We start from the raw sequence: 144179 nt of genomic DNA, 5'->3' as shown, positions 1-144179 counted from the left end.
TGTTTTTCGTCTCATGCCAGGGGCTCCTGTTTATTTCTTGGGATACTTGGAAATTTCTTTCAAATTTCTCTGTTATAGAACATTGAATATTGATTAATAGGGTTGGAAACGATCAAGCAGGATACCTTATATCATTCCAGACAACTGGCTGTCCAGTCTCTTCTTGAAAAGCTCCAGTGATGGAGCACCCATTCCATTGACTGATTGTTTTCACTGTCGTGAAAATTCTCCTTAGTTCTAGATTGGATTTCTCTTTAATGATCTTCTACCTGTTACTTCTTGTCCTGCCCTCAAGTCTTTTGGAGAATAACAGAAGAATAGAGTTCGAAGGGACCTTTGAGATCTTCTAGTCCGATCCCTGCTCAAGAAAGAGAGACCCTATACCAGGGGTCTCCAACCTTGGTCCCTTTAAGAGTTGTGGACTTCAACTTATTTATTTATTTTGTCACAACAATATATGTAACTATCATACAGAAAGGTTATATAGTATATAAAGGTATAAGCATATATATATATATAGAAGAAAAGAAAAACAATTAAAGCGGTTGACATTAAGTTTAAATCTATTGGTTGCTCTTGTATTATTGCAATTAAAGCTGAAGTAGTCTTTGACAGGAAGGACATTACAATAGATGATTCTATGAGTTAAACTTAGGTCTTGTCGAAGGCGACGGAGTTCTAAATTTTCTAAGCCTAGGATTTCAAGTCTAGTGGGATAAGGTATTTTGTTGTTTACAGAGGAATGGAGAACTCTTCTTGTAAAATATTTCTGGACACGTTCAATTGTATTGATGTCAGAGATATGGTGAGAGTTCCAGACAGGTGAGCTGTATTCTAGAATTGGTCTAGCAATTGTTTTATATTAACTTCCAGAGTTCTGACTTCAACTTCCAGAGTTTCAGACTCTGGGAGTTGAAGTCCACAAGTCTTAAAGGGACTAAGGTTGGAGACCCCTGAATTAAAGGATGTTCAATCTATCAATCAATCAAAATAGAGATGGGAGGGACTTTGGAGATCTTCCAGTCCAACCCCCCACTCAAGCAGTAGACTTCCCATTTTTTGCCCTCCCAGAGCCTCCACGCAGGCCCTGAACTTACCTGGCATCTTACCTAGCATCCAAAAGGCCGTGTGTAGGCTCCTGGGGGGCGGGGGCGGCGGGGCCAGCCAGTTTTTGAAACTACCGGTTTGGCAAACCAGATGTAAAACCCGAACCGGCTGAATCCCACCACTTGTCTCAACTAACTGGGTACCTGCTTGACTTCTAGACTAGAAGTGTAGTGAAGTTTAATACAGGTCTAACTCTTTCAGGCTACTCAGGCCTTACCTGGTTTGTCTGCGAAGACGTGCAACTTATCTACACGCCTTCCCTGCTCCTCCAAAATTGGGGAATACTGTTGCCCTTTAAGCGGGCCTACCTGAAGTCTCACTTGATAACAGTTTCCCATCAGCGACATTTAATTTGTTCCTTGCCTTGATCTGTAAGGATTATCTCCAAATAAATCCTGCTCCCTTGTCTACCTTTCTGCATTCTTGGCACACCTTCCGTCCTACCCAGTCTGGATCTTGGGTTTACTTGTTCCTCTTAAGCTTTATCTCATCCCCTGTTGCCTTTCCAGAATCCTTCTGAAAATGCTGAGGTTTTTGGAAAATGTCAGGATCTCTGGGGTCAGCAGGGAAACAGATATCGGATTGCATATTTATTTGTTTGATTGGGAAGGACGGATATAATTATCGTTTGAAGGAAAATGGTTGCCAAAGAAAAGGAAATATGGAGGCCTGGCACCAGCGGCTTAATTGGACTCGAAAATCCCGATGGCAGCCAGGTCAAGTCACACAGCGTCAGTTTAATTCTCTCCTCCTAATTTCTCCTTCCGAGAATGCTACAGGTGACATGAGATTGATTAAGGCTGGTAACCCAGTCTCTATTTCCTCATTCTCATTAAAATGTGTTATGTGAAAACATTATTAATAAGTAATTGTTTAGAGCTAATCGCTAGTTACGATTTCCAGCACGAGAGACCGTAGAAATCTTTCAAGTCTCAGTAGCTATTGTTTGTCCCAAAAGTTTGTCGTTTCCTGAAATTAAGGAAAGGGAAGAGTAGGAATACTATAAAGTGTGGAACAAATTGTATGATTGGTTAGGAAAAAGAAATCAAAATAATAAATCGGAATGTTCATCTACATGTGTTGTAAATGTTGTACCTTGATGAACGTATCTTTTCTTTTATGTACACTGAGAGCATATGCACCAAGACAAATTCCTTGTGTGTCCAATCACACTTGGCCAATAAAATTCTATTCTATTCTATTCTATTCTATTCTATTCTATTCTATTCTATTCTATTCTATTCTATTCTATTCTAATTAGGTTAAAACTAGGAAGTGTAAATTACTGAATAGTGTTAACCGGATAATGACAGTTCTGTAAATAGAGGCCAATGTAAATATAAGCACGTAGATGAACCATTGAATAAGAACAGAGAATATATATCTATGTCGATACAGCAAGCTGTAAAATAATATATGATGTAATGTTATGTTTGTTACGTGTTTTTAATGTGTTTTTGTTTTTTGTTGCATTTTTCTTTGCTTGGTTTTTAAAAGTCAAAAGTTTAATAAAAATTACTTTAAAAAAAATAAGCAATTGTTTAGAGCTAATAGCTAGTTATGATTTCTAGCACGAGACCATAGAAATCTTTCAAGTCTCAGTAACTATTGTTTGTCCCAAAAGTTTGTCTTGAGGGATCATCTTTTTATTACACTGGTTTTGGGTGGGTTTTTTGGGGGGGGGGATTTTTTTTTTTCTGGTGGGGATATGTTTTAAACATTATTATTTTGTCCTTGGAGGACTATACAGCAATGAAGCATTGTCACAAATAGGGCAGAGCAGAGTGACTTTTTTTCACATTTGTTTTTTTAAAAACATGTTTTAACACGACAAGTGAATTAAGTCTCATTAGGTACTAGGTTTTGAAGAAAAAAGAGCAAGGGGGATGTTTGGGAAGGGCGGGAGGGAGGGAGGAAAGAAGGAAGGAAGGAAGGAGAGGAGAAGAGAAGAGAGAAGGAGGAGAGAAGGAAGGAAGGAAGGAAGGAAGGAAGGAAGGAAGGAAGAAGAGGAGGAGAGGAGGAGGAGGAGGAGGAGGAAGGAAGGAAGGAAGGAAGGAAGGAAGGAAGGAAGGAAGGCGAGGAGGGAGGAGGGAAACAGGAGAAAATGGATGAATGAATGAATGAAGGGAAGGAGGGAGGGAGGGAGGGAAGGGAGGGAAGGAAGGAAGGAGAGGAGAGAAGGAGGGAGCTGGGAGGGAAGCAGGGAGGGAGGGAGGAAGGAAGGAAGGAGAGGAGAGGAGGGAGGCAGGAGAGAAGGAAGGAAGGAGGATGAGGGAGGGAGGGAGGGAGAGAGGAAGGAAGGAAGCGATAAAGAGAAAAGGAGGAGAAATAAAAGAAAAAGAGAATTACTTCTAACTTTCTTCAATATAGTTACAAATACATTAATGTTTTGATCTGAAATTCAGTAATACACAATTATTTCTAAAATTGTAAACAACTCTAATGCCAAAATCAATATAGCATTTCTTTTGGTCTCAAGTAAAAACTCCAGAAGTGGTTTATTTTATTTTATTTTATTTATTTTGTCACACAGTATATATAAGCATAAGCATGAAATAACTATATATAAGCATAATTATGTAATAACTATATTAATTGGATATAATGAAAGGAAACAATAGGACAGGAATGATAGGCATGCTTGTGCTCTTATGCACGCCCCTTACAGACCTCTTAGGAATGGGGTGTGATCAATAGTAGACAGTTTTTGGTTGAAGCTTTGGGGATTTTGGGAAGAGACCACAGAGTCAGGTAGTGTGTTCCAAGCATTAACAACTCTGTTACTGAAGTCATATTTTCTGCAATCAAGATTGGAGCTGTTAACATTAAGCTTAAATCTATTGTGTGCTCGTGTATTGTTGCAATTGAAGCTGAAGTAGTCTTCGACAGGAAGGACATTGCAATAGATGATTCTATGTGTTAAACTCAGGTCTTGTCGAAGACGGCGTAGTTCTAAATTTTCTAAACCCAGGATTTCAAGTCTGGTGGCATAAGGTATTTTGTTGTATTCAGAGGAGTGGAGAACTCTTCTTGTAAAATATTTCTGGATACGTTCAATTGTATTGATGTCAGAAATGTGGTATGGGTACCAGACAGACAGACAATTTCCATTGGCTGAGCTCTGTTGTTGTAACTTTAAACAGTTACTAAACGAATGGTTGTAAGTCAAGGACTACCTGTAGAAACCAAGGCAGATAAAGTATTACCTTTAATCAAAGTAACTACCATAGTTTTGCCATCTCAGCTAATTCAAGAGGGTCAGAAGCTCTGATGGAGTGTCGGCTGTTAATGTTTGCTTTAGGTGGCTCAGTGGCTAAGACCCTGAGCTTGTCGATCAGAAAGGTCACAAGTACGCCGGTTCGAATCCTAGTAAAGGTCTCGTGTATGAGCAGGGGGTTGGACTAGTTGACCTTCAAGGTCCCTTCCAACTCTGTTACTGTTAATTGAATTTTGCCTCCTCACCCATCTACCCTCTTGACTTCAACAATGGCACATATCCGTATATATCTAATTTTCATGCCTGATTTTATATATATATATATATATTTGTGTATGTGTGTGTGTTTGTGTGTGTGTGTGTGTGTATTTGAAATATTTATATGGACCTCCAACACGACTCTGGGTGGCATACAATCATAATAAAAACCGAAGACCCCCAAACAAAATAAAACAGAAATTGAATGTATGATGACAGCGTTTTAAGGTGATATAAGTATCTGAACAATTTCTAATCAGTGCCCTAATTTTTTATTTATTTTTTTTGCAGCAAATCTGTGGTATTTTTAATTTTTTTAAAAAAAATATTTATTTCAGGTATATGTTTGCTTTAAATGCTATGTACGTCCTGAGGAACACTATTCATACAGAAATAAAACTCCACTTCAACAGCCGAGCAAAAACGACTATTTGTGGCTAAAACCCATTGGATGGAAACTAAATTATTGTTTAAAAAATAATAATAATAATAATAAAAAAAATAAAAGTCTAATTGTACGGGCTTGCTCCAGAATTCAGTGATAAATTCGACTTCCCATGAAATCCGACAAATGCCAATCTGACATTTAGCTATTTTGGAGAGGAAATTAGTTTATTAAATTTTTAATCACAATTTTCATGCCATGTTATCCCATTAATTATGCTTGTAGCCGCTGAGCTGCTCCAAATGCTTTCTGGCTGTCACGCTTTTTGTTAGAATGGCAAATTAATTGGCCTTAAAATATTAAAGAAGAGCGAGAAAGGTGCTTGGCTAGGAAAAATGATTGAAAATGAAAAATTGATTCAAAGGGGCTGAGACGGGAGGGCTGCGTGGAAGGGGCAGAAAACAAAAGAGGCAAAGCCGAAAAGAGCGATTCCAACTTTGTTTGGAGGTCCCATGGTGGGGTTGAAAGATAAAATGGGGAGGGATCCAGGGGAAAGATTTCCGATTTCCACGTTCTGGTGGCTGAAGAAGGAAGGAAGGAAGAAAGGAAGGAAGGAAGGAAGGAAGGAAGGAAGGAAGGAAATAGAAGAGGGAGGGAGGGGAGGAAGAAAGGGGAAAAATAGAGGGAGGGAGGAAGAAAGGAAAGAAAAAAGGAAAGAAGGAAGGGGAGAGAAGAAGGAAGGAAATAATAGAGGGAGGGAGGGAAGGAGGGAGAAAGGGGAGGGGAGGGAGGGAAAAATGGAAGGAGAGAAAAAAAGAAGGAAATAGAAGAGGGAGGAAGGAAGGGGAGAAATAGAAGGAGGGAGGAAGAAAGGAAAGAAAAAGAAAGAAGGAAGGAAAGAGGAAGGAAAGAAATAATAGAGGAGGGATGAAAGGAGGGAGAAAGGGAGGGAGGGAGGAAAAATGGAAGGAGGAAGAAAGAAGGAAATAGAAGAGGGAGGGAGGGAGAGGAGAAAGAGGGAAGGAGGGAGGAAAGAAGGAAGGGGAGAGAGGAAGGAAGGAAATAATAGAGGGAGGGATGGAAGGAGGGAGAAAGGGGAGGGGAGGGAGGGGAGAAATGGAAGGAGGAAGAAAGAAGAAAAAGAAGGGGGGGGGAGGAGGGAAGGAAGGGGAGAAATAGAGGGAGGGAGGGAGGAAAAAAGGAAGGGGAGAGAGGAAGGAAGGAAATAATGGAGGGATGGAAGTAGGGAGAAAGGAGAGGGGAGAGAGGGAGAAATGGATGGAAGGAGGGAAGGAAGGAAATAGAAGAAGGAGGGAGGAAGGGGACAAATAGAGGGAGGGGGGAAGGAAGGAAATAATATGGAGGGATGGAAGGAGGGAGGGAGGGGAGAAATGGAAAGAGGGAAGGAAGGAGGAAATAGAAGAGGGATGGAGGAAGGAAGGGGAGAAATGGAGGGAAGGAGGAAAGGAGAAATGGAAGGATTTTATTTATTTATTTATTTTATTAGATTTTTATACCGCCCTTCTCCCAAAGGACTCAGGGCGGTGTACAGCCAAATAATAAAAAACTCACAATATACACATTAAAAACAAAACTAAGACCAAGCATATTACAGGAATGGCTGAAATTAAAACAATTTAAAACCCTAAAATTTATAAATAGTCCCAATTAAAAAATTTAATGGAGAAGAAATATAAAGAAGGGCAGGCGGGCAGGAGGGAGGGAAGAAGGGAGGAAGAAGGAGAGAAATAGAGGGGGAGGGACAAGGGGAGGAAGGAGAGATATAGAGGAGGGAGGGATGAGGAAGGAAAGGAAAGGAAAGGAAAGGAAAGATATAATTGTGCAAACACACACACACAGAGACACAAGGACATCTACCACCTCAAGAAGAAGTTCAAGCATTCCAAATGCCTATATTTAACCTTCCTCTCCAGCTTGACATTTGTAAAGGCTGAATCCCTCCTTAGAAATGTTAAGGTGGATAATACAGGCTGATCAGATTTGAACGAACTGATCCTTCGCTGTAGGGCTGTTCAAATCTCTATTTCACTGTATTAATTTTTGAGCCAGGGCAATTTTCCACACATCGAAATATCACAGATCCAAAAGACAGATGTATTTTACTTTCCCATTTTTTGGAAATAACAGGCTTGGCCTTGAACCAGAGGGACTGAACCGAATCCTTATGCAGCCTCCATTTTTATGGCCACTCTATTCTACTTCAGGATTCATTAGGAAATACCGTGAGAGATTTTCAACAAAGCTGAACTTCAAGCAAAGCAACTGAACTCTGTAGCTCAGGGTGCTCAAACTCAAGGCCCGCGGGCCAGATCCGATTCTCGGGGTGCTTAAATCTGGCCCACAGGGCTGGCCCGGAAATAGCAAAGGATTGGCCCGCAGTGCAGGGATGGTATTCACTTAACTTCGCTACTGGTTCGCAAATGTGAGCGTTCGCATGCACAGAGCATCAAAAACGAGACGTGATGATGTCCAGGCAGGTGGGCGGAGCCTCCCGCAGCCACTGCTGCTACAGGTTTGCCCGAACCGGATAGAACCGGATAGAACTGTGTGCATCCCCTGTCCCCCGTTTTCGGCTTCGACAGCCTCCTGCAGCACCCTGCCTGCCGTTTTGGCCAGCAGGGTGCTGCAGGAGGCGGCTGTCCCGTCTCTCTCCCCGCCGGGCCATGAAGGAGAACTACAATGCTGATCCGGCCCGCGAAGAAATCCAGTTTGACACCCCTGCTGTAGCTGATCCAGCAAAAAATTCAGCCCAGAATATTAGTGTTCTGTCCTCCCTCACCTCCGTCCAAATGATGGCTTAATTAGCCGTCACTATCAGCTCTGGCAGCAGAATAGCCAGCGTCTGCCAAGAGCCTCCGTTATCTTCCACGATGCTGGTGAGTTACAACTTCAGCTCTAGTCAATCAGTGGATAGGCCTGTTACAAAGAGACACAACAGCTCTTGCTGCCTTTTATATCCTGTGGGGTGTGGCTCCATGACTCAGCACTTCCTAGGCCTGCCCCACCCTTGCTTCTGTTGTTCCCTCCTCTCCTGCCTACGAAACCAAGCCTGATTGCCATCAGTTGGGTCTGCAGGCGTGGCCTGGGGTGGGGAAGAGTCAGGGGATGGAGACCTCATTATCTCTTCCACCTGGCCTGTTTCTGGCTCCTGGAGCTGAGCCAAGGAAGCCGGTGCTCCTGAGGTAAGTCCTGACGGCCCTTCCCCCTCACTGTCCAAGTCACTTTCTGGCAGCAGGCCCAGCTCAGGGGGCACAGACACAACAATTAGGTTCATACATTACCATGGTTTCTTTTAATGGTGGCTTGTTGAAAATAGCGCAGTGACTTCCTCCTAATAGGCAATGTCAGAACTAAACCCAACCCTATTATGCGGAATAAATTAAACCAGCCAAAGGATTCAATTTTTCCGCAGGAAAAGCAGTTTCTATAACTAAAGAGAATGATTATTATACAGGTAGTCCTCGACTTACGACCACAAACTTCCATTGCTAAGCAAGACAATTGTTAAAGGGAGTTTTGCCTCAAATAAAATTAAATAGTTTATTTATTTATATTTATTTATTTATATCAATAGTAGTACCTGTGAGAGGGATCTTGGAGTCCTAGTGGACAACCATTTAGATATGAGCCAGCCGTGTGCAGCAGCTGCTTAAAAAGCCAACACAGTTCTGGGCTGCATAAACAGAGGGATAGAATCAAGATCATGTAAAGTGTTAATACCACTTTATAAGGCCTTGGTAAGGCCACACTTGGAATATTGCATTCAGTTTTGGTCGCCGCGATGTAAAAAAGATGCTGAGACTCTAGAAAGAGTGCAGAGAAGAGCAACAAAGATGATGAGGGGACTGGAGGCTCAAACGTATGAAGAAGGGTTGCAGGAACTGGGTATGTCTAGTTTGATGGAAAAAAGGACTAGGGGAGACATGATAGCAGTCTTCCAATATCTCAGGGGCTGCCACAAAGAAGAGGGAGTCAAACTATTCTCCAAAGTACCTGAGGGTAGAACAAGAAGCAATGGGTGGAAACTGATCAAGGAAAGAAGCAACTTAGAACTAAGGAGAAATTTCCTGACAGTTAGAACGATTAATAAGTGGAACAACTTGCCTGCAGAAGTTGTGAATGCTCCAACACTGGAAATTTTTAAGAAGATGTTGGATAACCATCTGACTGAGATGGTGTAGGGTTTCCTGCCTGGGCAGGGGGTTGGACTAGAAGGCCTCCAAGGTCCCTTCCAATTCTGTTGTTATTATATTATATTATATTATATTATATTATATTATATTATATTATATTATATTATATTATATTATATTATATTATATTATATTATATTATATTATTATATTATATTATATTATATTATATTATATTATATTATATTATATTATATTATATTATATTATATTATATTATATTATATTATATTATATTATATTATATTATATTATATTATATTATATTATATTATATTATATTATTATATTATATTATATTATTTAGGAAATTTATATTGCCGCCTGTTCGCAAACGGCAACTCAAGACGGCTTACAGGAATATGAAAACCTCATGTAAAAAGCAACAAAACTAATACAAGAGAGAATCGTATAATAAAGTAATAAAGTAATATAATAAAATAATCCCCCACCCCTTGCCCTGGCAACAGCACGTCACACGAGCCATTGAATGGGCTCCATCCCGCTCTGGGTTCCGCAGGACCACTGGCAGAACCAGGTCTTCAGCGCCTTCCGGAAGAGTATTAGAGTGGGGGCCATTCTAATCTCTGGAGGAATGAGGTTCCAGAGAGAGGGAGCCACCACGGAGAAGGCCCTTCTTCTGGGTCCCACCAGGTGTATCTCCCTCAGGAATGGGACCTGCAACAGTCCCTGCCTCCCCACTCTGGTGGGTCAGGTTGATGTGAGTTGGCCGAAGAAGTTGTAAAAAAAACCAAAGCTTTTAAAAGGCTCCTCTGGCGATCCCAGCTGAGTTGCCTGATCCTCAGAGGCTTTCAAAAACATTTTTTTACAACCTCTTCGGCCAAAGAGTTGCAGAAAAAAATGCTTTCAAAAGTAAAAAAAAAAAAAAAAGTTGGCTATGCCCACCCAGTCACATTACCCCCCCACCAAGCCACGCCCACAGAACCGGTAGTAACAAATTTTACGTTTCACCCCTGAGTTGTAACAATCACAAAACCAATGATTTTAAGTCCAGGACTATCTATGTTTCCCTTTTATCTTTCCTTTTCGAAAACGCCAAACCTCCGTTTTCGATAGATCTCATAAAGCTTGCTTTCTTCACCCGTTGTCATGGTTTTCTATCTTAAAATGCAAAATGGTATAGTATCAGCTTCCAATTTACCTGTGAGTGCACCATATGCAACTACTCAAAGGTTTAATCTAATAATATATAATGGGGTGCGGATGGCTCAGCGGTTAAAGACACTGAGCTCGTCAGTTAGAAAGTTGACAGCCCAGGTTCAAGTCCCGAGTGCTGCACGACCGGGTGAGCTCCCATTCCTTGCTCCAGCTCCAGCTCACCTAGCAGACAGACAGACAGATTAACAGAGTTGGAAGGGACTTTGTAGGTCATCTAGTCCAACCCCTGGCCCAAGCAGGAGACCTTAAACCATTTCTGACAGATGGCAGCCCAATTTCTTCTTGAAAGCTTCCAGTGATGAAACTCCCACAACTTCTGAAGGCAACTTCTGTTGCATCAGTTGATAGTTCTCGCCGTCAGAAAATTTCTCCTTATTTCTAGGTTGAATCTCTCCTTGGTCAGTTTCCATCCATTATTCCTTGTCTGGCCTTCAGGGGCTTTGGCGAATAGGTTGATCCCCTCCTTTCTGTGGCAGCCCCTCAAATATTGGAAGACTGCTATCTTGTCTCCCCTGGTCCTTCTCTTCACTAGACTAGCCAAGGCCAGTTCCTGCAACCGTTCATCCTATGTTTTAGCCTCCAGTCCCTTAATCATCTTGCACTCTTTCTAGAGTCTCAACATCTTTTTTTATAGTGTGGTGACCAAAACTGGATGCAGTATTCTAGGTGTGGTCTTACTAAGGCTTTACAGAGTGGTATTAGTACCTCACCTGATCTTGACTGTATCCCTCTGTTAATGCAATTTAGCATTGCGTTGGCTTTTTTGGCTGCCACCGCACACTGCTGGCTCATATTTAGCTGGTTGTCCACTAAGACTCCAAGATCCCTCTCCCAGTTACTGCTATTAAGCCTGGCTTCACCCAGTCTATATGTGTACTTTTGGTTTTTCTTGCCTAAATTTAAGACTTTACTTTTCTCTACCTTGAATTTCGTTTTGTTAGATAGGGCCCAGAATTCAAGTCTGTCAAGATCCATCTGGACCTTGAGCCTATCTTCTAGGGTATTGGCTATTCCTGCCAGCTTGGTATCATCAGCAAATTTCCCAAGTGTATAGTGACCAGACGTCCTGCTTTTGGCGGGACAGTCTCGCTTTTTAATAATTTGTCCCGCGTCCCGCGGCAATTCCAAAAAGTCCCGATTTTTGTTTTGTTTCACTCCCATTCTGAAAATGGGAGGGGGAAACGCAAGAGGAGGAGGCGGAGAAGGGGCAGTGGCAGAGAAGGGGGTACGAGAGGGAGGAGAGACGCCGCTTGACTTCACCCGAGAGGAAGAGAAGAGTCGAGAGGAGAGCCGAGCCTGCCTGGAAGAGCCGAGAGGACAGCCAAGCTGTTGTGTCTCGCCCAATCTCACCACAGCCGGGGCCTGCTTATCTGCTTCGAACACGGAGGAATGTTCTAGTATGCCTCCCGGCCCCAGCCCTGGCTCCATGCCCAGACAGGCTGAAGAGGAGGAAATATCTCCAGCCCCCAGCTCTGGCTCCATGCCCAGGCAAACGGAGCAACTAGACCCCTCCCCCTCCTCCACAGCATGTGAGCCTGAGGGAGGTCTATTGCCAACAGCTGCCGACTGGAGTGACCCTCGCGTCAGAAGACTTGATAGGCGGATGCAACAGAAGGAAGGGAGGGGCAGGCCTGGATAAGTGCTGAGTAATGGAGCCACACCCCATGGCCTATATAAAGGATCTGCTTTCTGGCATTCTCTGAGTCAGGCAAAGTCTAAACATATCTTGCTGAAGTCACTTTCTGGTCTCCTGCCTGCCCTGAGGACTTTGCTAGGACTTTGGCAGAGCTGCAGAGGCACGCCTGATTCGGATTTCCCTGACCCGGCCGTCAGCGGAGGAGTGGGACACGACACAAGCCTGCCTGGAAGAGCGGAGAAGCAGCAGCCACTCCTCCTCCTTCAGGCAGATGGCAAGACTCAGCACGCATGCGCAGCCCCCCCTCCCCCCCCGTCAATGGTGTCCCGCTTTGCCATCGCTGAAATCTGGTCACTTTACCCAAGTGTGCTAAGCAGTTCAAAAGCACATAAATGCGAGTAGATAAATAGGTACCACTTTGGTGGGAAAGTCACCCAGCTTACTTTCATGCCTAAAGAAGGACTAGAACTCACTGTCTCCTGGTGATTGGCCCAAAGTCACCCACCCGACTTTCATGCCTAAAGAAGGACTAGAACTCACTGCCTCCTGGTTTCTAGCCTGGTGCTTTAACAGTAACACAAATTGGCTCTTTCTCCAACAATAAAAACTGAAAAACGCTAGCACAAAAGATTAGGAAATTTTACTATATAGACTATTTATGTAAGCTAAACTAAACTCTTAAAAAAACCTTTTACTGGAAAAAAGAATTTGAAACTATCATTATTTTATCCAGAAGGGGGGGGGGGAATGTCAATTTAACCTTTTTTAAAAAATTTCATTTTCATCCAGTCTTCACAAATCTAGCAAATAAAGAAGAGGCTGGTGCTTTAAGGGGAAAAAAAGACTTAGAATCAAAGACTTTTTGACAATTTTCTTTCTCTTCTTGGCTCTCTAGTAATTTTGCTTTGCATTTTTCAAACAGTAACCATGACTACTGTAGGGGACTAACAGTGGAAGTGGGCCTTGGAGTTACAGGGGTTGCTACTAATTTGATGCTTTTCAAAGCAAGTAACTCAGGGCAACCACAATAATAAACAATCAACTCAATTAAATATCTGTAAAATACCTGTGTCAATCTATCTATCTATCTGTCTGTCTGTCTGTCTGTCTGTCTGTCTGTCTGTCTGTCTGTCTATCTATCTATCTATCTATCTATCTATCTATCTATCTATCTATCTATCTATCTATCTATCTATCTATCTATGTAATCTCTCTCTGTCTATCTATCTATCTATCTATCTATCTATCTATCAATTATCTTCTATCTATCTATATCTATCATCTATCAGCTATCATCTATCTCTATCTATCTCTATCTATTCTATATTCTCTATCTATCATCTATCATCTATCTCTATCTATTTATCTCTATCTATCTATTCTATAATCTATCTATCTATCTATCTATCTATCTATCTATCTATCTAATCTCTTTCTGTCTATCTTCTATCTATCTATATCTATCATCTATCTCTATCTATCTCTATCTCTTCTATAATCTATCTATCTATCTATCATCTTCTATCTATCTCTATCTATCATCTATCTCTATCTATTCTATATTCTTTCTATCTATCTATCTATCTATCTATCTATCTATCTATCTATCTATCTATCTATCTATCTATCTATCTATCTAGATTGGTCCCTTGCCAGAGATGGCAAGGGACCAATCTATGCCACCTTGGCCCTGACCTATCCTGGCCACGCCCTCCCAGTCAGCTGCAATGACCAGGCCATCCCCATCCCAGCTCCCCAAGAGCAAACAAAATCCTGATACGGCCCACAATAGGATCGAGTTTGACACCGCTGGCCTACATTCAGAGTGACTCTTTCAAAAAAACCCCATCTACTCTGAAATTGTTCAGACGATAGGAGGGGATGGGCGAACCAGCAATGGGATATGGCCAAGAGGGGGAAAGTTATACCTAGAGTTTCGGTTACTTGTCCCAGCTTCTGCCAACCTAGCAGTTACAAGTAGAAAAATAGGGACCACCTTTGGTGGGAAGGTCACAGCATTACGTGCACCTTTGGCATTGAGTCATGCCAGCCACATGACCATGGAGACGTCTTCGGACAGCGCTGGCTCTTCGGCTTTGAAACGGAGATGAGCACCGCCCACTAGAGTCGGGAATGACTAGCACATAGGGGAACCTTTAACTTTACTAAAATAGGTAAAACATTAGAAGACAATTATTGTTGTTGTGGTGGTGACACTGGTTGCGTATTGATTTGTTATGTATATCTACAAAAAATATGTATATATTATAGAGTAAAATGTATATGATATTATAAAATATATAGACTTTTTTTCTTTGTCAAAATGCCATTAAAACTACCTTTTTCTTCCTTTATAAATTGTATTCCGAGGTTTGAATTATTTTTGCTCTTGGACTGAGGAAGGGCAGAGGGAGAGAAGAAAAGCAGTTGTTGAGTTGAAATTATTGTAAAAAGGCAGAAAGAAAGGGAAAAAAATAGTCTACAACAACCCAGAAAGAAAATTGACAATTGTACAGAAAGTATTTTTTTAAAAAAAAAGCAGTTGAGTCATTCATATGATTAATAATTCAACATTTGTATTGCCAGACATGAAAGAAAGAGCAAAAAAACTTATTTTTTCAAATGTTCTGTGTCTAAATCCTGATGGGTATAATTAAACAAATTGTGGCCCTTTATTCCATAGATGTATCTGTCAGTAATGGAAATAATAATGAAGAACAATTTCGGTGTATTCAGTGATTTACATGTTGTACATTTGCCTCACTTAGAACTTTCTGGTCTTTGACTCTTTAATGTATCAAAGAGATTACATTCGGCTGACACTGTACGAATCTGAGCCTGCTAGAAATGCTATTCTCTATCTGGGTTCACACAACACAATAAATCCTTTCTATCTATCTATCTATCTATCTATCTATCTATCTATCTATCTATCTATCTATCTATCTATCTATCATCTATCTATCCATCCATCCTTATTTCTCTCTCTCCATCCATCCATCCATCCATCCCTATCTATCTATCTTATATTATTATCTCTATCTATAATAAGGAGGGCCAGGGATAGGGGATGTTCCTCTGCCCTGGTCCTATTAGACCTCTCAGCGGCTTTTGATACCATCGACCATGGTATCCTGCTGCGCCGGTTGGAGGGATTGGGAGTGGGAGGCACCGTTTATCGGTGGTTCTCCTCCTATCTCTCCAACCGGTCGCAGACGGTGCTGACAGGGGGGCAGAGGTCGGCCCCGAGGCGCCTCACTTGTGGGGTGCCGCAGGGGTCGATTCTCTCGCCCCTTCTGTTCAACATCTATATGAAGCCGCTGGGTGAGATCATCAGTGGTTTTGGGGTGAGGTACCAACTGTACGCTGATGACACCCAGCTGTACTTTTCCACACCGGGCCACCCCAACGAAGCTATCGAAGTGCTGTCCCGGTGTTTGGAAGCCGTACGGGTCTGGATGGGGAGAAACAGGCTCAAGCTCAATCCCTCCAAGACAGAGTGGCTGTGGATGCCGGCATCCCGGTACAGTCAGCTGAGTCCACGGCTGGCTGTTGGGGGCGGGTCATTGGCCCCGGTGGAGAGGGTGCGCGACTTAGCGCCTCCTGGATGAACGGCTGTCTTTTGAAGATCATTTGGCGGCCGTCTCCAGGAGAGCTTTCCACCAGGTTCGCCTGGTGCGCCAGTTGCGCCCCTTTCTAGACCGGGATGCCTTATGCACGGTCACTCACGCCCTCGTGACGTCTCGTCTGGATTACTGCAATGCTCTCTACATGGGGCTCCCCTTGAGGGGCATCCGGAGGCTTCAGTTAGTCCAGAATGCGGCTGCGCGGATGATAGTGGGAGCCCCTCGTGGCTCCCGTGTGACACCTATCCTGCGCAGACTGCACTGGCTACCTGTGGCCTTCCGGGTGCGCTTCAAGGTTTTGGTGACCATCTTTAAAGCACTCCATGGCATAGGGCCGGGCTATTTACGGGACCGCCTACTGCTACCGAATACCTCTCACCGACCCGTGCGCTCTCACAGAGAGGGACTCCTCAGGGTGCCGTCAGCTAGGCAGTGCCGTCTGGCGACACCCAGGGGAAGGGCCTTCTCTGTGGGGGCTCCCACCCTCTGGAACGAACTTCCCCCAGGACTCCATCAACTTCCGGACCTCCGAACCTTTCGTCGCGAGCTTAAAACACACTTATTCATTTGCGCAGGACTGGATTAGTTTTTAAATTTATATTGGTTTTAAATGGGTTTTTATTATTTATATTGCTTTTTAATTCGGCTTTGTAGAATAAGTTTTTTAAATGTGGTTTTAGTGTGTATTTATATGTCTTTTACTTGCCTGTGAACCGCCCTGAGTCCCTCGGGAGATAGGGCGGTATATAAATGTGATTAATAAATAAATAAATAAATAAATAAATAAATAACACACACTCTCTCTCTCCATCCATATGTATCTAGCTAGCTAGTTAGCTATCCATCATTTATCCATCCTATATTGATTATTTCACAACTCTCTCACAACACACACACTCTCTCTCCATCCATATCTAGCTAGCTAGCTAGCCAGCCATCCACCTATCATCTATCATCTGTCTGTCTATCTATCTATCTATCTATCTATCTATCTATCTATCTATCTATCTATCTATCTATCTATCTATCTATCTATCTATCTATCTTCTATTTATCCATCCTATATTGATTATTTCACAACTCTCTCATAACACACACTCTCTCTCTCTCCATCCATATCTAGCTAGCTAGCCATCCATCCATCATCTATCCATCTTTCTATCATCTATCTATCTATCATCTATCTATCTATCTATCTATCTATCTATCTATCTATCTATCAACTTTTGAGCTACGGAGATTTTAAATATCTATTTCCTTATAAGGGTGCCGGGAACTTTTGAAAGGCTTTCCAAGGGTGCCTCAAACAAGAAAAGGTTGTGCCTCAAACAAGAAAAGGTTGGGAACCACTGATCTATCATCTATCTATCTATCATCTATCTATCTATCTATCTATCTATCTATCTATCTATCTATCTATCTATCTATCCATCCTATATTGATTATTTCACAACTCTCTCATAACACACACTCTCTCTCTCCATCCATATCTAGCTAGCTAGCTAGCCATCCATCTATCATCTATCTATCTATCTATCTATCTATCTATCTATCTATCTATCTATCTATCTATCTATACTATATTGATTATTTCACAACTCTCTCATTTATTTTTTTATTTTATTCAATTTTTATACCGCCCTTCTCCCGAAGGACTCAGGGCTGTGTACAGCCAAGTAAAAATCACAGTATAAATATTAAAAGAAATTAAAACAAACATATTATAAGGTGGCCAAATTTAAAACGATTTAAAATATTAAAATATAAATAACCCCAATAAAATTTTAGGCCAGTCCCGCTTGAATAAATAGGTGCGTTTTCAGCTCACGGCGAAAGGTCCGAAGATCAGGCACTTGACGTAAACCAGGGGGAAGCTCGTTCCAGAGCGTGGTGGCTCCCACAGAGAAGGCCCTGCCCCTGGGGGCCACCAGCCGACATTGTTTGGCAAACGGCACCCTGAGAAGGCCCTCTCTGTGAGAGCGTACGGGTCGGTGGGAGGCAAAAGGTAACAGCAGGCGGTCCCATAAGTACCCGGGTCCTAAGCCATGGAGCGCTTTAAAGGTGGTAACCAAAATCTTAAAGCGCACCCGGAAGACCACAGGCAGCCAGTGCAGACTGCGCAGGAGTGGTGTTATATGGGAGCAACGAGTTGCTCCCACTATTACCCGCGCAGCTGCATTCTGGACTAACTGCAGCCTCCGGGTTAGCTAACTGCAGCCTCTCATAACACACACACTCTCTCTCTCTCCATCCATATCTATCTATCTAGCTAGTTAGCTATCCATCATCTATCCATCCTATATTGATTTTTTCACAACTCTCTCATAACACACACACTCTCTCCATCCATATCTAGCTAGCTAGCCATCCATCTGTCATCTATCCATCCATCCATCCATCCGTCCATCTATCTATCTATCTATCTATCTATCTATCTATCTATCTATCTATCTATCTATCTATCCTATCCTATCCTATATTGATTATCTCTATCTATTCATCTCTATATAAGTTACATCTATCTATCTATCTATCTATCTATCTATCTATCTATCTATCTATCTATCTATCTATCTATCTCTTTCTCTTTCTTTCTGTCAATGTATCTAATTATTGATCTATCCTCTATATATCTCTGTCTCTTTTTCTGTCTCTCTATCTCTCTCTCTGTCTCCCTTCCCCCCTCCCTCTCTCTGAACTATCTGTCTATCATCTCTACCTACTGTGGCTTTTTAGCTCTCAGTTTCATGCTCCTTTCAAAATGGAGGGACAATTGGGTAATCAGGTTCTAATGAAACCTGTTGACCTGCTAATCAGACCTCGGCAGCTCGGATTTGCCATGAAGAAGTACTTTAAACTGCCAAGGCCTCACATTCCCCGTTTCAAGACAAAGAGGAGAAATTCCTCATCGTCATGAAGTCTGAACCAGCAGTTCCAGTTTTGACATATTTCTTCCAGTCCCGGTGATTACAGTTATTGATCGGAACAGAAGAATCCTAGCACATTTTTCATGGGCCATTAGCTTAGAAGAGTTGTTGGAATCACTACAGGGCCTTAAAAATGGTATTTCTCTTGAATGCATGTTCAGATGGTATGATGTCATTTTTAAAATATATTTATCTAGAACACAGAACATAGAATTGCAGAAGGGAAGGGACCTTGGAGGTCTTCTAGTCCAACCCCCTGCTCAAGCAGGAGATCTTTTACCATTTCAGACAAATGGTTGTTTAATCTCTTCTTAAAAACTTCCAGTATTGGAGCATCCACAACTTTTGGAGGCAAGTCCTTCCACTGATTAATTGTTCTAACTGTCAGGAAATTGCTCCTTAGTTCTAAGTTGTTTCTCTCCTTGCTTAGTTTCCATCCATTGCTTCTTGTCCTGCCTTCAGGTGCTTTGGAGAATAGCTTGACTCCCTCTTCTTTGTGAAAGAACTTTAGATATTGGAACACTGCTATCATATCGTCATATTCTGCTGAAGAACTGCATTTAATATCGCAGGAAATGACAAAGGTGAGACCGAGGGCAGGGTCAAATGCATCATTAGTTTGGAATCTCTACGCCTCTGTAAGTGACCTACGTTCAGTCTCCCTTGAAGTCCATTGACCCTTATCTGGTGCCAATTCACCATTAGTAGTTCAGACTCTTTGGTATAGTTAATGTGAAATAAACTTGCAGTACTTTTGAACTCTATCCTGGCTCCTGAATCTCTGTACCTGACAAATATTCTGTTATTATCTAAACCAGGGGGTCTGCAACCTTAAACACTCAAAGAGCCATTTGGACCCATTTCCCATAGAAAAGAAAACATCAGGAGTCACAAAACCCTTCCCGTGCCTGACTATTTCTTAAGCGGCCACAAAACTAGCATATGTAGTTGAATTAAATGTTCTGTTTTCTTCTGAAACTTTTCTTTTCTTGGATTTATCCATGGTTGGCCTACCGGGGGTTGAAAAGCTCAATAAATTGCGTGCCAGCGGGTGTCACACATTGGTGGTTGTGACGAATATTTTGAGTGACAGGGAGCTGCAGCAGAGAGGTGAAAGAGCCTGACCCTTGAAGTAAACCCTAAGTAACATGGCATATTTTTTTTTCATAGTACTACTGCTCTATATAAATCTATTTTATACATCCTGATAAGTTTTTCCCACCACTGGGCTAACAGGAATTATTCGTTCAGAGTCTCTGATTCCCAATACAGATGGTCCTTGATTTATGACTGTAACTGAGAATGGAATTATACAGTTGTTCATCATGCCGGTTGTTAAGTGGGTCATCACATGACTGGATCCAATTTTATGACCTTTTTCTCAGGAGTCATTAAATGAATCAATAAGTGACCACCACAAGTCGTTAAACAAACACTGTGATCGTTAAGCGCTAATAGGCATTTTTGGGTGGTCTCCGAGTCTGGTTGCTTGCTTGCAGGCATTTCATTACCCATCTTGGGAACAACATCAGTGCTAGTGAGTGTGGGGTTTACTCCTTGTTTATATAAAGGAATTTGGTGATCGTGTGGGTTTTCCCCCCCCCTCATTAGGGTATTGCTTTCTGACTTGATTGTTTGTCTGGTGTTAATCCCTGCTTCTCTGGGAGGTGGCTGCTGGAGAGGATGTGTTCGGTCTTTATGCTTCCTTCTTAGCCTTTTTATTCTCTCTTTTGAATGGTGTGTAAATATGGTTTATTTCTGTCCTCTTCTGTTTATTTCCGTTTCTCTCTCACATGCTGGAAATTCCTGCTTAAGTTGCATATCTGTGTGTGCTTGGTATTAAGCTTGTGGTGTGAAGGACATTTATAAAGCCGATATGGGAACACCAAAGAGCACTTGCAACAATCTACAGCTTCAGTCATGCTATTAACCAGACTGGACCACCTTGCAACAACTCCTGTAGCCTTTTGCTGCTGACAATGGAAAAAGGAACCCTAATTTATTTAAATTAAATTAAATTAAACCCTAATTTATTTAAACCTGTTGCAATGCAAGTGTCGGCCCGCAGAAGACAGGTAGCCCTCGACTTACTAGAATAGAATAGAATAGAATTTTTTATTGGCCAAGTGTGATTGGACACACAAGGAATTTGTCTTGGTGCATATGCTCTCAGTGTACATAAAAGAAAAGATACGTTCATCAAGGTACAACATTTACAACACAAATGATGGTCAATATATCAATATAAATCATAAGGATTGCCAGCAACAAAGTTACAGTCATACAGTCATAAGTGGAAAGAGATTGGTGATGGGAACGATGAGAAGATTAATAGTAGTGCAGATTCAGTAAATAGTCTGACAGTGTTGAGGGAATTATTTGTTTAGCAGAGTGATGGCCTTCGGGAAAAAACTGTTCTTGTGTCTAGTTGTTCTGGTGTGCAGTGCTCTATAGCGTCGTTTTGAGGGTAGGAGTTGAAACAGTTTATGTCCAGGATGCGAGGGGTCTGTAAATATTTTCACGGCCCTCTTCTTGACTCGTGCAGTATACAGGTCCTCCATGGAAGGCAGGTTGGTAGCAATTATTATTACGATCGCAATCGAGCCCAAAATTTCCACCGCTGAGCAAGACAGTTGTTCCGTGAATTTTGCCCCATTTTTACGACTGTTCTTGTCACAGTTTTCAGCGAATCACTGCAGCCGTTAAATGAGTAACACCGATGTTAAGTGAATCTGGCTTCCTCCATGACTTGGCTTATCAGAAGGTCGCAGAAGTTGATCACACGAGATACACCCCCCCCCCCAGGGCACCGCAACCATCATAAATCCATGCCAGTTGCCAGGCCTCCAAATTATCATCATGTGACCATGGTGGAGATGCTGCGATGGTCGTAAGTGTGAAAAATGGTCATAAGTCACTTTTCCCCATGCCATTGAACTTTCAACAGTCACTAAGTGAATGGCCGTAAGTCGAAGACTACCTATGTCATTGCCTAACTGCAAAAAAAAAAAAAATAGAAAGAAAGAAAGAAAAAGAAATAGAATAATTCCGGACATTATCCAGAGAAAAGTTTGTATTTAGAACTGCAGTGACGGAGTGGTTAGAGTGCAATACTGCAGGCTACTTCTTCTGACTGCCGGTTGCCTGCAATTTGGCAGTTTGAATCTCACCAGGCTCAAGGTTGACTCGGCCTTCCATCCTTCCGAGGTGGGTAAAATGAGGACCCCGATTGTTGGGGGCAAGAGGCTGACTCTGTAAACTGTTTAGAGGGATGCGGTGGCTCAGGGGCTAAAACGCTCAGCTTGTCGATTGAAAGGTCGGCAGCTCAGCCGTTTGAATCCGTAGTAACGGGGTGAGCTCCCGTGACTTGTCCCAGCTTCTGCCAACCTAGCAGTTCGAAAGCAGGTAAAAAATGCAAGTAGAAAAATAGGAACAACCTTTGGTGGGAAGGTAACAGCGTCCCATACGCCTTTGGCATTGAGTCATGCCAGCCACATGACCATGGAGACATCTTCTGACAGCACTGGCTCTTCGGCTCTGAAACGGAGATGAGCGCTGCCCCCTAGAGTTGGGAACAACTAGCACGTATGTGCGAGGGAAACCTTTATCTTTATCTTTAAACCATTTAGAGAGGGCTGTATGTCAGCTTTGGAAGCCATATTAAGCCGAAAGCTTCCGTGCTGCCACTTTCTCATGTGTGGGAAAATAGGAGGGGGGGGGATTCAGTAGAGGGGTTGTCTTTAGACGTAATAGCATTCTTCCTGTTGGTCAAGGTCAGGCCGATCTTGCATCTGGAGAAGGAGTGGTCGGAGGACTGTCTCGAGATGGGACGGTTGACGACTGGAGCATGTGATCGACTGAGGAGTGAGGGGATGGTTTTGGGGGGGTTTCAATTTACTGAGGGAAAACCCGGACCTCTCAGAATTGGGTTTTCCCAGATGTGCCAGTTTACCTATCCTAGTAAATAGAACATTAAAAGATGCTTGCTTCGGAGTTTTTACTTGGTTTTTTTTTCCTGGAACACTGACACTGTAAAGACTAGAAAGCGGTATATAAGCCTAAGTGCTATTGTTATTAATATTATTATTATTATTATTAAGTGTTATTGTTATGTTCAATAGTAGTACCTGTGAGAAGGATCTTGGAGTCCTAGTGGACAACCATTTAGATATGAGCCAGCAGTGTGCAGCAGCTGCTAAAAAAGCCAACACAGTTCCTGGCTGCATAAACAGAGGGACAGAATCAAGATCACGTGAAGTGTTAGTGCCACTTTATAATGCCTTGGTAAGGCCACACTTGGAATACTGCATTCAGTTTTGGTTGCCACGATGTAAAAAGGATGTGGAGACTCTAGAAAGAGTGCAGAGAAGAGCAACAAAGATGACTAGGGGACTGGAGGCTAAAATATATGAAGAACGGTTGCTGGAATTGGGTACGCCTTGTTTGATGAAAAGAAGGACTAGGGGAGACCTGATAGCAGTGTTCCAATATCTCATGGGTTGCCACAAAGAAGAAGGAGTCGGGCTGTTCTCCAAAGCACATGAGGGTAGAACAAGAAGCAATGGGTGGAAACTAATCAAGGAAAGAAGCAACTTAGAACTAAGGAGAAATTTCCTGACAGTTAGAACAATTAATAAGTGGAACGACTTGCCTGCAGAAGTTGTGAATGCTCCAAGACTGAAAATTTTTGAGAAAATGTTGGATAACCATCTGACTGAGATGGTGTAGGGTTTCCTGCCTGGGCAGGGGGTTGGACTAGAAGGCCTCCAAGGTCCCTTCCAACTCTGTTGTTGTTGTTGTTGTTGTTGTTGTTGTTATTAAACAATGGGCAGAAGATCAAAAAACACATTTAAAAAATTCAAACTTTTACCAGTAAGCAAAATGATCCAGAAATGAAGCTAGTCGCCAAAGGAATTAGAATCAATAAATAGTTGCGGGGGGGCGGGGGGAATCTGGAAGGAAGGACCCAAATAATGAAAGCAATTAATGGTCTTTCCAGAGACCCCGAAAAGGTCAGCTAATTAAACTGTCTTCAAATAAGCAATAATCACCAAAAGGTATACAGCTTCTCAGGCGAACGCCCCGATGCTCAAGCCATTGTTGAGTAGACAGTTACTCAATGCCAGGGAAATTAAAAGTATTTATTTTCCCTAAGAGCAAAGCCCCCCCCCGCCCCCCCCCGGCAAGCTGGCATTATGTGAAACACTTAATGTCAAATCCCTGGATAATGGAAATCGCTAGCAAAATGGAGTGGGGGAGGGAGAAATGATCATTTAGGCAACCCACCAATGGTTTGCAATTCTGGACACCTCCCAAAAGGAAAACAAGGAAAAGAAAAAAAAAGATGCATTTTTTTTTTATTGGCGGCAAATCTTAATCCTTTCATTCACGGAGCAAAAAATGATGTATTTCCCACTGTTGAAAACATGGTTTTTTTTTTAATTTATTTATTTATTTATCGGAATGTGACAAACAAAAACATGAACAAGAATAAGAGAATAAAAATACAACGACGAGGATGATAGGCAGTGGCGGAATTCAATTTTTTTTTTAAACTACTGGTTCTGTGGGCATGGCTTGGTGGGCGTGGTGTGGTGGGCGGGGCGGGGGAAGGATACTGCAAAATCCCCATTCCCTCCTCACTCCTGGGGGAAGGATATTGCAAAATCTCCATTCCCTCCCCACTCCAGGGGAAGGATATTGCAAAATCTCCATTCCTTCCGCACTCCTGGGGGAAGGATACTGTAAAATTCCCATTCCCTCCCCACTCCTGCAGGAAGGATACTGTAAAATCCCCATTCCCTCCCCAGTCCTTGGGAAAGGATATTGCAAAATCTCCATTCCTTCCCTACTCTGGGGCCAGCCAGAGGTGGCATTTGCCAGTTCTCCAAACTACTCAAAATTTCCGCTACCAGTTCTCCAGAACCTGCTAGAACCTGCTGAATAGCACTCCTGACAATAGGCACGTTAGTGCACTTATGCACGCCCCCTCTGCAGACCACTTAAGTATGATGTAAAGTCCACGGAAATCAATTTGCGACTGAAACTGTGAAAATTTGTAACTGAAACAACTGAATCAGGTAGAACAGTGTTAGTCAACCTGGTCCCTACTGCCCACTAGTGGCTGTTCCAGCTTTCATGATGGGCGGTAGGGGTTTTGTCCGATACTGAAGCACTTTCCTTTTTTTTAATTTAATTGACTTTTTAAAAAAAAATTCATAGTATTATTTAAAAACATTTTCATTAGGTTTTCGTAAAATTCCCCGTGACAATTTAAATTTCTGAAAATATACTATTTATATCGCCCGCGTATATGTTTAGTTCATGTTACATAAGTGAAACCAAGTGGCGCTATAGTGCGACCGCAAGCAAAAGAGCCTCGTCCCAGAATAGCTCGCACGTCTCCCCCCACACCACCCAGCTGTAACAGACAAGCAGAGCTGGAAGCCACCTACCCCCCAACCCCAATCCACGATGCGCGAGAGGCATGCGCAGATGATACATGGCGCATTACTGTGGAACCGGTGGGCGGTTAGAAAATTTTACTACTAACAGAGATACAAAAGTGGGCGGTAGGTATAAAATGGTTGACTATCCGTGAGGTAGAGAATTCCAGACTTTGACAACTCTTATTACAGAAATCATATTTTCTTACAGCCAAGTTTCTTCTTAGTTTAATATTGAATGATGACCATCACCTACCTCACCGCTCACCTAAATACCTACTTCCCAAATCTACTGATCATATAATATATTCAGTGAGTGGATGCTTATTTGAAAAATGCGGCGAGGAACTATGGATTGGTTGAAGAGATATGACTTTAGTGATTTTGGGATGCCTCAGCATGGAAATACATTTAATTGACATCATATTTCTGCAGTATATTTCTAGACATAGAATAGAATAGAGTAGAGTAGAATAGAAGAATAGAATAGAATAGAATAGAATAGAATAGAATAGAATAGAATAGAATAGAATAGCCTCTGGTGGCTCAGACTGCTAAGACTGTTATTAACACAGCTGCTTGCAATTACTGCAAGTTCAAGTTTCACCAGGCCCAAGGTTGACTCAGCCTTCCATCCTTTATAAGGTAGGTAAAATGAGGACCCAGATTGTTGGGGGCAATAAGTTGACTTTGTATATAAATATACAAATAGGATGAAGACTATTGCTAACATAGTGTAAGCCTCCCTGAGTCTTCGGAGAAGGGCGGGATATAAATGCAAATTTTAATAGAATAGAATAGAATAGAATAGAATAGAATAGAATAGAATAGAATAGAATAGAATAGATTTGGAAGGAACCTTGGAGGTCTTCTAGTCCAACCGCCACGTTAGGAAGGAAACTCTATAGTATACCATTTCAAACAAATGGCTTTCCAACCTCTTCTTAAATACTTCCAGTTTTGGAGCATTCACAACTTCTGGAGGCAAGTTGTTCCGCTGAGTAATTTTTCTCACTGTCAGGAAGTATTTGATAAACCGGTGGTAAATCAGCACTAGAATGACAAGGGGCCTGTTGTGTCTGCGCCCCCCGAGCCGGGCCCCCTGCCAGATGACTTGGAAAGTGAGGGGGAAGGGCCATCAGGACTTACCTCAGGAGCACCGGCTTCCCTGGCTCAACTCCAGGAGCCAGAAACAGGCCAGGTGGAGGAGATAACGAGGCCTCCGTTCCCTGACTCTTCCCCCCAAAGGCCACGCCTTCAGACCCAGCTGATGGCAATCAGGCCTGGCTGGACCCTAGGTTTCGTAGGCAGGAGAGGCAGGAACAACAGAAGCAGGGGTAGGGCAGGCCTAGGATGTGGTGAGTCATGGAGCCACATCCCACAGGATATAAAAGCAGCAAGAGCTGCTGTGCCTCTTCGTAGCAGGCAAATCAACTGCTTGACTAGAGCTGAAGTACTGTTTGTTGACTCATCGGCATCAAGGGAGATAACAGAGACACTTGGCAGACGCTCGCTAGTTTGCTGCCAGAGCTGATAGTGCCGGCTAATTAAGCCATCACTCGGACTAAAGCGAGGGGGACAGAACAGGGCCCGTTTCTTAGTAACTGCAATCTTGTACTGCAGTAACAATCTTAGTAACTGCCAAATTTTATCCCAAAGGTGTTTTTTTCAGGAGGCAACTGAACTCTCTTGTTTTTTCTTCTGAAGACGTTTCACTTCTCATCCAAAAAGCTTCTTCAGCTCTGACTGCATGGTAAGGAATGGAAGGATTTATATTTGTATTTTATTTTAGCTATACAATTTGGGATGAACACTTTTGAATGGTGCGGGAGTAAGAATGGATTTCCAGAGGGAAAAAAATTGCACACTACAGGAACCATTTGCATTACTCAGGTGACCCTGGGGACACAGATAAACCTCCAAGTGGCCTCAATGACTCTCTAAAAGGATGCAAATGACCAGCTGTCTGCAAGGAGTTTAAATCCTTCCATTCCCCACCATCCTGTCAGAACTGAAAAGCTTCTTGGATGAGAAGCAAAACGCCTTCAAAGAAAAAACAAGACAGTCCAGTTGCCTCCTGAAAAAGCACCTTTGGGACAACCATGACCTGGATGACTGAGAATCTCTAGCCTTTTTGCAAAATTTTATGATTGGGGTTTTACTTTGGAAAGCTGCCCAGAGTCGCCATGATTGAGTTGGGCCTCTTAACAAATAAAATCAAGCTTCTACACTGGTTCATTCATTCATTCTGCCCTTCTCCAATGTGGTTGTTGTGATCCGCCAGCAGCCCACGGAGCTGGCAGCGGAGTCGGACAGTGAGGAGGCTGGGGAGGACAAAGGGCCAGTCCTGGAGTCAGGGGAAGGCCCAGACGAGGGTTCTGTGTCGGAGGCAGAGATGGGGCCAGGGCCATCTGGGAGCTATGCACGGACTCCGGAGCCTCCAGAGGCAGGCAGCAGAGAGGCAGAGGAACAGGAGAAGCCTGTTCCTGGTGCACGCATGCGAACAGCCGCCAGAAGGCAAGAGCAGCTAAAGCAAAAAGGATGACTCGGGAGTAAGGCCAGGAGATGATTGGCCCCTCCCATAAGGTTTAAAAGAGCAGCAATGACTCTTGGGCTCTTTTTAGGAAAGCAATGATGTTACATTTGTTCTAGACTGTGTCTCTTTTTCTGAACTTTGTGGGGCTTTGCCAAGAAAAGCTTTAGCAGGGTTCCGAAGAAGACAAAGGTTTGTGATAAGGCCAAAGGACTTTTTCTGAAGGATTTGTTTTGGACTTAATTTGGACTAAGCTGAGAATGAAGCAATTCTCAGCTGTTCTTAATAAACTATGTTGGTTTAGGACTGATTGCATCCGGTAATAACTACTTGCACCTAGGTCACAACCGTGATATCTTGTACTTACTGTGGCCATTTTGCTTTTCATAAGCGAAATAACTTTGTCACAATTACAACCTTTTGTTCCAGAACAACCCACAATCTCCTGATACCTGTAACCCGAAAGGTAAATCGCAATTAGAATTGCAAAGAATTAAGAAAAAAAACTGGTCCTACAACATCATTTGCTTCTCCGTGGCTTGCGGTTGGACTTGTTAAATGTCTTCATCTTCAAAACTGCCCGGGGTTGTTAATTTCAGCAGTTTCTTTTCATAATTAGGGAGTCATGTACTTAATTAGCGGATGATATATTTGTTCTCTGCTCCTAAAGATAAGTAACGTGAGAGCATCGTTAGTCCTTCCTTGATAATTAGCTTATACCTAAGCTATGTGTTTTCTTTTAAGTGCTAAATGCTTCATCTTGCAGCCCATTAATACTTGACACAGGTTTTACACACCTACAATGCAGGGCTGCCCATCCAAAGCTAACTGAAAAATGGCTGTAATGCAGGTGGTCCTTGACTGACAACTATTCTATCAACTCGCAAAGCATCCCGAGTTGCCATAGGCCAGGGGGGATTGGAATCTGGTGAAACGGCATGGCAGCCAAAGGCAGATGCACATCCCATGCTTATCTCTCTCAAGGCTGTATCCCAGGGTTACCTACAGCAACCGGAGGGGAGTGACCTCTAAAACCCGTGAAATTGCTTGGTTGGTGAATGTGATTCATGACACACCCTGGGTGGGTTGGGGGAGACAGGGTCATAATTAGGGTGTAAATTACGTAGGGTCAGAGATGACTTCACTTGGGGACCTGCCGACATGAAGCTCCTAATAAATAACTGGATTTCTTTTGAAGCTTGGCTCAAGGTTCATGGTTTAATTAGGGCATCTTTCAGAACCCTGACATATTTATTTAGTGACCGTTTGAAGTTACAACTGCTTTTACAATGGTAGATGCCTGTACTAAAACTTCAAAATATCTTTTCTTAAACTCTGGAGCATCGCATGTGCCATTCATCAGTCAAATCTCTCCAAGATAGGCCTCTTCAGAAGTTGCAGGATCCAATCTGGCTCAGTCACCCAGGTTCAAAGATTTATTTAGTCTTCTGAGTTTTTGGATCTGCAGGGAACTTTTCTCTACTACAATGTAAGCTTTAGGCCAGTGTTTCTCCATCTCAGCGACTTTAATCTATGAGGACTTCAACTCACAGAATTCCCTAGCCAGCATGTATGGCTGGGGAATTCTGGGAGTTGAAGTCCTCATAGCTTTAAGTTGCTGACGTTGAAAAACAGTGCTTTAGTGTTGTATTTAGGCGGTGCCTGGTTGGGTGTGGCTTCCTATTGGTTGATTGGTGTGTTTTGATGGATGGCTATTGGCTGTTGTTTGTTTGTGCTACCAAGCCCTCGGCTCCTTTTTGACCGACAGGAGGCTGGTTCCCGGGCAGCACAAAAAAACAACAACCAATAGCTAGCCAGCCACACTCCAATCAACCAATAAGAAGCCACACCCAATGCACGCTGGCTGGGGAATTCTGGGAGTTGAAGTCCTCATGTTTTAAAGTTGCTGAGGTTGAAAAACACTGGTTTAGGCTGTTCTATGTGTCGTATTTATGTGGTGCCTGGTTGGGTGTGGCTTCCTATTGGTTGATTGGTGTGTTGATGGCCGGCGATTGGCTGTTGTTTCTTTCTAAGCTGGTAGCAAATCAACACTCCTGTTGACTGACGAGGGACCTGTTTCCCAGACAACGCAAAGAAGCAACAGCCAATAGTCAGCCATCAACACCCCAATCAGCCAATAGGAAGCCACACCCAATGCCGTGCTGGCTAGGGAATTCTGGGAGTTGAAGTCCTCATAGCTTAACGTTGCTGAGGTTGGCCTTGAAGCGTACAATCTGGTATAGAGAACCTCCCTAAGGATCCTGCAACATTATCCTGGGGCACGTATATTTGCCTTCCTTTCTTCAGCAGTGTTGGAAATATATTTTCCATAATTATCCATTCATACAGCCCTGTTGATTAATTATTCGGGAAGCTGTAACATTGGGGAAGGTTAATGATTTATACAGTCTTTAATAGTGCTTAATAATGGTGATTAATACCCATACAATTAACACAGAGTGCATAATTGGTACTCCGTGACCAGCCTTATAGACTCGAAAGCTACCAGTAGGAAAGGCAAATCTTGCTTTCCAACTATAATTTTCATTTGTGAGGAAAAAAAAAATTAAGCACGTGAGGCATATTTCAGTAGAGATCATCCTTGATTTACAACTGATGACTTAATGACCATTCAAGATTCCACCAGACCTATGTGGAGATACATACGACCTGCATTTGAAGTTCTGACGGTTGCCCAACCGGTCACATGACCGAAATTTGGGCACTTAGCAACCTGGCTACAATTACAGATTAACAAAGTTGAAAGGGACCTTGTAGGTCATCTAAGTCCAACTCCTCTGCTCAAGCAGGAGACCCTACACTATTTTTGACAGATGGCAGTCCAGCCTCTTCTTGAAAACTTCCAGTGATGAAGCTCCCACAACTTCTATTCCATTGTTGATTGCTCTCACTGTCAGAAAATTTCTCCTTTATTTCTAGGTTGAATCTCTCCTTGATCAGTTTCCATCCATTATTCTTTGTCTGGCCTTCAGGTGCTTTGGAAAATAGCTTGACCCCTTCCTCTCTCTGGCAGCCCCTCAAATATTGGAAGACTACTATCATGTCTTCCCTGGTCCTTCTCTTCACTAGACCAGCCATGCCCAGTTCCTGCAACTGCCCAGTTCTTATAACCTGTAACTAATTACAGCTGTTTGCAGGGTCTTGCGGTTTTACGTTGTTTAAAAACAGACATCTTCATCTGATTTTCTGCAAAGCCATGCGCATAGCGAACCATTGATTAGCTTAAATGACTGTGGTGTTTGCTTAACAACTGGAGATTCACTTAATGGCCATGGAGATTAACTTCACTAATACCACAAAAAAGGTCGGAAACATGTAGCCGACCTTTATGAGTTACGGCAGGCTCCATTACAGCCATAACTCGAGGACCTTCGCAAGCGTATTTCGATTATACTGAAATACAAGTGATTTTTGAGTCTATGTGACAGGTATTTCTTGACCTGGTCTTGCCCACCTCTTAAGGTTCAAGGACAGCCCTCAGCCATCACGAGTTATGACAGGGTCCATTATGGTCATAGCTCAAGGACTGCCTGTAACTAAATTTGATTAAAGTGAGATACAAGTCATTTTGGAGTCTGTGTACCACATATGTCTTGATCTGGCCTTGCCCACCTCTCAAGGTTCAAGGACAACCCTCAACCATTGTCGTGTCCCACTCTCCCTCCGACGACTGGGTCTAGGAAGTCCGTATCAAGCGTAGCCACGAAGCCTCTGCAGCTTTGCCAAATTCCTTCCAGGTTTCTCAGGGCAGGCAGGAGTCCAAGTTGTGACTTCAGCAAACTAGTGAGACTTTGCTTGACTCAAGGTTGGAATGCCACAAGCAGGTCTTTTATATAGGCTGTGGGGTGTGGCTCCATGACTCAGCATTTATCCAGGCCTGCCCTTCCCTTCCTTCTGCTGTCGTCGCCTCTGAGATCTCCGGAAGCGAGGATCCTCCCACTGTGAATTCTCTTCAGCTGGATCTGCTGTCGGTAATTCCAGCACGTGGCTGGCTCCCGGCTCACAAGCTGTAAGAATGAGGTTTGTTTGTTCATTCCTAACATCTTGTCCGGGCATGGGGCTAGGGCCGGGGGCTGGAGGCATGACAGGCCGTTCATCTTCATTATCAGACTCCGAGTCTGTTAACAGGCCCGGGTGTAGATGGGAGGGGCCCGGCTGAGGAGAGGAGGGAGGACGAGGCACAACATCCATCATGAGTTATGGCAGGCTCCATTATGGCCATAACTCAAGAAGCACCTGTAACTATATTTGTATAAAACTGAGATACAAATTATTTGGGGGCCTGTGTGCCATGTATGACTTTACCTGGCCTTGCCCACCTCTCAAAGTTCAAGGACAGCCGTCCATCGGTCCCTCCTCGTGTCTAGATGATGGAAAGTCCCCCACAGTCTCGAAATGTTCACATCTATCTTGGTTAGGTGCTCGCTGTTCTTTAACGATGCTGGCAGGAAGCAAAAGGTGAAAAGCAGAACTCTCAATCTTGTCTGTACGAAACTCTGTGAATGGAAACTAATGATGCCTCACCTGTGGCCCACTCCTCCCCGCAAGCCATCTTTCCAAGCAGCTCCAAGCATCATCTCAGTTATTTTTATATTCAGAAGGCAGGGAAGAGGAACGAGATGGATCTATCCTGAGCTTTTTTCAGTTTAACAAGTGACACAGAGCTTGCTCTACGTATATATTACGGTCACTCTTCAAGCTTTTCTACTAGGCTGCTTAACAAAATGGCATCACATTTCACCTTCATTTAATCTGAGGCAAATCAATATGGTATCACGCATGACTGGCTTGAATAGAATAGAATAGAAAGAATAGAATAGAATAGAATAGAATAGAATAGAAAGGGATGGGATGGCATGGCATGGCATGGCATGGCATGGCATGGCATGGCACGGGATGGCATGGCATGGGATGGAGTAGAGTAGAGTAGAGTAGAGTTGAGTTGAGTTGAGTTGAGTTGAGTTGGGATGGATGGGATGGAGTAGAGTACAATACAGTACAGTACAGTACCGTAGACTAGACTAGACTAGACTAAACTAGACTAGACTTGAGTTGAGTTGAGTTGAGTTGAATTAATGGAATGGGATGGGATGGGATGGGGTAGAGTAGAGTAGAGTAGAATTGAGTTGAATTAAGGGAACGGAAGGGAAGGGAAGGGCAGAGAAGAGAAGAGAAGGAAGAGAAGAGAAGAGAAGAGAAGAGAAGAGAAGAGAAGAGAAGAGAAGAGAAGAAAAGAAAAGAAAAGAAAAGAAAAGAAAAGAAAAGAAAAGAAAAGAAAAGAGAAGAGTTGGAAGGGACCTTGGAGGCCTTCTAGACCAACCCCCTGCTTAGGCAGGAAATCCTTCACCACTTCAGACAAATGGCTATCCAATCTCTTCTTAAAAACATCCAGTGTTGAAGAATTCACAATTTCTAGAGGCAAGTTGTTCCACTGATTAATTGTTCTAACTGTCAGGAAATTTCTCCTTAGTTCTAGTTTGCTTCCCTCCTTGGTTAGTTTCCACCCATTGCTTCTTGTCCTGCCCTCAGGTGCTTTGGAGAATAGCTTGACTCCCTCTTCTTTGCGGCAGCCCCTGAGATATTGGAAGACTGCTATCATGTCTCTCCTAGTCCTTCTTTTCATTAAACTAGACATACCCAGTTCCAGCAACCGTTCTTCATATGTTTCAGCCTCCAGTCCCCTAATACTCTTTGTTGCTCTTCTCTGCACTCTTTCTGGAGTCTCCACATATTTTTTACATCGTGGCAACCAAACCTGGATGCAGTATTCCAAGTGTGGCATTATAAAGTGGTATTAACACTTCACATGGTCTTGATTCTATCCCTCTGTTTATGCAGCCTAGAACTATGTTGGCTTTTTTGGGTTGTAGTTGACATCTGCCACCAAACACTTCCATTCAAAACTACATATACGAAGAAAATACCTTGAACTTCTGTACAACAAACTGAGAGCCAGTTTGGAGTAGTGGTGAAGGCATCAGGCTAGAAACCAGGAGACGGTGAGTTCTAGTTCTGCTTTGGGCATGAAAGACCACTGGGAGACTTAAGCCAATTGCCAGGAAACTGTGAGTTCTTGTCCTGCCTTATGCATGAAAGTTGACTAGGTGACTTGGGACGAGTCACAAGGAGATGGTAAATTCTAATCCCACACTGGCTAGGTGACTTTGGACCAATCACCAGGTGAAAATGAGTTCTAGTCCCATCTTAGGTATCAAAGACAGCTGGGCGATTTGGAGCCAATCACCAGGAAACAGTGAGTTCTAGTCCCGCTTTAGGCATCAAAGACAGCTGGGCGATTTTATGGCCCCCACACCAGGAAACGGTGAATTCTAGTCCTGTCATGGATATGATAGCCGGCTAGTTGACTTTGGTTTCGTTACTGTCTCACAGCTCAACTCATCTCACAGGGCTGTTGCTGTGTGGAAAATAGGAGGAAAGAAGAATATTTGACATTTGGCCAGTGTGAGTCATTTATAAAAATAATAAAGGCAGGATGGAAAAAAAACATTTTTTTTAAAAAAACCTTGTTTCCAACAGCTTAAACCCTGATCCGACATGTTGTTTTTTCGTACATATCGTAGAAGAGACCATTTCAGCCATCGGGTCCAACTTCCTGCGTCAGGCAGAAATCCGGAATAAATCCTTCCTTACAGATGGCTGTCCAGCCTCTACTTGAAAACATTCATTGAAGGGAAAACTTACTACCTCTAGTAGATAATTGGTTCAACTGCTGAGAGATGGCTATAATTAGGAAGTTATTTTGGGAGCCTCGCTTCCTTGCCCCGTGTCTCCATTATTATTTTTGAATTCTGCAATAGATCTATTCCGATTCCTCCGATACTTTTTCATATAGTGCTGAGGTTGAAATTCTGCAGTGGTTTGGGGGGGGGGGTCTCACCAATGCAAAAATGGGGTATACAGTGCTTGCTTCTATTATATCTCTGCACAATATCACCAGGGGTGGGCTTCAAAAATTTTAGCAAGGGGTTCTCTGCCCGGTTGCTGGGTGGGCGTGACCTAGTTGACCTCCTGCACCTCAGTGGGGTGGGGGGCATTTTTGCCCTCCCCGGGCTCCAGAGGCTTTCCTCGAGCCTCCTTGAGGGCAAAAACAGCCTCCCCAGGCTCCGGAGGCCCTCTGGAGGCCAGAAATGGGTCTTCCTGAACTTCTGGCAGGACCTCCTTGAGCCTCCGAGTGCACCCTGCACTTACCTGCATCCAAAATGGGCCGCGTGGGAACTCCTGGGAGGGGAAGGGCAGGGTGGGCGGGACCCAGAAGTGGGTTTCAGGAGGTTCTGACCAGTTCTGGAGAACCGGTAGTGGAAATTTTGAGTAGTTCGGAGAACCGGTAGTAAAAATTCTGACTGTTCTGAAAGAGATTTAATAAAGGATTGTATGATAAAATGGGCACAGAATATTCAAGAACCAATAATGTTGGAAACATGGGAAAAAATTTGGGTTAGAAATGTTAAATTTACGCAAGCGCAGAATTTAAGGGAAAATTTTTATAAGATGTTTTATAGATGGCATTTAGATCCTAAGAAATTATCATGTATGTATCCAGATATGCAAGCGAAATGTTGGAGATGTAATTGTGATGATGCTACATATTTTCATGTATGGTGGACTTGTAAGAAAATTAAGTCTTTCTGGATAAGAATCTGGTGGATTATGCAGAATGTTCTGAAGAAGAAGATAAAGTTCCTACCGCAATTTTTCCTTTTGGGAATAACAACGGACTGTACAGTGATTGAGACTAAGTTGATTTTGAACTTAATAACAGCAGCAAGACTGTTGATTGGACAATATTGGAAGAAAAAAGAATTACCCACAATAGAAGAATGGATATTGAAAGTTTCCAATTTGGCTGAGATGGCTAAAATCTCAGCCTTCTTGAAAGACAGTACTCAAGAAAAATATTTAAATGAATGGAAGAACTGGATTGATTATATTCAAAATAGATATCAGATTAAGAAATTTCGGATTGCCTTTGAATGAAGGATGTTGTTTTTGATTTTAATGGAAGAAGTCAGGTTATGTGAGAGAGAAGGATTATAATTGTGTTAGATTTTAAAAATTTAATGTATGACTGTTTTGTTTAATGAACTATACCTTGTGTTTGCTCTGGGAAGTCCGGGGGGAGGAGGGGGGTTTTGGAGGGAGAGGGGAGGGGGAAAAATTTAATTGTTGTTGTAAAACTTTTTCAATTAAAAAAAAAAAATTCTGACTGGCCCCACCCCCATCTATTCTCTGCCTCCCGAGTCCCAGCTGATCGGGAAGTAATGGAGATTTTGCAGTAACCTTCCCCTGGAGTTGGGTGGGACTGGAGATTTTACTGTATCTTTCCCAGTGATGGGATTCAAGTAATTTAACAACCGGTTCTCTGCCCTAATGATTTCTTCCAGCAACCAGTTTGCCAAACTGCTCAGAAAGTGAGCAACCGGTTCTCCTGAAGTGGTGTGAACTGGCTGAATCCCACCACTGAATTTTCCCCTGCCATGCCCACCAAGCCACGCCCAACCCAAGCCATGCCCACCAAACCACGCTCACAGATCCAGTAGTAAAAAAACATTTAAACCCACTACTGGCGGGACCAGCCAGAAGTGGAATCTGGGGCTTCTCCAAACTGCACAGAATCTTAGCTAGAGGTTCTCCCGAACCCCTGCGAACCCCCCAGCAGCCCCACCCCTATATATCACACTTTTTGGTGAACCTAGGGAAAGCATATTAGGAAAACAGTGATATTTTCTCCCTGTTCAGGTACGATGGGGAGGTCAATATTCCTTCAGATTACAGAGAGCCCTCGATGTACGATCACAACTGAGCCCCAAATTTCCACTGCTGAGCGAGGCAGTCGTTAAGTGAGCTCTGCCCCATTTTATGACCTTTCTTGCCACAGTCGTTAAGGGAATGACTGCAGTTGTGAAGTTAGTAACACGGTTGTTAAGTGGATCTGGCTTCCCCATGGACTTGGCTTTTTTTTATTATTATTTGAATTTATATCCCGCCCTTCTCCAAAGACTCACGGCGGCTTACACTGTGTTAAGCAATAGTCTTCATCCATTTGTATATTATATACAAAGTCAACTTTTATTGCCCCCAACAATCTGGGTCCTCATTTTACCTACCTTATAAAGGATGGAAGGCTGAGTCAACCTTGGGCCTGGTGGGACTCTAACTTGCAGTAATTGCAAGCAGCTGTGTTAATAACAGATAGACTTAGTCCGCTGAGCCACCAGAGGCTTGTCAGGAGATCGCGGAAAAAAGGTGCTCGCATGACCCCGGGAGACTGCAACCGTCATAAATACCAGTTGTCAAGGGTCCAAATTGTGATCATGTGACCACAGGGATGCTGCAACTGTCGTAAATGGGTAAAAGGGTCACAAATCACTTTTTTCAGTATCGTTTTCTTGCAGACGTTTGATTACCCAACTAGGTAACATCATCAGGGCTAGAAGGGAATGCTGTTTGCTTTCTCTTTGTACTAGTGGCTCACCCTACCAGTGTTGAGAGCAGCGTTCTTGGGGGTTCCTTGATTAGGCTGTTGTTCCTTTCTAGTGGTTACTAGATGTGGTTACCTAATTGGGTAATGAAATGTCTGCAAGAATGTAACCAAGCCCAGAGAGCACCAAGGACCCCACAATCCCCTCTTCTTCCTCTTCCTCCTCCTCCTCCTCCTCCCTTCTACAAGAAAACCACCAAGCCCAGAGAGCACTAAGGACCCCACAGTCCACTACTACTACTACTACTACTACTACTACTACTACTACTACTACTCCCTTCTAGCACTGATGATCTTACCTAGTTGGGTCATGAAATGTCTGCAAGAAAACCACCAAGCTCAGAGAGCACTAAGGTCCCCACAGTCTACTACTACTACTACTACTACTACTACTACTACTACTACTACTACTACTCCCTTCTAGCACTGATGATCTTACCTAGTTGGGTCATGAAATGTCTGCAAATGTCTAGAAGGGAGTACTACTACTACTACTACTACTACTACTACTACTACTACTACTCCCTTCTAGCACTGATGATCTTACCTAGTTGGGTCATGAAATGTCTGAAAGAAAACCACCAAGCTCAGAGAGTACTACTACTACTACTACTACTACTACTACTACTACTACTCCCTTCTAGCACTGATGATCTTACCTAGTTGGGTCATGAAATGTCTGAAAGAAAACCACCAAGCTCAGAGAGCACTAAGGTCCCCACAGTCTACTACTACTACTACTACTACTACTAGTAGTAGTAGTAGTACTCCCTTCTAGCACTGATGATCTTACCTAGTTGGGTCATGAAATGTCTGAAAGAAAACCACCAAGCTCAGAGAGCACTAAGGTCCCCACAGTCCACTCCACCACCACCACCTCCTCCTCCTCCTCCTCCTCCTCCTCCTCCTCCTCCTCCTCCTCCTCCTCCTCCTCCTCCTCCTCCTCCTCTCAACCCCAAGCTACAAATATTCTCTTCTATTGCTAGTCGAGCGTGTCTTGTTTTAGTCAATTGAAAAAGCACATGACATTTAGCGTGACAGCACTACGATATCATCTGCTGCTTCTTTTGGTTATATGATGGTCATTTGGACCTTCCTTTCACAGCACGGGCTCTATTACTGCTGTCCATCATTATGATTGATTCCCTTGGATCTCTAGCTGAAGTCAGGAGCTTCATCCAGTATTATTAGAGATGTGGAGTAGGGCTGACGAATCGTAAAGCCATCTGCTACACGGTGTGAAGTCAGGGGAGGATCGTGGCAAGGAATGTAATGTTCTAATTTTCCCGAGAATCAATCCACCTCTAAGTGCTCAGCAGCACATAATTCCCTACCCAATTTATCTATAAAACTACCCTACATCGGACACAAACATAACTTGTCAGCACTTTGGACCATACCGGTAGTCCTCGAGTTACGACCACAACTGAGCCCCAAAATCTATGTCACTCAGTGTTTGTTTGTTTGTTTGTTTGTTTACATTTATAGTGAAACATCGGTTAAGTGACTTTACCCCAGGGTACAACTTTTGCCCCCACAGTTGTTAAGTGAATCATTGCATTTGTTAAACTTAGTGACATGGCTGTTAAGTGCCTCTGTCTTCCCCATTGACTGTGTGTTGCCAGAAGGTCGCAAAAGTATATCACGTAACCAGTGGTGGGATTTATTCGGTTTGGGCCGGTTTGGGTGAACCGGCTGTTAAATTTCTGGGTAGCCCCACCCCTCCCTGCCCTGCCCCTTCCAGGAGTCCCCACATGCCGCATTTTGGCTCCCTGGTAAATGAAGGGAGGCCTACTAGGTCCAAAATGGTGTTGAGGGGTGCGGCACCCCCCCCCATGGCCCATCTTTACTCCCAGGAGGCTGCAGGGAGGCCTACTAGGCCCAAGACGGGGCAGGGGGCAGCGTTCCCCCCGCAGCCTGTTTGTCAGGGTTCCAAGGAATACCCCCAACGAAATAAAGCTCTGAGGCTTGAGGTTCCTCAAAGTTCCAATTCATTAGAGATGTCATGTTGGCACAGCTGGAAAACCCAAAACTGAAAGCTTCCAGGTTTTCCGCACCCAGTTGACAGTTCACAGCCCTGCCCCACACCCACAAGTTCATCACATTGTCCAATCAACTCTTCACACTCAATTGGATACAGTCTTCAGGCAGTCTCCATCAGACGCAGGCAAAAGTCCTTGAATACGGAATGTTGTTATGACTAACTTTCTACTGCTCCAACAGCAACCCCCTCCCAACTTCCCCAGCTAAAATATGTGGCAGTTAAGAAGCAAAAAGAAAACTTCCAAAACTGATACTGTTTTCCTGCCAGGGGAGTGCGAGAGGCCGAGAGCTGCCTGTCACAGCCCCTGGCCACGCCCACCCACCAATTGTTAAATTATTTGAATCCCACCACTGCAGGTGACCCCAGGACACTGCAATTCGTTGAAAACAGGAACCAGTTGCCAAGCGTCTGAAATTTGATCACGCAACCATGGAGAGGCGGTCCTAAGCGTCAAAAACGGTCATAAATCCCTTTTCTCAGGGTCGTTGTACCTTTGGTCACTAAATGAACTGTCGTAAGTTGAGAACTACCCACGCTCCTCACTTTGAAACCGTTGAAAGCGGTTGTATTGCTGAGTTCTGTTACCTTCTGAGCATTTCAATTTTGTTTTCTTAGCCAAACAAGTCAGTTCCGCGATCCCAAGGAAATATTCACCCTTCCCTTTCTTTTCTTTTTCTTTCTTTCTTTTCTTTTCTTTTTTTTTTGCAAACCTCCTGTCATATTTTTAACGATAAGCTTTGGAATGACATTGTGTTGGCCCAGCTACAAAAGCAAACTATTGACGAAGCAGGACTAGACACCAAACAGATGGAAAAACGAAAACGTCCTCACACTTTCTGTAAGATGGCTTCCACTTGGCATAAAACGATGACATCATGACAGCGCGAATGAATGATTTGAACTGCTAATTAGGCTTCCCACGGACATCCATCATTCAAACCTTCAGTCATTAGGGGAAAAAATGTATCTTACTAATATACACCTGATGATGGGTGTGTGGGGGGGTATAACTGAATGTCAGAATCAATCAGGGCATTTCCAAAAATAAACCCAGTGGCTTATGGAAAAAAAACAACAGATGCCAATGATTGGCAAGACCTCTGAACTTCATGTGAAGTTTGGTCATTTAGCTAGTTTGATCTAGTGGTTAAGGCACTCGGGCTAAAAAGCAGAAGACCACGAGTTCTAGTCTCACCTTGGCACGAGAGGCAGTTGGGTGACTTCGGGCTAGTTACCAGGAGACTGTTGTGACCAAGGCCCAAGTAGTGATTACTAAACACAATTCAGTCCTCAACAAACTTATTTTATTAAAACAGCTGAGAATTCATTCGTTCTCGGCTTAGTCCAAAACAAAATTCTTAACAATCAGTCCCTCAGCCTTATCACCAATCTTTGATGTCTTTGGCAACCTGCCGAAGGCTTTTCTTGGCAAAAAACCCAAGAGATGCTGACAAGAAGCCCGGAAATCAACGTTGCTTTTCTACAAAGAACCCAACGGCTCGTTGCTGCTCTTTTAAGCCTTATGGGAGTGGCCAATCGTCTTCTGGCCTTACTCCCAAGTTGTCCTTTTTTCTTCAGCTACTCTTGCCTTCTGGCAGCTCTTCGCATGCGTGCACTAGCTCCTCCTGTTCCTCTGCCTCTCTGCTGTCCACCTCTGGAGATGTGGAGACTCCAGAGTCCACACATCGCTCCTAGATGGCCCTGGCCCCATCTCTGCCTCCGATGCAGAGCCCTCATCCGGGCCTTCCCCTGACTCCAGGACTGGCCCATTGTCCTCCCCACCCTCTTCACTGTCCGATTCTGTTGCCAGAATCTGGCAACTGGTGACCACAACAGAGACTGTGTGTATTAATTCCACCTTATAGAAAGTTAGCACCAGAAGTAGGATTCACTTACCTTCCCTATTGGTTCACAACTGTGAGCGCATACCACCTTCCACGCATGCTCGACCTTCCATGCATGCTCTTTGTTCGTGTGCATGCCTTCCGCACATGCCCACTGCCTGCAAAATGTAGCTAAATAGGATGGCATTACTTCCGGGCAGGTAGAAAGAGCCTACCACAGTCGGTGCTACCAGTTCGCCCAAACTGGCTGAATCCCACCACTGTACTTACCACTCATCCCTCTCCTAAAAGAATGAAATAGTTTGAGAAATATTTAAAAAGTCGGGATTAAATATTTCCCCTAAAAGAAATAAAAATCCTAAGGGAGACAGAAACTCAGAGCCCCAGCTCCCCCACCCCCAAGCAGATACTACGCTGAGGCAAGCTTTTAGAAATGCAGATTTGGTAATCCATTACTCCCTGCAGCAAGGTCTGATTAACCCACTACCATATAGCAGCAGAGCACAGCACACTGGACAATCTCCAAAGGACGTTACATCACCCTCTAAACTTCAGCCAAACTTAACTCAGACAACCTACAGAGCCAACTATGACCCCTACAACAGCCAATAGAATAGATGTTCTTGCACAGGAACAGGAAGCTCAAGTTCAAAGCCCAAGAAAAGGTATTTTAAAAAAACACACACACCACTCTCAACTCCATGTGCTCAGCTGCCCAGGACCATCCAAGTGGTTCTTCTTCATTATCAAACCATCTTTCCAATCAATCCATGTTTCCAGTATCTTTCTCCCTGCTTGGAACTGAACCAGATGGATATTTCCAGCTGCCGGTTCAGTCCGGTTTGGAGAAATAGAATAGAATAGAATTTTTATTGGCCAAGTGTGATTGGACACACAAGGAATTTGTCTTGGTGCATATGCTCTCAGTGTACATAAAAGAAAAGATACGTTCATCAAGGTACAACATTTACAACACAAATGATGGTCAATATATCAATATAAATCATAAGGATTGCCAGCAACAAAGTTACAGTCATACAGTCATAAGTGGAAAGAGATGGGTGATGGGAACGATGAGAAGATTAATAGCAGTGCAGATTTAGTAAATAGTTTGACAGTGTTGAGGGAATTATTTGTTTAGCAGAGTGATGGCCTTCGGGAAAAAACTGTTCTTGTGTCTAGTTGTTCTGTTGTGCAGTGCTCTATAGTTTCGTTTTGAGGGTGAGAGTTGAAACAGTTTATGTCCTGGATGTGAGGTATCTGTAAATATTTTCACGGCCCTCTTCTTGATTCGTGCAGTATACAGGTCCTCAATGGAAGGCAGGTTGGTAGCCATTATTTTTTCTGCAGTTCTAATTATCCTCTGAAGTCTGTGTCTTTCTTGTTGGGTTGCAGAACCGAACCAGACAGTTATGGAGGTGCAAATGACAGACTCAATAATTCCTCTGTAGAACTGAATCAGCAGCTCCTTGGGCAGTTTGAGCTTCCTGAGTTGGCGCAGAAAGAACATTCTTTGTTGTCCTTTTTTGATGATGTTTTTGATGTTTTGATGATCAGCTGGCCCCGCCCACCCGCTCCTGCCCTATCCTGTCCTTTATTTCCTTCTTTCTGGCTCAGCTGATTCTCACAGCACAATTGATTTCCGTGCGTCCGCTGTTCTGCTTACCAGGGCTGCCTTAGAAGGTAAGCAGCTGAGCTTCAAACTGCAGTAATTTGAAAGCTGTGCGCGAGGGCAATATGTGTGTGCAGACAAAATGCATATGTGCGTGCGCACTCACAGAACCGGTTGTTAAACTGGTTGCAACCCACCACTGGATATTTCCACCAACACCATGAAAGCTGGCTGGGTGACTTTGGGCCAGTTACCAGGAGACTGTGAGTTTTAGTTCCACCTTAGCTATGAAAGCTGGCTGAGTGACTTTGGACTCTCTCTCTCTGAGCCCAACCCACCTCACAGGATTGTTGTTGTGGAGACAATAAGAGAAGGAAGGTGTATTGCATATGTTAAACCACCTTGAGTTATTTGTAAAAGTTATAAAGGTGAGATACAAACAAACAAGCAAATGTGGATCGTGCTAGAATTAAACATGCACTCAAATTAATATGAATTAATGTGAATTCATATTGTTCATTTTGGTTCGCTTGTTTTGAACGGACTATTGCATCCTTTTCTTGTTTGTTCGTTTTTTTGAATATTTTTATTACGGTCACTGACCAGAATTGCAAACAAAACTCATTAAAAATAAAACAAAGTAAAAACGAAACAAGATAAAAATATTACAATTGGTAATGGTTGGACAGTGAATAATAAAAGTTTGACCGATTTTGCAGGCAATGCAATAACATCTCTTCCTCGGTTATTGGAAGAAGCTTGCAAGCAGTGCCAATAGGAATGTCACAGTTCATAGTTACCATGGAAATATCAGAAATATAGAAAATTTCTCTGCCATTTTTGCTGGTGGCTGGGATATGCCAGCCTCTAAAGTTCAGAAGAGACTGCTAAAGTGATACAACTGTAAAGTTGGAGGCTCCCCTGGACCTTAGAGGCTTAACAACCCCAGCTATCTAATGAACATCATGGTAGGTTGCTAGAATTCGGTGTGTCTAGTTTGATGAAAAGAAGGACTAAGGGTGACCTGGTAGCAGTCTTCCAATATTTGAGGGGTTGCCACAAAGAAGAGGGAGTCAACCTATTTTCTAAAACACCTGAAGGCAGGACAAGAAGCAATTGTGGGATGCTAATCAATGAGGGAAGCAAGAAGGATAACTATGGAGGTTATGCATTGCCCAGAAACGTCGCCTGATTCTATAGACTCTGAGTATCAGAAACTGTGAAACTTGAAGATAGCAAATAGCACTTAAACACTTTCAAAGGCCCCAGCTTAGTTTGAGCAACCTTAACCTTAGCCCTTTTTCTACCAAAGCGCTAAACCAACCAAATTTCACTTTAGTCTAGTGCAGTGGTAATCAACCTGGTGCGTACCGCCCACTAGTGGCCGCTCCAGCTTTCATGGTAGGCGGTAGGGGTTTTGTCCGATACTGAAGCATTTTCCTTTTTTTAAAATTAATTGACTTTTTAAAAAATTGTCATAGCATTATTTAAAAACATTTTCATTAGGTTTTCATAAAATTCCCTGTGACAATTTAAATTTCTGAAAATATACTATTTGTATCGCCCGCGCATAAGTTTAGTTACATAAGTGAAACTAAATGGCGCTATAGTGCGACTGCAAACAAAAGAGCCTCGTCCCAGAATAACTCGCGCATCTCCCCCCACACCACCCAGCTGTAACAGACAAGCAGAGCTAGTAGCTGGCATCCCCCCCAAACCCAATCCATGATGCGCGAGAGGCATGCGCAGATGACGATACACGGCGCATTACTGTGGAACCAGTGGGCGGTTAGAAAATTTTACTACTAACAGAGATACAAAAGTGGGCGGTAGGTATAAAAGGTTGACTACCCCTGATCTAGTGGTTAAGGCACCAGCGTAGAAAGTAGGAGACTGTGAGTTCTAGTTCCAGTTTAGGAATGAAATCCAGCTGAACGACTTTGGGCCAGACAGTCTCTCTCAGCCTAGCCTACCTCACAGGGTTGTTGCTGTGGGGAAAATAGGAGGAGAAAGGCGTGTTGGATATGTTTGTCCCAGAGTTGGTATTCAGCCGGTTTGTACCGGTTTGGGCGAACCAGTAGTGGAAATTGCGGGTGGCCCCGGCTCTATGCTATCCGATTTAGACACGTTTTTGAGGTCGGGCGCATGTGCAGAAAGCAGGTGTGTGCGCAAACTGGGTGCGTGTCTGAAGCAAGTGTACGCTTGTATGGTGAACCGGTAGCAACAAAATGTGAAACCTTGTTCTGTCTCCCCTCGCCTCCATCCGAGCGATGGCTTAATTAGCCAGCACTATCAGCTCTGGCAGCAAACTAGCGAGCATCTGCCAAGTGTCTCTGTTATCTCCCTCGACGCCGATGAGTCACCCAGGAACAAACAGTACTTCAGCTCTTAGTTAAGCAGTTAATTTGCCTGCTATGAAGAGGCAGAGCAGCTCTTGCTGCCGTTATATCCTTGGGGTGTGGCTCCATGACTCAGCACTTCCTAGGCCTGCCCCACCCCTGCTTCTGTTGTTCCCACCTCTCCTGCCTATGAAACCTAGAATCCAGCCAGGCCTGATTGCCATCAGCTGGGTCTGGAGGCGTGGCCTGGATGGGGAAAGAGTCAGGGGACGGAGGCCTCATTATTACTTCCACCTGGCCTGCCTCTGGCTCCTGGAGCTGATCCAGGGAAGCCGGTGCTCCCGAGGTAAGTCCTGATGGCCCTTCCCCCTCACTTTGCAGGTCACTTTCTGGCAGGAGGCCCGGCTCAGGGGGCACAGACACAACAAACTCACTGCTGGTTTGTCCCCTTGAGTTATTTGTAAAAATAATAAAGGCGGGATAAATAAATGAGTAAATAAATAAACCTTGTGGTATCCTAATGAAGAGCAGCTATCTGCCGCACACACTGGTAATCTTTAAGTCTTCTTGTCCAGAGAGGAATTATCAAGGACCTGATCCACTTGCCTGGTTCTTCATTCTGCTATGGCAGGGGTGTCAAACTCAATTTCATTGAGGGATGCATTAGGGCTGTGGTTGGCCTCGAAGGACCAGCTGGGCATGTCTGACTAGGTGAGTGTGGCCAACTGGGTGGGCGTGGCCAGCTTGATGCCATTCACTGGGTGTGGCCAACTTGGAGGGCATGGCTGACTGGGTGGGCGTGGCCAACTTGAATTCAATCCCCAAACTGCTGGGATGTTTCCTCTTCGCATCGGGTAGATTGAGCCGAAGGCACGCTGGCCTGATATTTCCTCATTGCATTGGGTAGACTGGGCCAAAGTGATGCAGGCTGACTCCTTACATTTTCCAAGATGGCCCCATAGGCCGGATCTGACCACATCATGAGCCACAGGCCCAGAGGTGTTATTCATCCAGTTCTGTTCTGTCTCCTTCCCCATTTCAGACCCACGAGCTGGCCTTCAGCCAGTGGATTCACGGCTCCTATTAGTCCTGGCAGAGAAATTGCAGCTGCCTGCCAAAGTTCAATCAAATGACTCACAGAGTAAGACTTTCAGCTCTCTGTGAAACGGTTCAGCTAATTTTTGCTTCCCGTAGAATGATAGCAGTCCCAAAGCTCCTTATATATCCTGTGGGGTGGGGCTCTTGCCCCACCCTTCCCTTTGATGATGCCGCCTCTCTAATCTTCTGAAGCGTGGGTCGATCCAAGCTTGATTATTATTATCAGCTGGGTCTGAAGGCGTAGCCTGGGGAAGGGAGGAATCAGGGGATGATGGCCTCATTACGTCCTCCAATTGGTCTGGTTCTGGCTCCTGGAGCCAGGCCAAAGGAATTGGTGCTCCCGAGGTAAGCCTTAGCGGTCCTTCCCCCTCACTCTCGGAGTCACTTTCCGGGATGGGGCCAGGTTAGGGGGCTGGAGTCACAACAGTTTCATAGTGGTTCACCCGAACCGGTAGCAGAACCCACCTGTTGTGATCCAGGCCCAAGTAGGTAGTATTAGACGCAACCAGTTCAAAAACAAACAGACTTTTTTAGAACAGCTGAGAATTAACTCATTCTCAGCATAATCCAAACTAAATCAAAACAAATTCTTCATAACACAGTTCTCCAGTCTTATCACCAACCTTGGTCTAATTAGGCAAACTGCCAAAGGCTTTTCTTGGCAAAAGTTCAGAAGCAGAAGACGCCGACAAGAAATAAATGCAGCAAGACAAGGAGCAAGGCTATCAATGTTGTTTTCCGGCAAAGAGCCCAAACGTTGTTGCTGGTCTTTTAAGCCTTACGGGAGGGGCCAATCATCTCTTGGCCCTACTCCTGAGTTGTCCTCTTTGCTTGAGCTGCTCTTGCCTTCTGGCAGCTCTTCTCATGCATGCGTTAGGAACAGGCTCCTCGTGTTCCTCTGCCTCACTACTCTGCCTCACTACTGCCTCACTACTATCAGACTCTGGAGGCTCCGGAGTCTGCACATCACTGCCAAACGGCCCTGGTCCTACCCCTGCCTCCAACATAGAGCCCTCATCTGGGCCTTCCCCAGTTCTTCCTTAGCTTCATCCCTGTCCGACTCCGCTGCCAGCTCTGCAGGCTGCTGGCAGACCACAACACCACCCATCCCAGCTCTATGCTATCCTCTTTAGGCACAGTTTGGAGGCTGGGTGCATGTGTGGAAGGGAGGTGTTTGCGGGTCTTGAGTTTGTCACCACTGTGCTATGATCATCAGCTTTGATTTTTTGGCAGAGCTGTCTTCAGTGTTTCATTGCTTCCCTGGAGGTCTTATGTTTCTCCACTTTGCGTCGTAATGCAGACATAGAAACGCATCTTAAATGGTAAAGGAAGCTCCATTAAAACTATACTCTCCACAAACGGAATCTAACCAACTCACCCCCAGATTTGCTACCGGGCAGCGTGTCATCTTTGCAGATATTTGTCTTCTCAAAATGTCAATAATCATACTGTTTAATTTCTGTTAATGAGAGAATTTGCATGGCTTGCTAAGCTTTGGAGACTTCAGGCTCATGTAGCTCCTGCAACACGTCTTTTAAGGCATCGCATCTTGTCAGACCAAATCAGTACATAGAGAGGAATATAATTAACAGAGCTGTCGCAGAAGAGGAGAGGTCAGATCTAAGAGAAGAGTTCCTCGTTTTCTTGTCAGAGGCTGATGTAAACTTTGCAAAGTGTACCCTTTATTCTGTTTTTCCCCAAACACCAGTGCGTGTAAGTTGTGAATTGCAATGAGGAGTAGGAAATCCGACAGTTCAAGTATTGGGGAGGGGAGACCAAGCAGTACATCGACACTTCAGTATGAAGGGTGTGATTCAGGTTAGATTTTTGGCTGAGCCGTGGTGGTTAGAATGCAGTATTGCAAGCTAACTCTGTCGACTCTGCCAGCAGTTCGATCCTGACCGGCTCAGGGTTGACTCAGCCTTCCATCCTTTTGAAGTCAGTAAAATGAGGATCCTCTGGTGGCTCAACGGACTAAGTCTGTCTGTTATTAACACAGCTGCTTGCAATTACTGCAGGTTCAAGTCCCACCAGGCCCAAGGTTGACTCAGCCTTCCATCCTTTATAAGGTAGGTAAAATGAGGAGCCAGATTGTTGGGGGCAATAAAAGTTGACTTTGTATATAATATACAAATGGATGAAGACTATTGCTTAACACATTGTAAGCTGCCCTGAGTCTTCAGAGAAGGGCAGGATATAAATTTAAATTTAAAAAAAAGGATCCAGATTGTTGGTGGGGGGCAATAGGCTGACTCTGTAAACCACTTAGAGGGGGCTGGAAAGCACTGGAAAGCGGTATATGAGTTTAAGTGCTATTTCTGTCTTTCTGTCTGTCTGTCTGCCTGCCAGCCTGCCTGTCTCTAGCTATCCAGCTATCCAGCTATCTAACTATCTAGCTATCTAGCTATCTATCATCCATCCATCCATCTATCACCAAGAGTCATAGTGATGCAGTGGTTAGAATGCAGTATTGCAAGCTAACTCTGCCGACTGCCAGCAGTTTAATCCTGATTGTTAGATTCGGGCAATAACGAGGCAGGAGACCAGGATAGTGACAACAGCTCTTTACTATATGGTGAACCCAGCAGCAAACAACGGTAAAACCCCTCCTTATATACAGTTCAGCTGGAGGCTTCAGCCAATTAGCAACGTGCTATTTCCCGCTCTTATTTTCCCTCCAAAACCCTTAAAGATACATTACACTCCTCCCCTCCCAGAAAACATTTTACCCCTATTTACATAAAATTAACATTTACTTTTCTCGTAATCACGTAATCATGGGCGTCTCCTGCCTCTTTCGGACCTGCGCAGTTCATTATCTGGGAGTGAGTCGAGCTGGCCGGAGGGACTGTTCGTTCCTCTCAGCTCCTCCTCCAGGCCATCCGGCCTTGGATTACTTGCAGACTCGTTCCTGCTTTCCTCAGGAGGGACCGGTTGGTGTCGCTGGACTTCATCGAACTCAGATAAGTCCCGCGTTTTTTCCGGGTTTGAGTTAGCTGTGGATTCAATCATTGAGTAGTCAGGGCCTGTTTCGTCTATTTCTGGTCTTGTGATTATTCTTTTTCTTAACTGGTCTATGTGGCGTTTCCAAACCCGGCCATCCTCTATCTCTACGAGATACGATTTGGGCCCGGTTATTTCTAGGATTGTTCCCTTTTTCCAGTTTGGACCGTCACCATAATTGTGTGCCCATACGGAACTCCCGACTGTCAATTCCCTTGTTTTGCCTGGTGTTGTTTTGTACCCGTCTGGTGTGTAGTTCGGGTTTAAATGGTCTAACGGGCATCTAAGCTTTCTTCCCATCAATAGCTCTGCTGGGCTGCGGCCAGTCGCTACGCAAGGGGTTCTGTGTTGTACCGCTAAGAAGGTGTCAATTTTTAATTGCCAATCGCCTGGCCTGAGTCTGGACAATGCCTCTTTCGCACTCCGGATGAAACACTCTGCAAGGCCGTTCGTCGCAGGGTGGAAAGGCGCCGAGAGGACATGCCGGATGCCCTCTTCCACCAAGTACCCCTCAAATAGGGTCACAGTGAACTGCGGACCGTTGTCTGAAACTAGGGTGTCTGGTAACCCGTGTGTTACAAAAAGGTGTCTCAGTACTGAAATGACAGCCTCTGCGGTCATGGATTTCATTAGAATGATTCCCAGCCATTTGGAAAATGCGACTCCCACTATTAGGAATGTTTGGCGGTGGAAGGGGCCGGCAAAATCGATATGGATTCGGGACCATGGGCCCTGGGGTTTTTCCCACTCTCGGATTGGGGCCGTTGGTGGTAGTGGTCTGGATTCCTGGCATGCTTGGCATTTCCCAACCCTATTGCTAATCTCCATGTCCATCAAGGGCCACCACACATAGCTCCTGGCTAAACCCTTCATTCTCACGATCCCAGGATGGCCTTCGTGCAGAAGTTCCAGAACTTTTTCCGCAATTTCTCTGGGACCACCACTCTATCCCCCCAGAGCAAACACCCCCCTAGCACCGATAATTCCCCGCGCTTTTTTACATATTCCTTACAACGCTCACCCGGCGCAGCTGGCCATCCTCTTGAACCCAACCAATTACAGTTCGCAATGTAATGTCCTTGTAAGCCCGAGCCACCTCCTTGGAAGTGACTGGGCTAGAGTCCAAAGAGTCAATTAACAAGACGGTGTGCCCGGAGTGGGGTCTTCGATAGTCGCTGGTAGTGGGCATCTGCTCAAGGCGTCTGCATGCCTAACTCCTTTCCTGGCCGATGTAGCAGTTTGTAGAATAGGCAGCCAGAAGATAGTCCATCGGGTCAATCTGGGCGAAAGTGGCACGGGCGTTGGGCGGTCGCCAGCCAGCAACCCCAGTAAGGTCTATGGTCTGTGACGATTTCAAGTCACGACCAAAAACATATTCATGGAACTTCTTTACCCGGAGACTATGGCCAGGCTTCCTATCCAACTGACTATAGTTCCTTTCAGCTGAGGACATTGTTCGGGAGTAAACGCTATGGGTGCTTCTGTGCCATTTGGCAGCCTGTGGCTGAGCACAGCCCCACCCGTAGGGGATGCATCACAAACTAGCACCAATGGCATTGTGCTATTGTATTGGATCAATAGGCTATCACTGGACAGGAGGTTCTTTACTGCTTCGAATGCTCTAGCTTCCGCCTTTCCCCAAGACCATGCAGCATTTTTTCCTAGTAATTTGTGTAGCGGCTCGGCTATAGTAGCCTTATTTTTTAAAAAAACCGCGTAAAAATTTACCAGACCCAAAAACGCCTGCAACTCTGTTTTGTTTTGGGGTGCTGGGGCCTTTCTGTATGCCCTAACCTTGCTCTCAGTGGGTGGATCCTCCTGTCTATCCGGTAGCCCAGGAATTCTCGCGATCCTACCCCGATCTGGCACTTGTTTAATTTGACTTTTAGACCGGCGGACCGGAAAATACTCAAAACTTTTCTCAGTCGCACCCCTAGTTCTTCCATATTATCGGCGGATACCAGTACGTCATCAAAGTACGGTACCACCCCGGGGAGCCCCTGCAGAAGCCGCTCCATTAAATTTTGAAATAATCCTGGTGCCACACTGACCCCAAACTGTAACCTGGTGCATTTGAAAGCACCCCTGTGCGTTACAATTGTTTGTGCTTCGGCCGTGCTGCTATCTACGGGCAACTGCTGATAGGCTTGGGCCAAATCTAGTTTGGCAAAAACCTGCCCTTGCCCTAGCGAGTGCAGCAAGTGTTGCACCACTGGGACGGGGTAAGCGCTTTTTTGCAAAGCTTTGTTTAGCGTCGCCTTGTAATCGGCGCAAATCCTGACTGACTCGTCTGGTTTCACTGGGGTGACTATTGGCGTCTCCCACTGCATGGTCGACTGGCACTAGTATCCCTGGCTTACTAGTTTGTCCAGTTCCCGGTCAATCTTGGGCTTCAGGGCGAAGGAACCCTCCTAGCCTTTAAGCGGATAGGGGCAACTTGAGGTCTAGGTTGAAGGAGATAGGGGTCCCTTGTACTTGCCCAGGCAGTCTTTGAAAGCGTCCTCGATCTCCTTCGTGAGTTCGTCCTTGAGGTCGACTTCATTTCGGAAGACTCCTGTCACTCCCATGCCCAATTTCCGGAACCAGTCCAGTCCCAACAAACTCGGTAGAGTCCCATCGACGATGGTGATGGGCAGAGTTTTTTCGAACTGTCCATACTTGACGTGGACGGTCGTCACCCCTCGAACAGGGATCCTGTTCCCTTGATAGTCCTGCACTTTTAGCTTCTGCGGCCGCAGTTTGCGTTTCGCGATGGCAGGCAAGTTTTTTTCTAAGTTGTTCCAGGACATGATCGTAATTGAAGATCCAGTGTCCACTTCCATTCGCACGGCACTCCTTGATGAGTGTTTTAATAAAGATTTTTTCTAGGCGCGTTGATGCCTGGCCCACTCTTACATCAGTCTGGTTCAGCTTCGCGCCTTTTTTAAATTGACCAATCCCGGGCCGTTTCGCGGTTCCCGCGCTTTGATTGGTCAGTTTGAATTTTTGGCGGGAAGGTTGGGGCGCTCGGCAGGCCTTGCGATGTGCCCTTTTTTCACATCGCCGACACGTGGCATCCTTAAATTTGCACTGCTGCCGTTGGTGTTGGCCTCCGCAACTCGCGCATTCGCCCGGTCTTCCTCTCCGGCCTCCCGGTGTGGAAGACTTCTTCCTCTTCCTCCTCTTCCGACTCGGCCTGGACTTCTCGTTGTGGATCGTGGTTGTTTTCGCTGCCGCCCTGGCGCGACCGGCTTTGTAGTGTTTCTGCCGCTTGGGTAGACATCTCGTGAGCCCTTGCCTCATCCAGGGCGATCGCGGCGTCAGGTTGCTTCTAGACAGCAGCCGCCGCAAACGGATGTCCCTGACCCGCAAATTAGCTGCTCGAGCAGCGCGCCTTCCAAGTCTCGGTACTTGCAATGGTTCGCGGCTTTCCTCAGTGCTGCCATGTATACACTGATGGACTCGCCCTCTCGCTGCATGCGCTGCCTTAATTTGAACCGTTGCACAAACTTGGAAGGCGTTGGTGCATAATGGGCTTTCAACGCAGTCTGCAGAGTTTGCCACGGTACCGACTGTACCGGCGTTGGCTCCGACAGCGATTCTGCGGTGTCGAAGACCTCGGGACCGCAGTGACTCAGGAAATATGCCCGTTTCCTGTTGTCCGAGACTCCTTGGAGCTCGTTGGCTTCGAGGAAGCACTCGAAGCGAGCCATGTATGACCCCCATTTTTCCTTTGCTGGGTCGAATGGCGCTGCCGGTGTATAGCTAGACATCGCTATTCGCCGCCTCTTACTTGCTGGGTTCGTTCCTGGTGCTCTTTTGCCTCAAGATCCCACCTTCGTCGCCAGTGTTAGATTCGGGCAATAACGAGGCAGGAGACCAGGATAGTGACAACAGCTCTTTACTATATGGTGAACCCAGCAGCAAACAACGGTAAAACCCCTCCTTATATACAGTTCAGCTGGAGGCTTCAGCCAATTAGCAACGTGCTATTTCCCGCTCTTATTTTCCCTCCAAAACCCTTAAAGATACATTACACTGACCGGTTCAAGGTTGACTCAGCCTTCCATTTATTTTATTTTATTTATTTTATTTGTCACAACAATATATGTAGGCATCATACAAAAAGATTATATAGTATATAAACATATATATGAGTAAATATTAGGAGGTATAAGCACACACACACACACACACACACACATATATATATATATATATATATATATATATATATATATATATATATATATATATATATATTTTCTGAGGTTTTCACGGGTGTTTGTATATAGGTCTTTAGTTGTTGGTTTCTCATGTAAAAGTGTCTTGGCGACGTTTCGGGTCTCACGTCATCTTCAGGCTTCAGCTTGCTTCTTCTTGCTCCCAGAAGCATATATATATATATATATATATATATATATATATATATATATATATATATATGAAGAAGAAAAGAAAAACAATAGGACAGGAATGATAGGCACGTTTGTGCGCTTATGCACGCCCCTTATGGTCCTCTTAGGAATGGGGTGAGGTCAATAGAAAGTTCCATCCTTCTGAAGTCAGTAAAATGAGGACCCAGATTGTTGGGGGCAAAAGGCCGACATTGTAAACCACCAGAGAGGGCTGTAAAGCATTATGAAGCGGTATATAAGTCTAAGTGTCATTGCTATTGATTTACACATGCAGCATTTGAAAATACTTGTGAAGAACATGGAGTCCATTTTTATATACAATAAAACTTCCCCTACTGTTCTTTCTTTTTTTTAAAAAAATAGTGCAATGGTAAGAAGAAAGTATACTTGCATATACAAAGATCTTGGAAGAATTTCTATCCAGATTCTGGCTCAGGAAAGGTACCAAATAGATCTGCATATGCTGGAACATGGGTGTGATGAAAATGTTTCCCTAGGACTGGGAAGATCTGGATTCAAGTCTACTTCAGCTGTAGACACTCAGGATCAATCCAGCTGTTTTAACATAAAAATAGAAGGGGTATCTCATATAAGACAGGTAGGTCGAAGGGAGGGAGGGAGGGAGGGAGGAAGGAAGGAAGGAAAATAAGAAGGTATGAAGCTAAGAAGGGAAGGAGGGAGGGAGGGGAAGGAGAGAGGAAGGAAGAAAGAAAAATAAGGAAGGAAGCTAACAGGGAAGGAAAGGGGAGGGAGGGGAGAAGAAGAAGGAAGGAATAAAAATAAGATATGAAGGGAAGGAAGGAAGGAAGGAAGGAAGGAAGGAAGGAAGGAAGGAATAAAAATAAGAAGGTATGAAGGGAAGGGAGGGGGGGAGGGAGGGGAGGGAGAGAGGAAGGAAGAAAAATAAGGAAGGAAGCTAAGAAAGAAGGGAGGGAGGGAGGGCAGGGAGAGAGGAAGGCAGGCAGAAAAATAAGAAGGAAGGAAGCTAAGAAGGAAGGGAGGGAGGGAGGGGGGAGAGAAAGGAAGGATGAAAAAAGAAGGTATGAAGCGAAGGGAGGGAAGAAGGGGTGGAATGAAGGGGATTATTATTTATTAAAATAATAAAGGCATGCTATGAACTGAGTCATGGCCACAGCCCAGCCTGTCCTCCATTCTGGTGCTTTGGAGAATATGTGGACCCCCCTCTTCTTCTCTGTGGCAGCCCCTCAAATATCAGAAGACAAAGAGGAATTCTAGCTCTCTGACCCTATGTGAGGTCCTCTTCTGGACTTTTTTTGGAGCTCCCTCACACCTAGCTGCGTCCATGCCAGTAAGACCCCTTTCTGGGGAAACCCCACCCAACCAGCTCTGGATTGTCTACACCAGTGATAGTCAACCTGGTCCCTACCACCCACTTCCAGCTTTCATGGTGGGCAGTAGGGGTTTTGTCCGATACTGAAGCACTTTCCTTTTTTTTAATTTAATTGACTTTTTTTAAAAAAATCATGGCATTATTTAAAAACATTTTCATTAGGTTTTCATAAAATTCCCCGTGACAATTTAAATTTCTAAAAATATACTATTTGTATCGCCTGCGCATAAGTTTAGTTCACTTTATGTAAGTGAAACTAAATGGCGCTATAATGCAACCGCAAACAAAAGAGCCTCGTCCCAGAATAGCTCGCGCATCTCCCCCCACATCACCCAGCTGTAACAGACAAGCAGAGCTGGTAGCCGGCGTCCCCCCACCCAAACCCCAATCCACGATGCGTGAGAGGCATGCGCAGATGACAATACACGGCGCATTACTGTGGAACCGGTGGGCGGTTAGAAAATTTTACTACTAACAGAGATACAAAAGTGGGCGGTAGGTATAAAAAGGTTGACTACCCCTGGTCTAGTGGTTAAGGCACCAGCGAAGAAAGTAGGAGTCTGTGAGTTCTAGTTCCAAAAAGTGGGCGGTAGGTATAAAAAGGTTGATTATCCCTGGTCTACGCCGAACAGGGTTGAGCTTCGTGTAGCTTTAGACAGGAGCTTCTACCCACCCGATTGGGCCTCTGGTGGCTCAACAGGCTAATGCAGCCTGTTATTAACAGCAACTGCCTGCAATATTGCAGGTTCAAGTCCCACCAGGCCCAAGGTTGACTCAGCCTTCCATCCTTTATAAGGTAGGTAAAATGAGGACCCAGATTGTTGGGGGGCAATAAGTTGACTTTGTATATAGTATACAAATGGATGAAGACTATTGCTTGACATAGTGTAAGCCGCCCTGAGTCTTCGGAGAAGGGCGGGATATAAATGCAAATAAAAATAAAAAAATAAAAAAAATATTCTGTATTCAAAGTAAGTAGGATTCCCCCCTTTCCTAGCAAAGGCTCATTCGGTCTTGTAACAACAAGCCACGGCGTGTGAGCCCTGCTGGATTTTCCAGGCGTGTTGATAACCCCGCTCATCGCTGGAGACAGATGTTGCTGCGAGGAGCAATCCCTAAAACGTAAATTAAAATAAATAAATAAAAAAATACCCTGCACTTGTCAAACAAGATCCGAAAACCGTTCTGACAGCTGGCGCGATAGGCCGTCTGCATAGCTGATGTGTGAAAGCTGTAATTCCTCTTAAAATACTCCGGCCCTGGTCTGCTCCCTAAAGGAATAAGGGGGAAAAAAAAAAATGCCATTTAACTCTGGGTGACTTAATGATTTTTGTCACTATGCAGAGGCAGATGCCCAAAGCCTTACGTTTCCTTCCCTCCATGAATATCAGCAAATTCCCTGACTAGGTGGCTCTGTGGCTAAGACGCTGAGCTTGTCGATCCGAAAAGTCGGCGGTTCGAATCCCTAGTACAGGTCTCCTGCCTTAGCAGGAGGGGGTTGGACTAGATGACCTCCAAGGTCCCTTCCAACTCTGTTACTGTTACCGTCTTAGGCAACCGACGTTCAGTCTTTTTAATGACGTTGCCGATAATAAGATGCGGTACTCAGAATTTTTAGATGCCAACCCGTTTTATCCGATTGTGAATGCGGTCTCTTTTCAATACAGGTAGTCCTCGACTTATAACAGTTCGTTCAGTGGCCGTTCGAAGTTACGATGGCTCTGAAAAAAGTGACTTATCATTGTTTTTCACACTTACAACCGTTGAAGCATCTCCACGACCACGAGATCAAAATTCAGACGCGTGGCCAACCGATTCATATTTATGACGGTTGCAGTGTCCTGGGGTCATGTGATCTCCTTTTGCGACCTTCTGACAAGCAAAGTCAATGGGGGAAGCCAGATTCACTTAACGACCGTGTTACTAACTTGAGAACTGCAGCGATTCACTTAACAATTGTGGCAAGAAAGGTTTTAAAGTGAGGCAAAACTCATTTAACAAATAAGTTTTGGATGATAAATTCTGTGTTTTCATTGCAATGTTGCCATTTGTAAGATGCTCTGGTATAAAATTGGTAGCAATCTAATCTAAACTAATCTAGTCTAATCTAAATCTAATCTATTTAGATTCAATCTGGTCCAATTTGGTCCAATCCAATCCAGCCTAATCCAGCCCAATCCAATCCAATCTAAATCTAGTCTAATCTATTCAGATTCAATCTGGCCTGATTTGGTCCAATCCAATCCAATCCAATCCAATCCAATCCAATCCAATCCAATCCAATCCAATCATTTAATCTAATCTAATCTAATCTAAATCTAATCTATTCAGATTCAATCTGTTACTGTTTGGTCCAATCCAATCCAGTCTACTGGACTAGTCCAGTCCAGTCTATTCCGATCTGATCCGACCCAACCCAATCTCCATTCCCACCCCATTCTAGAGCCAGCCAGAGGTGGTGTTTGCCGATTCTCCAAACTACTCAAAATTTCTGCTACCAGTTCTCCAGAAACTGTCAGAACCTGTTATATTTCACCCCTGGTCCAATCCAATCCAATCCAGACTAATCCAATCCAATCCAATCTAATCTAATTTAATCTAACCTAATCTAATTCAATCCAATCTGGTCCAGTCTATGTTTTGATTATATTGTTGCCATTTGCTAATCTAATCTAATCCAATCTGTTTCAGTTTGGTCCAATTTGGTCCAATCCAATCCAGCCTGCTGGACTAGTCCAGTCCAGTTTATTCCGATCCAATCTAACCCAACCCAACCCAACCCAACTCAACCCAACCCAACCCAACCCAACCCAACCCAACCCAACCCAACCCAATCTAATCTAATCTAATCTAATCTAATCTAATCTAATCATTGAGATCTAGGATTATAAAACAAACCAGGAAAACAAACAAACAAAATCCTACTCATACAAAAATTGCAAACTATTTCCATATTTTACCCTAGAAAATGGCATGGATATATATCCACAAAGGAGTTGAACTGAATGCAAAGAAAAAATAAATATATTATTTTTATTTATTTAAGCCCACCCCACCCCACCAGGTAGACAGCAAAACAGCATTGGGTGGGGTTGGGGGTCTTTCAAGATGCTTTGTTTTTTTTGGGGGGGGGGTCCTAGCGATGCAAGCTTTCCTTGCCTGAAATATCTGACATTAGGGAACATTTTAAAAAATGACTGAAAAGTCATTGGATAAAAAGTAGAACTTTTCCCCCTACAATGGGGTTGATGATCGTCAACACCCAACCACGTCCTATGATCTTTTCTTTAATCTCACCGAATCAAGACCCTGTCCAGAGGTGTTTTAGGAGCCTCATTCTGACAGGATTCCTTATCAGGCTTTCTGAATGTCGTTTAAACCTTTTGATCTGAAATAATATCCAACGTCGAGGCAACTGTTTGCCCCACGGGGGGAGGGCTCACGACAGCCACCCAATTACAACTGTGGAAGACTAGTCATAATTAACATTTCATGATGAAAAGAAAAGAAAAGAAAAGAAAAAAGCCTCACTCCAGAGCTTAGTGATATTCCTTTCATGTCTTTATCCATTGTTGGCCCTGGCGATGTATTATTTATATACCCAGAGTGGAAAGGTTAGCAGAGGAATTACAGATTGTAGCTTATGAGCACAGAAGGTCAACAGCGAAGGAGAAAAAAAAAAAACCAAACTCCGAACCCATAATCTTTTCCGTTGACCCAGTCAAAGCAACTTACTTAATGAGTCTGGGTGGAAATTCAGAATGAATGCAACGGTCGTGGTATTTTTTTTTTTTTCCCCTCCTCGGCTCATGTGGAATTTTTATTTAAAAAGAAAAAAAAAATAGAGGAAGGCAGAGAAAAGGCTGTTCGAGTCGAGGTCGCGACACCGCTAAGATCAAAGAAGAGGCTGTTGGGTTGGATGCAACTCAAGAGCTGACAGAATCAACACAACGGCCCACCAAGCGAGATTGGATTTCCCAGCGTCCTTTGCAAAACCCGGTGATAAAAAATGAATTGCGTAGCTCTTCGTTGGAAGGAGTGTTCTCATCTATATTTTACCACCAGAGCTCTATCGGGGAGGTCATCTATTATTGAAAAACATCGCTTTTATAGCATCCGCAGCCGCGGCAACAAAACGGCAGGACGAAGAGGAGGATGTTCTAGAGAAGGTACCTTGGAAATGGGCGTTTCTTAGAAAGGCAGAACAAGTGCTTACTGTTGAATACATCCCCCATCTTTTGATAGGTTTTTTTTTTTTAATATTATAGTGAAGCTTGTGAGGAGAACTCAAACTGCCGAAGGAGCTGCTGATCCAGTTCTACAGAATGAATGATTGAGTCTGTCATCTGCACCTCTAGAACTGTCTGGTTTGGTTCTGCAACCCATCAAGACAGACACGGACTTCAGAGGATCATTAGAACTGCAGAAAAAAACAATGGCTACCAACCTGCCTTCCACTGAGGACCTGTATACTGCACGAATCAAAAAGAGGGCTGAGAAAATATTTACAGACCCCTCGCATCCTGGACATAAACTGTTTCAACTCCGACCCTCAAAACGATGCTATGCAGACTGCACCCCAGAACAACTAGACACAAGAACAGTTTTTTTCCCAAACACCATCACTCTGCTAAACAAATAATTCCCTCAACACTGTTAAACTATTTACTAAGTCTGCACTACTATTAATCTTCTCATCGTTCCCACCACTCATCTCCTCCCGCTTATGACTATGTGACTGTAACTTTGCTGCTTGTATCCTTATGATTTATATTGATATTGTTTCTTGATTGCTTATTTGTACCCTATGACTATCATTAAGTGTTGCACCTTATGATTCTTGATGAACGTATCTTTTCTTTTATGTACACTAAGAGCATATGCACCAATGACAAATTCCTTGTCTTGGTGCATATGCACCACACTTGGTCAATAAAGAATTCTATTCTATTCTATTCTATTCTATTCTATTCTATTCTATTCTATTCTATTCTATTCTATTCTATTCTATTCTAAATGTACATGTATTGTGTTATGCCCTATAGATTCTGTTCTATTCTATTCTATTCTGTTCTGTTCTGTTCTGTTCTGTTCTGTTCTGTTCTGTTCTGTTCTATTCTATAGTCTTTTTACCATATCAAATCCAAAGAAAATGTCAGCAAGGATGGTATTATTATTATTGTGGTCCAGCTGTTGGAGTAGGTAACTTGATGCTTCCCGATACAAAGCAACAACCTGCATGGTCAGCAGATAAGGATATGTGAATTGTAGATGATGATGAAGCTGAAGCTGAAGATGATGATGATGATGATGATGATGATCATATCATCATCATCACCATCATCTTCTTCCATCACCATTTTAGTCCTCGTCCATCCTCTCCTGCATGAAGCCATACGATCCTGAGCTTTCTTTTGCCCATTGGACCTGCCGTACTTGCTGATGTTGTCATTCCATTTCTTTTGTGGATGCTTGTCATCAAGTGGCTGCCGAGGTGCCTGACGAGGTGGCTCCGTGGCTAAAACACTGAGCTGGTCGATCAGAAAAGTCAGCAGTTCAGCGGTTCAAATCCCTAGTACCAGTGGTGGGATTCAAGTAATTTAACAACCGGTTCTCTGCCATAATGATTTCTTCCAACAACCAGTTTGCCAAGTTTGCCAGTTTGCCAAGTTTGCTTCAAACTTGATTGCAGAAAATATGACTTCTGTAACAGAGTTGTTAATGCTTGGAACTCACTACCTGACTCCAGAGTCTCTACTCAAAATCCCAAAATCTTCAACCAAAAACTGTCTACTATTGACCTCACCCCATTCCTAAGAGGACTATAAGGGGCGTGCATAAGAGCACAATAGTGCCTACCGTTCCTGTCCTATTGTTCCCTTCATTATATCAAATTAATATTATTGATGCATATTTTTACTTATATATTTTCTTCAATACATGTTGTTTTATCTATGACAATTGTTTGTGTATACTGTTGTGACAAAATAAATAATAATAATTAAAAAAAATCCACTCAGAAAGTTTTTTTTTTTTTTGTTTTTTTTTAAATTTAATTTTTATACCGCCCTTCTCCCGAAGGACTCAGGGCGGTGTACAGGCATAATAAAAACCAGCAATACAATATACAAATTTAAAATCCAATTTAAAAAACTTATTTAAATTAGCCCAATGATTAAAATTTACTCTACTAAAACCCCATTAAAATTAATAAATTTAAAATTTAAGATCCCAATTTAAGCCAGCCCAGATAAAAAGGTGAGTCTTGAGTTCGCGACGAAATGTCCGAAGGTCAGGAATTTGGCGTAAGCCGGGGAAGCTCGTTCCAGAGTGTGGGAGCCCCACAGAAGGCCCTTCCTGGGGCCGCCAGCCGACATTGTTTGGCGGACGGCACCCTGAGAAGTCCCTCTCTGTGGGGCGTCTGGTCGTGGGAGGCGTATGGTAACAGCAGGCGGTCCCGTAAGTACCCAGGTCCTAAGCCATGGGCGCTTTAAAGGTCATAACCAACACCTTAAAGTGCACCGGAAGGCCACAGGCAGCCAGTGCAGTCTGCGCAGGAGCGGTGTTACATGGGAGCTACGTGTAGCTCCTCTATCACCAGCGCAGCTGCATTCTGGACTAACTGAAGCCTCCGGCGCACTTCAGGGGAGCCCCATGTAGAGAGCATTACAGTAATCCAGCGAGAGGTAGCAGGCGCATGAGTGACCGTGCATAAGGCATCCCGATCAAGGAAGGCGCAACTGCGAACCAGGCGAACCTGGTGGAAGGCCCTCCTGGAGACGGCCGTCAAATGATCTTCAAGCGACAGCCGATCATCCAGAAGGACACCCAAGTTGCGCACCCTATCCTTTGGGGCCAGTAACTGCGCACCAACAGCCAGCCGCGGCTGCAGCTGACTGAATCGGGTGCCGGCATCCACAGCCACTCCGTCTTGGAGGATTAAGCTTGAGCCTGTTTCTCCCCATCCAGACCCGTACAGCCTCCAAACACCGGGACAGCACTTCAACAGCTTCATTGGGGTGGTCCGGGGTGGAAAAGTACAGCTGAGTGTCGTCAGCGTACTGCTGGTATCTCACCCCGAAACCACTGATGATCTCACCCAGCGGCTTCATGTAGATGTTGAACAGCAGGGGCGAGAGAATCGACCCTGAGGGACCCCACAAGTGAGGCCCTCGCGGTCGACCTCTGCCCCCTGTCAACACCGTCTGCGACCGGTCGGAGAGATAGGAGGAGAACCACCGATATACGGTGCCTCCCACTCCCAATCCTCCAACCGCGCAGCAGGATACCATGATCGATGGTATCGAGCGCGCTGAGAGGTCTAATAGGACCAGGGCAGAGGAATATCCCCTGTCCCTGGCCCTCCAGAGATCATCCACCAATGCGACCAAAGCTGTCTCCGTGCTGTATCCGGGTCGGAAGCCGGACTGGAACGGATCTAGATAGACATCTTCATCCAGGTGTTGGGGCAGCTGTCGCGCCACAGCACTCTCTACAACCTTCGCAACAAAGCGAAGGTTGGAGACTGGACGATAATTAGCCAAAATAGCTGGGTCCAAAGAGGGCTTCTTAAGGAGGGGTCTCACCACCGCCTCTTTCAAGGCGGCAGGGAAAACCCCATCCAACAAAGAAGCGTTGATAATCCTCTGGAGCCAGCCTCGTGTCACCGCCTGAGTGGCCAGTACCAGCCAGGAAGGGCACGGGTCCAGTAAACATGTCGTGCCGTGAAGCCTCCCCAACAACCTGTCCACGTCCTCGGGAGCCACAGGGTCAAACTCATCCCAAATGTGCTCAACAAGACGTGCCTCCTCTCCCTCGCTTGGATCATCCCAAATTCGGTCCAGACCGTCCCTCAGCTGAGCGATTTTATCGTATAGATAACCACTAAACTCCTCGGCTCGTCCCTGCAAAGGGTCATCCCGCACCTCCTGATGTAGGAGAGAGCGGGTCACCCGAAACAGGGCAGCCGGGCGGTTATCTGCCGACGCAATGAGGGTAGAGGCGTAGGGCCGCCTCGCTTCCCTCATTGCCACTAGGTAGGTCCTAGTATAGGTCCTAACTAGTGTCCGATCAGCTTCGGAGCGACTGGACCTCCAGGTGCTCTCTAGGCGTCTTCTCCGGCGTTTCATCTCCCTCAGCCCCTCGGAGAACCAAGGGGCCGGACGAGATCTACGCCGGGTCAGAGGCCGCAAAGGCGCGACACGATCCAGGGCCCGCTGCTCCCAGGCCACGACCAGTTCCTCAGTCGTGCCGTGGGCCAGATCCTCAGGAAATGGCCCAAGCTCCGTCTGGAACCTCTCAGGGTCCATCAGGCGCCTGGGACGGAACCACCGTATAGGTTCCGTCTCCCTGCGGTGGTGAATAGCGGTTCGGAAGTCTAGGCGAAGGAGAAAATGATCCGACCATGACATTGGTTCTGTTACTAAATCATCTAATACCAGATCATTTAACCACTGTCCAGAGATAAAAATCATATCTAGCATGCCTCCCCCTGTGTGCGTAGGGCCATCATTTACTCGAATCAGGTCCAAGGCCGTCATGGAAGCCTGGAACTCCCGAGCTGCCGTTGATGACAGGCCAGCCGATGGCAAGTTGAAATCCCCCATAACTATAAGTTTGGGGGTCTCAACCGCCACAGCAGCCAGTACCTCCAACAGCTCGGGCAGGGCTGTGGTCACGCAGCAAGGAGCCAGGTACGCGATCACCAAGCCCAACTGATTCCTATAGCCCCAGCGCACACAGAGGATTCGCAGCCAGCAATCTGAGGAACAGTGGTCTCCTCGGCTCTAGATCTTCCTTAATAACAACCGCCACCCCCACCCCTACCTTGGACTCTCGGCTGATGAAATGCTCGGAAGCCTGGAGGCACATCTCAACAAGGGGACCCCCTCAGGGCCCAACCAGGTCTCCGTAATGCCCATGAGGTCCGGACCTCCCTGAATAAGGTCACAAATCAGGGAGCCTTATTAACCACGGACCGGGCATTACATAACATCAGCGAAGGTCCAAGCTCTGAGGATCATGGCCACCGAGGCAGGTAGGGACTGAGGGGCCGGAGCACGTGATCGCTCTCAAACTTGAGCACGTGCCCCATAACTCGATCGGCCCCTCCCCGCCATATCTGCCTCTCCCACTTACCGTACAGATCGAACAGCCCTCTAAACCTGGAGCGTCCTCCCCTGCCTTCAGACAAGATGGCGTAATGTCGCGAACTAGCACAGGGCTGGATCCTCCCGACGGGTCCTCCCCCACCCGTCAATCCCTCCCCTTAAAAACCCTTATTTAAAAACTATTTAAAAACCCCACAAATTCTTCTTAGTCAGATGCCACCTCTCTGGGTCCCAAGACCCTTCGTTAAGGTAAGCCCTCGATAGCTTGGAGGCCATTCCTGCAGGCGGGGAACCTCGCAGTCGTAGTAGATCGGCAAATGAATATCTCATGGAGAAATAGGCCCAAAAGTCGTGGCAAAATGTCCATCCTTAGCCGTCAAGATGTCGCCGTCCATGTCTCCACCCCTCGTCGGCAGATTATCCTCTGGACCCAATATGGCCCCACATGCCGCTCTGCTGCTGTAACAAATTGTCCAAGCCGACCACCTCTCCGTCACTGATGGAATAAAATAGCTCAAAGAGAGGTGAACCGCTGATGGATTGCGGAATGTTGGCAGGGCATAACAAAAGTCAGAGTAGGGAGAAAGCGATGTTCCAGTCCATGACCATGAGGGGAGGGGAGGCGTTGTTCATGCCATCTGAGTCCCGTCCCAGCACCAAAACTTAATAGCAACCCGAGCACCCGGTGTCCAGCATACCACCATTAACGTCCTCCGTCGGTGTTCGGGCGCCTCAGCCTTTGTTTGTGTCCTTTGTTGGTGTCCAGTTGGTATCTGTGGCCACAACGGCCCGAAAACTGCTGATCCATGCCGGGCGTCTCCGCAGGCCCCCCCCAACATGGCCACCGCCGTTCGCTGCCTAAGGGCAAACTCCGGCTCCGTGCTCGGCAGCCGAAAGTTCAATGAGGCCCACAGACCTCACTCTCGGTGGCCGAGAGAATGACAAGACCGGGGCCCGAAGACAAGCAGCTGGGCGAGCGGCTAAACGGCATCGTAGCCGAGGACTTCCAGCCGCTGTTCAGCCCCCCCCAACATGGCCGCCGCCGTTCGCTGCCGGAAAACAAACTCCGGCTCCGTACTCGGCAACCGGGAGTTCAAAGAGGCCCAAGGACCTCGCTCCCGGTGGCCGAGAAGATGGCAAGATCGGAGCCTGAAGATAAGCAGCTGGGCGAGGATTTCCAGCCGCCGACTCCACAAGATTTTCAGGAAGCCGCCATAACGCGCATGCGCAGAAGATCTGCGGTTAACAACCGGTTCTCCCGAAGTGGTGTGAACTGGCTGAATCCCACCACTGCCTAGTACAGGTTGGACTAGATGATCTCCAAGGTCCCTTCTGACTCTGGTACTGTTAAAGTGAGAGGTGTCTGGTTGCTACCCCACAACCCATGGATTGATTGATTGACTACCATTAAGTCATTGTTGACTCTTAGTGATCACACAGATTGATTTTCTTCCTGTCCTAAAACTACAAGCCCACTATTGATGTATTCTCCTTGCGCTCTTCTTCATTGTTTGCTTGTTAGTTTTATGGCCCTTTTATTTGACTTCTGTTCCGTTTAGACTCCTTTCATTTTCTTTCTCCTCATTATGGTAAGTTGCCCAGAGTGGCCCCATGGTGAATAAATTTAACAAATACATTTAACAACAAATTAAAGGAAAGCAAACAAATTAACGACAAATTAAACAACAAACGGACCAACGATTTTTAAGGACCTTGTACACTTTCATGTTTCTTTGGATCATTTAGTCAACGTGCTTGAAATAACCCAGTGGCTCCCAAATATTTGGGCACCAGGGACCGGTTCTGTGGAGTGAAGTTTTCCCGTGGACGAGAGGAGGTGTGGTTTCACATGATGCCTGCATCCCACGGATGGGGCTTAGCTTGTTTGTGTGGCCTGTTTTCTGCCATGCCACAGACTGATGCCAGTCCACGGACAGGGGATTGGGGACAGTGGTAGGATTCAATTTTTTTTTGCTACTGGTTCTGTGGGCGTGGCTTGGTGGGCGTGGCTTGGCTTGGTGGGCATGGCTTGGGCGAGGAAGGAGACTGCAACATCCCCATTTCCTCCCGATCAGCTGGGACTCGGGAGGCAGAGAATAGATGGGGCCGGGCCAGTCAGAGGTGATATTTACCGGTTCTCTGAACTACTGAAAACTTCCGCTACCGGTTCTCCAGAAGTGGTCAGAATCTGCTGAGAACCATCTCTGATTGGGGACCCCTGCCGCAACCTATATATTTTATTTTATTTATTTATTTTATTTTGTCACAACAATATATGTAGGTATCATACCAAAAGATTATATAGCATATAAACACATATATGGGTAAATATAAGGAGGTATAAGCATATATATATATATATAGGAAGAAGAAAAGAAAAACAATAGGACAGGAACGGTAGGCACGTTTGTGCGCTTATGCACGCCCCTTATGGTCCTCTTAGGAATGGGGTGAGGTCAATAGTAGAAAGTTTTTGGTTAAAGCTTTTAGGATTATGGGAAGAGACCACAGAGTCAGGTAAAGTGTTCCAAGCACTGATGATTCTGTTACAGAAGTCATATTTTCTGCAATCTAGATTAAAGCGGTTGACATTAAGTTTAAATCTATTAGTTGCTCTAGTATTATTGCAATTAAAGCTGAAGTAGTCTTTGACAGGAAGGACATTACAATAGATGATTCTGTGAGTTAAACTTAGGTCTTGTCGAAGGCGACGGACTTCCAAGTTTTCTAAGCCTAGGATTTCGAGTCTGGTGGGATAAGGTATTTTATTGTTTTCAGAGGAATGGAGAACTCTTCTTGTAAAATATTTCTGGACACGTTCAATTGTATTGATGTCAGAGATGTGGTGAGGGTTCCAAACTGGCAAGCTGTATTCTATATTTCATAGTTTTTATTGTTACAAAGCAACATTCCTTTTATCTCTTTTCTCCTTTGATATCATGCTTCATTTTAATGAAGTAGACTTAAAAAAAGAAAGAAAGAAACTAATTTGCCAGATATCTTTGGCAGGGGTCTCCAACCTTGGTCCCTTTAAGTCTTGTGGACTTCAACTCCCAGAGTTCTTTGGGACTTTGGGAGTTGAAATCCACAAGTCTTAAAGGGACCAAGGTTGGAGACTCCTGATCTCTGGAGATTCTCAATCATCCAGATCATGGTTGTCCCAAAGGTGCTTTTTTTCAAGAGGCAACTGGGCTTTCTGGTTTTTCTTTTGAAGACCCTGAGGAAGCTTCTTGGATGAGAAGCGAAACGTCTTCAAAGAAAAACCGGAAAAAAGCACCTTTGGGATAATTTGCCAGACAACGGTTAAAAGAAAAACTTAAATCAGAGTTCTAAAGAGTATTAAATTAGTATGTGATCTTACAAAGAAGCAACATAGGGAGCAAAGTACAGGTAGTCCTCATTTAGTGACTGTTCAAAGTTTACAACTGTACTGAAAAAACTCACTTTTGACCATTTTTCACACTTATGACCTTTGTAGCATTCCTCTACTCATGTGATCAAAATTCAGACGCTTGAACTGACTCATACCTATGACCGTTACTCTGACCCAAGCAGAGGTGGGCATCACATAATCTAACAACTGGTTCGCCCAGCACCAAAAATGTAAGCTTGCACGCCTTCCGGGCATGTATGCAGCTTCAAAAACGTGGTGACGTATATAGAATAGAATAGAATAGAATAGAATTTTATTGGCCAAGTGTGATTGGACACACAAGGAATTTGTCTTGGTGCATATGCTCTCAGTGTACATAAAAGAAAAGATACGTTCATCAAGGTACAACATTTACAACACAATTGATGATTAATATATCAATATAAATCATAAGGATTGCCAGCAACAAGTTATAGTCATACAGTCATAAGTGGAAAGAGATTGGTGATGGGAACTATGAAACGATTAATAGTAGTGCAGATTCAGTAAATAGTCTGACAGTGTTGAGGGAATTATTTGTTTAGCAGAGTGATGGCCTTCGGGAAAAAACTATTCTTGTGTCTAATTGTTCTGGTGTGCAGTGCTCTATAGCGTCGTTTTGAGGGTAGGAGTTGAAACAATTTATGTCCAGGATGCGAGGGATCTGCAAATATTTTCACGGCCCTCTTCTTGATTCGTGCAGTATACAGGTCCTCAATGGAAGGCAGGTTGGTAGCAATTATTTTTTCTGCAGTATATAGGACGGGATAGTGCCAGGTAAGTGGGCAGGTCGAGCCGCTGGTCTGAACCACCGGTTCGCCTGAACCGGCAGCAGACCACCTCTGGTCCCAAGGTCACATGATCATCTTTTGTGACCTTCTGACAAGCAAAGTCAATGGAGAAGCCAGATTCACTTAACAACCGTGCTACTAACTTAACAACGGAAGCGATTCACTTAACAAACGTGACGAGAAAAGTCGTAAAAGGGGACCAAAACTCACTGAACAAGTGTAAGCAATTTTGGGCTCAATTGTGGTCGTAAGTCATTACTCTCTTCTGACAAAATTATAATATAAGTCTCACTCACAAATAAAGAATATTTGAACAGAAATTGATAGGTCAATTCAGGAAAGAAAGAAGAAAAAACCCCTATTGATTTTGTCAGAGTTTCTTGCAAAAATCAAATCCAGAAGCACACACAGATAACTGATTCATCTGGATTCATTAACTTCTTTACATACATATTAATACATGAAGATAAATGTACAATACCAATATAGAAGATTCTTCCAATGTAGCAGTTGCAAGCAAAACACAAGGCAGGAGAGAACAGTTAGTTTCATTTCAGCAGAGCAGACAAGTTCACACTCTGGTTTCAGTTTCAATTCTGTGCACAGACTCAGAAGCTGCAGACTAAGACACACCCTGGCTCCAGTCTGCCTCAGCTCCCAATTGGCTGGCTTATTTATTTATTTATTTATTTATTTATTTAGATTTTTATACCGCCCTTCTCCCGAAGGACTCAGGGCGGTGTACAGCCAAATTATAAAACAAAACAATATACAATTAAAACAAAGACTTAAAATAAACATATTCCATAAATGGCCGAAATTTAAAACAATCAAATTTAAAACCCTTAAAATTCGTAAATAGTAACCCCAATTAAAATTATTTAGAATTTAAAAATTTAAGCCAGTCCCGCTTGAATAAATAAATGCGTTTTCAGCTCACGGCAAAAGGTCTACTATGCCTATTCATTGGCTGACCTTGTTACCATCCATTGGCTGACCTTGTTACCTTGTCTTTCGGGTGCGCTTTAAGATTCTGGTTATCACCTTCAAAGCGCTCCATGGCTTAGGGCCCGGGTACTTACGGGACCGCCTGCTGTTACCTCATGCCTCCCACTGACCCGTACGCTCACACAGAGAGGGACTTCTCAGGGTGCCGTCCGCCAAACAATGTCGGCTGGCGGCCCCCAGGGGTAGGGCCTTCTCTGTTGGAGCTCCTACGCTTTGGAACGAATTTCCCCCTGGTTTACGCCAAGTGCCTGATCTTCGGACTTTTCGCCGTGAGCTGAAAACGCATTTATTTATCCAAGCGGGACTGGGTTAAAAGTTTTACTTTATTTTAACTGGGGTTAGTTATTAATTTTTAGGTAATGGGGTTTTATCATTTTAATTGTAATTTTAAATTTTGGCCTATTTAAATAAGTTTTTTAATTAATGTTTTACCTTGTATGATATTTGTATTTTATCGGGCTGTAAACCGCCCTGAGTCCTTCGGGAGATAGGGCGGTATAAAAATTTGATTAAATAAATAAATAAATACCATGCCCTATTCCAGTTGATGAAGATTTCATTCGGGAGCCTACAGTCAAACCACATAACTCAACAATTTTTGCCTTTTTTTTTTTTTTTTTTTGCATTTATATCCCGCCCTTCTCCGAAGACTCAGGGCGGCTTACATTGTGTAAGGCAATAGTCTCATCCTATTTGTATATTTATATACAAAGTCAACTTATTGCCCCCCGAACAATCTGGGTCCTCATTTTACCTACCTTATAAAGGATGGAAGGCTGAGTCAACCTTGGGCCTGGTGGGACTCGAGCCTGCAGTAATTGTAACTGCAGGCAGCTGTGTGTTAATAACAGGCTACATTAGCCTGGTGAGCCACTTCCCAGCCCTTTAGCCTTTGCCTAAACTGAACCAATAATCTGTATTGTGTACTACTTCTGTTCCTTTGATATTTTTTTTAAATAAAAGGAAAGAAAGTTTAGCCCATTAGGAGTATATTCTCTTTCCTCCCCACTTTGTACCAAAGTATTTTGACCCCTGAATGACAATGTGGAGGTCAATTTGCAAGGTCGCCTTCCCCCTCCTCTCCTTTTAAATATTTTCAGTGCAAAGCTCCAAAAAAACTTGGCCAAAATTCTTTCTTCTGTTGCTTCTTAGCATCTTCCTGCGAAATAAAGTGGAAATCTGATAATTAGCCAGTAGAGACAGGGGGAAAAAAAAGGTAGGGCGGGCCCTCAGAGCTGAATCATACTTGGGAGGTTTTCAAGGGATGTCCGTATGTGCTTAATGCTTCTAATCCTCCAGGGCTGTAATTATCTGGAAATAGACGGCTAAAAAGGTGACTATTTTGGGAAATGTCAATTTTCTGGATTTATTGGAACCGAAGAACTCTCGCGTTCAAAGCCTCCAGTGGGATGGAAGATATATTTTTTTTTAAGGTTCAAGAAAGAAGCACACACACAGTTGAAATTGGTGGCCTAAGAAGAAACGTTTTATTTCTTCGTCCCCTCGGCCCTTCCTTCCTACTGCAGACATTGATTTAAACTAATTAACAGATCTGCTTCCCTTGGCTTCTTCCGAACAATTCTTTTTCTTCTTCTTCTTTTTCTCTTATACTTTTTAACTCTTTGGGCATTTTTGAGGCTGAAAGGTATCTGAAGAGCTAAAGAATGACATTCAAAGTCTATGGTAGTATTGTGACCTAGGCCCAAGTAGTTATTACCAGACACAATCAGTCCTAAACAAACGTATTTTATTAGAACAGCTGAGAATGAAGTAATTAGTCCAAATTAAGTCCAAAACAAAGTCCTTCAGAAAAAGTCCTTCGGCCTTATCACAAACCTTTGTCTTCTTTGGCACCCTGCCAAAGGCCTTTCTTGGCAAAGCCCCACGAAGTTCAGAAACAAGAGACGGTGGCTAGAAACCAATGTAGCAACGTTGCTTTCCTACAAAAAGCCCAAGAGTCATTGCTGCTCTTTTAAGCCTTATCGGTGGGGCCAATCATCTCCTGGCCTTACTCCAAAGTCGTCTTTTTTGCTTTAGCTGCTCTTGCCTTCTGGCAGCTCTGCGCATGCGTTCACTCAACAGGAGGAGCCTATTCCTCTGCCTCTCTGCTGACCGCCTCTGGAGGCTCCCGAGTCCGCAAATCACTCCCAGATGACCCTGGCCCCATCTCTGCCTCCGATGCAGAGCCCTCGTCCGGGCCTTCCCCTGACTCCAGGACTGGTCCATTGTCCTCCCCAGCCTCTTCACTGTCCGACTCCGCTGCCAGCTCTGTAGGCTGCTGGCGGACCACAAAAACCAGGCTGTCTTTCTTTGTAGCTTTTACTTAAAGTGTTTCTATCCCAGATGGCAGGCAGTTCTCCTTGTTACTACTAGTACCTTAACCACAGTGGAATGGAACTTTTCGGCTCCTAGCCTTGGGCGCACTTGCTTCTCCACCAGCGTTCCGCCTCCGGCCATTCACTGCTAGCTTTTCTCCTCAGCAGACACACACCCATTTGTTTGCCCTGGCCAATGGGCCATGGCCCCTCTGTCCCACACATTTCGGCATGGCCCGTTCAAAAAGCAGCTTACTCCCACCCCTGCGGTCGATCACACCATGGCTTCTGGCTGCCAGCATTGGCAGCTAGCCGATTGGTTGGCGGCTAACTGTCCCGGGTAGTGAAAAGCCCAGGACGAACCCGGCTTCGGCGAATGGGCTGCACCGAAGCATGTGGGACAGAGGGGCCGTGGCCCATTGGCCAGGGCGAATGAATAGGGGAATGTCAGCCAAGGAGAAAAGCTAGCAGTGACCAGAGGCGGAACATTGGTGGAGAAGCTGGCACGGCAAAGGCTAGGAGCTGAAAAGTCCTAGACCCAACCAGAGATGGTTTATTAGAATTATGTACCTCAAGACCAGGCCTTGGATTGCACTACAGAGGAAGGAAGGAAGGAAGGAAGGAAGGAAGGAAGGAAGGAAGGAAGGAAGGAAGGAAGGAAGGAAGGAAGGAAGGAAGGAAGGAAGGAAGGAAAGATAGTGAGAAGAAGTACTGATTGGGGTATTGTTTACTTGTTTACAGGCAGTCCCAGATGTGACTTTCCCCATAGTCCCACCCACCCACCTTAATCTTCTTAAAAAAGCCGCAAGTTCAACGATCTCTTGAACTTTGCTCCTCCAAGCCATTTCTCCTCCTAACCATGGCAAGATGCTTCCTTGACCATTTCCTCCTCCTGATGTTAAGATGGGTCTTGAGATTCCCACTAAAAGCCATTTGCAGGTTTCTTGAGTAAACCCGTATTGATTAGAAGGTCAATTCCGCTGATTATCCCCTCCCATTAAGGTGTAGCATCCATGGAATTCGGTGGGCGATCAGTCAGAGCAGTGACAGCTAAGCGAGCCACTGAGATGAAGGCAATGATAGGAAGGACGGTTTACATAGTTTGATTGCGTCAAGCCTGCCTTCTCGGCAAGATTTACATTTGTGAAAAGATTGTATCTTGCGATCCAAACTTGAGATGATGCAAAGCGAGAGCTGCTTTTTAACAACTAAAATGAAATTGTGCCCCTTGTAGAGATTTCCTGTTGTTGTTGTTATTGTTGTTGTTGTTGGCTTTTGGTTTTCCTGTTCGCTGTGAAGCTTCTTTGGTGCAAAGCGACTGAAAGCAAATGGGTTCATAAATTTTTCAATACACGTTTGATGGCAATCTTCATTGTCACCACCATTATGCATCTCCAGAGAACATTTCGACCCTCTCTTGGTGATACTTGGTGCTCCCCAAGTATCCTCATAGTTGCCAACTCCTTTCCTTTCCTTTCCTTTCCTTCCCTTTCCTTCCCTTTCCTTTCCTTTCCTTTCCTTCCCTTCCCTTCCCTTCCCTTCCCTTCCTTCCTTCCTTCCTTCCTTCATCTGATTTTCCTCTCCTCTCCTTTCCTCTCTTCCCATCCCCTCCCCTCCTTTCCTTTCCTCTCCCCTCCTTCTTTTTCCTGTCCTCTCCTCTCCCTCCCTCCCTTCCATCCTTCTCTTCTCTTCTCTTCTCTTCTCTTCTCTTCTCTTCTCTTCTCTTCTCTCCTCTCCTCTCCTCTCCTCTCCTCTCTTCTCTCCTCTCCTCTCCTCTCCTCTCCCCTCCCTCCCTCCCCTCCTCCCCTCCCCTCCCTTTGTTTCTCCTTTCCTTTCTCCTTTCTGTTCCCCTTTCCTCCAGCTTTATTGCTCTCTCTCCCTTCTTTCCTTCCTTCCTTCCCTCCTTCCCTCCCTCCCTCCCTCCCTCCCTTCCTTTTTCCTTCCATCTAATTCAGAATACAGGAGAAATATTTTTGAATCCTTTTCTTTTGTCATTTCCCCCACTCCAAACTAATTCCAAAACCAGGAATAAATATATACGGTATATGTACAATACTGTGGCAGTATTTGAACATAGCAGAAGTTGAGATGGTTCAAAACGACACAAAAATATGGAGTGGCAGAGCAACCGGTATAAATTACTTTTGGCAAAAGTGCTTTTGTGTATGTGTATTCTTAATGTTTGCCTTACCTTTGCCACCTGTGACTCACTGTTTCTTACTCCTTTTTGTGCATTCTGAATAACACCGCTTTCTCTGAGAGGAATAATATCATTGCTGTGTGTTTGTCTCTCTCTTGTGTTTGTGTGCTTGTGTTTGTGTGCCTGTGTTTGTGTGTGTGATTTATTTCACTGTCTACATAAGCAAGCCGGTATGCCGGCTCCTGGGGATTTTCAGATTCTCCTTCTGCAGATGATGTTAAAAGTCCACATCTAGTTTTGTTTGCAAACTACTCCTAATATATGCAGTACAGTGGTGGGATTAAGCCGGTTCGGGCTAGTTTGGGTGAACCAATTGTTAAATTGCTGACAAGCTCCTCCTCTCCCATTCCAGGAGTCCCCACACATCCCATTTTGGCTCCCTCCCCCCCGTGGCTCATTTTTGCTCCCAGGAGGCTGCAGGGTGGCCTATTAGGCCCAAAACAGGGCACGTGTGTGTGTGTGTCCCCACAGCCCGTTTTTGCTCCGGGGTGTGTGTGTGTGCAGGAGGCTGAGTGCTGCCTGTCACACACCCTTGGCCACGCCCACCATAGCCACACCCACCCAGCCGGTCATTAGGGCAGAGAACCGGTTGTTAAATTATTTGAATCTCACCACTGACATTGCAGTTGTTAACTACAATTCCGTAAGAAACCACTTTCGATAATAAAACAACAAGTGACAACCAAAAAAAAGGGGGAAAAACTCAACCTTAATGGCTACATACGGCCTTCAAGATTTAGAGCCACGAATAAATACCTGAGGGAGAAACTAAGTTCCACGTTCAATATATGCATGCAATTAATGTCCTTTTTTTAAAAAAAAACAAAAACTTGAGGTAAATAAAATAAGAATGGCGGAGGGAGGGGGGACCCCAGAAACCACAAGACTGTGAAGATAAGGGAGGAATATCCAAAGGGAGAATTTTTGAACGTCACCCTTTCAAATTTGTCCATTCCTCCTTCGTTCCTTCATTCCTTTATAGGCAATCCTCGACTTACGAACATTTGTTTAGGGACTGTTCAAAGTTGCAATGAACTGAAGAAGCTTCTTGGATGTAGCCATCCCAAAGGTCAGCAGTGGGTTTCCAATATTCTTGCCACCGGTTCTCTGGACTCACCTTCCGCGCATGCACATGACCTCAAAAATGTGGCTGAATAGGACGGCATAGAGGTGGGGCAGGTGGGCGGAGCCCACCCACAATCTCTGCTGCTGGTTCGCCAGAACCGGTACAAACCGACTGAATACCAGCTTTGCCAAAGGTACTTTTCCCAAAAGGCAACTCGATTCAGAATTGAAGAAGCTTCTTGGATGAGAAGTGAAACATCTTTAAAGAAAATCCTAGAAAGTCCAGTTTTTAAGAAACCAATACTTGGACAACTGAGGATCTCTGTAGACTTCTTGGATGAGAAGCAAAATATTTTCAAAGAAAACACCAAGAAAATCCAGGTTTTTGGGGTTTTTTTAGAAAAAAATATCTTTGGGACAACCATCACCTGGAAGATTGAGAATCTCGATAGATATTTCCTTGACAACATTTTGGAAACCACCAAACTTTCTCTGAGAGAGAGAGAGAGGGAGGGAGGGAGGGAGAGAGAGAGAGAGGGAGGGAGGGAGGGAGGAGGAAGAGGAGGAGGAGGAGGAGATAGATAGATAGATAGATAGATAGATAGATAGATAGATAGATAGATAGATAGATGGATGGATGGATGGATGGATGGATGGATGGATGGATGGATGGATGGATGGATGGATGGATGGATGGATGGATGGATGGATGGACAGATGATAGAGATAGATAGATAGATAGATAGATAGATAGATAGATAGATAGATAGATAGATAGATAGATAGATAGATAGATAGATAGATAGATAGAAGATATAGAGATATACTGGAGAGAAAGAGAGAGAGAAAGAGAGAGAGAGAAGGAGGAGAAGAAGATAGATAAATAGATAGATAGATAGATAGATAGATAGATAGATAGATAGATAGATAGATAGATAGATAGATAGATAGATAGGAGATATAGATAGATACTGGAGAGAGAGAGAGAGAGAGAAGGAGGAGAAGAAGAAGATAGATACATAGATAGATAGATAGATAGATAGATAGATAGATAGATAGATAGATAGATAGATAGATAGATAGATAGATAGATGAGAGATATAGAGAGATACTGGAGAGAGAGAGAAAGAGAAAGAGAAAGAGAAAGAGAAAGAGAGATTATATGGCTACATTTCTGGCCATTTGCAGCATCCCAAGGTCACGTGACTGCATTTTGCCCCAAACGGGCAGTTACTTCTGGTTTTCAGTAAAAAAACCAGCCCCATAGCAAACCATATATTCACTTAATGACCACACAACAAATGTCGTAAAATCGAATTAGCCATATGATTCTTTCAAACCATAATGAGTTATATGACCAATATGGGCAGACTCTATTACCATTGTAACTCACCCGTAGAACTTGCAATAAAATGTTCCCGCGAAGGGGGCTTAGGTCTTCACCAGTACCCAGTCAAGACTCTAGACTGTGATATTTACTTCTTTGCTGGAGAAAAAAGAGGGAAGATGTTCCATCAAACTGGAATTAGCCCTCAACATCTCAGCATGGGTGGTAGGACCATCGCATGGAATACTACAGTACATCCAATTTTCTCCACCTCAATGTTATAAAGGTGTTGAGACCAGAGGTGGGTTTCAGCAGGTTCTGACCAGTTCTAGAGAACCAGTAGCAGAAATTTTGAGTAGTTCGGAGAACCAGTGGTAAAAATTCTGACTGGCCCCGCCCCCATCTATTCTCTGTCTCCCAAGTCCCAGCCGATCGGGAGGAAATGGGGATTCTGCAGTAACCTTCCCCTGGATTAGGGTGGGAATGGAGATTTTACAGTATCTTCCCCCTGCCATACCCAACAAGCCACGCCCACCAAGCCATACCCACAGAACCGGTAGTAAAAAAATTTGAAACCCACCACTGGTTGAGACTCTGGAAAGAGTGCAGAGAAGAGCAACAAAGTTGATTAGGGAATTGGGGGCTAATTAAACATATAAAGAATTGGAGGTTTCTAGTTTAATGAAAAGAAGGACTAAGGCAGGCATGATAGCAGGGTTGTAATATCTCAGGGGCTGCCACAAAGAAGAGGGGAGACAACCTGTTCTCCAAAGCACCTGAAGCAGGAGTGAAACCCAGCAGGTTCTGACAGGTTCTGAAGAACCGGTAGTGGAAATTTTGAGCAGTTCGGAGAACCGGCAAAATACCACCTCTGGCTGGCCCCAGAATGGGGTGGGAATGGAGATTTTGTATTATCCTTCCGCCAGGAGTGGGGAGGGAATGGAGATTTTGCAGTATCCTTCCCCTGCCACGCCCACTAAGCCACGCCCACCAAGCCATACCACACCCACCAAGCTACGCCCACAGAACCGGTAGTAAAAAAAATTGGATTTCATACCTGGTGCCATTGTAAGTTCAAATGGCCACATAATGAATGGTCGTAAGATGAGGATTACATGTAATTCAAATTTTCATCAGTTAAACGATTCACTACTTAGAGCCTCAAGGCCCTCAAGGCATTTTGGTAGGCTGCCTTAGCCAAACTATAAGGGGTTTGGAACTCATTACCTGACTCTACTCATCTCTACTCAAAATCCCCAAATCTTCAACCAAAAACTGTCTACTATTGACCTCACCCCATTCCTAAGAGGACTATAAGGGGCGTGCATAAGAGCACAATAGTGCCTACCGTTCCTGTCCTATTGTTCCCTTCATTATATCAAATTAATATAGTTGATGCATATTTTTTACTCATATATATATATTTTCTTCAAGACATGTTTTATCTATGACAATTGTTTGTGTATACTGTTGTGACAAAAAGAGATTAAAAAAAAGAATCTGATTTGGAGTTGCAGGTAGTTTTTGACTTACAACAGTTCAATGGAAGTTACAATGGCGCTGAAAAAAGTAACTTCGTGAAGATGTAGCACGACCACGAACACGAAGCCAAACAACAGCAATGCAGCTCACCAGCTCAAATCCCCCTGCAACTCAGACTAATCTGAGCACAACCAAGCCCCCACCCAAACAGGACACACCCCCAGCCAATCAGAGCACAAAAAAACCCCATCCAATCAGAGCACAGCCAAGCTCCCACCCAATCAGTTCAAACCCCCACTAGCAGTTAAAAGGAAGAAACAGCTGCGATCACACATTGCTCCCAGACGCATGAAGCTGAAACCTGAAGATGACGAATGAGACTTCGTCGAAACATCGCCAAGACACTTCCAATTTTACGCGGGACAAAACCCGAATAACCAAAGACCTACATACAAACACCCGCGAAAACCTCAGAAAACATATATATATATATTTCTCCCCTTCCTTCCTCGTCTCCCTGAATTGAACGCTGAATCATGTCAGCAGTAACCAGCCTGACATCAATTAATATTTACTCTACTGATTCCTCCCAGAGTGAGTGACCTGTTCTATTGAGCTATTGCAGGACTAAGTGAGACTGTGTAATTACTGAAGAATGAGAGGTGCATAGGAATATCACGATAATTATTCCATTAACAAACACAAGACCTCTGGAGCAAACACTACTGTTTCGCTAATTAGCCCGGTTCTCTGACAGTGGTCTCCCCCCCCCTTTTTTTTCCCCATTTTTCCAGATTCTGCTGGTGGCGTGTGTAAATTTTTAAGCCACTCTGATGAAATCGAACGACCCCACAAAGTAATGTCTGGTCAGCTATCTGACTATCTCACATCAAAAATTAAACCAAAACATATTTGGGCTGTTTAGAAATTTAGCACTGGTCGGAAAGTCAACCGTTTGAGCTCTTTTCCACCTATCTCCCTGCTTGGCTTTTAATTGATGTGGCGAGTTGAAAAATTCACGAACATTGAGCTCCAAGGACTGTTCCTGGTGATTTAACAGAATAAGAGAGTTGGAAGGGACCTTGGAGTTCATCTAGTCCAACCCTCTGCTCGAGACCCTATATCATTCTGGACAAATGGCTGTCCAATCTCTTCTTAAAGACTTCCAGTGTGGAGCATCTACAACTTCTGGAGGCAAGTTGTTCCACTGGTTAATTGCCCTCAATGTCAGGAAGTTTCTACTTAATTCCAGGTAGCTTCTCTCCTTGATTAGTTTCCATCCATTGCTTCTTGTCCTGCCTTCAGGTGCTTTGGAGAATAAGTTGACACCCACCCACCCCTCTTCTTTGGGGCAACTACAACTTCTGGAGGCAAGCCATCCCATCGGTTGATTGTTCTAACACAAAGAATATCACAAGGAATACCAAGCTACGGAGTATAGCTGTAGGCGTATCCCAGCATTTGAATATGTTTTCCAAGGTCTTCATGATTGCTATACCAGGTGCTAGTCTTTGCCATCTTTCTGGATATATTTTAGACAATAGAATAACAGAGTTGGAAGGGACCTTGGAGGTCTTCTAGTCCAACCCCCTGCTCAGGTAGGAAACCCTACACCACTTCAGACGAATGGTTATCCAACCTTTTCTTTAAAACTTCCAGTGTTGGAGCATTCACAACTTCTGGAGGCAAGTAGTTCGACTGATTAATTGTTCTAACTGTCAGGAAATTTCTCCTTAGTTCTAGGTTGCTTCTCTCCTTGATGAGTTTCCACCCATTGCTTCTTGTCCTGCCCTCAGGTGCTTTGGTGGATAGCTTGACTCCCTCTTCTTTGTGGCAGCCTCTGGTTTTCCTTTGAAAATGTTTCCCTTCTCCTCTAAGAAGCTTCTTTAGTTTATTCTTCTTCAGCTTCTTGGAGGAGAAGGGAAACATCTTCAAAGAAAAACCAGAAAGTCCAGTTGCCTCTTGGAAAAAGCACCTTTGGGACAACCATGAGCCTGGATGACTGAGAATCTCCCTAGATATTTGGCAACAAATTTTCCACAAACACGTTTTTTGAGCAGGAATGCAAGTTGAGACAATCATTTTCGGTGTTTTGCACTTTTTCCTGGCAAGGAAATGTATTTCTCCAGCTTTCCTAATATTAAAGCTATGGATAGGAAATTGCACTTTATTCTTTCTGCTTTTATTGTTTCCAAAATGTCGTTTATCCACTAGTAAGCTCATGCTAAAGACTGTTTTTAGTTTATGTGGATCAACTAAGTTTATTTTGAATGAACTTCTGTTTTCTATTTTTCTTTTTTTTTTAAAGTTTGCTTTATTGATTGCAAGCCACCCAGGACTGTTTTTAAGATGGGCGGCTGTAGAAATGTTTTCGATAAATAAATTCCCCATATTGCTTTTATTCTTGTTTGCCACCCAGAGTGAGGCAGCCTTACAAATGTGCCTTATAAACAAACAAATCAAACACAATTATAATATCATCTTAGTGAAATCCGGAGGTTTTTCAGCCTCAGCAAGTTTTAAGACGTGTGAATTTCAAATCCCAGAATTCCCCAGCCAGCATTCTGAGATATGAAATCCGCTCATTTTAAAATTGCTGAAACTTGAAAAATACTGGTATAATCTATAGAAAGATGTAATGTATGAGGATAAAAAAACAACAACCCATAAAGCGAGAAACCAAAGTATTGTTTGGACTTTGACATTTGGATAAATTTCATTAAAGTGAGCAATAAAAAATGAAGTCCTCCCAATCCATATACAAATAACTGAATAAAGATGTTTGCATAACATAAGCCTCCTTTGGACTGCTTCATAATCTACTTATAAATCTGGATGAAAAAAGTTATCACACTTTTTTAAAAAACCAATAATTCTCTTTGCTGCAATAATACACACTGTCGAAATGATTGCTTGTACAACAGTTCCAGCGGAAAAGTTCTAATCTGGAATACTGTATGTTAGTCTTTCCTGATCATTGGCAATTTGAAGCAGTAGGTAACTTCAATTCCCAGAATTCCTCAGCCAGCCATGCTAGCTGGGGAATTCTGGGAGTTGAAATCCACATATCTTCAAGTGGGCAAGGTTGAGAAACAGTGCTGTATACAATTCTGGATGCTGCATTTTTGACAGCTCCAAAGAGGTCCATAAAAAAGTGGGAAAAATAATACACAGAATCATCCATCCAAAGAGAAGAGAGGAGGAAAAAAGGGAGGGGAAATAAGAGTAGGAGAGGAGGTTAGGTAGGGAGGAAGAAAGGAGGAGGGGGAGAAAGGGAAGGGAAGCAGAGAAGTAGGAGGAAAGAAGAAAGGAAGGATAAAAGAAAGGAGGGAGAGGAAAGAGAAGAGAAAGAGAAGAAAGATTGCTGTAAAACAAAAAGATGAATTGGAAGAAAGGAAACCCTGAACACGTTTAATTCTATCAGGATAAAGAATGAACCACTATGAAAGCTAAAAGAGAATATATATGATTAAAAGAGGAGAAATTAGCATTTGAGGGCGGAAGAAGATGTTATTTATATAATAAGCATAGAAATATTAAGATATGATTACAAAGTATGGAAAAAGAATATATTGGCAGAAATTGTAACTATTTATTTTATTTATTTATTTATTTATTTTGTCACAACAGTATATATAAGCATAAGCATGAAAGTAACTATATAATATATAAGCATATATATATAAGCATAAGCATGCAATAACTATATTAATTGGATATAATGAAAGAAAACAATAAGACAGGAACGGTAGGCTCGTTTGTGCTCTTATGCACACCCCTTACAGACCTCTTAGGAATGGGGTGAGGTCAATAGTAGAAAGTTTTGTTTCCAAAATGTCGTTTATCCACTAGTAAGCTCATGCTAAAGACTGTTTTTAGTTTATGTGGATCAACTAAGTTTATTTTGAATGAACTTCTGTTTTCTATTTTTCTTTTTTTTTTAAAGTTTGCTTTATTGATTGCAAGCCACCCAGGATTGTTTTTAAGATGGGCGGCTGTAGAAATGTTTTCGATAAATAAATTCCCCATATTGCTTTTATTCTTGTTTGCCACCCAGAGTGAGGCAGCCTTACAAATGTGCCTTATAAACAAACAAATCAAACACAATTATAATATCATGTTAGTGAAATCCGGAGGTTTTTCAACCTCAGCAAGTTTTAAGACGTGTGAATTTCAAATCCCAGAATTCCCCAGCCAGCATTCTGAGATATGAAATCCGCTCATTTTAAAATTGCTGAAACTTGAGAAACACTGGTATAATCTATAGAAAGATGTAATGTATGAGGATAAAAAAAACAACAACCCATAAAGCGAGAAACCAAAGTATTGTTTGGACTTTGACATTTGGATAAATTTCATTAAAGTGAGCAATAAAAAATGAAGTCCTCCCAATCCATATACAAATAACTGAATAAAGATGTTTGCATAACATAAGCCTCCTTTGGACTGCTTCATAATCTACTTATAAATCTGGATGAAAAAAGTTATCACACTTTTTTTAAAAACCAATAATTCTCTTTGCTGCAATAATACACACTGTCGAAATGATTGCTTGTACAACAGTTCCAGCGGAAAAGTTCTAATCATGAATACTGTATGTTAGTCTTTCCTGATCATTGGCAATTTGAAGCAGTAGGTAACTTCAATTCCCAGAATTCCTCAGCCAGCCATGCTAGCTGGGGAATTCTGGGAGTTGAAATCCACATATCTTCAAGTGGGCAAGGTTGAGAAACAGTGCTGTATACAATTCTGGATGCTGCATTTTTGACAGCTCCGAAGAGGTCCATAAAAAAGTGGGAAAAATAATACACAGAATCATCCATCCAAAGAGAAGAGGAGGAAAAAGGAGGGAAATAAGAGTAGGAGAGGAGGTTAGGTAGGGAGGAAGAAAGGAGGAGGGGGAGAAAGGGAAGGGAAGCAGAGAAGTAGGAGGAAAGAAGAAAGGAAGGATAAAAGAAAGGAGGGAGAGGAAAGAGAGGAGAAAGAGAAGAAAGATTGCTGTAAAAGAAAAAGATGAATTGGAAGAAAGGAAACCCTGAACACGTTTAATTCTATCAGGATAAAGAATGAACCACTATGAAAGCTAAAAGAGAATATATATGATTAAAAGAGGAGAAATTAGCATTTGAGGGCGGAAGAAGATGTTATTTATATAATAAGCATAGAAATATTAAGATATGATTACAAAGTATGGAAAAAGAATATATTGGCAGAAATTGTAACTATTTATTTTATTTTATTTATTTATTTATTTATTTATTTATTTATTTATTTTGTCACAACAGTATATATAAGCATAAGCATGAAAGTAACTATATAATATATAAGCATATATACATAAGCATAAGCATGCAATAACTATATTAATTGGATATAATGAAAGAAAACAATAAGACAGGAACGGTAGGCTCGTTTGTGCTCTTATGCACACCCCTTACAGACCTCTTAGGAATGGGGTGAGGTCAATAGTAGAAAGTTTTTGGTTGAAGCTTTGGAGATTTTGGGAAGAGACCACAGAGTCAGGTAGTGTGTTCCAAGCATTAACAACTCTGTTACAGAAGTCATATTTTCTGCAATCAAGATTGAAGCGGTTAATATTAAGTTTAAATCTATTGTTTGCTCTTGTATTGTTGTGATTGAAGCTGAAGTAGTCTTTAACAGGAAGGACATTGCAATAGATGATTCTTTTTTTTTTTTTAATTACTTTTTTTACAACAAACAAACAAAAAAAAATACATTATTACACCCTTGTGCTATACATAAAAGGAAGATTTGGGTCTTCGGATATATCCTCATGATTGCCAAAATCCACGTTCTCGAGGTACAGGTACTGAAGCGTCCAATGTTCCAAGCGCAAAGTCCACAAATGGTTTCCAAGTCTTCCAAAAAATATCTTCTTTATACACACCACTTCTAATTTTAATATCACATGTCATTTTATCATTTAAAGCTAATTTCCACATTTCAGAATTCCACTCTTCTATTCTAAAAATCACATCTAGTTTCCAATATCTAGCTATTATAATTCTACCTATTATAATCATAATTCTAATCAATTCTTTTTCATATTTTGTTAATTCTATTTCCTTAATTACCAACAATAATATAGTTTCCACTCTCAATGTTATCAGCTCTGGAAGCAAGCTAGCGAGCGTCTGCCAAGTGTCTCTGTTATCTCCCTCGACGCTGATGAGTCAACAAACAGTACTTCAGCTCTAGTCAAGCAGTTGATTTGCCTGCTACGAAGAGGCATAGCAGCCCTTGCTGCTTTTATATCCTGTGGGGTGTGGCTCCATGACTCAGCACTTCCTAGGCCTGCCCTACCCCTGCTTCTGTTGTTCCCGCCTCTCCTGCCTACGAAACCTAGGGTCCAGCCAGGCCTGATTGCCATCAGCTGGGTCTGAAGGCGTGGCCTGGGGGGGGGAAGAGTCAGAGGACGGAGGCCTCATTATTTCTTCCACCTGGCCTGCCTCTGGCTCCTGGAGGTGAGCCAGGGAAGCCGGTGTTCCCGAGGTAAGTCCTGATGGCCCTTCCCCCTCACTTTCCAAGTCACTTTCTGGCAGGAGGCCCGGCTCGGGGGCCGCAGACACAACAATGGCTATCATCGCAACCAGGCAAGGAGACGGCCAGGCCTATGGAAACCTCTGCTGCTCCAAAGCCACCAAAGGCAGGACAAGAAACAACGGATAGAAAACTAATCAAGCAGCCTAGAACTGAGGAGGAATTTCCTGACGGGGAGAACAAATTCATCAGCGGGACGACTTGCCTCCAGAAGTTGCGAACGCTCCAACATTGGAGGTTTTTAAGAAGAGACTGGATGACCATTTGTCTGAAACGGTAAATAAGGTCTCTGACAGGCTTCCGAAGTGTATTCAGGCTGCTTTCACTTTTACTGCTTCACAGCCCGCAAACTGACCCAGGGGAAAGGCAGCCGAGGTTGCAAAGTTTATTCTAGACCAGTGATGGCTAAACCTTTTTGCCGTCACATGCCAAAAGCGGGGGGAAAGGGGGGGTCACACCCACGCGTGCCCACACCCATAATTCTATGCACCCTGCCCTCCCATGCATGTGTGGGCGATCCCCCCCGCTTTTGGCATGCAATGGCAAAGTGGGCCTATTTTTCACCCTTCCCAGGCTCCAGGAGCCTTTCTAGGAGCCTGGGGAGGGCGAAAACAGCCTTCCCCACCCCTTGAGGCCCTCTGGAGGCAGGAAACAGCCTGTTTCCCTACTTCTGGTGGGCCCAGAAGGCCTGAAAACAGAGCTGAGCTCGCATGCCCACCAATATGGCTCCGCATGCCACAGATGGCGCACGTGCCATAGATTCGCCATCACGGTTCTAGACCATGGGTGTCAAACACAAGGCCCATGGGCTACATCTGACCTGCAATGTGTCCAGATCTGGCCTGCAAGGCCATCCTGGAAAATGTAAGGGGCTGGCCTGCATCGCTTCGGCCCGGCCTACCCAATGGGAAGAGGAAACTTCGGGCCAGGGAGGCTTTGGCCTGGTCTACCCAATGCGAAGAGGAAACATGCCAGCAGTTTGAAGAGTGGTCTCAAGCTGGCCACGCCTACCCAGTTGGCCACACCCAATAAGCCACACCCACCCAGCCCCCTGAGGTCAACCACAGCCCTGATGTGGCCCTCAATTAAGTTTGACACCCCTGTACTAGACAATAACAAGAAACTATTTCATGGGAACCAAGGGCGTTCCAGCAGGTGTCTGCCAGAGTCATGGAGGTTTTCTCGTAGCAACACCTGGCACCTAATTGGACAATGTAACCTGCACTAATGGGGGAGGGAGGATTCTATACTTTCATTATATTGAATAGACCAGGAATTAGCCAGAGCTGGTTTTGCTTTCATTCTGTGCCGAAATGATGTACTCAATAAAGTTTTGCATTAAGAGATCGGATCATCTCAACAGTGCTTGCTTGCTTGGGTTAGTCGCTCTTGCGCCTTGAGCAGGGGGTTGGACTAGAAGACCTCCAAGGTCTCTTCCAACTGTGTTATTCTGCTTTTACTGACCTTGGAAGGATGGAAGGCTGAGTCAACCTTGAACCAGTCAGGATCAAACTGCTGGCAGTTAGCAGAATTAGCCTGCAATACTGCATTCTAACCACTGTGCCACCATGGCTCTTGGTTATTCTCTAGTCTCCCAGTGATCTAAATCCACTAGACACCACCATCATGCAGTCTTCCTGTGGGGAGCAGCTGCTGACTGGATTCCTTGTGGGTAATCTCAGGTTCTTTCCTTGCCGAGAAAGGAATTACAAAGATGAGGTCTGCTCATTCCCCTGCACACTTGGTTCTTTTATTTATATTTAAGAGCCGCGGTGGTGGGGCAGTGGTTAGAATCCAGTACTGCAGTCTACTTCTGCTGACTGCTGGTTGCTTGCAATTTGGCAGTTCGAATCTCACCAGGCTCAAGGCTGACTCAGCTTTCCATCCTTCCGAGGTGGGTAAAATGAGGACCCAGATTGTTAAGGGCAAGAGGTTGACTCTGTAAACTGCTTAGAGAGGGCTGTAAAACACTATGAAGCAGGATATAAGTTTAAGGGCTATTTCTGTTTGTCTGTCTATCTGCCTGCCTGCCTGCCTGCCTGCCTATCTATCTATCTGTCTGTCTGTCTGTCTGTCTGTCTGTCTGTCTGTCTGTCTGTCTGTCTGTCTATCTATCTATCTATCTATCTATCTATCTATCTATCTATCTATCTATCTATCTATCTAATCTCTCTCTCTCTCTCTCTCTCATCTGTCTGTCTGTCTGTCTGTCTGTCTGTCTGTCTGTCTATCTATCTATCTATCTATCTATCTAATCTCTCTCTCTCTCTCTCGTCTATCTATCTATCTATCTATCTATCTATCTATCTATCTATCTATCTATCTATCTATCTATCTATCTATCTATCTATCTATCTAATCTCTCTCTCTCTCGTCAGTCTATCTATCTATCTATCTATCTATCTATCTATCTATCTATCTATCTATCTATCTATCTATCTATCTATCTAATGTCTCTCTCTCTCTCTCTCTCCTGTCTGTCTGTCTATCTGTCTATCTATCTATCTATCTATCTATCTATCTATCTATCTATCTATCTAATCTCTCTCTCTCTCTCCCTCTCTCATCAGTCTCCTCTATCTGTCTGTCATCTATGTATCTATCTATCTATCTATCTATCTATCTATCTATCTATCTATCTATCTATCTATCTATCTATCTATCTATCTATCTATCTAACCTCTCTCTCTCTCTCTCTCGTCTGTCTGTCTATCTATCTATCTATCTATCTGATCCCAACCAGCTCAAGGTTGACTCAGCCTTCCATCCTTCCGAAGTGGGTAAAATGAGGACCCAGATTGTTGGGGGCAAGAGGCTGACTCTGTAAACGGCTTAGAGAGGGCTGTAAAAGCAATATGAAGCAGTATATTAGTCTAAGTGCTATTGCTACTGGTATTACCATTCCCCCCCCCACCCGAAGTGTACCTTAACATTTTGCAGATAATTTTTAGTGGGAAGTACAGGTCGTTCTCGACTTACAACAGTTCGTTTAGTGCCAGAAGTTACAACAGCACTGAAAAAGTGACTTGTGACCGTTTTTTTGACATTTATAACTGTTCAAGCATCCCCAGGGTCACAGATCAAAATTCAGATGCTTGGCAACTGCCTCCTATTTATGACGACTGCAGTGTCCCGGGGTCACATGATCCCCTTTTGCTTTGACCGTCTGTCAAGCAAAGTCAATGGGGAAGCCAGATTCACTTAACAACTGTGTGACTAACTTAACAACTGCAATGATTAAACTTAACTTTTGCAAGAAAGGTTGTAAAATGGGAAGCCAAAATTCACTTCACAACTGTCTCACTTAGCAATTTTGGGTTCAATTGTGGTTGTAAGTCGAGGACTACCAGTATAACTGCCTTATGTTTCCCCCAACAGGCCTATATTGGTGCCTATTTCTTTAAAAATAGTGTACAGTATTAACCCTTTAAGGACACGGTAGATCAGTGGCTGTGACGCTGAGCTTGTCGATCAAAAGGTCGGCAGTTCAACGGTTCGAATCCCTGGTGCTCCGTAATGGGGTGAGCTCCCGTGGCTTGTCCCAGCTTCTGCCAACCTAGCAGTTCGAAAGCACGTAAAAAATGCCAGTAGAAAAATAGGGACCACCTTTGGTGGGAAGGGAACAGCGTTCCGTGCGCCTTTGGCATTGAGTCATGCCGGCCACATGACCACGGAGACGTCTTCGGACAGCGCTGGCTCTTCGGCTTTGTAACGGAGATGAGCACCGCCCCCTAGAGTCGGGAACGACGAGCACATATGTGCGAGGGGAACCTTGACCTTTATTAACCCTTTATTTACTGGCCTCATATTTTAACTTTGGGCCCTTTCTTACCTGTTTAGAAAACTCTTGCTCACCTGTCACTGATTCTGCATTGTTATTTCAGCTTTTCTTTCCACGGTTTGTTCTAAAGAAATGAACCTTTTTTTAAAAAAATTAAACATTGGGTGCTTTCCTATTTGAGCATAGGTGAATAAAAGAAAAAGAAAATCGATTTTGTTTTGTTTTTTTGGTTTTTTCTTTTTAAAATAAGATGTTTTGCATTTGAATGTTGTCCTTTCTCCATTTTTTTTGTAGCCAGTAATCAATGGCAATAGTGGGAAATAAACCTAAAAGAATCAGGTAATTATGCCAAAAGCTACTCGCTTCTTTCTTGTATGTTTTGCTGTAAAACTTCTAAGGGGGAAAAAAAAACAACAGCAGTCAAATACTATCTTATCTCTGAAGTGCACAAAAAAAGAGATATTTTCCAACTGCCTAATAGATGAATGGTGTAATTTATCACTGAAATAACATTGCTCCCTCTGGAAATTCTCAATAGGTTGGCCTTTCGTTACCTCCCCCATCCTTTAAAATGCAGTTTTTAAAGGAGGAGAAAAAAAAAATATTCAACTTCTTCAGACAATGTAATCCTCTCCTTCTACACCTTTCATTCGCTTCTTGCCCAATGCTCTTTCAAGTTCATTTTTTCCTTCAGGAAAAGCTGTAGGAGTATCAAAAGTAAGATTTTGTTTTTGTTTTTGTTTTCTTTAAAAAATGTTGTTGAGTTGTGGTTTACGGGGTGTATATCAGTAGTGGGTTTCAATTTAGTTTGCTACTGATTCGCTTGTGTGCGCGCACGCAGAAGCCGGGAAGGTGGGCAGAGTTTGCCGCCGCAGCCACTACTAGTTCGCCCAATCCGGGGCGAACAGGTAGCAACCAACCACTGGTGTGTGTGTGTGTGTGTGTGTGTGTGAAAAGGAATCAAGCATGAGGACAGGCACAGTACCACATTTTAAATGTCAACTCGCAAAGCAACCCTGACCTGCTCTTGAGTTGCCCTAGGCAAGGGGGAAACTGACGAAACAGCACAGCAGCCAAAGACAGGAGCATATTCCAGACGTATCTCTCTCAAGGTTGTCTCCCAGGGTTACCTACAGCAGCCAGAGGGGAGTGATCTCTAATACCTGCGAAATTGCTCCATTGGCGAATGTGATTGATGACACACCCTGGGGAGATGGGGGGAAAATAGGGTCATGATTGGGGCATAAATTACATGGGGTCAGAGCTGGCTTCACTTGGGAATGTGCCAACGTGAAGCTCCTAATAAATAACTGGATTTCTTTTGAAGCTTGGCTCAGAGGTTCATGATTTAATTAGGACATCCGTAATTTGAAATACAGACGGTCCTTGACTTATGACAGTTCATTTACATAGTTCAAAGTTACAGTGGCACTGAAAACTTTGTAATAAGTTTTTTAAATTAATATTTTACCCTGTATATATATATGTTTTTTTATATGGCTGTAAACCGCCCTGAGTCCCTAGGGAGATAGGGCGGTATAAAAGTGTGAATAATAAATAAATAAATAAATAAATAAATAAAAAAGTGACTTATGACCGTTTTTCACACTTACAACCATTGCGGCATTCTCCCCCCGAGTCCCGTGATCAAAATTCAGACGCTTGGCAATGGATTCATTTTTATGACAGTCTCAACGTCCCAAGTTCTGTGATCCCCTTTTGTGACAAGCAAAGTCAACGGGGAAGCCAGATTTCACTTAACAACCGTGTGACTAATTTCACAACTGCATGCTTTCTCTCAACAACGGTGGCAAGGCAGATTGCAAAAGGGGGCAACATTCACTGAACCAAGGTCTCGCTTAGCAACAAAAGCTTTGGGCTCATTGCTGTTGCAAATTGAGGACTACTCTTGGAAGAAATGTCCTTCTGGGTTCAGTTCCAAGTGGGGGGAAAGACACTGGAAACACGGCGGCTGCTTGGGAAAATGGTTTTAATGGTGGACAGGATCACATGCCTTGAAGATCTTGGGCGAAGAGAAAAAAATGGGCAGATATGCTGAGAGTGCCTGGGTTTTAGGCCGTCTCTGGGCTTTTGAATTTGAGCTTGTATTCTGATTGGTTGTCCCATGGGAGTCTCCCTTTGTAGGTTGTCTGTGTCCCAGGCTTGGTTGAGGCTTGCTGGGTGATGATGTAATGAAAGGGGCTTTGGGCAATTCCTACTACGGCTCTGTTTGAAGGAGGTAGATCTTTGTTATGTAGAATGGACTGGCCCAGGCCTTAATGGCCCATTGACAAAGGTGGGGGAGGGGGCTGAGTGTCTGCCTCCCTTTTAGGGGAAAAATTCTGCCCTTTTTAATATTTCCTGAAATACCTCATTTTCCTAGGGTGCTAACTTCCTACACCACAACATTGTGATTTAACCGTAGAAGGTTAACCAATCCACGGCTTACCATATATCTGAAGCCATCGTATATCTCCTTAAACCCCCCAAAAAATAAATCGCAATAATTATTGAAAACGGGCAAAGTTAACTTCGTGATCAGTATGATCCAAAGACTCCTTGAGAAGCCAAGGTCATCTTTATTAACCCTTTTCCCCAATAATCATTTGCCAGACCGTCTCTTTACTCTGGATAATTCAGAAGCCTATTTTTTGAATGCTTTTTAATATTTGAAAATCACCTTATCATCTACCCGGAGAACTCTAGTTATTGGATGGGATTAAAATTTAATATTCTGTAATAAATGAATCTTTTGGTCAACAGAGAGCCACCGACATATTATTGGCAGATAAAGGGACATTGGTGCGCAAGCTTCTTGAAGACCTTCGGTTTAGCTTTTAGCAGCCAAAAATGTTAATCTTCCTCGGGGTTTTTTTGTTTTTTCCTGACCTTCTAATGGCATGTAATGTTGAAACACTTTGTCCACTTTGGAGGAAGGAAAAATAAAATAAAATCAGAATCGATTGATGGTTGAAATCTTTTTAGATCAAGTCCATTTTTCTTCCTAACCTTCGAACAGGTCTGGGGTTACATGTTATGTCCTTTTTTTTTTTTAATTGAAAAAGTTTTTACAAAAATTTTCACCCCCCCCCTTTTTCTCCCCCTCCCCCCCACTCCATCCACTTCCCCCTCCCTCCAAAACTACCCTCCTCCCTCCCCCCCCACTTCCCAGAACAAACACAAGGTATAGTTCAAAAACAACAACAATCATTCGCTAAATTTTCCCTGACACAAATTATATGTTATGTCCTTTTGATTATATCACATTCCCTCAACCTGTATTCAACCGGATTCCAGATTATTTTTATTCATAATTTTATTATTATTCACCTTTATTATTGTTATAAACAGCTCAAAGAGGTGGACAAATGTAATACTCCTTGCTTCTTCCTATTTTCTTCACGACAACACCTCACCTGTGAGGTGTGTTGGACTCAAAGAGAATGATTGGTCCAAAGTCACCCAGCTGGCTTTCATGCCTAAAGTGGAACTAGAACTCACCGTCTCCTGCTGATTGGTCCAAAGTCACCCAGTTGGCTTTCATGCCTAAGGCGGGACTAGAACTCACCATCTCCTGCTGATTGGTCCAAAGTCACCCAGCTGGTTTTCATGCCTAAAATGGAACTAGAACTCACTGTCTCCTGGTGATTGGTCCAAAGTCACCCAGTTGGCTTTCATGCCTAAGGCGGGACTAGAACTCACCGTCTCCTGCTGATTGGTCCAAAGTCACCCAGCTAGCTTTCATGCCTAAGGCGGGACTAGAACTCAGTGTCTCCTGGTGATTGGTCCAAAGTTACCCAATCGGCTTTCATGCCTAACATGGGACTAGAATTCACCGTCTCCTGCTGATTGGCCCAAAGTCACCCAGTTGGCTTTCATGCCTAAGGCGGGACTAGAACTCACCGTCTCCTGTTGATTGGTCCAAAGTCACCCAGCTGGCTTTCATGCCTAAAATGGAACTAGAACTCACTGTCTCCTGGTGATTGGTCCAAAGTCACCCAGTTGGCTTTCATGCCTAAGGCGGGACTAGAACTCACCGTCTCCTGCTGATTGGTCCAAAGTCACCCAGCTGGCTTTCATGCCTAAAATGGAACTAGAACTCACTGTCTCCTGGTGATTGGTCCAAAGTCACCCAGTTGGCTTTCATGCCTAAGATGGGACTAGAACTCACCGTCTCCTGCTGATTGGTCCAAAGTCACCCAGTTGGCTTTCATGCCTAAGGCGGGACTAGAACTCACCGTCTCCTGTTGATTGGTCCAAAGTCACCCAGCTGGCTTTCATGCCTAAAATGGAACTAGAACTCACTGTCTCCTGGTGATTGGTCCAAAGTCACCCAGTTGGCTTTCATGCCTAAGGCGGGACTAGAACTCACCGTCTCCTGTTGATTGGTCCAAAGTCACCCAGCTGGCTTTCATGCCTAAAATGGAACTAGAACTCACTGTCTCCTGGTGATTGGTCCAAAGTCACCCAGTTGGCTTTCATGCCTAAGATGGGACTAGAACTCACCGTCTCCTGCTGATTGGTCCAAAGTCACCCAGTTGGCTTTCATGCCTAAGGCGGGACTAGAACTCACCGTCTCCTGTTGATTGGTCCAAAGTCACCCAGCTGGCTTTCACGTCTAAGGCAGGACTAGAATTCACCACATCCTGGTTTCCAGTCTAGTTTCTTATGCAATACAACAGCTTTCTTTAAGCGTAGTTGAATAATACCAATCTTTAAAATAACTTAAAACACCAATCATCAACATTCAACAACTCTTAGATTTTGTTTCTCGTTTTCACAGATTCTAAGCTTCAAATCCCTGCGTACAAGACTTTGGGCTATTGCTGTTCGAGTCACAGTTGTGTGAGATACTTTATCACCTTGGGCGGAGGAAGTTGGTTAGGTGCCATCTGGGTTAAATTTCGGGTGACTCTATAGAAAATATTCACTCTTCTGACCTATCTTAGAACATAGAGTCGGAAGGGACCTTGGAGGTCTTCTAGTCCTACCTTCTGCTCAAGCAGAATACTCTCATTGCACAATGAGACAAAGGGCTGTCCAGACTTTTCTTGGAAACTTCCAGTGTTGGAGCATTCACAATTTCTGGAGGCAAGTTGTTCAACTCATTAATTGTTCTGACTGTCAGGAAATTTCTCCTTAGTTCTAAGTTGCTTCTTTCCTTGATTAGTTTCCACCGATTTCTTCTTGTCCTACCCTTGCAGTCCCTTTTCCTTCCTTCCTTCCTTCCTTCCTTCCTTCCTTCCTTCCCTCCCTCCTTCCTTCCTTCCATCCTTGTAGTCTCTTTTCCTTCCCTCCTTCCCTCCTTCCCTCCTTCCCTCCTTTCCTACTTCCTTCCCTCCCTCCTTCCCTCCCTCCTTCCTTCCTTCCATCCTTGTAGTCTCTTTCCCTTCCCTCCTTCCCTCCTTCCCTCCTTCCCTCCTTCCTTCCCTCCTTCCTTCCCTCCTTCCTTCTTTCCATCCTTGTTGTCTCTTTCCCTTCCTTCCTTCCCTCCTTCCTATCCTCGCCCCATTCTTCCTTCCTTCCCTCCTTCCCTCCCTCCTTCCTTCTTTACATCCTTATAGTCTCTTTCCCTTCCATCCTTCCCTCCTTCCCTCCCCCTTCCTTCCTTCCTTCCTTCTTTCCTTCCTTCCTTCCTTAGAATAGAATAGAATAACAGAGTTGGAAGGGATCTTGGAGGTCTTCTAGTCCAACCCCCTGCCCAAGCAGGAAACCTTACACCACTTCAGACAAATGGTTATCCAACATTTTCTTAAAAACTTCCAGTGTTGTAGCATTCGCAACTTCTGGAGGCAAGTTGTTCCACTGATTAATTGTTCTAACTGTCAGGAAATTTCTCCTTAGAATAGAATAGAATAGAATAGAATAGAATAGAATAGAATAGAATAGAATAGAATAGAATAGAATAGAATAGAATAGAATAGAATAGAATTTTATTGGCCAAGTGTGATTGGACACACAAGGAATTTGTCTTGGTGCTTGGTCTTAGTTTTAGGTTGCTTCTCTCCTTGATTAGTTTCCTCCCATTGCTTCTTGTCCTGCCCTCAGGTGCTTTGGAGAATAGCTTGACTCCTTCTTCCTAAGCCTAAAGTAGACTTTATTTGCCTTAGAAAGGAACGAAAGCAGTCTCATCTTTGTGATTATTCAGACTTGAAGTGGACAACAATCTACCAAATCTAGACGTCTTCTAATAAAGCACATTATTTCCCCAATTTATTCATTTGCTGACATCTTCTTTGGATTTGATGCGGTAAAAAGATTATAAGATCATTTGTCAATAAAAATAGGATACGGCTGTAAGATGGAATGACAGTGTTTGCTTTGGTTTTTTTTAAAAAAAGAAACCCACTCAACTTATGTAGAATAAGGCAAGATATAAATAATGTAAATAGAAAAAAGGCCATTAGCCGCTAACAGTTTTCTATGAGCTACACTAAATTGAGTAAATTAAATTCTCTCCTTTCCCCCCCCCCATCCCTTCCTCCTGTTCTTTCTTTTTCTGCCTTCTCCCCCCCACCCCATTTTTTTTTATTTGGCACTGAATATTTCTTACCTCTAATCTCTCAGATTTTTTTTTTTTTGGAGAAAGCAGCTTTAATGTGACGGGAGAGAGAATTTAAATGAAAAAGACATGAAGAGATGAAAAAGGTCAGCGCTTTGAAAATATGCCTCCATAAAGGATTTGCGCAGCCATTGGAGAGGTATTTCTCTGCAGGAAATAGTGTAACAATTAGTTCATAATCTCATCGCTACAGGAGATTCGTTCTCCTGTAGCATTTTAGTATTTCAAGAACCAATCCGTTATTGTTCAGTTTTGTTGGGAAACGGTCTAACTCATTAAAGTAAGAGGCGTCCAATAGATTGTGAGTCAATTATTTTCCCCCATTTTTTTTTAATTCTGATTGCTTTAATTTGAGGGGGGAAATGTGTGGGGTTCCCCCCCCCTCCATATTAATGTTTTTAAAACATGGTTCCCTTTGGGATCTGGAGGGCTACTTCGTACACACATGACTTTGCGTGACAAAAATTCAGTCAGGCGTTCTTTGAGGCGGCCAAATCTGGAAATTTCTACACACTGGGATAAGAACTCCCCAAATCTCAAAGTTGTAGTTTGGGGTTGTAAAGCTCATGTTAGATTATTAGAATTCTTTATTGGCCAGGTGTGATTGGAACACACAAGAACTTTGTCTTTGGTGTGAGAATTTGTGAGAGTTTACACCTGTTGCATTTTTATTTAGACTAGACTAGACTAGACTAGACTAGACTAGACTAGACTAGACTAGAATAGAGTAGAATAGAATAGAATAGAATTTTTATTGGCCAAGTGGGATTGGTCATACAAGGAATTTGTCTTGGTGCATATGCTCTTAGTGTACATAAAAGAAAAGATACCTTCATCAAGGTACAACACGTAATGATATTCATAGTGTTGTGTTCGGGCAATGAAGAGGCAGGAGACCAACGAGTAGCAACAGCTCTTTAGTTTATTGTGACCCAGCAAGCGACAAACGGCAAAAACCCCTCTTTAAATACTCTTTTGGCTGAGGCTTCAACCAATCAGCAACGTGCAATTTCCCGCCCAAAATTCCCTCTCGAAGTTCAAAATACATTACACTCCTTCCCTCCCAGAACGCTTTGTACCTCTATTTACATAATATTTACATGTTACTTCTCTACGTAGTCACGCAGGTAGACAGGGCGTCTCCTAACTCTTTCTGACCTGCGCAGTTCATTTTCTGGGAGAGAGTCGAGCTGGTCGGAGGGACTGTTTGTTCCTCCCCGCTCCTCCTCTAGGCCGTCCGGCCCTGGATTATTGGCAGACTCGTTTTTGTTGCCTTCAGGAGGAACCGGTTGGCGTCGCTGGACTTCATCAGAATCAGATAAGTCCTCCGCTCGCCTCAGGTTTGAGTCAGCTGCAGATTCAAACAATTGGTAGTCAGGGCCTGGTTGTTTGGTTTCTACTCTGGTTGGTATACGTTTTCTTAGCTGGTCTATGTGGCGTTTCCATACCCGGCCATCCTCCATGTCGACTACGTATGATTTGGGTCCGGTTATGCCCAAAATTTCCCCTTTTAACCATGTTGGGCCCTCGCTATAGTTGTGTGCCCAAACTAGGTCACCCACTGTCATTTCTCTGGTTCTTTCTAGACTACCCTTGTACCCGTCTGGGGTATAAGTTGGGTTTAGTCGGTCTAGCGGGCACCTAAGTTTCCTGCCCATTAAAAGTTCTGCTGGGCTGCGGCCAGTTGTTACACAATGGGTCCTATGTTGGACGGCCAGGAAAGTGTCTATTTTCATTTGCCAGTCGCCTGGACTTATCCTGGATAGCGCTTCCTTGGTGCTCCGAACGAAACGTTCTGCAAGTCCGTTCGTCACCGGGTGGAAAGGCGCCGAGAGGACATGCCTGATACCCTCTCCAGCTAGATACCCCTCAAATTGCTTTGCCGTGAATTGCGGGCCGTTGTCAGAGACTAGGGTGTCGGGCAGGCTGTGTGTTACGAATAGATGGCCTCACCTCAGCCTCATCGCTGTCTGACTCCATTGCCAGCTCCGTAGGCTCCCGACGGACCACAACAGCCACACGTGCCAGGTGACATGGCTCTGTGTGCCACTTCGGGCACGCGTGCCAAAGTTTCGCTACCACAGCCTTAGCTCAATCCAGTAGTTTACTCATTTATTTGTAACCCACCTTGCTGCAAGGTGATTCTTTTTAACACAGAATTGTGACTTGTTTTTACAAAATATTTACAGACCCCTCACATCCAGGATATAAATTGTTTCTACCCTCAAAACGACGCTATAGAGCACTGCACACCAGAACAACTCGACATAAGAACAGTTTTTTTCCTGAACGCCCTCACTCTGCTGAACAAATAATTCCCTCAATACTGTCAAACTATTCACTAAATCTGCACTACTATTAATCTTCTCATTGTTCCCATCACCCATCTTCTCCCTTTTATGACCATAACATTGTTGCTTGTATCCTTACGATTTATAATGATATTGTTTCCTGATTGCTTAATTGTAGCCTATGACTATCATTAAATGTTGTATCATTAAGTGTTAAATTTGTACCCTATGTGTAATGTATTTTGAACTTCGAGAGGGAATTTTGGGCGGGAAATTGCACGTTGCTGATTGGTTGAAGCCTCAGCCAAAAGAGTATTTAAAGAGGGGTTTTTGCCGTTTGTCGCTTGCTGGGTCACAATAAACTAAAGAGCTGTTGCTACTCGTTGGTCTCCTGCCTCTTCATTGCCCGAACACAACATTGGCGACAAAGGTGGGATGTTGGGGCAGTGAGATCCAAAGGAAGAGCTGAAGGAACCAGGAATTCCTTAACCCAGCCAGTTTGCGGAGGCGGAAAATAGCGATGTCCAGCTACACGCCGCCAGCGCCATTCAACCCAGCCAAGGAAAAATGGGGGTCATACATGGCTCGTTTCGAGTGTTTCCTCAAAGCGAATGAACTACAGGGAGTCTTGGACAATCGGAAGCGAGCATACTTCCTGAGCCACTGCGGTCCAGAGGTCTTCGATACGGCAGAGTCACTCTCAGAACCAACGCCGGTACAATCGGTACCGTGGCAGACACTACAAACAACACTTCGAGCGCACTACGCACCGGTACCCTCAAAGTTCGTCCAACGGTTCGAACTGAGGCAACGGGTACAGCGAGAAGGCGAATCCATAAGTGTGTACATGGCGGCATTGAGGAAAGCCGCAAACCACTGCGAATACAGAGATTTGGAGGACTCCTTATTCGAACAGCTCATTTGCGGGGTCAGAGACATCAGACTACAAAGGCGGCTGCTGTCTAAAAGCAACCTGACCCTAGTGATAGCCCTGGTTGAAGCCAGAGCTCATGAAATGTCCACCAAGGCGGCGGAGACCTTGCAAAAGCCAAACGCGCATTTTAAGAAAATGTTGGATAACCATTTGTCTGAAATGGTGTAGGGTTTCTTGGCTGGGCAGAGAGTTGGACTAGAAGACCTCCAAGGTCCCTTCCAACTCTGTTATTATTATTATTATCTTGTCCACCATTATGATTAAAGCAGAATATTTGTAGCTCAGAATTGAAATGAAGGGTCCTTGGTGCTCTTGGAGCTTCCTTGCTTTTGTGCAGATGTTTCATTGCCCAAACTAGTGCTGGTGATTGTAGAATAACATAACAGAATTGGAAGGGACCTTGGAAGTCTTCTAGTCAGTGAGAACAATTAATCTTGCCTCCAGAAGGACTAGAGGTGACATGATAGCAACCTTCCAGGATTTGAAGGGCTGCCACAAAGAAGAGGGAGTCAAGCTATTCTCCAAAGCGCCTGAGGGTAGAACAAGAAGCAATGGGTGGAAACTAATCAAGGAGAGAAGCAATTTAGAAGTAAGGAGAAATTTCCTGGCAATTAATCAGTGGAAAGGCTGGAATAGAATAGAATGGAATGGAATGGAATGGAATGGAATGGAATAGAATAGAATAGAATAGAATAGAATAGAATAGAATAGAATAGAATAGAATAGAATAGAATAGAATAGAATAGAATAGAATAGAATAGAATACAATACAATACAATACAATACAATACAATACAATACAATACAATGCAATACGGAATAGAATAGAATAGAATAGAATAGAATAGAATAGAATAGAATAGAATAGAATAGAATAGAATAGAATAGAATAGAATAGAATAGAATAGAATAGAATAGAATAGAATAGAATAGAATAGAATAGAATAGAATAGAATAGAATAGAATAGAATAGAATAGAATAGAATAGAATAGAATAGAATAGAATAGAATAGAATGGCAGAATTGGAAGGTACCTTGGAGGTCCTCTAGTCCAACCCCCTACCCAAGCAGGTGATCCTATACCATTTCAAATAAGTGACTGTCCAGTCTCTTCTTCAAAACCTCCAGTGCTGAAGCACCTACAGCTTCTGGTGGCAAGCTGTTCCACTGGTTAATTGTCCTCACTGTTAGGAAGTTTCTCCTTAATTCCAGGTTGCTTCTCTCCTTGATAAGTTTCCATCCGTTGCTTCCTGTCCTGCCTTCAGGTGCTTTGCAGAATAGGGTTGTCCAATCTCTTATCTTGCCTTCAGAAGTTGTGGGTGCTCCATCGCTCGAGGTTGTCAAGAAGCGACTGAACAGCTATTGGTCTGGAATGGTATTGGATCCCCTGCTTGAGCAGAGGGTTGGACTTGAAGATCTCACAGGTCACCTTCCAACTCTTTTATTCTCTTATTCTGCCCAGAAAGACACCTGGGGCATTCCGAGGTCTCTCCTGTTTTCAACTGAGCATATCAACCAATCAGGATCTTAACAAGCCCTTGCAGGAAGGAGAGAAGACACCATTTGTGTGTGTGTGTGTGTGTGTGTGTGTGTGTGTGACACTGCTTTATGTCAAGCTGTGCACAAGCGATATGAAAGAGGGAGTGATGCTTTCTCCGCAACATCCAGGAAGATTTAGTTCACTCAAGTCTGGCCATAAAATAAGTCTGCAATTCATCTAGGCTTCCTTATCAATTCCTTCAAGCTACGGTCTGTGGTTATATTCTGTATATAATTCTACAGTGACATGAAACTCCTGGGGAGGTGAGACAGAGACCTCATCATTCAGTTGTAATTTTCCTCTCCTTCTTAAGGGAAGCGGTTGCGGGGGGGGGGGGAGGGAGGAGAGATTGTCTACCCAATTTGAGTCATTGAGCCTGGCCCTCTGTTTTTCAGGCTGATCCGCTTTGCGAAGGGAGGGAGAGAGGGAGGAGAAAGAAGAAAGGGAAAGAAGGTCAAGAAAGGAAGACAGACAAAAAGAAGAGAGAAAGGATGGAAAGAAGGAAAAAGACAGAAGTGGGGGAAAAGATGAAAGGAGGAAGGAAGGATAAAGGCAGAAGTTTGAGATAGGAAAGGAGGGAGGGAGGAAGGAGAGGGAAAGAAAGAAAGAAAGAAGGAAGGAAGGAAGGAAGGAAAAAGGAAAAAGGAAAAAGGACGGAGAAAGAAGAAAGGAAGAAATTGAAGAAAGGAAGACAGACAAAAGAAGAAAGGATGGAAAGAAGGAAAAGACAGAAGTGGGGAAAAGATGAAAGGAGGAAGGAAGGATAAAGGCAGAAGTTTGAGATAGGAAAGGAGGAGGAGGAAGGAGAGGAAAGAAGAAGAAAGAAGGAAGGAAGGAAGGAAGGAAAAAGGAAAAAGGAAAAAAGGACGGAGAAAGAAGAAAGGGAAAGAAATTGAAGACAGGAAGACAGACAAAAAGAAGAAAGGATGGAAAGAAGGAGAAAGGCAGAGGTGAGAGGGAAACGTGAAGGAAGGAAGAAGGAAAGAGAAAGGCAGAAGTTTGGGAGAGGGAGGGAGGGAGGGGGGAAGGAGAGAGAAAGAGAAAAAAGAAAGAAAGAAAGAAAGAAAGAAAGAAAGAGGGAAGGAAGGGAGGGAGGGAGGGAGGGAGGAAGGGAGGAAGAAAGGAAGGAAGGAAGGAAGAAAGGAAGAAAGGAAGGAAGGAATGAAAGAAGGAAGGAAAACCGCAAGTGCCTCGCAGCATTGTAGTCTAACACTAATTGCGTTGTCTGGGCACATTGAGTAGAGATTTCATTTCACACATCACAAACTAGCAGCAAACCCTTGTCATAGTCATATTTCATACAAAGCTCTCCTCCAGTCCAATCTTCCCGTCTTAGTTTCACAGTCCACTACTCTGAAACAAAACTCACTTAAATCTTAATGAAAAAAAAAAAAAAATGGGGGGGGGACCAAATTAAAACGAATCCAAAGAGGAAATTCTTCCCATCCCCATTGCCGGCGTCAGGGTTTTTCAGAACTGAGCAAAGTTGGCGTAGCCACCTGGGGAAAAAAATCATGCCATCCTGACATTCTGCATCTTCGGAGCGTCAACATTGGCCTCTCCTGCAACTACAATATCAATTGTAGTTTCAAACTATAATCTGCAGCCCTACAATTTAAAAAAAACAATATAAGGACTCTTAACAGAATAACAGAATTGGAAGGGACCTTGGAGGCCTTCTAGTCCAAGCTCCTGCTGAAGCAGGAAATCCTACACCACTTCAGACAAAAGGCTGTCCAGTCTCTTCTTAAAAACTTCCAGTGTTGGAGCATTCACAACTTCCGGAGGCAAGTCGTTCCACTGATTCATTGTTTTGTCAGGAAATACCTCCTTAGTACTAGGTTGCTTCTCTCCTTTTATTCGTTTCCACCCATTGCTTCCTGTCCTGCCTTCAGGTGCTTTGGAGAATGGATCGACCCCCTCTTCTTTGGGTCAGCCCCTCAAATATTGGACGACTGCTTGTTGTGTCTGCACCTCCCAAGCCAGCCCTCCTGCCAGAAAGTGACTTGGAGCCGGGCCTGCTGCCAGAAAGTGACTTGGAAAGTGAGGGGGAAGGGCCGTCAGGACTTACCCCTCTGCTGCGGCTCCCTGTCGCTCAAAATATGCGTCACAACTGCCAATGTGCGACACTTGCAGGCATGCGATTTATTGAGCTTTTCAACCCCCGGTAGGCCAACCATGGGTAAATCCAAAAAAAGAAAAGTTTCAGAAGAAAATGGAACGTTTAATTCAACTACATATATGCTAGTTTCGTGGCCGCTCAAGAAATAATCAGGCACGGGAAGGGTTTTGTGGCTCCCGCTATTTTCTTTTCTGTGGGAAATGGGTCCAAATGGCTCTTTGGAGTGTTTAAGATTGCAGACCCCCTGGTCTAGTTTGTGTTCTGTCCCCCTTCGCCTCCGTCCAAGCGATGGCTTAATTAGTCGGCACTATCAGCTTTGGCAGCAAAATAGCGAGCGTCTGCCAAGTGTCTCTGTTATCTCCCTCAACGCCGATGAGTCACCCAGGAACAAACTTCAGCTCTTAGTCAATCAGTGGATTTCCTGTTACAAAGAGACACAGCAGCTCTTGCTGCCTTTATATCCTGTGGGGTGTGCCTCCATGACTCAGCACTTCCTAGGCCTGCCCCACCCCCGCTTCTGTTGTTCCCACCCTCTCCTGCCTACGGAACCTAGGGTCCAGCCAGGCCAGATTGCCATCAGCTGGGTCTGAAGGCGTGGCCTGGGAGGGGGGAAAGAGTCAGGCGATGGAGGCCTCATTATCTTTTCCACCTGGCCTGCCTCTGGCTCCTGGAGCTGAGTCAGGGAAGCCGGTGCTCCCGAGTTAAGTCCTGACGGCCCTTCCCCCTCACTTTCCAAGTCACTTTCTGGCAGGAGGCCTGGATTGGGGGGCACAGACACAACAGTTTGTATGTTTGGTGTCTGATGTAGGGATTAATTCAGCAGTGAGGTCAAGGGAGTTGTGTGGATGTAGCTAATCTAAAACAACCGCTTACACCTCTCAATCATTACGATGTAGAAATCGTTAAGATTTTGAACTTTTCTCCAGTCACGCTATAAATAGGAAAGGAGTTTGAAGAAGCTGAAACCCAAACAAGCTCCTTTAATGTGAAATCCATACGACTTATCAAGTTATCCTAACCTTATTTTGCCATTAATTTGGCTCTTATTTAAGCCACTTAAAAAACAAAACAAAACTGCAATTTTCCTGGCAAGCATTGTATAGAGACAAATCTTTTTCTTCTCCAAATTAATGCTTACGAAAAGAAAAGGAATATATGAGGACAGGGGTTCACATCCCCCAAACAGACACGAAACACCGAAAATCAATGCAATCGATGCACCATTTACTGAAAAGAAAGACACTTCCTTTGTTATACCGTCTTGTTAACGCCTTTTACGTATGAACAGAATGTATAATGGGTCTGCCGAAACTGGATCGCTGCATCCAGTTTTGGTCACCACGATATAAAAAAAGATGTTGAAACCAGTAGTAGTGGTTTTCACTTACGTTCGCTACCGGTTTGGAACTGTCAGCGCTTCGAGTGCGCGCGGGGTGCTTCTGCGCATGCGCAGAGCGTCCGTGATGATATTTGATCCTGCCTCCGCCACTACCGTTTCACCTGAACTGGGGTGATCCGATAGAAACCCACCACTGGTTGAGACCCTACAAAGAGTGTAGAGAAGAGCAACAAGGACCTTCCGCCACGAGCTGAAGACGTCGTCGTTTCGACGTGCAGGACTAGCTTAAATGTAGTTTTAAATTGGGGGTTTTACATTGGGGTTTTTAAATGGGCTTTTTAATCGTATTTAAAATTTTTAGGCCATATACTGAATTAGTTTTTTATACTGTTTTTAACCTGTATTATATGTATTATGGTTTTTACTGGCTGTGAACCACCCTGAGTCCTTCGGGAGAAGGGCGGTATGCAAATGTAATAAATAAATAAATAAATAAATAAATAAATAAATAAATAAATAAATAAATAAATAAATAAATAAATAAATAAGGATGATGAGGGGACTGGAGGCTAAAACATATGAAGAACGGTTGCAGCCACTGGGTAGGTCTAATTTGATGAAAAGAAGGACTAGGGGAGACATGATAGCAGTCTTCCAATATCTAAAGTGCTGGCGATGCACTGTAGGCAGTATTTTAACTTTATTTATTTATTTTTATTTATTCATTTTTGTCAATCATATATAAGATAACAGGTAAAAGTATAAACATAATTTGGATACATGAAAAAAATAAGTAAAAAGGAATATTAGGACAGGGACGGTAGGCACGCGGGTGCACTTATGCAGGCTCCTTACAGACCTCTTTTTTTTTTCTTTTTTTTTACATTTATACCCCGCCCTTCTCCGAAGACTCAGGGCGGCTTACAGTGTATAAGGCAATAGTCTCATTCTATTTGTATATTTTTACAAAGTCAACTTATTGCCCCCCCAACAATCTGGGTCCTCATTTTACCTATCTTATAAAGGATGGAAGGCTGAGTCAACCTTGGGCCGGGCTTGAACCTGCAGTAATTGCAGGCTTTGTGTTCTTAATAACAGGCTTTACCAGCCTGCGCTATTCACCGGCCCATTCTTGGGAATGGGGTGAGGCCAACAGTAGACAGTTTAAGCTTAAAGTTTTTGTTTTTTTTAATTTTTTTATTACTTTTTTCCAACAAACAAAAAAGAAAATACATTATTACACCCTTGTGCTATACATAAAAAAAAGGAAGATTTGGGTCTTCGGATATGTCCTCATGATTGCCAAAATCCACGTTCTCGAGGTACAGGTACCGAAGCATCCAATTTTCCAAGCGCATAGTCCACGAATGGTTTCCAAGTCTTCCAGAAAATATCTTCTTTATACACACCACTTCTAATTTTAATATCACATGTCATTTTATCATTTATGGCTAATTTCCACATTTCAGAATTCCACTCTTCTATTCTAAAAATCACATCTAATTTCCAATATCTAGCTATTATAATTCTACCTATTATAATCATAATTCTAATCAATTCTTTTTCATATTTTGTTAATTCTATTTCCTTAATTACCAACAATAATATAGTTTCCACTCTCAATATTATTACTTTCCCCATCTAAGCTTAAAGTTTTAACAACTGGTTCTCTACCCTAATGATTTCTTCCAACAACCAGTTCACCAAACTGCTCAGAAAGTTAACAACCGGTTCTCCCGAAGTGGTGCAAACTGGCTGAATCCCACCGCTGCACAGCCCTAAAATATTTCAGACAAATGGCTGTCCAATCTCTTTTTAAAAACCTCCAGTGTTGGAGCATTCACACCTTCTGGAGGCAAGTTGTTCCCCTGATTAATTATTCTCACTCCCAGGAAATTTCTCCCTAGTTCTGAGTTGCTTCTCTCCTTGATCAGTTTCCACCCATTGCTTCTTTTTCTACCCTAAGGTGCTTTGGAGAACAGCCCGACTCCCTCTTCTTTGTGGCAACCCCTGAGATATTGGAACACTGCTATCATGTCTCCCCTGGTCCTTCTTTTCATTAAACTAGACATACTGAGTTCCTGCAACCGTTCTTTGTATGCTTCAGCCTCCAGTCCCCTCATCATCTCGGTTGCTCTTCTCTGCACTCTTTCAAGAGTCTTCCACATTATTATTATTTTAGTGTGGCAACTAAAACTGGGTGCAATTTTCCAAGTCAGGTCTTACCAAGGCATTTCAAAACGGTATGAACACTTCACATGATGAAGCGTGCAGCTGTGTGCGAGCTCTCTTGTGTGTGTGTGTGTCTGCTTTGTGACTGCGCTCTAGTTTGTCTTTGATGACAAAAGATTCAGGTTGTTTATTACCAGTGGGATATGTGGCAAAGGACAGCCCTGCCAATTAATTCTGGGAAGAAGAGAAAAAGGAAGCCGACCCTGTCAGCTGGCCGTGTTGATGGCTGAGTGTACAGTAGTGGCCAAAATTGTGGAAACCTTTTGGGAAAAGTGTATTTTTGAGGTTTGATGGCTAATAACATCAATTTTTGGGGGAGAGTTTTGAGATAATCCTATTTCACTGCTAGAATGGCCTGGGAATAGTCCAGATCTTCACCCAATTGAAAATCTATGGAGCCAACTAAGGAAACTTGTTAGGCAGAAGCGACCCAGCAATAAAACCCAGCTGAGGAGTTTAACGGTTATCTATACGATAAAATCGTTCAGCTTCGGGATAGTTTGGACCAAGATTGCGATGATCCAACCGAGATGACAGAGACACGTCTTGTTGAGGTTATTTGGGATGAGTTTGATTCTTTGGCTCTCGAGGACGTGGACAGGTTGCTGGGGAGGTTACATGCAACTACATGTTTACTGGACCCGTGTCCGTCCTGGTTAGTGCTGGCTGCTCAGGAAGTGACACGAGGCTGGCTCCAGGGGATTATAAACGCTTCTTTGCTGGAAGGGGTTTTCCCCGCCGCCTTGAAAGAGGCGGTGGTGAGACCTCTCCTCAAGAAGCCTTCCCTGGACCCAGCTATTTTTGGAAATTACCGTCCAGTCTCCAACCTTCGCTTTTTGGCGAAGGTTGTAGAGAGTGTGGTTGCATGGCAGTTCCCCCGGCACCTGGAGGAAGCTGTCTATCTAGACCCGTTCCAGTCCGGCTTCCGACCCGGTTATAGCACGGAGAGGGCTTTGGTCGCGTTGGTGGATGACCTCTGGAGGGCCAGGGACACGGGTTGCTCCTCTGCCTTGGTCCCATTAGATCTCTCAGCGGCTTTTGATACCATCGACCATGGTATCCTGCTGCGCCGGTTGGAGGGATTGGGAGTGGGGGGCACCGTCTATTGGTGGTTCTCCTCCTATCTCTCTGACCGGTCGCAGACGGTGTTGACAGGGGGGCAGAGGTCGTCCGTGAGGCGCCTCACTTTTGGGGTGCCTCAGGGGTCGATTCTCTCGCCTACCCTGTTCTATATGAAGCCGCTGGGCGAGGTCATCAGTGGTTTCGGGGTGAGTTATCATCTGTACGCTGATGATACTCAGCTGTACTTTTCCACCCTGGACCACCCCAACGAAGTGGTCGAAGTGCTGTCCCGGTGCCTGGAAGCTGTACGGGTCTGGATGGGGAGAAACAGACTCAAGCTCAATCCCTCCAAGACGGAGTGGCTGTGGATGCCGGCACCCCGGTACAGTCAGCTGCATCCGCAGCTGACAGTTGGGGGCGAGTTAGTGTCCCCAAAAGAGGTGGTTCGCAACTTGGGTGTCCTCCTGGATGGACGGCTGTCCTTTGATGAACATCTGGCGGCCGTCTCCAGGAGGGCCTTTTACCAAGTTCGCTTGGTCCGCCAGTTGCGTCCCTTCCTTGACCGGGATGCCTTATGCACGGTCACTCACGCTCTGGTTACATCTAGGCTGGATTACTGCAATGCTCTCTACATGGGGCTGCCCTTGAGGTGCACCCGGAGGCTACAGTTAGTCCAGAATGCAGCTGCGCGAGTAGTAATGGGAGCCGCTCGTGGCTCCCATGTAACATCACTGCTCCGTAGTCTGCACTGGCTTCCTGTGGCTTTTCGGGTGCGCTTCAAGATTTTGGTTACCACCTTTAAAGCGCTCCATGGCTTAGGACCCGGGTACTTACAAGACCGCCTGCTGTTACCCTACGCCTCCCACCGACCCGTACACTCTCACAGAGAGTCTCCTCAGGGTGGTATAAAAATTTAATAAATAAATAAATATAAACCCAGTTCATAGAAGCCATCGTTCAATATTGGTTTCACTTTAGAACAGCTGCAGAACTTTTCCCAAAAGGTTTCCACAATTTTGGCCGCTCCTATAACTTCTCCGATAGGCAGGAGGGCTCAGCCAGAGAGCTGTACGAAGAACAATTAAGGGTTGAGCTGAGCTTCGTCGTGCTGTGTAACTCCTTTGCTGGGTTTACCGCACTCTTCACAGGCGTCTCGTCCCGTAACAACAGGCGGCTTGCATCTTGCCCTTTTCGAAATACCCTCTGATCTTCACATTTCTGGGTAGAGAAGGAACCGCAATTAATACACGAGTTGACTTACCCAGATCCCAGCACTGTCACGGCTGGCCATCGGTTCTCTTTGATCCCAGGGAAAGCTAATTGGTTGAATTATGCCTGCACTATTTGAAAGGCGGCCAGACACCTGTTCAAAAAGCGGGATGTCAGAAACGAAGAGGAAATAATTGTCATTTTCATCAAGCAACATATTAATTATTGCTTTTTTGCGCGCTGGCCTTGTTCTTCCTTCCCACCTCCTTCGTTCTTTCCTTTTGTGCTCCCCGCTGTAAACTTTGTATATCAAAGAGAAACTGGCTGGGGAGGGGGGGGGAGAGAGAGAGAGAAAAGTATCCAGAAATATCAGGATGTGTAGAATGCAGAGGCCAGAGATGGTTAAAGGTATCTTTTCTTTTATGTACACTGAGAGCCTATGCACCAAGACAAATTCCTTGTGTGTCCAATCACACTTGGCCAATAAAAAAATTCTATTCTATTCTATTCTAAAAAATTGAGGTTTGTGTAAGGCCTGATATGACCCTGAGAAAAAATAAAAATTGAACCTGCAGATGAAAATACAGTGTACAAGAGAGTAGCATACAGTTCAGTTCTGTTCAGTTCGACCACATAACTGCTGGACGCAGCATGTGTGGAAAATAGTTATAAGCCACTTTTTTTTGTATTCTGTATCCTCTCTTTAATTATCAATCTATTCATTTCTGCACAATCTAGAAAGTTAATCTATTCATTTCTGCACAATCTAGAATTTTCTTAATTACAGAATATTTTAAGATATGGGGACAATTTTATCATTGGTTAGAAAAGAGATAAAGATAAATAAATCAATAGTTACATAAGAGAATGGTTTAATAATATTATTAATTATAATAATAATATTGTATTCTAGGAGAGATGTTGTAATAGATTAAGAAAAAATGAAGATAGGAGGAGCAACAAGAAGAAGAAGGCACGGAAGAAACACTGAGATGACACATGGAAGGATTGATATATTAAACATTTGTTTGTGTATAAAAATATTTTTTTTTAAAAAAAGCCACTTTTTTTCAATGCCATTGTAACTTTCAATGGTCACTAAATGAATGATTGTAAGTTGAGGATTACATCTATTGTAGATAACGTACAATCATGTACAAGCTACAGCGTAAGGATTGTAATAGCCACTACGTAGGATAAGCCACTATGTAGGGATGCAGTGGGTAAGATGCTGAGCTTGTCGATTGAAAGGTCGGCAGTTCAGCAGTTCGAATCCCGAGTGCTGCCGCATAACGGGGTGAGCTCCTGTTACTTGTCCCAGATTCTGTCAACCTAGCAGTTCGAAAGCAGGTAAAAAATGCAAGTAGAAAAATAGGGACCACCTTTCTGGGACCATTCAGTGTTGATTGCTGATCAGTAGGTCAGTGGTGAGATTCAATTTTTTTACTACTGGTCCTATGGGCGTGGCTTGGTGGGTGTGGTTGGCTTGGTGAGCGTGACGTGGCGTTGCTTGGTTGGCATGGCAGGGGAAGAATACTGTAAAATCTCCATTCCCTCCCCACTCTAGGGGAAGGTTATTGCAAAATCTCCATTCCCACCCTGCTCCAGGGGGAGGTTATTGCAAAATCTCCATTTCCTCCCCACTCCAGGGGAAGGTTATTGCAAAATCTCCATTCCCTCCCCACTCCAGGGGAAGGATACTGTAAAATCTCCATTCCCTCCCCACTCCAGGGGAAGGTTATTGCAAAATCTCCATTCCCACCCTGCACCAGGTGGAGGTTATTGCAAAATCTCCATTTCCTCCCCACTCCAGGGGAAGGTTATTGCAAAATCTCCATTCCCTCCCCACTCCAGGGGAAGGATACTGTAAAATCTCCATTCCCTCCCACCCAGGGAAGGTTATTGCAAAATCTCCATTCCTCCCACTCTAGGGGAGGTTATTGCAAAATCTCCATTTCCTCCCCACTCCAGGGGAAGGTTATTGCAAAATCTCCATTCCCTCCCCACTCCAGGGGAAGGATACTGTAAAATCTCCATTCCCTCCCCACTCCAGGGGAAGATTATTTCAAAATCTCCATTCCCTCCCCACTCTAGGGGGAGGTTATTTCAAAATCTCCATTCCCTCCCCACTCCAGGGGAAGGTTATTGCAAAATCTCCATTTACTCTCCACTCCAGGGGAAGGTTACTGCAAAATCTCCATTCCCTCCCCACTCCAGGGGAAGGATACTGCAAAATCTCCATTCCCTCCCCACTCCAGGGAAGGATACTGCAAAATTCCCATTTCCTCCCCATCAGCTGGGACTCGGGAGGCAGAGAATAGATGGGGGCGGGGCCAGTCAGATGCGGTATTTACCAGTTCTCTGAACTACTTAATATTTCCACTACCAGTTCTCCAGAACTGGTCAGAACCTGCTGAATACCACCTCTGAAGAAGATGCTGTGGGTCTTTCTGGCTTTCAGGCTGTCTCTTCTGAATGGAAAGTAGATGTCGTTTATCTCTATGTGCCGGTCGATAGCTGGTTGCTGTGTGTCACACTTACAGGAATTCTCCAGCATCTTTTGATTTGGCTTGGTCTAGAAAGCTGACAGTTTCTCAGTTGAAATCATGATGAAATCTGCCCACGAGTTATGTAATTAAGGAGTTTTCCACATGTCTTCTGAGTGCTAGTTGGTTTCCATGGATGTGTTCTGCTTGTTTGTCCTAGGTAAAATTAAAGGTTCCCCTCGCACATATGTGCTACTCGTTCCCAACTCTAGGGGGCGGTGCTCATCTCTGTTTCAAAGCCGAAGAGCCAGTGCTGTCCGAAGACATCTCCATGGTCATGCGGCCGGCATGACCAAATGCCAAAGGCACACGGAACACTGTAATTCATGCTAAAGTTTACCCAACTAAGTATTAACTGATATGGATGATAATTTTTGTATATCTCGTTTTTGTCTACATGTTTCATTTTTCTTCTTTATACTGTAACTGCTATTCTAATGGCAAATCCTTCATAAAAGTTCTTGCATGACATTCTTGATTAAATTATCTTTCCATTTATATATAATTTTATGGTACTACTCCAAAAAAAAAAAAAGGATGTTATTAGCTAGAAAATACACTTTTTTCCCAAAAGGTTTCCACAATTTTGGCCACTAACTGTAAAGGAAAAAAGAAAGAAAAACTCAAGAACTTTATTATTTTTTTCATTTTCAAAGCCGGTTCCTCCCTGACCCCTGAAAAAACCAGATTTTGTTCCTGCTAATGCTTCTTTAATCACGGATTGGTTATCTACTTTTCTCTTGAACACATCCAATGAATGAAAGTTTGCCATTTTGTTAAATAATTGGTTCCATTCTCCAACAGCTCTTCTTCTTATGAAGTTTAATTGGAGCCTTGCCTTTCTTTACCTCGAATGCCTGATCGGGTGTCTAGCATTTTGGAATAATGGGGTAAAGTTTTTGACCCGATCATGGCGAAAAGATCTCGACCACGAACTTGACCTTCAAATATCAGATGACTTGCCCTGTAAAAGAGGGAGCAAATTTATCCCTCATTACAAAGCAGAAAGTTACAATTAATGAGCGGAAATCACAGGGGAACAAGATTCCAGCTCAATGTTTCGTGGGATTTCCTAAATTGGAAAGTATTGGACAATGGAACATATTGTCTTGAGAGATTCTCCTTCACTGAAGATATCTGAATAGAGATTGGACAGTCACCTAGCAAGATCACTTCAGCAACATCGTATATCAAGGAGTTATACCCAGAGGTGGGATTCATATAATTTACCTACCGGTTTGCCTAGCACAAAAAATGTGAACACATGTGCCTTCCGCGTATGTGCCCCGCTTCGAAAATGTGCCTAAAATAGAGTAGGACAGCATAGAGCCAGCATAGAGCGGGTGGGGCTATTTCCGTTACTGGTTCACCCAAGCCTGTCCAAACTGGCTGAATACCCCTTTTGGTTATACTAGATTGAAGTATTAGTGAAGTATTAGTACTACTTTATAAAGCCTTAGAACAATGGTAGTCAACCTGGTCCCTACCGCCCACTAGTGGGCGTTCAAGCTTTCATGGTGGGCGGTAGGGCTTTTCTCCAATACTGAAGCACTTTCCTTTTTTTTAATTTAATTGATTTTTTTAAAAAAAATTCATAGCATTATTTAAAAACATTTTCATAAAATTCCCCATGACAATTTAAATTTCTGAAAATGTACTATTCGTATCGCTTGCGCATACATTTAGTTCACGTTACCTATGTGAAACTAAATGGCGCTGTAGTGTGACCGTGAACAAAAGAGCCTCGTCCCAGAATAGCTCGCGCATCTCAGACGATGATACACGGTGCCTTACTGTGGAACTGGTGGGCGGTTAGAAAATTTTACTACTAACAGAGATACAAAAGTGGGCGGAAGGTATAAAAAGTTGACTACCCCTGCCTTAAAAGGGCCAAATGTGGAATACTGCATGCAGTTTTGGTCATCACGATATAAAAACAATGTTGAGACTCTTGGAAAGAGTGCAGAGAAGAGCAACAAAGCTGGAGGATAAAATATACAAAGAATGTTTTCAGGAATTAGGTATGTCTAGTCAAGTGGTGGGTTTCAAAAATTTTTATTAGCAGTTCTTTGGGTGTGGCTTGGTGGGTGTGGCGTGGCTTGGTGGGCGTGGCTTGGTGGGCATGGCAGGAGAAGGATACTGCAAAATCTCCATTCCTTCCTGATTAGCTGAGACTTGGGAAGCAGAGAATAGATGGGGATGGGGCCAGTCAGAATTTTTACTACTGGTTCTCCAAACTACTCAAAATTTCCACTACCGGTTCTCCAGTAAAGCTGACTGAGGAACTCTGGGAGTTGAAGTCCACAAGTCTTAAAGTGACCAAGGTTGGAGACCCCTGGTTTAGCTTCTCCAATATTTCCTAGTGAAAAGGATGTAAAAAGTCCACTAAAGGTTGACTCAGCCTTCCATCCTTTATAAGGTAGGTAAAATGAGGACCCAGATTGTTGGGGGTAATAAGTTGACTTTGTATATAATATACAAATGGATGAGACTATTGTCTAACACAATGTAAGCCACCCTGAGTCTTCAGAGAAGGGCGGGATATAAATTCAAATTAAAAAAAAGGGGGGGGCTGTTTGCCATTCCAGATCTTTCAAAGTGTTTACATTCTGATGGAATTCAGCTTCCCCTCCCCCACCACTCTCTCTCTTTGTCATTGATCCATTTTGCCAGCAAAATCATGAGCACTTGTGAATGAAAAATGGAGCAAATTAGCCATTCAAGGAGTCATCATCATAACAATTTTGCTACTCCACATTGATTGGAGCTGGTGAATTTCTGTGACCGCAAACAATTCATCTTTTTTTTTTATAGGGAATATTCAAAACAGAAGTGTTTGACATTGAGTGGGTGTTCTTTCTAATTGAAATGAAAACTTTTCTTTGAGATGATAGATAGAGGATAGATGATGATAGATAGATAGATAGATGATAGATAGATAGATAGATAGATAGATAGATAGATAGATAGATAGATAGATAGATAGATAGATGGGGAAGGAAGGAAGGAAGGAAGGAAGGAAGGAAGGAAGGAAGGAAGGAAGGAAGGAAGGAAGGAAGGAAGGAAGGAAGGAAGGTGTGTGTGTGAGAGAGAGAGATGCAAGCAGGAAGAGCATAAACCAAGTAGCTGGCATTGTGTATGTGCATTATGTGTGTGTGTTTTCTGAATGAAAAAATAACTGTAGATAGAGATAGATGATAGATAGATAGATAGATAGATAGATAGATAGATAGATAGATAGATAAAGAGAGAGAGAGAGATGTTAGATATATGCAGTGGTATATATACGCACCACTTCGGGAGAACCAGTTGTTAACTTTCTCAGCAGTTTGGCAAACTGGTTGTTGGAAGAAATCATTAGGGCAGAGAACCGGTGGTTAAATTACTTGAATCCCACCACTGGATATATGGATGGATGGATGATGGATGGGGAGGGGGAGGGAGGGAAGGAGGATAGATAGATAGATAGATAGATAGATAGATAGATAGATAGATAGATAGATAGATAGATAGATAGATAGATAGATACCAGTAGATTGATTGATTGATTGATTGGCTGATTGGCTGACTGACAGACAGACATGATAGATGGATGGATGGATGGATGGATGGATGGATGGATGGATGGATGGATGGATGGATGAAGAGAGAGAGGGGGGGGGAGGGAGGGAGGGAGGGAGACAATTTTCTAGGAAAGGATTCAATAACAAGAATAGTATCACAAAGTTGGAAGGGACCTTGGGATTCTTCTAGTCCAACCCCCTGCTCAAGCAGGAGACCCCATACCATTTCAGACAGATGGTTGACAGACAGTCAGACAGACAGACAGACAGACATAGGTGGTAGGTAGGTAGGTGGACGGACGGATGGATGATGGAGCTAGGTAGGCAGGCACGCAGGCAGACGGGCAGGCAGACAGACAGGCAGGCAGGCAGGCAGACAGACAGATAGATGATAAGACAGACAGACAGACAGACAGACAAAGGTGGTAGGTAGGCAGGCAGGTAGGTAGATGGACGGATGGATGATGGAGGTAGGTAGCTGGTAGGTAGATAGATTGATGGATGGATGGATGGATGGATGGATGGATGGATGGATGGATGGATGGACAGGTTACAAGAAGAGAATGAAGGGTTACAAGAGAAGGCAAGCTATTCCATTGTTCTAACTGTCAGGAAATTCCTCCTTAGTTCTAAATTGCTTCTCTCCTTGATTAATTTCCACCCGTTCCTTCTTGTCCTGCCCTCAGGTGCTTTGGAGAATAGTTTGATTCCCTCTTCTTTGTGGCAGCTCCTGAGATATTGGAACACTGCTATCATGTCTCCCCTAGTCCTTCTTTTCACTAGACTAGACATACCCAGTTCCTGCAACCGTTCTTCATACAGTCCCTTAATCATCTTTTTTCTTCTACTCTGCACCCTTTCTAGAATCTCAACATCTTTTTTTTTTCTACTGTGGTGGCCAAAACTGGACACCTTTGGACAAAGCACTTTGTGTCCTTTCTCCCACTGATCTGTCTTTCAAGCTGCCTCCAAATCAAAATTAGGACCGGGGGAGAGTTGGTTGGTGTTCCTTCTATTACCATCATATCTTCAAAGTTGTTGCATTTCCCCAAATTAAAAGGTCAAAGGTCATGACGTTTGCCACCTGCTGCTTGGTACCGAAAGGCTAAAGCTTGATGGACTTGCATCAAGTCTTTCCACAAAAGTCTCTAACAAGGATTTTGTGTCCGGATTCAGATGGGCTTCCTTGTGTGAAAATTACTGCCAGGAACGATAGACATTGTTACAACTGCAGTCGGGCCCAAATTTTCTTTTGTTTTTCCTTTTTTTATAAGTTTGTTTTTATTTTTAACAAACAAACATAGATACAATCATCCTCAATCCAAATACATTGTGTCGGTGGGTTGATCCCCAATCCTGTGCGCCCATATACATTCCAATTAATTTATCTAAACTTGCATTTTATCAATCTGATATGTATCTCAACTATAATCAAATAATTTCTAATTAATTAATTATAACATTTCAATTTTTCCCTCAAAATCAACTTTCCAAATTAATATGATACATCTTCAAATCCATTCCCTAAAGACAATTATATAATTTAAACATTTCCCTATATTCTAACCTTTCTTAATTCCCTTTAACGTAATTCCCCTTCTAACCACTGATGAAAGAGATCCCATATCTTATAAAATTGTTTGTCCTCTTGTTCTCTTAATTTCTAGAGTCAATTTACTCATTTCTGCGCACTCCATCGTTTTCCTAATAATTTCACCTTGCGATGGTAATTTTTCATTTTTCCAATTTTTAGCAAACACGATCCTTGCTGCTGTCAAAACATTTATAATCAAATATCTCAATTCTATACTATATGTTTCAGCTATGATTCCCAATAAAAAAAACATCTGGTTTAAAGTCAATAAAAGTTGTCATCTTTTCCAACCATGTGTGGATTTTAGACCAATATCTTTTAGCCTCTACACATGTCCACCACGTACGGTAATATGAACTAGGAGTCTGATGACACTTCCAACATTTTTCAGATTTCTTCTTGAACATTCTAGCTATTCTTGTCGGGGATAAATGCCATCTATAAAACATCTTATACAAATTCTCTTTATAAGCGGTAGACATTGTCATTTTGTAATTTGGAGTCCAAAGTTTTTGCCATACCTCTAAATCAATCCCATGCCTGAAATTTTCTGTAGCTCAGTGAGCCAGTTGTTAAGCGAGTTTTGGACTCATTCTTGCCACTAAGTGAATCACGGCAGTCGTTAAGTCAGTAACACGGTTGTACCACAGCCTCCTCGGCGACTTTGCTCGTCAGAAGGTTGCAAAAGGTGATCGCACAAGCCCGGGATGCTGCCACCATCATAGAAACATGCCAGTTGCCGAGCGCTCATATTTTGATCAAATAATTGTGGAGATGCTGCAATCGTTGTAAGTGTGAGGACTGGCACTTTTTTCCCAGTACTGTTCTACCTGTCAATAGTCACTAAACCACGGATGTCAAACTCCCGGCCCGTGGGGCAAATCCAGCCCATGGGATGCTTAAATCCAGCCCATGATGTCTGCCTGGAAATATCAAAGGACCAGCCCGCGGTCCCTCTGTTGGCCAAAACAGGCCGCATGTGGGGCCCCCTGCAGCCTGTTTTTGGCCTCCTCAGCCCCCTGCAGTATTATACCAGCCAAAAACAGGCTGCATAGGCCTCGCGAGGTGCCTGCACAGCCCAATTTTGGCCTCCTCAGCCCCCTGTAGTATTCTGCCAGCCAAAAACGGCCTGCATGGGCCTCGTGAGGCTCCCGCGCAACCCGATTTTGGCCTCCCCAGCCCCCTGTAGTATTCTGCCAGCCAAAAACGGTCTGCGTGAGCCTCACGAGGCCCCCGCACAGCCTGATTTTGGCTGGCAGAGTGCTGATGGAAACTGGAGAGTCCAAAAACGGACCACGCGGGGGCCTCGCGAGGCCTCCATGTGGCCTATTTTTGGCCATCAGAGTGCTGCTGGAGGCTGGGGAGGATGAGAACGAGGCCGTGCACCCCGTTTTGGCCCTTAGGGTGCTTCAGGAGGCATCCGTATCATCTTCCCTTCTCCCCCACCCCCGCCAGCCCATGGAGGAGAGCTACAATGCTGATTCGGTCCTCGAAGAAATCCAGTTTGATACCCCTGCACCAGTGGTGGGATTCAGCCAGTTCGCACCACTTCGGGAGAACCGGTTGTTAACAGTTTGGCAAACTGGTTGTTGGAAGAAATCATTAGGGCAGAGAAGCGGTTGTTAAATGACTTGAATCCCACCACTGCCCTGCACTAAACGAATGATTGTAAGTCAAGAACTGCCTATGCCATCCTGATACTCGGAGACTATCCCCAAGATGACTGCCTTTCAGTTCGTGTCTGAGTGGATTGTTTTTTCAAAGTTTCCATTTGGGAGAACGGCGTGTGACTTGTCATATTTCAAGGACCTGGAAGGTAACAAGTGGTGATGAGAGAATCATGCCAGTAAATCTAAGGTAGACATTTGAGGTGTCAGCTCTTCGCTGAAATACCAATTAGGGACTGAGCGGTGGACCAGTTTTAAATGAAAATGTGCCAGAGGTAAGGCAGTGGTCTGTTAGCTCTGCAAAATGCATTCTGCCCTTTTCGTTTTTCTTTGCAATTACAATCCCACCAGGATTTTGTCCAGTAGGCATCTATAAAGGTGTGTTGAAAAAGAGTAGTAGGTACCGTGCTTTCTTAAACCGGTCTGTTCTCTCTATCATTCTCCTCGTTCTCTTTCAGAATGTAATTGCACGGTATCATTTATGTCTTTCTTTTTTTAAAAAAGCAAAACAAAACAAATTGTGTTAAATTTAATGAGGGTTGGCTCTTGGGTAAGGTTTCGCTGTTTCATCTGATCATTCAGCATACGGAAGGAATGGAGGCAGTGATGGGTTCCACTTAATCTTTGCTACTGGTTCGCAATTGTGACCTTCTGCGCATGTACAGATCATCCTTGATGACGTCTAGATAGGTGGGCGGAGCCTCCTCCTGCTGCTGCTGCTGCTGCTGCTACCGGTTCATGTGAACCAGAGCGAACCGGTAGAAACTAGGGGTGAAATCCAGCAGGTTCTGACAGGTTCTGGAGAACTGGTAGCGGGGAAGGGCCGGACGAGGGATCTGTGTTGGAGGCAGAGATGAGGCCAGGGCCATCTGGGAGCGATGCATGGATTCTGGAGCCTCCAGAGGTGGACAGCAGAGAGGCAGAGGAACAAAAGGAGCCTGTTCCTAGTGCACGCATGCAAAGAGCTGGCAGAAGACAAGAGCAGCTGAAGCAAAAAGGACAACTCGGGAGTAAGGCCAGAAGATGATTGGCCGCTCCCATAAGGCTTTAAAGAGCAGCAACGGGCCGTTGAGTTTTTCGTGGAAAAGCAACATTGATTCCCTTGCTTCTTGTCAGCGTCTCTTGAACTTTGTGGGGGGTTTGCCAAGAAAAGCTTTGGCAGGTTGCCAAAGACAACAAAGGTTGGTGATAAGGCCACAGGACTGTGTAGGAAGAATTTGGTTTTGGACGAAGCTGAGAATGAATTAATTCTCAGCTGTTTTAACAAAATAAGTTTGTTGAGGACTGAATTGTGTTTAGCAATCACTACTTGGGCTTCAGTCACAACAGTGGGCTGTGTAGGCCCAAATCCTTGTGCGTACTTAGAAAATCAGTTATGGGTAGTCCTCAAGTTACAACCGGTCATTTAATGACCCTTCTAAATTACAACATTACTGAAAAAAGTGACTTTTGACAGTTTTCCACACTTGCATCCACTACACTATCCCCATGGTTTCCACCCCACTTCAGGGGAAGGATACCGTAAAATCTCCATTTCCACCCCACTCCAGGGGAAGGTTACTGCAAAATCTCCATTCCCTCCCCACTCCAGGGGAAGGTTACTGCAAAATCCCCATTTCCACCCCACTCCAAGGGAAGGTTACTGCAAAATCTCCATTCCCTCCCCACTCCAGGGGAAGGTTACTGCAAAATCCCCATTTCCACCCCACTCCAGGGGAAGGTTACTGCAAAATCTCCATTTCCACCCCACTCCAAGGGAAAGTTACTGCAAAATCTCCATTCCCTCCCCACTCCAGGGGAAGGATACTGCAAAATCTCCATTCCCTCCCCACTCCAGGGGAAGGATCCTGCAAAATCTCCATTCCCTCCCCACTCCAGGGGAAGGTTACTGCAAAATCCCCATTTCCACCCCACTCCAGGGGAAGGTTACTGCAAAATCCCCATTTCCACCCCACTCCAGGGGAAGGTTATTGCAAAATCTCCATTCCCTCCCCACTCCAGGGGAAGGATACTGCAAAATCTCCATTCCCTCCCCACTCCAGGGGAAGGTTACTGCAAAATCCCCATTTCCACCCCACTCCAGGGGAAGGTTACTGCAAAATCCCCATTTCCACCCCACTCCAAGGGAAGGTTACTGCAAAATCTCCATTTCCACCCCACTCCAGGGGAAGGTTATTGCAAAATCCCCATTCCCACTCCACTCCAGGGGAAGGATACTGTAAAATCTCTATTCCCTCCCCACTTCAGGGGAAGGATATTGCAAAATCTCCATTCCCTCTCTACTCCAGGGGAAGGTTACTGCAAAATCTCCATTTCCACCCCACTCCAGGGGAAGGATACTGCAAAATCCCCATTTCTTTACAATCAGCTGGGACTTGGGAGGCAGAGAGTAGACTGGGGAGGGGCCAGTCAGAATTTTTACTACCGGTTGTCTAGAACTGGTCAGATACCTGCTGAAACCCACCTCTGGAGAAACCAGATTTACTTAACAACCACATTACTAATTTAAGCACTGCAATGATTCGCTTAACCACTGTGGAAAGAAAGGTTGTAAAATGGGGCGAAACCTACCGAACAACTGTCTCGCTTAGTGACATAATTTTTTGGCTCAGTTGTGGTCATAAGTTGAGCGCTGCCTATATATCTCATTAACCAGTATTGTGTGAACAAGGCTAATGGGCCTCTGGTGGCTCAGGCTGGTAAGACAGTCTGTTATAAACACAGCTGCTTGCAATTACTTGCAGGTTCAAGTCCCACCAGGCCCAAGGTTGACTCAGCCTTCCATCCTTTATAAGGTAGGTAAAATGAGGACCCAGATTGTTGGGGGCAATAAGTTGACTTTGTATATAATATACAAATGGATGAAGACTATTGCTAACATAGTGTAAGCCACCCTGAGTCTTCGGAGAAGGGCGGGATATAAATGCAAATAAAAATAAAAATAAAAAAATAATAATGAGGGAGGGAGAGCAAACGCTGCCTTCCCAACTCAAATTCATCAAACAATGAAGTTTTACCATCATGGGATTTTGCTTTAATTGTTTTCCTTTTTTCTTTCACCTGGCAATTTTCACTTGGGAATATACATCTCTACCTACTTAATATATATATAATAGAACTGGATTATAAACACAACCTCTCAAGCAGCCCAGACTGTCAGCAGTGATTAAATTATTCAGCATGGAGATTGTGCCTTTACTGTGGTTTATGCTGACAAAAGGTCAGCACATGGCAACACAAATTAGCTGACTGTTGTCATAAGTATCACAAGACACAGTAGGTGATGCTTAGAAGATATGGCCCAGGAACCAAGCAGGAAAAATGAAAAATTTTTGCATTCTCTTGTAGTGTAGCAGGAAATTTCTCGTTGACTCTCGGAATTAGATGGCTGCATGCTTTAGAATAGAACAGAATAGAACAGAACAAAACAGAACAGAATAGAATTAGAAATCAAAATAGAATAGAATAGAATAGAATTAGAAATCAATAGAATAGAATAGAATAGAATAGAATAGAATAGAATTAGAAAACAAAATAGAATTGAATAAGGAATAGAATAGAATTAGAAATCAAAATAGAATAGAATAGAATTAGAAATCAATAGAATAGAATAGAATAGAATAGAATAGAATAGAATAGAATAGAATAGAATAGAATAGAATAGAATAGAATAGAATAGAATAGAATAGAATTCTTTATTGGCCAAGTGTGATTTGACACACAAGGAATTTGTCATTGGTACATAAGCTCTCAGTGTACATAAAAAGAAAAGATACATTCATCAAGAATCATAAAGTACAACACTTAATGATAGTCATAGGGTACAAATAAACCATCAAATCATACTAGGAAGCAATCAATATAAATATAAATCGTAAGGATACAAGCAACAAGATTATAGTCATACAGTCATATAAGTGGAAAGAGATTGGTGATGGGAACGATGAGAAGATTAATAGTAGTGCAGATTTAGTAAATAGTTTGACAGTGTTGAGGGAATTATTTGTTTAGCAGAGTTATGGCCTTCGGGAAAAAACTGTTCTTGTGTCTAGTTGTTCTGGTGTGCTGTGCTCTATAGCGTTGTTTTGAGGGTAGGAAACAATTGATGTCCAGGATGTGAGGGGTCTGTAAATATTTTCCCAGCCCTCTTTTTGACTCGTGCAGTATACAGGTCCTCAATGGAAGGCAGGTTGGTAGCCATTGTTTTTTCTGCAGTTCTAATGATCCTCTGAAGTCCGTGTCTGTCTTGTTGGGTTGCAGAACTAATCAAGACAATTATGGAGGTTCAATTTACTAATTAGAAGCTATCACTGCTTGGTTCTCCCTACTTTTTTTTTTTTGCAAAGATAAAAGGTACATCAGAAAGTACAGAAAAAGTAAAGAACTGGTGGTCACACTAATTAGGTAAAGGTAAAGGTTCCCCTCACACATATATGCTAGTCGTTCCTGACTCTAGGGGGGCGGTGCTCATCTCCGTTTCAAAGCCAAAGAGCCAGCGCTGTCCAAAGACCCAGCGCTGTCCAAAGACATCTCTGTGGTCATGTGGCTGGCATGACTCAATGCCAAAGGCGCACGGAACTCTGTTACCTTCCCACCAAAGATGGTCCCTATTTTTCTACTTGCATTTTTTACCTGCTTTTAAACTGCTAGGTTGGCAGAGGCTGGGACAAGTCATGGGAGCTCACTCCCGTTATGCGGCACTAGGGACTCGAACCGCTGAACTGCTGACTTTTCGATCGACAAGCTCAACATCTTAGCCCCTGAACCACCTAATTTATATAGCCTTGAAAAAAGCCACTTTCTTTTACCTTTTTTGTGTCTCCCTGTGGTTCAGGAAATGAGACATTATGTATGGTATCCTACCTGCCGGCCATTTATTGTTCCTAACATTTTACCGGAATCTGCCTTTCTGTCGCTTCTATTAATATATGTGTTCTGTCCTCCTCCGCCTCTGTCTGAAAGATTGCTTAATTAGCCGGCACTATCAACTCTGGCAGCAAAAGAGCCAGCGTCTGCCAAGAGCCCTCGTTATCTTCCACGATGCTGGTGAGTCACAAACTTCATCTCTAGTCAATCAGTGGATTTGCCTGTTACAAAGAGACACAGCAGCTCTCGCTGCCTTTTATATCCTGTGGGGTGTGGCCCCATGACTCAGCACTTCCTAGACCTGCCCCTCCCCTGCTTCTGTTGTTCCCTCCTCTCCTGCCTACGAAATCAAGCCTGATTGCCATCAGCTGGGTCTGAAGCTGTGGCCTAGGGGGAGGAAAGAGTCAGGGGATGGAGGCCTCGTTATCTCTTTCACCTGGCCTGCTTCTGGCTCCTGGAGCTGAGCCAGGCAAGCTGGTGCTCCCGAGGTAAGTCCTGACGGCCCTTCCCCCTCACTTTCCAAGTCACTTTCTGGCAGGAGGCCCGGCTCGGGGGGCACAGACACATGGCATGGTAATGTCCATCTAGTATGTACTTAGTTTTTGGGTTCTTTTTCCTATATGTAAGACTGAGCATTTGCTGGTTGAAATTTGAGCTGCCAATTTTAGACCAAGCGGTTAGATGATCAAGGTCTTTTGAATGATAGAAGTATTGTCTGTGGTGTTAAATAGTTTGACATCATCAGCAAAGAGAACACAATTACTTGAGATATGGTCACAAAGATCATTAATGTATAGTATAAAGAGTGTTGGTCCAAGGACGCTGCCTTGAGGAACGCCACTCTTGACAGGAACAGGATTTGATAAAGCATTGCCAATTTTGACCACTTGTTGTCTGTTAGACAGAAAAGCAGATATCCATTTGTGGAGGGGTCCTGAGATGCCATAGGATGTTAGTTTTAGGAGAAGTTTATCGTGTACTACTGAGTCAAAAGCTTTGCAGAAGTCTATGTAGATTGCATCTATTGATTTGCCTTGATCGAGATTTGAAGTCCATATGTTTTTGCAGTGGAGAAGTTGTAAGTTACATGATAATTTTTTCCTGAAACCAAATTGTTTGTTGGAGAGTAGGTTGTTAGTTTCTAAGTGTGAGGTAATGGATTGGTTGATGATAGATTCCATGACTTTGCAGGTGACGCAGCAAAGGGAGATCGGTCTGTAGTTTTCGACTAAGCTGGGGTCTCCTTTTTTGAAGATAGGGATGACTGTGGCTAGTGACCAAAGTTTGGGAAGAGAACTGGTAGTGAAAGCTTTATCAAAGATAATACTTTTATTGGTCAAGTGTGATTGGACACACAAGGAATTTGTCATTGGTGCATAAGCTCTCAGTGTACGTAAAAAGAAAAGATACATTCATCAAGAATCATAAAGTACAACACAATGATAGTCATAGAGTACAAATAAACAATCAAATCATACTAGGAAGCAATCAATATCAATATAAATCGTAAGGATACAAGCAATAAGGTTACAGTCATACTGTCATAAGTGGAAGGAGATGGGTGATAGGAACGATGAGAAGATTAATAGTAATAGTAATGCAGGCTTAGTGAATAGTTTGACAGTGTTGAGGGAATTAATTGTTTAGCAGAGTGATGGCCTTCGGGAAAAAACTGTTCTTGTGTCTAGTTGTTCTGGTGTTCAGTGCACTGTAGCATCGTTTTGAGGGTAGGAGTTGAAACGGTTTATGTCCAGGATGCAAGGGGTCTATAGATATTTTCCCAGCCCTCTTTTAGACCCTTGCAGTTTACAGGTCCTTAATGGAAGGCAGGTTGGTAGCCATGGTTTTTTCTGCAGTTCTAATTATCTTCTGAAGTCTGTGTCTGTCTTGTTGGGTTGCAGAACTAATCAAGATAATTATGGAGGTTCAATTTACTAATTAGAAGCTATCACTGCTTGGTTCTCCCTAACTTTTTTTTTCCAAAGATAAAAGGTACATCAGAAAGCATGGAAAAAGTAAAGAACTGGTGGTCACACTAATTAGGTAAAGGTAAAGGTTCCCCTCACACATATGTGCTAGTCGTTGACAGACAGATAGACAGACATAGGTAGTAGGTAGGTAGGGAGATGGATGGATGATGGAGGTAGATAGGTAGGCAGGTAGGTAGGTAGGTAGGTAGATAGATTGATAGATAGATAGATAGATAGATAGATAGATAGATAGATAGATAGATAGATAGATAGATAGATAGATAGATAGATACTGTAGATAGAGATAGATATAGATAGATGTTAGAGATAGATAGATAGATAGATAGATAGATAGATAGATAGATAGATAGATAGATAGATAGATAGATAGACAGACAGATTAGGTAGGTAGGTAGGTAGGTAGATGAACGGATGGGTGCTGGAGATAGATAGATAGATAGATAGATAGATAGATAGATAGATAGATAGATAGATAGATAGATAGATAGATACTGTAGATAGAGATAGATATAGATAGATGTTAGAGATAGATAGATAGATAGATAGATAGATAGATAGATAGATAGATAGATAGATAGATAGATAGATAGATAGACAGACAGACAGATTAGGTAGGTAGGTAGGTAGGTAGATGAACGGATGGGTGCTGGAGATAGATAGATAGATAGATAGATAGATAGATAGATAGATAGATAGATAGATAGATAGATAGATAGATAGATAGATAGATAGATAGATACTGTAGATAGAGATAGAGATAGATAGATGTTAGAGATAGATAGATAGATAGATAGATAGATAGATAGATAGATAGATAGATAGATAGATAGATAGATGATGGATGGATGGATGGATGGATGGATGGATGGATGGATGGATGGATGGATGGATGGATATAGACAGACAGACAGGCATAGGTAGGTAGGTAGATCGGTAAATGGATGGATGGATGATGGAGATAGATCAATAGATGAAAGAGAGAGAGAGAGATGAGAGTGTTGAAAAGTATTAATCGTCGTTTGATGCTCGAGGTTTGATGCATAAAAGAGAACAGCAAGCGCGACATTAAAAGGCAGGAAGGCTGGCAAGAACATTGAGGCTGGACCATTCAGCGAATCTCCAAGGCACAAGCGAAAGATTCTTGCCAAGTTTAGTCATCATAAGGTCTTGGCAGAACCTCATGTTTTCTTCTGGATTCCTGGAACATAATAATTTCCTGCTGGAGCCCCCCAAAAAATAAAAATAAAATAAAAGAGTTATGTTGCTTTCCAAGAACATTTGTAAAAGCATGCAGTTAAATTCATTGTCCTCTTTTGAATAAGCTCCCCGCGTTTCCCTAAATTTAACTATATAATATAAACTGGGTATTAGAATAAGAGCTATTTATGGGCTGATTGCTGCTTAGAGACATTTGGAAAGCTTTTCAACTTGGCCTTTACAGCTAGTCCTCGACTTACGACCCCAATGGAGCCCCAAATTTATGTTGCTAAGCAAGGCAGTTGCTCAGTGAGTTTTGCCCCATTTTACGACTTTTCTTCCCACGTTTGTTAAGCGCCGTTGTTAAATTAGCAACACGGTTGTTAAGTGAATCCGGCTTCCTCATTGACTTGGCTTGTCAGAAGGTCGCAAAAGGGGATCACGTGACCCGGGGACACGGCGACCGTCATAAACATGAGTCAGTTGTCAAGCATCCACATGCAAAATCACGTAACCGTGGGGATGTTGCAACGGTCGTAAGTGTGGGAAACGGTCCTAAGTTCCTTTTTTCAATGCCGTTGTAACTTTGGTCACTAAATAATAGAAAAAGAGTTGGAAAGGACCTTTGAGGTCTTCTAGTCCAACCCCCTGCCCAGGCAGGAAACCCTACACCACTTCAGACAAATGGTTATCCAACATCTTCTTAAAAACTTCCAGTGTTGGAGGATTCACAACTTCTGCAGGCAAGTTGTTCCACTGATGAATTGTTCTAACTGTCAGGAAATTTCTCCTTAGTTCTAAGTTGCTTCTCTCCTTGATTAGTTTCCCCCCATTGCTTCTTGTTCTACCCTCAGGTGCTTTGGAGAATAGCTTGACTCCCTCTTCTTTGTGGCAACCCCTGAGATATTGGGACACTGCTATCATGTCTCCCCGAGTCCTTCTTTTCATTAAACTAGGCATACCGTGTTCCTGCAACCATTCTTCATATGTTTCAGCCTCCAGTCCCCTCATCATCTTTGTTGCTCTTCTCTGCACTCTTTCTAGAGTCTCAACATCTTTTTTACATCGTGGCGACCAAAACTGAATGCAATATTCCAAGTATGGCCTTACCAAGGCATTATAAAGTGGTATTAACACTTCACGTGATCTTGATTCTATCCCTCTGTTTATGCAGCCCAGAACTGTGTTGGCTTTGTGTTGGTATATAAGTCTAAGTGCTATTGCCATTGCTAATACAGCACGATGGTTCGAATGAGCCTGATTGAGATAGATTGCAGGGGCGATAACAGAAATATAATTTCATGTCCTTTTATTCCATTTTACATATTTACATATTAAATTGTTGTATTTTATCCTGTGACTATTGTATTTTACCTTATGACTATTGTATTTTACCTCACTCTCATTTTAAATTGTTTGTTTAGAATTTTATTGGTGATATGTGTTTAAATCTATGGTCTATAGGCTAATCCAGAGGTCTGCAACCTTAAACACTCAAAGAGCCATTTGGACCCATTTCCCACAGAAAAGAAAACACCGGGAGCCACAAAACCTGGGTGGGCGTGGCCAACTCAATGTCACTCACTTCGATCAGTCACATGACCCCCTAGCCACACGTACCCAGTCTGTCTTCTCTGTCTTTAGGACAGAGAACCAGTTGTTAAAAAACACAGTGTTGTGTCTTGCCCGCTCTCACCGCAGCCGGGGTCTGCTTATCTGCTTCCGAATGCTGAAGAATGTCCTCCCGGCCCCAGCCCTGGCTCCATGCCCAGACAGGCTGAGGAGGGGGCATCTCTCAGCCCCAGCCCTGGCTCCATGCCCAAGCAGACTGCAGAGGAGGGAGCACCCCCCGGCCCCAGCCCTGGCTCCACGCCCAGGCAAACGGAGCAGCTAGACCCCTCCCCCTCCTCCACAGCATGTGAGCCTGAGGAAAGTTTATTTCCAACAGCTGCTGATTGGAGTGACCCTCGCATCAGAAGACTGGATAGACGGAGGCAACAGAAGGAAGGGAGGGGCAGGCCTTAATGAGTGCTGAGTCATGGAGCCACACCCCATGGCCTATATAAAGGATCTGCTTTCTGGCAGTCTCTGAGTCAGGCAAAGTCGAACTTATCTTGCTGAAGTCACTTTCTGGTCTCCTTCCTGCTCTGAGGACTTTGCTAGGACTTTGGGCAGAGCTGCAGAGGCAAGCCTGATTCGGATTTCCCTGACCCGGCCGTCAGCAGAGGAGTGGGACACGACACACTGGGAATCACATCACCCTTTTAACGTATCTCTCTCTCTCCCTCCCTCCCTCCCTCCCCTCTCTCTGTATCTCACTGTTTCTCTCTCTCTCTCTCTTTCCCCCTTTCTCTGTATCTCTCGGTCTCCGCCCTGGCTGCTTCTCCATCCCCCACAGTCGCCCTTACCTTCTCAGGCCGGGCGAGGAGTAACTGGGAGGGGAGGGTGAGGGTTGGGGCCAGCCAGTGGTGGAATCAACTGATAGGGAGCCACAGCAGAGGGCTCAAAGAGCCACATGCAGCTCTGGAGCCGCAGGTTGCCGACACCTGTAGCTAATCAGCCAATAAAAACATATAGAATATATAAAATAAAGAAATCATACTTTGAGGTGCTCTCTGGGCTTGCTTGTTTTCCTGCAGACATTTCACTACCCAGCTAGATAATATCATCAGCGCTAGTAATATGAAGCCGCTGGGTGAGATCATCAGTGGCTTCGGTGTGAGGTACCAGCTGTACGCTGATGACACCCAGCTGTACTTTTCCACACCGGGCCACCCCAATGAAGCTATCGAAGTGCTGTCCCGGTGTTTGGAGGCCGTACGGGTCTGGATGGGGAGAAACAGGCTCAAGCTCAATCCCTCCAAGACTGAGTGGCTGTGGATGCCGGCATCCCGGTACAGTCAGCTGAGTCCTCGGCTGACTGTTGGGGGCGAGTCATTGGCCCCGATGGAGAGGGTGCGCAATCTGGGCGTTCTCCTGGATGAACGGCTGTCTTTTGAAGACCATTTGACGGCCGTCTCCAGGAGAGCTTTCCACCAGGTTCGCCTGGTGCGCCAGTTGCGCCCCTTTCTAGACCGGGATGCCTTATGCACGGTCACACACGCCTCGTGACGCCTCGCCTGGATTACTGCAATGCTCTCTACATGGGGCTCCCTTGAGGGGCATCCGGAGGCTTCAGTTGGTCCAGAACGCTGCGCGTTGGTGATAGAGGGAGCCCTCGGGCTCCCGTGTTACACCTATCCTGCGCAGACTGCACTGGCTACCTGTGGCCTTCCGGGTGCGCTTCAAGGTGTTGGTGACAATCTTTAAAGCGCTCCATGGCATAGGGCCGGGCTATTTACGGGACCGCCTACTGCTACCAAATAGCTCTCACCGACCCGTGCGCTCCCACAGAGAGGGACTCCTCAGGGTGCCGTCAGCTAGGCAGTGCCGTCTGGCGACACCCAGGGGAAGGGCCTTCTCTGTGGGGGCTCCCACCCTCTGGAACGAACTCCCCCCCAGGACTTCGTCAACTTCCGGACCTCCGAACCTTTCGTCGTGAGCTTAAAACGCACTTATTCATCTGCGCGGGACTGGATTAGATTTTAAAGTTATTGGTTTTAAGTTTTTTTTTATTATTTATATTGTTTTTTAAATTCGGCAATAGAATAAGTTTTTTAATTGTTGTTTTTTAATTTGTATTTATATGTATTTTAACTGCCTGAGTCCTTAGGGAGATAGGGCGGTATATAAATTTGAAAAATAAATAAATAAATAAATAAATAGTAGGGAGCGAGGTTTGCTATCAGTTTCTATTCTCAGAGATTCCGTGGTTGGACTGTTTGCTGTTGGCTACTTTGGCATTTCCTTTATTGGGGCATTGTTTATTTGATTGTTGGACTGCTGGCAGACCACAAGACCATACCCAATTCCTGCCACCGTTCTTCATATGTTTTAGTCTCTAGCCCCTATGATTCCCGTTTTTTTCTCCTGGGGAAATCATTCATTTTTGCCGTACGTGATATGGTATCTTTCTGAATTCCAGGCAGAGGTCCTTAACTCATCTAATTTCCATCTTTTAACTCTCTTGATCACAGCATAAAATGCCACGAGCAAATGCTGATTGATTAATTCTCTAACTCTTGTTTGGTGAAATTAATAATGAAACTACACAGATATTATGACGGGTCAGGAGATTATTACCGGGAGCAAATATCACTAATCTTTTATCCTCTCCAGAAGTAACCATCGGGGGAATAAACCTGCCCTGACAGACATCTGGAGATACTATGATAGGAAAAAGTATTAAATACAGGAAGTCTTCAACTTACAACAGTTCGTTTAGTGACCGTTCAAAGTTACAACAGAGTGAAAAAAGTGACTTCTGATTCTTGATCACACCTACGACCTTTGTGGCATCCCCATAGAATAGAATAGAATAGAATAGAATAGAATAGAATAGAATAGAATAGAATAGAATAGAATAGAATAGAATTTTTTATTGGCCAAGTGGGTTAGACAGCACCACCACCAGATGGATTCGTAATTGGCTGACCAACCGCACTCAACGTGTAGTCCTCAATGGAACTACATCCACATGGAGGGAAGTATGCAGTGGAGTACCCCAAGGCTCTGTTTTAGGCCCAGTACTCTTCAACATCTTCATCAATGACTTGGACGAGGGGATAGATGGGGAACTCATCAAATTTGCAGATGACACCAAGCTGGCAGGAATAGCCAACACTCCAGAAGATAGGCTCAAGTTACAGAAAGATCTTGACAGACTTGAACATTGGGCGCTATCTAACAAAATGAAATTCAACAGTGAAAAAAGTAAGGTTCTACATTTAGGCCAAAAAAACAAAATGCACCAGTACCGTATAAGTGGTACCTTGCTCAATAGTAGTACCTGTGAGAGGGATCTTGGAGTCCTAGTGGACAACCATTTAGATATGAGCCAGCAGTGTGCAGCAGCTGTTAAAAAAGCCAACACAGTTCTGGGCTGCATAAACAGAGGGATAGAATCAAGATCACGTGAAGTGTTAGTGCCACTTTATAATGCCTTGGTAAGGCCACACTTGGAATATTGCATCCAGTTTTGGTCGCCACGATGTAAAAAAGATGTTGAGACTCTAGAAAGAGTGCAGAGAAGAGCAACAAAGATGATTAGGGGACTGGAGGATAAAACATATGAAGAACGGTTGCAGGAACTGGGTATGTCTAGTTTAACAAAAAGAAGGACTAGGGGAGACATGATAGCAGTGTTCCAATATCTCAGGGGCTGCCACAAAGAAGAGGGAGTCAGGCTGTTCTCCAAAGCACCTGAGGGTAGAACAAGAAGCAATGGGTGGAAACTGATCAAAGAAAGAAGCAACTTAGAACTAAGGAGAAATTTCCTGACAGTTAGAACAATTAATAAGTGGAACGACTTGCCTTCAGAAGTTGTGAATGCTCCAACACTGGAAATTTTTAAGAAAATGTTGGATAACCATCTGACTGAGATGGTATAGGGTTTCCTGCCTGGGCAGGGGGTTGGACTAGAAGGCCTCCAAGGTCCCTTCCAACTCTGATGTTGTGTTATGTTATGTTATGTTAAGTGTGATTGGACACACAAGGAATTTGTCTTGGTGCATATGCTCTCAGTGTACATAAAAGAAAAGATACGTTCATCAAGGTACAACATTTACAACACAATTGATGGTCATTATATCAATATAAATCATAAGGATTGCCAGCAACAAGTTATAGTCATACAGTCATAAATGGAAAGAGATTGGTGATGGGAACTATGAGAAGATTAATAGTAGTGCAGATTTAGTATATAGTTTGACAGTGTTGAGGGAATTATTTGTTTAGCAGAGTGATGGCCTTCGGGAAAAAACTGTTCTTGTGTCTAGTTGTTCTGGTGTGCAGTGCTCTATAGCGTCGTTTTGAGGGTGGGAGTTGAAACAGTTTATGCCCTGGATGTGAGGGATCTGTAAATATTTTCACGGCCCTCTTCTTGATTCGTGCAGTATACAGGTCCTCAATGGAAGGCAGGTTGGTAGCAATTGTTTTTTCTGCAGTTCTAAATGGGTTGCAGAACCGAACCAGACAGTTATAGAGGTGCAAATGACAGACTCAATAATTCCTCTGTAGAACTGGATCAGCAGCTCCTTGGGCAGTTTGATTTTGATCATGTGATCAAAATTCAGATGCTTGGCAACGGGTTCATACTTATGACCGTTGCAGTGTCCCAAGGTCATGTGGTCCCTTTTTACGACCTTCCGACAAGCAAGATCAATGGGGAAGCCAAGATTCACTTAACAACCAATTTACAGACTTATCAAGGGCAGTGATTCGCTTAACAATTGTGGCAAGAAAGATAGTCAAGTAGGCCAAAACTCACTTAACAAATGTCTCACTTAGCAACATAAATTTTGGGCTCAATTGTGGTCATAAGGTGAGGACTAGCTGTAATTTGGACACTTTCTGATGCAGGGTTTAAACCCCACCCCATCCCCCCACCAATACACATTTTCCCCATTTTTTGAGGCACTTAGCAAATTATATGAATTATCTTTGTCCTTATTAGCCACAATCTGCATGATCCTTACTTTCTCGATCCTGCGTCCCGATCACTTTGGGTGTAAAAAAGATGTGGAGACTGTAGGAAGAGTGCAGAGAAGAGCCACAAAGATGATGAGGGGACTGGAGGCTAAAACATATGAAGAACGCAGTTGCAGGAACTGGGCATGTCTAGTTTAAGGAAAAGAAGGACTAGGGGAGACATGATAGCTGTGTCCCAATATCCCAAGGGTTGCCACAAAGAAGAGGGAGTCAGGCTGTTCACCAAAGCACCTGAGGGTAGAATAAGAAGCAATGGGTGGAAACTGGTCAAAGAAAGAAGCAACTTAGAACTAAGGAGAAATTTCCTGACAGTTAGAACAATTAATAAGTGGAACGACTTGCCTTCAGAAGTTGTGAATGCTCCAACACTGGAAATTTTTAAGAAAATGTTGGATAACCATCTGACTGAGATGGTATAGGGTTTCCTGCCTGGGCAGGGGGTTGGACTAGAAGGCCTCCAAGGTCCCTTCCAACTCTGATGTTGTGTTATGTTATGTTATGTTAAGTGTGATTGGACACACAAGGAATTTGTCTTGGTGCATATGCTCTCAGTGTACATAAAAGAAAAGATACGTTCATCAAGGTACAACATTTACAACACAATTGATGGTCATTATATCAATATAAATCATAAGGATTGCCAGCAACAAGTTATAGTCATACAGTCATAAATGGAAAGAGATTGGTGATGGGAACTATGAGAAGATTAATAGTAGTGCAGATTTAGTACATAGTTTGACAGTGTTGAGGAAATTATTTGTTTAGCAGAGTGATGGCCTTCGGGAAAAAACTGTTCTTGTGTCTAGTTGTTCTGGTGTGCAATGCTCTATAGCGTCGTTTTGAGGGTAGGAGTTGAAACAGTTTATGTCCAGGATGCGAGGGATCTGCAAATATTTTCACGGCCCTCTTCTTGATTCGTGCAGTATACAGGTCCTCAATGGAAGGCAGGTTGGTAGCAATTATTTTTTCTGCAGTTCTAATGATCCTCTGAAGTCTGTGTCTGTCTTGTTGGGTTGCAGAACCGAACCAGACAGTTATAGAGGTGCAAATGACAGACTCAATAATTCCTCTGTAGAACTGAATCAGCAGCTCCTTGGGCAGTTTGATTTTGATCATGTGATCAAAATTCAGATGCTTGGCAACGGGTTCATACTTATGACCGTTGCAGTGTCCCAAGGTCATGTGGTCCCTTTTTACGACCTTCCGACAAGCAAGATCAATGGGGAAGCCAAGATTCACTTAACAACCAATTTACAGACTTATCAAGGGCAGTGATTCGCTTAACAATTGTGGCAAGAAAGATAGTCAAGTAGGCCAAAACTCACTTAACAAATGTCTCACTTAGCAACAGAAATTTTGGGCTCAATTGTGGTCATAAGATGAGGACTAGCTGTAATTTGGACACTTTCTGATGCAGGGTTTAAACCCCACCCCATCCCCCCACCAATACACATTTTCCCCATTTTTTGAGGCGCTTAGCAAATTATATGAATTATCTTTGTCCTTATTAGCCACATGATGCATGATCCTTACTTTCTCGATCCTGCGTCCCGATCACTTTGGGTGTAAAAAAGATGTGGAGACTGTAGGAAGAGTGCAGAGAAGAGCCACAAAGATGATGAGGGGACTGGAGGCTAAAACATATGAAGAACGGTTGCAGGAACTGGGCATGTCTAGTTTAATAAAAAGAAGGACCAGGGGAGACATGATAGTTGTGTTCCAATATCTCAGGGGCTGCCACAGAGAAGAGGGAGTCGGGCTATTCTCCAAAGCACGTGAGGGTAAAACAAGAAGCAATGGGTGGAAACTAATCAAGGAGAGAAGCAACTTAGAACTAAGGAGAAATTTCTTGACAGTTAGAACAATGGAATAGCTTGCCTTCTCTTGTAACCCTTCATTCTCTTCTTGTAACCCCGTCCATCCATCCATCCATCCATCCATCCATCCATCCATCCATCCATCCATCCATCCATCTATCTAACTACTACCTACCTACCTCCATCATCCATCCGTCCATCTACCTACCTAACTGCCTACCTACCACCTTTGTCTGTCTGTCTGTCTATCATCTATCTGTCTGTCTGTCTGTCTGTCTGCCTGCCTGTCTGTCTGCCTGCCCGTCTGCTTGTGTGCCTGCCTACCTAGCTCCATCATCCATCCGTCCGTCCACCTACCTACCTACCACCTATGTCTGTCTGTCTGTCTGTCTGTCTGTCTGTCTGTCTGTCTATCTATCTATCTATCTATCTGTCTACCTACCTACCTACCTACCTACCTACCTACCTACCTACCTACCTACCTACCTATCTTGCTAAAGAAAATCTTGTGAGAACAATGAATCAGTGGAATAACTTGCCCTCCAGAAGTTGTGAATGCTCCAACACTGGAAGCTTTTAAGAAGAGATTAGATAACCATTTTGTCTGAAGTGGTGCGGGGTTTCCTGCCTAAGCCGGGGATTGGACTAGAAGACCTCCAAGGTCCCTTCCAACTCTGTTATTCTGTCCTGTTCTGTTGGCGAGCGTGTAAAACCAATTAAGAACTTGTGACCTTGTGACTCGGTGAGGAAGGTAGAAAGGGAGGGAGAGTTTTCCACAAGTCAAGAGAGGGAAGCAATTAATTTGATACTTGAACCTGACCAACGGAACATAGTCAGGTCAGGTCCTTCAGGAAATGTGTGTAATTTGTACTTGGACCAGCTGCTGAGGGAATCTGGGATCAAAGAAAAGAAGCCATCAAAATGCATGTATCGGTCAAAGTTGAGATCTGGGCGGAAAATAGCCACAAGAAGTTGAATTGGTTGAAAGTGGCCAACCTACAGTGAAATTTCTGACGGGGTAGATGCTCAGTCCAGTGGCACTACAGTAATCCTCGACTTATGACCACAACTGAGTACCCATATTTCTGTCCCTAAGCATGACAGCTTCTAAGTCCATTTTGCCCCCATTCTATGATCTTTCCTGCCACGGTTATGGTTGTGAAGTTAGTAACAGTTAGTGAGTCGGCTTCCCCATCGATTCTGCCTGTCAGAAAGTCGCAAAAGGACCACCTCATTCTATTCTTCCATCTTCCTTCCTTCCTTCCTTCCTTCCTTCCTTCCTTCCTTCCTTCCTTCCTTCCTTCCTTCCTTCCTTCCTTCCTGTACTTTGCTCCCTATCTCGTACGTTGCTTCTTTGTAAGATCACATATTAATTTAATAGTATTTACAGTTTTGATTTGAGTTTTTCATTTCACCGTTGTCTGGCAAATTATCCCAAAGGTGCCTTTTTAAAGAGGCAACTGGATTTTCTGGTTTTTCTTTGAAGACATTTCACTTCTCATCCAAGAAGCTTTCTCAGGATCTTCAAAAGAAAAACCAGAAAGTCCAGTTGCCTCTTGAAAAAAGCACCTTTGGGACAACCATGACCTGGATGACTGAGAATCTCCATAGACATCTGGCAAATTAGGTTTTTTTTTAAGGCTACTTAAATAAAATGATAGGGACATGGTGGCTCAGTGACTAAGACGCTGAGCTTGTCAATCAAAAGGTCGGCAGTTCAACGGTTCGAATCCTGAGTGCTGCATAACGGGGTGAGCTCTTGTGACTTGTCCCAGTTTTTGCCAACCTAACAGTTCGAAAGCACATAAAAATGCAAGTAGAAAAATAGGGGCCACCTTTGGTGGGAAGGTAACAGCATTCCGTGCGCCTTTGGGGTTGAGTCATTTTTATAGAATTTTTATAGAATTTATTGGCCAAGTGTGATTGGACACACAAGGAATTTGTTTTGGTGCATATGCTCTCAGTGCACATAAAACAAAAGATACGTTCATCAAGGTACAACATTTACAACACAATTGATGGTCAATATATCAATATAAATCATAAGGATTGCCAGCAACAAGTTATAGTCATACAGTCATAAGTGGAAAGAGATTGGTGATGGGAACTATGAGACGATTAATAGTAGTGCAGATTCAGTAAATAGTCTGACAGTGTTGATGGAATTATTTGTTTAGCAGAGTGATGGCCTTCGGGGAAAAACTGTTCTTGTGTCTAGTTGTTCTGTTGTGCAGTGCTCTATAGCGTCGTTTTGAGGGTAGGAGTTGAAACAGTTTATGTCCAGGATGCGAGGGATCTGCAAATATTTTCACGGCCCTCTTCTTGATTCGTGCAGTATACAGGTCCTCAATGGAAGGCAGGTTGGTAGCAATTATTTTTTCTGCAGTTCTAATTATCCTCTGAAGTCTGTGTTTTTCTTGTTGGGTGTGTTTTTCTTGTTGGTCATGCCAGCCACATGACCATGGAGACATCTTCGGAATTGCGCTGGCTCTTCGGCTTTGAAACGGAGATGAGCACCGCCCGCTAGAGTCGGGAACAACTAGCACTTATGTGCAAGGGGAACCTTTACCTAATTAAAATGAAGCATGGTATCAAAGGAGAAAGGAGATCAAAGGAATTTTGCTTTGTAACAATAAAAACTAAGAAATACATAGGTTATGGTAGAGGTCCCAAACCCCCGATCCGTGGACTGGCATCAGTGTGAAAACAGTCAAAAGTTGCTTTTTTCCCCGTGCAACTTTCTGTTGTAAACTTTGCTAGCTGCCTTTGCAAAATTCAGTCATCTATATTAAAATTATATTAAAGTCATCTATTGCAATGTCCTTCCTGTTAAGGACTTCTTCAGCTTCAATAGCAATAACACAAGAGCAAACAACAGATTCAAACTTAATGTCAACTGCTTCAAACTTGATTGCAGAAAATATGACTTCAGTAACAGAGTTGTTAATACTTGGAATACACTACCTGACTCTGTGGTCTCCTCTCCAACTCCTAAAAGCTTTAACCAAAAACTGTCTACCATTGACTTCACCCCATTCCTAAAAGGACTATAAGGGGTGTACATAAGTGCACAAAAGTGCCTACCGTTCCTGTACCGTTCCTGTTTTTCTTTCAATATATGTTCCTGTATATAATGTTATGACAAAATAAATAAATAAAATAAATAAAATAAAATGTGCATTCTCAAATTGGCCTGCTCCTGATTCAATCTCCTTTTTTCTGTTCCTGGTTTGTCAATTTCGACAACACTATAACCATCTTCAACTTTGTTCTCTAGTCTGTATTTCATTTTTTAATATATTTTTTTGGTCAGGAGGAAAAAGTTTTGTCCGCAGTGCTGAGAATAGCGTTCGCAAAATCTCCCAGCCATCCTCTGATGAAACACCTCTCACATTTTTTTTTACATATAATTTATTCACAGCTTTCTTGTAAGTTCATTACCTGCAAATTGGCACCCGCCATCACCAATCTTTCATGGAGATGGGATAAAGGCTAATTTTTCTCCATGCTTACATTCCACTGATTAAAGAGAGACCCCATAGAGGGCACCCAGCTTTTCTTCGCTCCTTGAAAACTAAGCAGGCTAAAATTACATGAGAGTTTTCCATTGGTGTTAGCTTTCCTTCCTTCCTTCCTTCCTTCCTTCCTTCCTTCCTTCCTTCCTTCCTTCCTTCCTTCCTTCCTTTTATTCTTCCATCTTCATTCATTCATTCACTCATTCATTCATTCTATTCCTCCATCTCCCTTCCTTTTCTTTCTTTCCTTCCTTCCTTCCTTCCTTCCTTCCTTTTATCATTCCATATTCCTTCCTTCTTTCTTTCCTTTTATTCTTCCATCCTTCCTTTTATCCTTCCATCTTCCTTCGTTCCTTTAATCCTTCCACCTTCCTTCTTCCTTTGTTCCTTTAATCCTTCCATCTTCCTTCCTTCCTTCCTTCCTTCCTTCCTTCCCTCATTCTTTCTTTCCTTTTGTTCTTCCATCTTCCATCCTTATTCTTCCATCTTCCTTCCTTTTCCTTCTTTCCTTCTTCCTTCCTTTTATCCTTCCATATTCCTTCCTTCCTTTCTTCTTTCCTTTTATTCTTCCATCTTCCTTTGTTTTTTTAAATTTTATTTTGTCACAACAATATACACAAGCATCAACATAAAATAACATTTTAATTAAATAATTAAATTCCTTTAATCCTTCCATCTTCCTTCTTTGCTTCCTTCTTTCCTTCTTTCTTTCCTTGTATTCTTCCATCTTCCATCTTTCCTTTTATCCTTCCATCTTCCTTCGTTCCTTTTAACCTTCCACCTTCCTTCTTCCTTTGTTCCTTTTATCCTTCCTTCTTTCCTTCTTTCCTTCTTTCCTTCCTTCATTCTTTTTCCTTTATTCTTCCATCTTCCATCCTTCCTTTTATCCTTCCATCTTCCTTCTTTCCTTTAATCCTTCCACCTCCTTCCTTCCTTCCTTCCTTCCTTTTTTCCTTCCTTCCTTCCTTCCTTCCTTCCTTCCTTCCTTCCTTCCTTCCTTCTTTCCTTTTATTCTTCCATCTTCCTTCTTTCCTTCCTTCCTTCCATTTTCCTTCTTTCTTTCCTTCCTTCCTTCCTTCCATCCTTCCTTCCTTTTTTTCTCCTTAGAACACACAGGAGAGCAAGTAAAATGTGGAACTCACTGAGATTATCGTTCCGAGACTGAAGCAGATAGTCCATCTTCAAGTATCTGAAATAGCCTCCCCAAAGAGGCAAGTTGTAAAGCAGGAGCCAACAATTCAGAACATCTTAAAGATTCAACTTAGACCAAACTTCCAAAACATGGTTGAAAATAGGGTCCTTAATGCTTTCTGAGCTAGGGTTTTCTATTCTATTCTATTCTTTTCTTTTCTTTTCTTTCTATTTTTTTTGTGTTTCTTGCAGATGTTTCATTACTCAGCCAGCTAACACTAACACTGATGATGTTTTCTAGCTGGGTCTGCAAGAAAATAACATCTGCAAGAAACATCTGCAAGAACATCTGCAAGAAAATAACCAAGGTGAAGGAATGGCAGAATCTGGGGCAGAGTGAAAGCTGGGATCAAGCTAGAATCCCTACATGGCCACAAAGGAACCAAGCCAAACACCCACTGAGTGCCGTTGATCCCAATCTAACCATAACCAATTGTTGAAATGAGTTATCTTGTCTTGCGCAAGAGGTTAGATATTATTAGAATGTCTCCGACGTCCTTTTCAGCCCTTATTTTTCTATGATGCTCTCGGGAATTTTCACATTGGGAAACCTGGGCAATACCGAACCTTCCAAAGAAACACAAAGCTTTGGAACCAGAAGTAATGATCCCAACTGGTCAGTGATGGGAGGCAGAGATGGGGCCAGGGCCATCTAGGAGTGATGTGCGGTCTCTGGAGCCTCCAGAGGCAGACAGCAGAGAGGCAGGAACATGTTCCTAGTGCATGCATGCGAACAGCTGGCAGAAGACAAGAGCAGCTAAAGCAAAAAGGACAACTTGGGAGTAAGGCCAGGAGATGATTGGCCCCTCTCATAAGGCTTAAAAGAGCAGCAACAAGCTGTTGGGTTCTTTGTAGAAAAGCAACATTGATTCCAGTGCTTCTTGTCAGCGTCTCTTGAACTTTGTGGGGGTTTTGCCAAGAAAAGCCCTTGGCAGGTTGCCAAAGACATCAAAGGTCGGTGATAAGGCCGAAGAATTTTGTTTTGGACTAAGCTGAGAATGAATTAATTCTCAGCTGTTTTAATAAAATAAGTTTGTTCAGGACTGAATTGTGTTTGATAATTACTACTTGGGCCTCAGTCACAAGAATGGGAAGGATACTATGAAATCTCCATTCCCACCCCATCCTACTAACCTGCTTTTCAGCTCTGTTCTCTTGTGCAGGGTAACAAAAGGAGACCCAGCCGTTCAGCTGGGATTCGATCAGCTGAGACTCAGGAGGCAGCCAATAGATTGGGGGGCAGGGCCAGCCAGAGGTGGTATTTGCCAGTTCTCCGAACTAGTCAAAATTTCCGCTGCCGGTTTGCCAGAACCGGTCAGAACCAGCTGAATACCACCTCTGCAACAGCTGCTCCTTCCAACACTCCCAATAATTGATTTTATTTTATTTTATTTGCTTATTTTGTCAATCATATATAAGATAACAAGTAAAAGTATAAACATAATTTGGATACACGAAAAGAGTAAGTAAAAAACGAATATTAGGACAGGGACGGAAGGCACGCTGGTACTCTTATGCACGCCCCTTACAGACCTCTTAGGAATGGGGTGAGGTCAACAGTAGACAGTCTTAGGTTAAAGTTTTGGGGATTTTGGGATGAGATCACAGAGTCAGGTAGTTTATTCCAGGCATTGACCACTCTCTTGCTGAAGTCGTATTTTCTGCAATCGAGTTTGGAGCGGTTTACCTTGAGTTTGTATCTCTTATTTGCTCGTGTATTGTCGTGGTTAAAGCTGAAGTAGTCATTGACAGGCAGGACATTGTGGTAGATAATTTTATGTACTATGCTTAGGTCAGACCGAAGGCGGCGTAGTTCTAAGTTGTCTAAGCCCAAACTTTGGAGTCTGGTGGCATAAGGTATTTTATTGCGAACAGAAAAGAGGACTGTTCTTGTGAAGAGTGGAGTGGAGGACTCTTCTAATGACGTTGAAAACCCTCAGAAAAAAATTCCCAAACACCTGGAGATAAAGGGAGCGCCCCCAAAGCTTCTTCTACAGAATCCCCGAGAGACATCTCCAAGCAAAAGTATAGCCTTTAGGACTTTCCTACACCCGCTTCTCTTCCTTCCACTGTCTTGGGATTCAACCCATCTTTTGTTTCCTTTCTTCTTTCCTCCTTAACCCGTCTACATCGTCCGGGATAATTTATTAATTATGAGAAACCTTTTCCAGTTAATTAAGAGGTGCCGTTAGCACAGTTGTGCCCCCATTGTGGCTCAATTAATTCATTCCTTCTTGGGGGGGGGAAGGGAGGGGAGGGGCTGGGAGGAGAGGAGAAGAGAGAGAGAAAGAGGAGAGGGAGGAGAAGGAGAAGGCAACCCAAGGAGACTCTCCTGGAGCTTAACTTAATGTCAATGCGCCAAATTTGGCATCGTTCAAAGTAATTAATTAGGCAAAAAAAGAAGCCCAAATACATCCATTACATTGAAGAAAACATGTCAAGGACGGCCAGGTTGGGGTCTCAAATTTCATTAAGCAGAAAGACTAAGTACAGACATTGGATCATAAAACATAGACTCTACTTGAGTCCTTCCTTCCTTCCTTCTTCACATGTCCCTCATTTATTTCCTTCCTTCCTTCCTTCCTTCTTTCCTTCCTTCCTTCCTTCCTTCCTTCCTCCCTCCCTCCCTCCCTTCCTTCTTCACCTATCCTACTGTTCTGACCTAGGCTCCCTTAACAAGCAGGAGGCAGGAATTGGTTCTGGCAAAACCTCTTTTATTTACACGACTGTAAATTACGTTCATTCACAGTCAGCAAGGCCTGTCCAAACAGTTTTTCAAAGGAATATTTCTCAACACACCTTACCTCATTTGGCAAGCTGCCACGTAACTTGTTTCCAACCGCAGTACAAGGCAAAACTTGGCACCAAGTCTCTCAGAGTCACAGAACGAACTAATTGTTTCCTGCAAAAGCCCACTCCCCGTTCGCTCCTCTTTTATTTCCTGTGGGAGGGGCCAATCACCTCCAAGGTGTGGCTTTACTCCCGAGTAAACCTGCTTTCTGAGTTGTTCTTGTCTTCTCTGCACATGCACACACTGGGAAGAGGCTCCAGCTGTTCCTCTGCCTCACTACTATCTCCCTCTCTGCCTCCGATGCAGAGCCCTCATCTGAGCTTTCCCCAGCCCCCAGGACTGGCCCAAGTTCCTCCCCAACCTCCTCACTGTCCGACTCTGCTGCCAACTCCATTGGAAGGCCACAACACCTCCCTTCCTTCTTTACCTGTCCCCCTTCCTTCATTTCCTTCCTCCTTCCTTCTTCACCTAAACCCCTCCCTCCTTTCCTTCCTTCCTTCCTTCCTTCCTTCCTATTTTCTCCTTCCTTCCTTCCTTCCTCACTCCCTCCTTTTCTATTTCTCCTTCCTTCCTTCCTTCCCTCCCTCCCTCCCTCCTTCCTGCCCCTCCCTCCTTCCTATTTTCTCCTTCCTTTCTTCCTTCCTCCCTCCCTCCATTCCTTATTTTCTCCTTCCTTCCTTCCTTCCTTCCTTCCTTCCTTCCTTCCTTCCTTCCTTCCTTCCTTCCTTCCTATTTTCTCCTTCCTTCCTTCCTTCCTCCCTCCTCCTTCCTATTTTCTCCTTCCTTCCTTCCTTCCTCCTCCTCCCTCCTTCCTGCCCCTCCCTCCTTCCTATTTTCTCCTTCCTTCTTCCTTCCTCCTCCTCCATTCCTTATTTTCCTTCCTTCCTTCCTTCCTTCCTTCCTTCCTTCCTTCCTTCCTTCCTTCCTTCCATCCTTTCTTCCCTTCCTCCCTCCCTCTTTCCTCCCTCCCTCCCTCCCTTGACCACATGGGCCTAAGCTTTGAGAAACATAGCCCTGTTATCTAACTTTTGAGAAGGTAACTGAACTTTATCATCAAGCTCAGCCAACTTCTAGGAGACAAGGCGCCGAGGTCCCTGCTCTGTTAATCCCAAATGAAATGAGGCCCTCACTTCCGTGTTCATAAAAACAGTTCAGCTCCATGTGAGCACCTGGCGTGGGTACATTCAGCAGTAGCTGACTATAGACGTATACTTGATTTGTGTTTTGCCCTTTGGAATGAATAGAGAAACAGGAAGTCAACCTTCCCTCGTTGTGAGGCCTCCAGTCACTAATGTGTGCAAAAAAAGGCATGTGGCTAGGCAAAATAATAAGCAAAATCCATTAAGTAACGCTGATTGCAAAAGATTAGGGTCAATTTCCATGGCCAAGTTATTGTCTCTGCTACATTCCTTGTGTTGAAATGTGTGGGCCTGCCAAATTATCCTTGGCAATCTGGAGGTCAATTATATTCGAGTTATATAGGGAGCTGTGATAATAGACAGTATTTCACCTGCAGTTTTTAAAAAGTTCAGTGAAAAGACTTTTTTAAAAGAATGCCCTGAATAGGAGTGGGGGGGGGTTGCTTAAACCAAAGGGCATTGCACCCTTTTCTTAATTATAAAGCAAAGCATGACATCCTAGTTGACTTTTAAAGACTCTCTCCCTCCCCCTTTCACCTTTTTCTTTCTTTCTTTCTTTCTTTCTTTCTTTCTTTCTTTCTTTCTTTCTTCCTTTCTTCCTTTCTTCCTTTCTTTCTTTCTTTCTTTCTTTCTTCCTTCCTTCCTTCCTTCCTTCCTTCCTTCCTTCCTTCATCCCATCCCATCCCATAATCTTCTCTCCTCCTCCTCTCCTCCTCTCCCCATCCCATCTCATAGTCTTCTCTTCTCTTCTCTTCTCTTCTCTTCTCTTCCCTTCCCTCCTCTTCTCTCCTCCCTTTTCCTCCTCTCTCCTCCTCTCCTCCTTCCCCACCCACCCCATCCCATCCCATCCCATCCTATACAATTCTATTTTATCTCCTCTTATCCCCACTTATCTCTTATGTCCTGTTCTGTCCTATCCTGTCCTATCCACCTCACCTCACCTCACCTTATTTTCCTCTTTCCCTCCCTCCCTCCTGCTATGTTTCCTCTTGGGGTCAAGGTACCAGGCTAGAAATCAGAAGATGGTAAGTTCTAGTTGCCCCCTTAGGCATAAAGGATGGTTGGGTGACTTTGGGCCAATCACCAGGAGATGGTGAGTTCTAGTCCCACCTTAGGCACAAAAGCCAGCTGGGTGACTATGGTTGGACCCTCTCTCAGCCCAAGCCATCTCACTTTATAATGCCTTGATAAGGCCACACTTGGAATATTGCATTCAGTTTTGGTTGCCATGATGTAAAAAAGATGTGGAGACTAGTCTAGAAAGAGTGCAGAGAAGAGCAACAAAGATGATTAGGGGACTGGAGGCTGAAACATATGAAGAATGGTTGCAAGAACTCAGTATGCCTAGTTTAATGAAAAGAAGGACTAGGGGAGACATGATAGCAGTGTTCCAATATCTCAGGGGTTGCCACAAAGAAGAGGGAGTCAAACTATTCTGCAAAGCGCCTGAGGGCAGGACAAGAAGCAATGGGTGGAAACTAATCAAGGAGAGAAGCAACTTAGAACTAAGGAGAAATTTCCTGACAGTTAGAATAATTAATCAGTGGAACGACTTGCCTTTAGAAGTTGTGAATGCTCCAACACTGGAAGTTTTTAAGAAGAGGTTGGATAATCATTTGTCTGAAATTGTGTAGGGTTTCCTGCCTTGGCAGTGGGTTGGACTAGAAGACCTCCAAGGTCCCTTCCAACTCTGTTATTATGTTATGTTATGTTATGTTATGTTATGTTATGTTATGTTATGTTATGTTATGTTATGTTATGTTATGTTATGTTATGTTATGTTATGTTATGTTATGTTATGATGTTATGTTATGTGAGCTGGAAATTCACCTGCAGGCATACAGGATGTCTTTGGAATCGCAGATTTGTCTGCAGCAACATGGAAATTGGATATATATATATATATATATATCATGGTGGCTCAAGCGGTGGCTCAAGGGGCTAGGACGCTGAGCTTGTTGATCGAAAGGTCGGCAGCTCAGTGGTTCGAATCCCTGGTGCTGCCATGTAACGGGGTGAGCTCCCGTTACTTGTTCCAGCTTCTGCCAACCTAGCGGTTTCGAAAGCACATAAAAAATGCAAGTAGAAAAAATAGGGACCACCTTTGGTGGGAAGGTAACAGCGTTCCGTGCGCCTTTGGCATTGAGTCATGCTGGCCACATGACCACAGAGACGTTTTCGGACAGCGCTGGCTCTTCGGCTTTGAAACGGAGATGAGCACTGCCCCCCTAGAGTCAGGAATGACTAGCACATATGTGCGAGGGAAACCTTTACCTTTAATATATATATATATATATATATATATATATATATATATATATATATATATATATATATATATATATATATATATATATATATATATATATATATATATATATATATGTATTGCCATCCAGCCCTAGTCAAGAGATCGGAATTTATTTCACTTGAAATGCCGTGTGGCCGACACCTCTTTGTCCAGGGAGTCCTCAACTTACAACAATTCATACAGTGACCAGTCCAAGTTACAAAAGCCACTTAGGACCTTTGTTCTGCAATGGACGTTGCAGCATTCCCCCCTCCCCCACGGTTGGGGTGAAATGTAAAATTTGTTACTACCGGTTCTGTGGGCGTGGCTTGGGGAGGGTAATGT

General features: G+C 43.8%; 1 long non-coding RNA gene across 1 annotated transcript; it reads left to right on the top strand.

Annotated features, from left to right (window-relative positions):
- The first annotated feature begins 42557 nt into the window (after nt 1-42557).
- LOC131199687 (uncharacterized) lies at nt 42558-108112 on the top strand. Its single transcript, XR_009155387.1, has 3 exons — nt 42558-42619; nt 94378-94489; nt 107993-108112. It is a non-coding gene; the product is annotated as an uncharacterized LOC131199687 (long non-coding RNA).
- The last annotated feature ends 36067 nt before the right edge of the window (nt 108113-144179 follow it).

The sequence above is a fragment of the Ahaetulla prasina genome, chromosome 5 (assembly GCF_028640845.1).
Source record: "Ahaetulla prasina isolate Xishuangbanna chromosome 5, ASM2864084v1, whole genome shotgun sequence".
NCBI lineage: Eukaryota > Metazoa > Chordata > Lepidosauria > Squamata > Colubridae > Ahaetulla > Ahaetulla prasina.
The sequence above is the reverse complement of the archived record's forward strand: the minus strand, read 5'-3'. Positions and strand labels throughout refer to the sequence as shown.